Source organism: Myotis daubentonii, chromosome 19 (assembly GCF_963259705.1).
Source record: "Myotis daubentonii chromosome 19, mMyoDau2.1, whole genome shotgun sequence".
Classification (NCBI taxonomy): Eukaryota; Metazoa; Chordata; class Mammalia; order Chiroptera; family Vespertilionidae; genus Myotis; species Myotis daubentonii.
In genome coordinates this window covers 9,031,184-9,172,708 of record NC_081858.1, presented here as the reverse complement: position 1 = coordinate 9,172,708, position 141,525 = coordinate 9,031,184, and the positions used below count along the sequence as shown (strand labels likewise).

At 54.3% G+C, this 141,525-nt stretch overlaps 1 protein-coding gene and 1 long non-coding RNA gene across 3 annotated transcripts; one reads left to right on the top strand and one right to left on the bottom strand.

Moving 5' to 3' along the window:
- Positions 1-74,418: 74,418 nt before the first annotated feature.
- On the bottom strand, positions 74,419-88,403 carry TBX3 (T-box transcription factor 3). Of its 2 annotated transcripts, XM_059676713.1 has the most exons (8): positions 86,711-88,403; positions 84,884-85,151; positions 83,909-83,968; positions 83,498-83,644; positions 81,504-81,580; positions 80,410-80,567; positions 78,319-78,995; positions 74,419-76,567 (listed from the first exon to the last, which is right to left on the bottom strand). In XM_059676713.1, the coding sequence occupies exons 1-8, from the start codon at positions 87,085-87,087 to the stop codon at positions 76,106-76,108; spliced, it is 2,226 nt and encodes a 741-aa protein (XP_059532696.1). In that variant the 5' UTR covers positions 87,088-88,403; the 3' UTR covers positions 74,419-76,105. The 2 variants fall into 2 exon arrangements, with proteins under 2 accessions (XP_059532696.1, XP_059532697.1); XM_059676714.1 differs by lacking the exon at positions 83,909-83,968 and having other exon boundaries at positions 86,711-88,395.
- LOC132221995 (uncharacterized) lies at positions 86,223-113,198 on the top strand. The gene is made up of 4 exons (XR_009450126.1): positions 86,223-86,397; positions 100,044-100,264; positions 110,783-110,913; positions 112,604-113,198. It is a non-coding gene; the product is annotated as an uncharacterized LOC132221995 (long non-coding RNA).
- The last annotated feature ends 28,327 nt before the right edge of the window (positions 113,199-141,525 follow it).

The following is a 141,525-nucleotide window of genomic DNA, read 5'->3' as shown; positions in this document are numbered from 1 at the left end:
GTCACTGTTCGATTCCTGGTCAGGGCACGGGCCCAGGTTGTGGGCTCGATCCCCAGGGCAGGGTGAGCAGGAGGCAGCCCATCCATAACTCTCTCATCGTTGATTTTTCTATTCCTCTCTCCCTCTCCCTTCCTCTCTGAAATCAATAAATTTTTTTAAAGTTAATCCATAAAAAGAGATTAAATCGCCTTGCCCGCAGTGAGGTAAAACCACAGGAAACAGTGGGTATAGTCTTAAGCCTCCAGGCACAGTGCTGTGGGCTTTGCATCCATCCCCACAACCGCTCTGACTATCATGCCCATTTTGCAGAAGAGAAAACTAAGGCTCGGGAAGACCAAGGAACTAGCCCCAGGTTACACCGGGAGGAAGTCAGTGGTGGAGTCCAGGGTCAAAGGCAGGCAGTCGGTCTCAGGGGTGGAGCCCCCAGGCCCTGCACAGTAACTCACCTTGGGCTCAGCCTCCTGCTTGCCTATCATTAGCGCCGACAGAGCTGCTCCCACCTGGACCCCAGCCCTGGGATTTCCATCACCTGTGTCCTCACGCCCCCACCACACCCCCGACCATCCCCGCCGCCTTTTCCCTCACCCGGGCCTGCAGGCCAGAGGCCTCTGAGGACTGCAGCGCCTCCCCGGCATATCATAAAACAAAACCAAATGCGCCCCCTCCTTTCCCTGAGTGTCTGTCAAAACCAGCAGAGAAATAAAAACCAGAATCTCCAAACAATACACCGGCCGACAGATAATAAATAAAGTCTCCAAAGAGGGGGAGGGGGAGTGAAAGAGCACGGAGCCCCGCACAGGCAGAGCTGGGGGCACTGGCCCACGGCAGCTACCAGCAGACCCGGGTAAGGAAGCAATTGAGATAAAAAAAATAAAATAAAAAATAAATAAATGGACGTGCGCATTACACAGGCCGCGCGCATGGAGCGCGCCGCTGGCCCGAGCCAGGCCTCGGCGGCCCTGGCTCCCCTCATGCAGATCTTGCACATGTCGCCTTGCATGGCACAGACACTCAATAAATTCTTAAGCAATGCATCAAAGTACCAATCTTCGTTTGCGACTTTTCCAAGTACACATGTTTATGGGCAATTGCGTCTCCCCCTCACCACTGTGGAACCAGCGGGGATTTTTTTAAAAAGCTTTTGTATTTATTGCTCGCGTTCGGCGAAGCTTCCCTTCCTCTGGGGCGCACATGGAGGAAGGGAGAGGGGGTGCTGACCCCGGGCGGGGCCGCGGACACCTCCGGGGAATGGGAGGAGGGGGAGAGGGCGGGCTTTTCGTTTCTACTTCTCAGGCTTTTATACTGACGGCATTTCGGCATTTCGCTGAAGGGCTTGTCTTGACTTTGTTCTGTGAAGGGAGTTCTCTTTTCTAATGATCCCTGAAGATTTTTATGAAATTAATAAAGTCACTGTAGAACGTGAAAAAGGATTAAGGAAATATTGCCAAGGGTGCCGTCGAGAAAGGGCCAGTGGGCTGGCCGTTCTCCATGGCGACGGGTCAAATATTGACGTTTCCCTGCCTCCTGGTCCCGGGCGGGTCGTTATTTCTCACATGTGAACGGAGTGTAGATTGTTATTAAGATGCGTTTCTCTAAACTCTGTGTGTGAACTTCAGGATGGCTTTTAGCTGATGGAGACCACACACACACACACACACACGCACACACACACAACACACACTCAGATGTGTGGCTGACCCATATCTTGGGTCAGAGGAGCCTGCCCTGAGTGCCAGTCTTTGGAGGGCCCACTCTGTCCCTCTCCAGCCACCCTTCAGGGGTTGAGGAGACTATTGGGCCAAGGGGCAGCCCACCCAGAAAACAGCCCTCTCTCCTGGACCACGTGGCTGGCACCTCCTGAACACTCCGTGGCTGCCTGTCGTGGCCTGGCCGTGTGTCACGTGTGGGAGATGGAGCTCCAGGGTGCTGAGTGACCTTCTACATGAAATCGCCCTGAAACACCACCTCGGTGCCTTCCTAGTTTGGGGATGAGGCCAGCTTTTGTCTTCTGGTGACGAGGAAGTGAGAGTGGGTTGTTTTCTGAACTGGGTTCTTCCTTTGGAGTGACTTAGCCCTGGGACTCAGCTCAGAGATGTGTGTGTGTGTGTGTGTGTGTGTGTGTGTGTGTGTGTGCAGCGGTGGGGGGCCGGGCGAGAAGCTTCCTTTGCCCTCCATGAGCCGTGAGAGAGCGGCTCCTGGGAGGAGGTGTGAGTGGGGCCTGTGAAAGTTGAGAGTCCAGCCCCCGGGAATGATGACGGTTCCACGCTGTGAGCCCCGAGGCCCGGACCTGGCTGGCCAGACGCCTCCCCGGTGCCTCCGTGCGGTGCGCACTCAGCCACCTCCAGCTCAGGGCGTCCCAGCGGAATCGCTCTGCTTCTCTCCAAACCTGGATTTCTCCGGCCCTCGTCTCCGGTGACGGCTGCTCCCTGCGCCAAGTCTTCCAGAACAGGAGCCCAACCTCATTCAAGCCTCTTCCTTCTCATCACCCCGACGACAGCAGAAGCCTGACTCCTCCATGAGGCTTCCTGGATGGTGTCCCGGGCCCCTCCCACTTACCTGGGAGCTCAGCGTCATCATGGTCCCCATTGTACAGATAGGGAAACTGAGGCTCAGAGAGGTGAGGGTGCTTCCTAAGGACGCACTCGGACCACACCTGGCTCCCCCCTCCCCTCCGCGGATCTCCAAAGGCACCCAGGGGGCCCTCAGAGAAGACGTTGGGTTGACCCGAGCTGACCTTCTGGGGCGCCTTTTGCACTGTGTCCCCGCCCCCGTCCGGTTGGAAACTGTTGCCGACAGGAGGTCCTCCTCGGAGACGGAGGGGAGCGGGCTAAGCGTGGGGAGAGAACGGATGGGGAGACTTCAAAGGGAGGAAAACCGATTACTGAGAAATCTGTTTATAGAGCCAGTGAGTGGCGGTGAGGGAGAGACGCGGAAACGAGCAAGGGCGGGAGTGCCCGGCCCACGGACCCATCGCCAAGCCATCTTCATCTGCCGGCCAAGGGATGTGTCCCTTTAAAAGTCTCCTGGGCCCCCGACATGGGCCAGCCAGCACCCGGCTGCCAGCGCTGAGCACAGCAGGCCTGAAGGCCGCCAGGCCTGCCTCCCCGAGGTCTGAGGAGTCAGTGTCAACGTGCACACTGGGTTCACTGCGCGTCAGGCACCATTCTGAGCCCTTGGCAGGTTTTTTAATCCGTATGACAACTTTCTGAGGTTGCTAACATTAGCCCCACTTCACCGGTGGAGAAGCTGAGGCCTGGAGAGGCGAGTTTGCCCAAAGGAAGCCACCGAGCTGGGAAGGGGTAGGGCTTGGAGCTCAGTGCAGGAGCCTGGCTCCAGAGGCGACCCTTTTGGCCCCTAACCCTGGCGGGGAAGCTCTGGGTCCTGCGTGCAAAGCCCGCTGCACCGCGCTCTGAGCCTCAGCTGCTGCTCCTGTGAAATGGGACTGACAACCTGAAGCGCCTCATCGTGCTGCCATGATCCTTCTGCGGTGACCCACACGAGCAGAAAGGGAACTTACTATTAGCCGTGTTGTTTTTTCTCCCGAACCCGGGGAGCCTCCTTGCCCATGCCCAAAATGACAGGGACGTCGGAGGTGCCTGGAGGGGAAATAATGCTTCCTGGCCCCGGGGTTGCATGCGCAGCAAAGGACACCACATATGTGTATGTGGCGGCATTTCTTATTTGCCTCTTGCGCTATGTCAGGCTCACAAAAGAGGAGAGAATAATATAACAAGCACTCGTGTGTCCCGCTCCCAGCTTCAGAAATAAAATCTTTCAGATACCATTTCTCCTAAGGCATTCCTTTTGTTGTTGTTAATCCTCACAGGAGGATGTTTTTCCCTTTGCTTTTCAGTGAATGGAAGAGAGGGAGGGAGGGAGGGAGGGAGGGAGGGAGGGAGGGAGGGAGGGAGGGAGGGAGGGAGGGAGGGAGAGAGAACTGTGAGATCACTCCATGTCGCTACATGCATGTCTAGGTGGTTATTTGAGCTGCTGGAGCCCGTTCAACAGAATGAGTGCACCTCAATGGGTTCATTCATTCTCCTGTTGGCGCCACGCTGGGAGTTTTCAGCTCCTTAACATCAGGGCCAGTGCTGCAAGGCGTACTCTTGTGCGTGGCTCCGTGCATGGGGGTAGGAGTTCCTCTGGAGACTGTGGCAGGGGTTGGGTTGTGGCTTGAAGTTCGTGCATCCTGGAATTACTTGGCTGTTGCCTGTTTGCACTCCGATGTATTGTACCATTCACCCTTCCACCACAGGGGCTGGTGCTCCTATTGCTCCACGTCCTTGTCAACTCTTGGTTTTGTCAAACGGCAGCAGTTACTACTGGGAATGCCATGTGGTCTGTTTGGAGGCCAAGGCATGCCTGGTATTGACCATGGAGCTAGACAAGTGATTTGAAGTCTTTCCCGAAAACAAGTCAGCAAGAGCCCCAATCTTCCCTCCTCTTCCAGGCAGTCTTCCATGATGCCTCAAAATCTAACCCAGGATCCCTTTCTGTGCTCCGACAGAATGTGGTTCTCTCATCACATGGTATACCCATGGCAACTTTGAAATGACCTGTTCATGTTCCCTCCGGACTCAACAGAGCATCATGAAATTAGGACCCGTCATTCACATGTCAGATCTAGAGCCAAACCCAGAGTTTGGCCACACCCAGTAGGCACACCATGAATTTTTTTGAATGAATGACTGACTCAATATTCAACATTGTAACCTAGTGCCTGATGCTTGGTGGGGGCCTTGCATTTCATTGAGTGAGTGAATGAAGAATGAATGAATGGACAAAACAGCCACGATTGCTAGGCCACGATCCCCACCTTTAAGCATCTCATGGCATGTGGCTTCATAGTGTGACAGACGCTCAGACAGATGAGACAGATCAGCACCGAGAAGAGAGACCTAACCCAACGGGGGAGGGGAGGCGCGCAGTGTCCCCAGAGGACCCCCTCGGCCCCCCTCCCCGCCGACTCCTGAGAAGCCCTCCCCACTGGCGCCCAAACTGCCGAAGAGGTCAGATCCAGTTGCTAGATTCATGTCTCCTGTACCTTCAGTTTCCCCCAAATCAAAAGTCAAAAGGCCAGCGAAGTGGAGGTGTGAGCTGAAGAGCTTTGGAGTTTGGTCCAGGGAGGCGAGGAGGAGGCCTGCTCTAGCCTCAGCTGCTACTCAAGGAAGAAAAGATGCGGGTGGGGGGCGCTTGGTTGACCTGGAGGACAGCGGCTGGAAGCGGAGGACGAGACAAAAGCGGGCTCCGTGGCCTCCGGGTGTTCGGGTGCAGGCCCAGCATCTCAGAAACTCTCGCCTCGGGACCTGCCAGGCAGCCTGCAAACACCCCCGCCCCCTGCCCCCCAGCTCAGGCTCGGCCATAAACCACTCAGCCGGCACTCGCCCGCTGGACTGTGATGGCCTCTTGATGCATTTACCCCAAGAGAGGGCGTGAAGGGCAGCCACGGCCACGGAACCGTAAATACGTCCCCGGGTTCAGGTGACATCATCCTCCGCGGTTAGGCAGTCCCCGCACCGGGAGACGCCGCCCGGGCGCTGGGCGGGGGCAGGCAGCCTGAGGACCTGGCCTCCTTCACTGAGGGGTTTCCCTTCCCCTTTGGGGGCGGACGTCGAGTGACTTCTCATTTGCACTTGAGGAGCCTGTGCCTCCCTCCTGGACTCGCTTTCTTCTGGGGTTTCTAGAGTGAGAACGATGAGGCTTTGCAAAGAGGCCTCTCCGTGGTTTCGGGGAGCGGGTCCACGCTCGGCTCCGTGTGGAGCTCAGTAAGGGGTGGCTCTCACCATGGAACCCGAAATATCCAGAGCAGAGAGTCCTACCTGCTCCGGTCACGGCTGGGTCCCCGTGCCTGGCGCACAGTGCACACTCAATGAGCACCGATCGAATGAATGAGCCACTGATTTAAGGTTTTGGTGAACTACACCGCTAAGCGAAAAGGTGGCTAACCCTGCGATTCTTTCATTTTGTGAAAATCTCAGTCGTCCTTCTTAAACGAAGGATAGGAGCACCCATTGGTCAACCTTGCTGGAGGGGAAATTTAAAACATGTTTCCAAAAGCCTTGAACACCAGTCGTCCCGCCGCTAGGAATTCGTCCTAAAGAAATAATCAGAACTCCGTGCCGATATATTAGCTGCGAGATATTCGTTGCAATGTTATTTATGATGGAAAGAGATTGGGAATAACTCGTGTCCAGCAGTAGAAAACGGGTTGATTAGATCATTACTTCATGTTTTAGAAAGCTATCTCTAAGAGTGAGTGGGCACAGTCTGTTTGTAAGTGGGGGGTGGGTTGTAGTCAAACAGTGTCAGGGGTCCTCAAACTACGGCCCGCGGGCCACATGCAAATACAAATATTGTATTCGTTCCCATTTTGTTTTTTTACTTCAAAATAAGATTTGTGCAGTGTGCATAGGAATTTGTTCATAGTTTTTTTTTAAACTATAGTCCGGCCCTCCAACGGTCTGAGGGACAGTGAACTGGCCCCCTGTTTGAAAAGTTTGAGGACTCCTGGTATATGCGATATGATCCCAGTTTTGTTAGGAAACACATCGACACAGATGGCTGTATACTAAGAAGCTCACAGGGGATGGACTCTCTCAGGATGATAGGATGAGGTTATTTAATTTTTTTCCATTGTTTTATTTGAATCCCCAGTTTTCTACACTAAACATAACTCCACTGAATAATAAATGCCATGCAGAAATCGTAGGGTAAGGGATTGTCAGATATTCAGGAAAGGGTACATCTATATAGGAAGGGCTTCTATACAGGGGAATGGCTTGTCTTAAAGGTACAGTCCCTTCCTCACAACTCATTCAATCATCTCATAAGTAGAAGTCGGTTACCTACCCTCATGCCTTTCTGTCTGCTACCCTGAACTGTCTCTCTCTCTCTCTCTCTGAATCCCCTTACATGGGGATCATGGTGTTTTAGGAGATCTCAGGTTTTCCAAGTCCATCTCTATGTGAGTCCCATGGTGTGTCAGTCAGCTACTCCTCCAAGAATGCTGCCTAACAAACCTATCAACAGCTCAGTCGGTTAGAGCATCGTCCCAATGCACCAAGGTTGTGGGTTTGAGCCCAGGTCAGAGCGCATACAAGAAGCAAACAATGATTGCATCAATAAGTGGGACCACAAATCTCAGTCTCTCTCTCTCTCTCTCTCTCTCTCTCTCTCTCTCTCTCTTTGATTGAAATTCTGCTGATCCAGGCTGGGCTCAGCTGGGAGGGCTCCATTTAAAGCTGTGAGTTGGAAGCAGGTTTGATTTCTCATCTCGCTCAACCCTCATGGACGAGATTCCTCAGGATGCGTTCTGAACATGAAGCCTGTAGGTGTCTATCCACATGATGTGCACTGACGGTTCATTAGCCAAAGCAAGTCAAGGGCAAGACTCATGTCAGTGGGTCAGAGACACGTGCTCCGCCCACTCCAGTTGGCAGTCCTGGAAAGTCACATTGCCAAGGGCCTGGATGTAGCAGGGGCGGGGCCGGGAGGGGGGGGGTGTTACGAAATACTGCAGACAACAACTCGATCTATCACATGTGAGAAGACGGCACCCGCCCACCGCCAGCTTTCGCTTTCCCCCGTCTTTGCCAAATTTCACAGAACTTTGGAGAAATCAGAAGTCTCTCCATTTCGGGCTGCGGAGGTGTGGCTGCCTGCACCGATGGGGCTGGGCGCTGTGTCCGCAGGAGGTGTCTGAGGGCCCGTGCGCCTCTGTCTGGCTCTCCTGCCAGGTTGCAGGGAAAAGACACAAGGACACTTGCTCGTTTATGGAGTCCATGTTATGCAACCGGCCCCAGAGCAGCTTCTCCCCACAGCCCTGACAGGCCCCGTGTGGCCATGTGGCGGCTGGTAGAGTGTCACCCTGGCGAAGCTGGAACTGTGTCCCCAAGAGGCCCCTTGTGTTTGGGTCCAGATCATAGTTGGCCCAAAGCAACGTATGTGGAGAGAAGGGCGGAAGGAAGCCCAGCCCTTACCCTGGGGGGGCATCTGGGTTAGACGTGGAGCAAAAGCCGACGTGTGAGCATTTCTCTCTGTTCTGTTTCCAGTTCTGCCTCCAGCACTGACCCCCAGCAGCCCCGGCTCCAGGCCCGGGCTCCAGCCGCTGTTTGGAGCCGGGCTCCCGGAGCCCATGGCCGCACGGACTGGAGCCCCCGTGGACCCTGTCCCCACCGCCCCTCCCCAGCTTCTTCCTAAGGATCCCCCGCGGCCCCTGGATGTGCTGGTTTCTCAGCCATCTGCTTGGTGATGGGTTTGGGGCCTCTGGCTGCTTCCTGGGCTGTCTCCTCCCCAGCTCCTCCCTCCCGGACCTCACCTCGGTTCTGCTCAGGTTGGGCCCGACGGGCACAGACCATCTCAAGTGAGAGCGTCGGGTAGCATTTCAGGGAGCAACCAGCCGACACATCCATGCTCTCGAACTGCGCGTGCCTCAGTTTCCCCGACCGCACAATGGGGCTCTCTATCGCATGACACGGTGGCAACAGTGAAATACGTGAATCGGTGTTAACGGGTCCATGCCAATGGCTGGCGCCGGGCACTGCTAGGGCCAAGGGACTTCCTCCCTGTGGCGCTGCCTGCGCTTCCTCCTCAGGCTCCCAGACCCCGGAGAGGGCCTGGCCAGTGTGTAACCGGTCAGACACCATGAGCGCCAGGAAGCTCAGCGGGGAAAGGAGGCCCCCGCTACCTCGGCGTGCGTGGTGGGAAGTTATCAGACGGACTTGCCTTCATCGTCACCTTCGGTTCCTGATTCATCCCAGGAGCGGTGGTTATTTCCATCTTACCGACGAGGACACCGCCGTGAGGGGTGGCAGGCTCCCGGGGACGATGCTGGTGGACAGCAGGGAGCCACTGCAGGTCCGGTGGCCTTTCCATGACCCAGGACCACTCCGACACCTGCATTTTGGGAGCCTGTGTGGTGTGTGGGTGACTACAGTGCGTTACCCCTTTATTCCCCCAACTCCCTGCCAGTTACATATTGTATCACTACTCTTTTTTTAAAAAGACTTTTTATTGATTTTTAGTGAGAGAGGGAGGGTGGGGGGGGGAGAGAGAGAGAGAGAGAAACATTGATTGGCTGCCTCCTGCACTCCCTCTACCAATAACCCAATGGGCAACCTTTCAGTGCACAGGGCAACACCCAGCTAACTGACACACACCAGCCAGGGCTCTAGTTGTTGTTTTAAAAAATATTTTTATTGATTTCAGAGAGGAAGGGAGAGGGAGAGAGAGATAGAAACATCAATGATGAGAGAGAATCATTGATGGCTGCCTCCTGCACGCCCCCGACTGGGGACTGAGCCGGCAATCTGGGCATGTGCTCTTGACCAGAATCGAACCTGGGACCCTTCAGTCCGTAGGCCGACACTCTATCCACTGAGCCACACCAGCCAAGGTTCTACTCATTTTTAAATGAGGAAACCGAGACACGAGTATAAGTAATTTGCACAATGTATGTATTAGAAGAGAGACAGAAGGATCTCTGAAGACAGAGTCTGTGGGTAGGAATGCTGACAGTGAAGCCACATAGAAAGAGAATATTGGGAGAGGGGGTTGATTCGAGCCCCAAACCAGGAAGGGTCTGAACCCATGTCCTGATCATGAGACATGGAGACACACCCATGTCTGCACATCTCTGGGGAGTCCGGGCAGTTAGTGGTCTGCACCCTCGCTGAGGCCTCAAGCTGGGCGGGTGTGCTTGCCGCTGGGCTTGACCACGTGACTTGGTTCGCCCAATGGAAGGCTTGAAAAGTGCTGTGCAGGTGGCCTTGCCCTGTTGCCCTGGTCGGTCCGGCGTGACCCGGACATTCCCAAGGGAGCTGTCTGGGCTCCGGGATGAGACCCGGGGGCAGGCTGCATGCCCCGAGGGTCCTGGAGCCTGAAGCCCAGCTGAGGGGCAGCTGACCCCCGGATCTGAGCGCTTGAGGACGAATGAACGTTGTTTTAAGCCGCTGAGTTTGGGGTGGTTTTGCTAAGCAGCATTGTTGTGGCCAAAACGGGCTCAGACACTAAGATGCTGTGATTGTGTGTGAGTGTGGGGGGGGCGGGGGGGGAGGACGCCCATAGTAAGCCCTTGTTCAAAGACAGCGGCGTGTGGTTGCACGCGTGCGTTCATGTGTGCGTGTGTGTGCAAGTCCATAGATCAGATGTTAGCGGTGGTTTTCCAAAGGGATGGGACTTTCACTGTATAAATCAACCATAGCTGTACTGTTCTGTGCTTTAAACCGAAACACACACACACAAACCAGCCAATGCTTTTGTAATCACGTCGTACGACTGGTCTTCTTTGCAGGACGCAATCCGTCCGGCCACTGGGGGACCTGTCCCCAGGGGTGGCTTTGTTCCGGGGGCAAATACAGATGCTTCCTTAGGAGTACCTTCCCCTCGGGACCCAGACCACAGACCGCGGCCTCGCGGCCTGAGCAAGTCCTTGGAAGCAGCCGGAGGAGGGCTGGGGAGCAAAAAGGGTGGTGTCCCCAAGCCGTGGGTCTCCATGGGGTGACCTCTCCTCCCAGGAAATATTCGGCAACGCTGAGACATTTTTATTGTCACCCCGGGGGGTAGAGGGAGTGCGTGGATGCTACTGCATCGAGGGGTTGAGACCGGGATGCTGCTCAGGGCATGTGCAGGGCACCCCCGACCCCAACAAAGAACCGTCCAGCCAGGTGCCCGTAGGGCTGAGGTGGAGAGGCAGTGGCTGACGGGCTGCCCGGGAGCCCCTGGGCCGGGTCTGTGGCAGGTGGACAGGCCCCGGGGCACCCAGGGCGGGCCCAGAGCTTGTCCTGTGTGAATACCATGCAGAGCCTGGCCACCCTGGACTCGGGGACAGAGAAGTGAGCAGGTATGCGTTTGGGGAGCTGGACGACACCCCAGATAGAGCCTGTGGTGGGTTCAGCGTGCCCGAGGGTCAGTGCCAAACTTGCTTCCAGGCCAGCAGCCACGGAGCAGTGTGTGTGCCAAACGTACAAATTCCTCACGGTGATCTGTGGACGCCGCGCTCTGAAGCAGCCAGGCCGGTGTGAGCCGAGCATCCCTCCGCCCTCCTAGAGCGCTTTAGGGCCGGGCACCCGGCGTGGAGCCCGCGTTCCTGGGCTGTGGAGCCCTGCCACCCAGAGCGCTGTGCAACCTTGAGCAGGTACCCAACGTCTCTGAGCCCAGGCCCCTCATCCGTCCAGTGGGCACCGCCCACCTCGCTGGGCTGCTCTCGCACTGAATGAGGGGTCGTCAGGTGTCTCCCCCAGAAGACGCAATGACGAGTGTCACCAGGCAGAACTTCTGTTACATTTGGGCCGGGCCCTACTCGCCCCGATGTTCACATCAGCTGTGACTATGAGACACGTCGCGATGGGGGACAATCCGTGCTGAGGACATGCCCACGAGCCCCCCCACGCTCGGCTGCCTTCGCTTACCCACCCCTCCCCCCCGCCCCCACCCCCCCACCCCCAGCTCCCCCGCCCCCCACTCGCCCAGCATCCCAAGCGGCCGAGGCTGACCCTGTCTCTCTTGATGATTTAGGTTTCGGAGAAGGACCGGAGAGGATTTGTTTTGACATTTAAAGGCAATCCAGGTAATGAATGGCCGGGGCGGCGTCCGCCTCCCCCCGTATATCTGCACAACAGTATCTATTTTTGACGCAGCTGACATGCCATTTCCTTGGGCGGCGCAAGGGGGGCTCGGCTTTAAATTAAACTCGTCTCCGACCCCTCGGATCTGCAGCCCGCCCCGGGCAGACCTGGCAAGGAAGCAAGGAGGGCCGGCTGGCGGTCAGTGATGTATGGAGCGAAGGACGGAGCTGGGACGGAGACCCCCTCTAAGCATTAACGAATGACAGAGGGTGTCCCCAAGTCTCCTAATCACCTCTAATGGGCAGTCTAGAAGCCAACTTTCAAGCAGGCGAGATAAGCGGGTCACGCAAAGAAAACAAAATAAAATCCTATCATTGTTTCTCGGGGCTGGTGTGGGATGGGAGGGGCGATGCCTTTGATTAAGAGCTAACCCTATATGTTTAAATATATATATTTGTCTACCTGGCTGCCTGTGAGAGCAAGAGATCCATGTCAAGGCAATAGTCAAGAACTAAGTGGGGCCCGGCCGTGTGGCTCAGTGGCTGAGTGTCGTACCATGAACCAGGAGGTCAGTTTGATTCCCGGTCAGGGCACATGCCTGGGTTTCAGGCTTGATTCCCTATGTGGGGTGTACAGGAGGCAGCCGATCAATGATGTTTCTCTCTCATCAATGTTTCTATCTCTCTCTCTCCCCTTCCCTTCCTCTCTAAAACCAATAAAAACATATATATTTTTTTAAAGAGAACCATGTGGCGACCCTCTGTCTAGGATGTTCAGAAGGGCTTCTTGCACTGAGGAGCGAATTTGGAATAGACACCTGCCAAGACCATGTCCATTCTCCAGCGCCGAGGATTCTGGGAAGACTAGTCCCAGGTTCTCAGGCATCTGCTAGAGCAGCGCCAACTTCGGGAGCAAACCCAGGGGAGGTGGACTAAGAAGCTGGACTTACAGGAGCCACCAGAGGACCCCTTTAGAGCAGCGGCCGCCAGCCTTTCGGGCCTCACGGACCACCAGTGGCCCGCGGACCACCGGTTGGCCAGAAGGCTTCTTGAGGAGTATTTCTGTGATAACCCGAAGGGCCGTCCTCAGGTTACTGTGGGCCACACACATCACTGTGGGGTCAGAGAGCCTGGGGGGGATCCTGACTCTGCCACTTATCGGCCGTAGGGTGTTGGGGCGGGTTACTCAGCCCATCAATTTTCTCATCTGCAGTATCAGGTGATTATCTACCCATCGCAGGGTTATGAAATCATCCCAGTGAAAGCTTTTGTTGACATCCTCAATTCGTACTCGCTCATCTGCAAAGACAAAATCAACACGTGGTAAAACCTTCACACAAAACACAAACATTAGAAACCAGAAGCAAATACCTCCTGAAGTGTCACCTCCTGATATACTTGCCACCTCCCCTTTACACTTTGATAGGTTTTTCTGTGTGTGCTTCAATAAGAGTTTCTTTTTTTCATCAGAAAAAAGACAATAAACTGGAAACATGATGTATTAAAGCTTGATGCTACTCTTACAGCATTCTGTGTGATCGCCTACAAGTCAACTATTACCTCCAGCATCCTTTGCTAACCCATAGCAGGCTGTGGTCCTGAGAATTAGGTGCAAGGAAAACTCAGATTTGGGATCTAGTCTCCATCATCCTCTCCATCCCCGCCCCCGGCGTTATTACCACCACCATTAATCACCACCACCATCATCATATCCACAGTCATCTGTGATATTATCATACCCACTATGGCCATCACCGCGTTATCATCACCACTGCTAACGGCATTCTTTCCATCAGCACCATCTCCACCACCACCATCACCACAACTGCCACTTCCACCATCACCATCATCACCACCATCACCATCACCATCATCACCATCACCACCATCACCATCATCACCACCATCACCATCACCATCATCACCATCACCACCATCACCATCATCACCACCATCACCATCACCATCACCATCATCACCATCACCACCATCACCATCATCATCACCATCACCATCACCATCACCACCATCACCATCAATCACCACCATCACCACCATCACCATCACCGCCATTACCCTCACCATCACCATCACCATCACCACCATCACCATCACCACCATCACCATCACCATCACCATCACCATCACCACCATCACCACCATCACCATCACCATCACCATCAATCACCACCATCACCATCAATCACCACCATCACCATCATCACCATCACCACCATTACCCTCACCATCGTCACCACCACCATCAGGAGAAATGATGATGTGTCCCTGGGCAAGTCACTTCAGCGCTCTGGGCTCTGTGCTTGCATCACGTATCTTGAGTCAAGCATCTACATGACCCTACGGAGAACTGTAATGGTCCTTCCTTAAGTCACCCTCACCAGGGTCCCAGTGGGCCGACTGGCCATGCAGTGCCAGGTGCCAGCAGCTGGGCACGCACTGACAGAGATGCGCAGTGACATTCTCTGCAGCCCACACTGTGGCAGCTCCATCGGAGCGTTTCCTATCAGACACGGAGCCTCTCAGGCCCGTTTCCCTGGAAGCCTGAACCACACAAATGCCGCCAGCAGCACGGAGATGACTTCCTCAGCCCAGGGCTCGCGAAGCCGGTCTTATGAGCAAAGTTCCCTCAAAGCATCCGGACGGTCTTTGATTTCCTGGACTCCGTCCTTGACCTGTTGCCTCATAGTAGAGCGTGTGTCGGGGAGACGCGATCAAGACATTCCACTGAGTTATCCCACTTCCAACTATCAGACGGTGCCTTTGAACCCTCCAACAAACCACAAACTTAGGAACTGCCACTGACACAACACTCAGCGGATTCAAAACACAGGGCGGGGGAGGCGGGGGGCGAGGCTCTTTGATTAAATGTGTTTCTTTCTCTTTGTGCTCTAATGGGGTCTAAAGGTACCGCCTGGAACTTCAAAGTTCTCGCGCTTGTTTTCCGAAGAAAGTCCCCCTCGAGCTCTCAGAAGTTCCCAGCCAAGAGCAATGGGAGAGCTTTGTTACTGGCTTAAATACCCCGGCATTTCGAGGGATAAACATTCAAACAAGGAAAGGAAGTCATGGAGGAGACGCGTCTCCGAAGGAAGAAAAGGATGTGAAGGAAATCAAAGTCCCAGCCGTCAAAACATCCCGCGCTCCAGAGAACCCGGCTTATCTGCGCGGCCTCCCCTTGGCAGGCACGCCTGCCTAACCTCCGTGCCACGTTCTAATCCCTCCAAACTGGCTTTAGTTTTTGCCAAGATGGATGTCGGGCCCGAATTAAAACCAGAGTCATCCATCTCTGCCAGAGCGTTTTCTCCTTCCTCCACGACGGAGAGCCATGCGGCCGAGGTGCCTCCGGTGAGGAATGCGCCCCTTCCGAAGGGATCGGCCGCTGCGGTTTGCTGATAACCAGAGAGAGGCACCCTCGCAACCTCGCAACCTCGGAGGGGCCGCGCCCCCGACGATGAATGAGGAGGCCATTAAAAACAAGACAGATGGCTTTCCAGCCCAGGCGGAGAGGAGGAAGCCCTTTCTGGATGTGGCGCTGTTTTGTTTGCTCATAAAAGAGGCTTTTAAGAGGCTATGCAGCATGGTCTCCCCAATCTTGGCTCAAACTCCGGTCGTTGGACCGCCTCTCTAATCTGGGGGAGAGCACTAGAATTCCAGGCCCCTTTTCAAGGAAGAAAAAAGCTGGAGGAAACGCTGCCATTTGCCCCAACGTGGATGGGCCTGGAGGGCATTGTGCTAAGTGAAATAAGTCAGGCAGAGGAAGGGAAGTGTTGCATGATCTCAGTTGTATGCGGACTCTAAAAAAAAACAAAAAACGTGCCCAACAAGAAATGAACGCACAGACTGGTGGTGGCCAGAGGTGGGGGGTGGGGAGCAACAGGTAAGGGGGGTCCAAAGGTACCAACTTGCAGGTATTAGGGAAAGAAGTGCGGGCGTCCTGTGTGGCGTGGTGAGGATAGCTCCCAAGACTGTCTTGTGTATTTGAAAGCTGCTGAGACAATAGATTTTCAAAGGTCTCATCACAAGAAGAAATTGTAGAGCTCTACATAGTAGAGTCGTAACTTTTTGGTGTATGGCCTGATGCTCCTACCAACAGGCCAGGGCACGATGTTATATGACAATTATATGTCTCAATTAAAATATATAGCCCTGGCCGGTTTGGCTCAGTGGATAGAGTGTCCGCCTACGGACTCAAGGGTCCCAGGTTCGATTCCGGTCAAGGCCATGTACCTTGGTTGCGGGCACATCCCCAGTAGTAGGTGGATGTTTCTCTCTCATCGATGTTTCTAACTTTCTATCCCTCTCCCTTCCTCTCTGTAAAAAATCAATAAAATATATTTAAATATATATATATATATATATATATATATATATATATATATATATATACACATATATAGAAAAGAATATGTTTTAAAAAGCCAGGAAGCAATTTAAAGCTAATGGCTGGTGTCTTCCTTTCTTTGCTCACTGAGGAGATGGACCTCCTGGGAGCCAGGGTCTGAATCTGCAACCTTGTCGAGAGGAAAACCCAGCCTGGCCAGCATGGCTCAGTGGTTGAACGTCAACCTATGAACCAGGAGGTCACGGTTTGATTCCCGGTCAGGGCACATGCCAGGGTTGCAGACTCGATCCCCAGTAGGGGACGTACAGGAGACAGCCAGTTGATGTTTCTCTCTCATCGAAGTTTCTGACTATCTCTCCCTTCCTCTCTCTCTAAAAATCAATAAAAACATTATTTTTTTTTTTAAAAAAAGGGGGCGGGGGAGAGAGAAACCTAGAGATGGCCAGAAAGAGCCCACTCTCATTCTGTCCTGGAGGAAGCAGGGTGCGCTTTTGAGCAAGAAACATGGGACCAGGGTCTGGTCAGTGGCGACTAGCACACCCGCATTTTGGGGGCTGAGAAAGCACCCTGTTTCTCTCATCTGTTACCAGGCCGGACCCCTCTCTCAGCTCCTATTAGTCTGGGAATTTGTAGTTGCTTTCTGGGGTCCAAGACTCAGAGCATCCCCGCTGGGGCTGCCTCACACACGCTGGTGGCTGTTTCATCTGCATCCCCGCCATCGCGGGCTGCTCCAGTTACAAGCGCTAGGCTGTCTGGCTACACAAGAAGCTGTCCACGTTACTAAATTCCTCCAACATGAAGGCAGCAGCATACATGAGTACCTCACCGAGGCCAAATGAAGCAGAGAGAGGAAATTAATGAGGGGCATGTCACTCGGGGGTGAAGCTGACTCATCGGAAGTGGAAAAATCATTAGGAACTTAAAAAGAAAATTATTCTGAGCGGCCTCCTTTCCCCTCGGATGCCCAGAGCTTTCCCCCTCGTGGTTAAAGCTACCAGCTGTTTCGCAGAAATGAAGGTTCTCAGGGTTCGGAGGATGGAGGGCCCCTCCCAGTGAGGGTCCTGGAAGCCCGGGGCCATCGCCCCCCTTTAATCTCTGGGAGATAAGCGAGGGAAGAACAGACTGCCCAACCCCACTTCCCACAGCCCGGGTCGCGGCTGGAAATACGTGTTGTGAGTGCCCTCTAGTGGCCACAGCTTGGCTGAACTTGAAAAGAGATCGTTCACCCCCAGCTGGGTGCTGAGTGCGTTTGAAAAGCTGTTTTGCAGCTTGTCTGCCGCCGCGGTGCTCTGCTAATGATGGTTTCAACTCCAGGGCGCAGGGTCTTTCATGGTGCGCCGTCTCCCCTCCTCCTGGGGAGGCGGGTGAATTTGAACTCAACTCCGGTTTTTGAAACTGGCAAATGGCCGTTTTTCGGAGAAAACGGGCCAGCCTCCAAAGCAGGCTGATTTCCTCCGGGGGCCGAGCCCCCGAAGCGGCACCTTCCTACTTGCTCACGTCTTCGTTTCTCTGGCAAAACCATGTGTCCCCCTCGTGCTCGGGGTGCGCCTCGCAAAGGCTCTCGGGACGAAGCAATTCCCTCGAGGAATTTTTCCGAAGCGACCACCATGCGGATGCGGACGCCTGAGGACAAGCTGCTTGTTGGAGGATTTTTCATGACGAAGAGGAAACATCCCCACAAGCCCCCTGAGGGTCCAGCAGGGCAGAGCTGATCCATCCGTTCGACCAGCAAAGGGAGTGAGAGGCTGTAACCGACAGGACTCGGTGCCGCGGGCAGGATCCTTTTTGCCAACGGTCAGGAGAGGGTGAGCGGCTTCCCGGGGTCTCACATAACCCGGGTAATGGTCATGGGGGTGTTCACTTTGGGATGAGTCTCTGAACCATCCCTTTTCCGAAAAAGTTTTTGGTGAGCCCCAGCCGGTTTGGCTCAGTGGATAGAGCATTAGCCTGCGGACTGAAGGGTCCCAGGTTCGATTCCGGTCAAGGGCACATGCCCGGGTTGCCAGCTCCATCCCCAGTGTGGGGCATGCAGGAGGCAGCCAAGCAATGATTCTCTCTCATCATTGATGTTTCTATCTCTCTCTCCCTCTCCCTTTAATAAAACCAATAAAAATATTTTTTATAAAGGTTTTGGTGGGGTTTTTTGTTGTTAATCCTCACCTGAGGATATTTTTTCCATTGCTTTTTCAGAGAAAGTGGAAGGGAGGGAGAAAGAGAGAAACATCAATGTGAGAGAAACACATTGATGGGTTGCCTCCTGCACACAGCCCCACCCAGGGTGGGGAGCAAACCCAAAACCCAGGTACCTGTCCTTAACCAGGAATCAAACCCCAAACCACAGGCCGATGTTGTAACCACTAAGAAAAATCATTCAGGGCCAAAAAAAAAAAACTTGTTAAGCCGGGTAACTTAACTCATAATCGAACAGTCTTCTGACACTGTGCTGTCCTAGCAAGGAAGGGAGAGGTACAAGAGGGGACAATGGGGATGAGGCCTCCGGTAACTAGATTTTAAAATTGCACTGAGAACATTCAAATGATGAGCCCAGATTTGCTGGCAAAGCGCTTTGTCTTGGGTGAAATGGAAGATGTTGTGGAACCAAGTTCACAAGTTGTTAGCAGGCCCAGAAAACAAGCCACTTAAAATTCTTGGCCCCCTGGGGATGGGAGATTATCAGGGAATTTCACCAACTCATACGTCCTCATTGTCATAGCAACCCTGAATGGCCATGTTGCTGTCCTTTTAAGTACCCATGGAAGGTTTAGAGAGAAGCAGTTGACCCACCTGTCCAAGGTAACTTACAACTCCTCTCCTCCGCATCTCCACGTCAGAAGCAGAGAAATGCCAGGTGCTTTTCTGAGCCCCATTTGATACTCACTTCTTTTGGGTCTGTCACCAGGAGACAATCGTGGAAAACAGCTCAGTCCCCGACCTCCCCGGGCCCTCCGTCTGGCCAGGAGGAAGTTCACATCGGTGAAAATAACATTTGAGACCAATAGTAGGCAAGTGAAGCACAGTGCATAGTCTGAGTGTTACACATAGTGGAAGGGACTAAATCAAGAGACAGGGACTTTGAGTCGGGCTGGTCCGGATACATGTTGGCAAGGACAGGTGAGTGTCGATCTCTGCAGCTCAGTTTTCCTACCTGCAAAATGGGCGTAATGTGAGGACCTCCTTCTGTGAAGATTCAATAAGACAGTGCACGTGGCTAGAACGGTCAGTGTTCAATCACGCTCATTGAACACGATTTTATTAACAACTGCCATCAGTCTGGCCAACCCGCGGGCACAGGTGGGACTTCTGGCTCCTGCGTGAGGCTCGGTGTGCAGGTTTAACTGGGAGAAATGCTTTCTCACTTCTTCTCCTGGGAAACACCGAATGGCGGTGAGTGGTGCTTGGGAGGCCCCGGGAACCTGGATGCGAGGCGTGGCTTCTGTGGAGAATTTGGGGGTGGCATCGGGGCCCAGGTTGCTGCCAGGGTAGAGGCTGAGGCCACAGAGCTGGCAGAGGCGGGCCGAGGACCAGGAGTGGATCCCCGTCACCAAGCTGGGCCAGGCAACATGAAGATCGAGTTCCTGGGGAGCTCGGGCCCTCCTCCCTGCCCATCAGGGAATCTGAGTCACTGAGGTTTCAGAAAGCAGTGCAAAAGCAGACACCGCTGGCCAGAGGGCCCCGTTCAAGGCAGTTGTCACCACTGGGGACGACAACGGACATGTCAGTTTAGGTGTTAAATGCTGGAGAAGCAGCCACGGCCATCTGCCATCTGCCATCCGTGGCCCGTCTTCCTGCCCAGCTCTCGGCATCCTCGTGTGCGGAACAGGATGGTGCCCTGCAAAGTGACAGCCGCTGTGGCTCTGCTGGTGGCTCATCCCCGCTCCCAGGGCCACTGGCATCGGCTCAGCCCTTGTGCCCAAGACGCTGCTGCCAATGGCCGGCATCGACAACGGCCACCCTGGGCAACTCCCCAAGGCCACCTTCATGCCACCCTGAGACTCAGCTGCCTCACAGCCCCCCACCCCCCACCCCCAGAAAGAGGCCGTGTTCACCGAGTCTCCCTCCCAGGAACTTACTGGCCACCTTGTAAAGAGCAGCATTTCTGCACAGAGGACCCAGGCTCCCGCTGTGGCCACCACAGCATTTTATGCAAGAAAAAATAAAGTGAATTATCCTGTTCAGAAAAAAAGGAAGGAAGGGAGGGATGAAGGAAAGGAGGGAGGAGGGAAGGTGGGAAGGAGGGAGGGAAGGAAGGAGGGAGGAAGGCAGAGTTTCTACCTGAAATAACAGAGATGCCTGAGAAATCTCTACCTCCACATTCTTTACCAGTTTCTCTCAGTAGGTGGCGCCCTTGAGACCTCCGCCCACAGGGATTTTTTTTTTTTTTTTTCCATCCCAGGGAAAGGGAACCAGTTTTTGTGCCAAGTACAAAGTCAGAGGACAAGACATCCAACTTAGCTAATTCGTAAAGATCTTAATTTCCCGACACGGTCACCACAGGCTGCTTTGCTTAGGAAATACAGCCATGAGTAAATGAACGGGCGGCCAGAAGCCGGCTCGACCTTGTCGAGTGAGAGTCAAGCTACTTGGGGGTGTTGTGGGGCAACGGAGTCAAGAAATGCCTTCTCTGCTCGCAGGCAGACGCGGGCCCCTGCGCCTGGAGATCTGGCTGGGGATCCTGGCTCTGATGGCCGCTGGCTGTGTGACCACCGTGTCTATTTCCTCCTCCATGAAAGGGAGAGAGTCCGGCCGGCGTGGCTCAGTGGCTGAGCATCGACCAATGAACCAGGAGGTCACGGTTCTATTCCCAGTCAGGGCACATGCCCAGGTTGCAGGCTCGATCCCCAGTAGGAGGCGTGCAGGAGGCAGCCAGCCAATGATGCTCTCTCTTATGTTTCTACCTCTCTCTCTTTCTCTCCCTTCCTCCCTGAAGTCAATAAAAATATATTTTTTTAAAAAAAGAAAGGAAGCCAGAGTGACCCAAGGCATCAGCGGGCAGTGGCAAGGCCAGGGCTCAGATCCAGCTGGCTGACCCTCGGCCAGAGCCCCGCCTGCTCCCACGCCAAGCCCGCCCGTTTCTCAAGCTCTCTGGCCCCGCTTCCCGGGGAAGGAGTCTCACCAGGCCGGGCGGTGATGAGCCTCTCCGGACTCCTGAACACCAGGCCTGGGAGCACAGAGGACCCCAAGTCCTTTCTGTGGCCGCCCTCCCCTCGGGGAGGGAGGTGACTCCCATCCGGAGCGTGTCCGAGCATCGCGACTTTATTCTATTCTGGAGTCGGCTTGAGGGGACACCTGCCCGTGGGACCTCAACCAGGTGACCCGGGTCATCGCCAACGACGGTCAGTCACACATGCGCCCTTGATGGCAGGTGCTGAGGGTGGCACTTCTGTGCGCCTCCTCCCTGAGCCCCGGAGCCTCATCCGATCCAGAGAAAGGCATCAGAGAGATTCTAACTGGGCACCTTTGACCCCCACCCGCCAGAGCTCCTCCGAGCTGGCAAGGTCGGTGAGAACAGGGGCGCCTGACAGCCTGGCACAGCCCAGGGAGCCAGGGAGGATGACAACTGAAGGTAGCGTGGCGACCTGGGTAAGACCTGGGACAGAAAAAGGACATGAGATCAAAGCGAAGGAAACCTGCATAAAATATAAACTTTAGTTAATAATATATTGACAGCCCAGTGCTTGAGCATCAACCTATGAACCAGGTTCGATTCCCCGTCAGGGCACATGCCTGACTTGTGGGCTCCATCCTCACTGTGGGGTGTGCAGGAGGCAGCTGATCAATATTCACTCTCATCACTGATGTGTGTGTGTCTCTCTCCCTCTCCCTTCCTCTCTGAAATCGGTAAACAACAACAAAACAAAAACAAAAAACACAATTCCAGCCCTAGCCGGTTTGGCTCAGTGGATAGAGTGTCGGCCTGTGGACACTTCTGGTCAAGGGCACGTACCTCGCTTGCAGGCTCCTCCTTGGCCAAGTGCCCTGGCCGGGGCTCGTGCAGGAGGCAACCAATCAATGTGTTTCTCTCACATCGATGTTTCTCTCTGTCTTTCCCTCTCTCTTCCACTCTCCCTAAAAATCAATGGAAAAATATCCTCAGGTAAGGATTTAAAAAATAATAATGGTAAAATAAAAATTAAAAAAATAATTCCACAAAAGTCGCAGTAAATTTTATTTGGATATTAATAATAATTAATAATAATAATGTATCAATGCTGGTCCATCGCTGGGACAGCTGTGTCCACCAGAGTAATGTAAGATGTTGACAGCAAAGGAAATAAGACCTGGGAGATACGGAAACTCTGTTTTCATTGCAACTTTTCTGTAAATCTAAAACGATCGTGAAATAAAAAGTGTATTTAAAAAACAAAGCCGCATAGCAAGCCTGCTCCCAGCTGTGTGGGAAGCCTGTTCGCATCTTCACAGGGCGACCCCCTTGTTTGTATCTGCATCGCTTCCCTGGTCCTTCCACGCTCTCTCTGCCACAGGCCAGGACGAAGAAAGAGCACAGGACTCAGGGGGCAGGTGGAGACCCTCAGCCGGCCATTCACTGGCAACAGGAGCCTGGGTCAGGCACCCAGTCCCGCCGGGCGCAGAATGTAGAGACGTCTATCCCACCCTTGTCGTAAATGTCTCCTTCCACATCCCTCGTGGTTCAGGGTTCAGTATCTGGAAGAGGAGCCGCACACAAATGAAAGAGAAAAGACAAGAGATAATTTGGGAATATAGGGGACCAGGCGGGTAAGTCCAACTCAGGAGGAAGGACTTCCACCCGTGCTCAGTCCCCACCGACCTTTTATAGTCTGAGGTAAACAATGCAGTGGTTACCATAGTTACAGTGTTCTTGTGAGTTTCACCTGTTTTGATCATGTTTACACGCCCTGCACTTCCCTCAGCCCATTAGCTTCCCAGGTAAGATCTGGGGAGTGTTATAAGGTCAACACTAATTATGCTACGAGGACTGAGCCCTCTAAGCTGGGACTTGTTTGTGACTTTGCCAGCAGGTCAGTCCGAGGCTCAACCCTATGTCAGTTTCCCACACACCCTGAATTACAGCACTAAACGAGTCAACGTGTTAAAGCACTTTGAAAAGTATGAAAGCACATGGCTCTTACCTATAATAATAAAAGTACATATGCTAATTAGACTGGACATCCTTCCAGACGTCCTTCCAGATGACCTTCTGGACGAAACTGGGGCTGTGAGGGAAGCCTGGGTCCCAGGTGCCAGAGGAAAGACGGTGCCAGCAGCCAGGGAGGCACCTGCTCTTGCACAAATTTCGTGCATCGGGCTTCTGGTGATCTAATATAAAACCTGTTTTAAACATGCACTTTCCTAATGGGTACACTTCCTATATAGTAAAAGGCTAATATGCAAATGGTTATCATGCCCTCACGTGTAACGACCGATCAGCAGGAGGCAGTGTGTGCAGCAGGCACACACACGTGGGCGGGGCTGCGTGTGCAACCAGTCACCAGGGGATGCATGGAGCACCTCTCAGTCCCTCCCTTCCCCAACTCCTCCTCCCCGACTCCCACAGGCGCGCTGTGGCTCCCGCCGGCTCCCACAGAAGCGACGGGCAGCCTACTGCATGCGATTTCGTGCACTGAGCCACTAGTATATACATAATTTTCTATACATTCCTGGTGTGGTCATATACATGCTTTGCATATGGTGTGCATGGTTGTCTTTTTTCCTGTTTTTCATGGAAATCTGGCCTGAGTTCCACCCCATTACTGCGTGATCTTCTGCCAGCTGTTCAACCTCTCTGAGCCTTCCTTCCCTCCCTGTACAGTGGGGATCAGATGTCCACTTGAAATGATTAATTCCAATCTACCTTGAAAACTTCCTCGCTGGTGGCTAAAATGACTAAATAAGGTGACACATGCGATTTGCTGAGCACAGTGTCTGATATATAGTAGGTGCTCAAGGAATGGTTCTTGTGATAAAAACAACACTAGAACTAATAATTATTTCTGTCTCTGGGGCAGCGATTATATATCAAGCATGTTGAAAATGCTTTACCTTTATTCACTCACTTAATCTTTCCAATAACTCTGCAAGATGAGTAGCATTTTTACCTCCATCTAACAGGTAAGGAAATAGACTCTGTGAGGTTAAGACACCTGCTTAAGGTCACACAGCCAAGAAGAAACAACAGTGATGTAAGCCGCCCAGCCCAGTCCTGGTCCCTGGGTGCTCAGCCACAGCCAGCCAGCCCAGTTCCCCTTGAAGAATTTTGTTCAAACTTCTGGGGCCCCAGCGTGCCTGGAGGTGGCCTTTGGGTTTAATGTCAACTTCTAGCTGTGTGGCCTTAGGCTAGTGACTCAACCTCTCTGCGTCTGGAAAATGGGTAGGATCCTCGTGCCGGCCTTTAGGAGAGTGACTGGGTTTTGAAGAGTCACGAGTGGGAAGAGATGCCTGTCATCTAAGAAGTCCTCAAACATGTCAATGATCACCATGACGACGATGACGCTGCCTTGATGCCTCTCAGCTCCCAGGCACCTGGACACGCCTGGCGTCCAGCCATCGGACTGCTGCGGGAGCTTCAGACACAGAAGCTTGTTAAAGTGAAACAATCTTTTCATTCCGACCTCTGCCCACACCGTCTGAAAACGTGGCCGCTCCTTCTTTCAGGAGCTGCTTATCTGCCCTGGGAGGCGGGGTGGCCACTTGGCTGGGATGGCTGAGATGGGAAGCAAGATGTGGAGGTCAGAACTGTGTGCCTATAAACACAAACACTCGTGCACACTCGTGCACACGTGCGTGCACACGCACAGAGGTGGTGCTGTCAGCGTTTATCTAAAGTGTAGCCTGCTTCAAAGCTGTTTTACTGCCCGGCTGGTGTGGCTCAGTGGTTGAGCGCTGACCTATGAACCAGAAAGTCACGGTTCGATTGATTCTCAGTCAATCGATGATTCTCTCTCATCATTGATGTTTCCATCTCTCTCTCTCTCTGTCTCCCTTCCTCTTTCTCTGAAATCAATAAAAACACATCTAAAAATAATAACTTAAAAAGTAGGGCAGGAAACTCACCCCAAATGTCACTGTGTTAAACTTGCCTTGGTGGGATTCCCAGGGCTTTTATTTTTCACTCTTTCCTTGACTCCCCCCACCCCCACCACGTGTCATGACATAAATACGCTGTCGACCGTTTCCAAAGTTTAGAGACAGAACTGACATGACTCAGCCAGTTCGAGACGTGCCGCGATGGTAAGAGGGGCTCCGGTCTCTCCCTTTGCAAGGTCAGCTCACCGCTTGCTCACCAGTTACGTTTCAAGCAAGAAGAGGCTCCATTACAACAGTTGAGAATGGAAGCAGCCATGTCTAAGCTCCTGACTAGCTGACAATTGCTTTCAAATTTGCCTTCGGGGACAAGAGAAGAGTGGTTAGGGACAAAGAGGGCCTCCCAGACACACAGCTGGAACCGTCCAGGCCACGGGTGAAATCTGAGACACACTCGAGGGCAGGATGGGGAGCAGAATGCTTGCCCCGGGGAAACATACCTGTCTTCCTCCCAACTTTCCATCTACACCAGTGATGGCGAACCTTTTGAGCTCGGCGTGTCAGCATTTTGAAAAACCCTAACTTTACTCTGGTGCCGTGTCACATATAGACATTTTTTGATATTTGCAACCATAGTAAAACAAAGATTTATATTTTTGATATTTATTTTATATATTTAAATGCCATTTAACAAAGAAAAATCAACCAAAAAAATGAGTCTGCGTGTCACCTCTGACACGCGTGTCATAGGTTCGCCATCACTGTTCTACATCATCCTTCATGTCCCAGCAGGCAGCTCGCGGGGCCTAAGAAACGAACAGGAGCGAGGTGTTACCGAGTGCGTGTTAATTGCCTACTTAACAGGACGCCACTCCCGTCTCTTATCTGAGGATCTTCGGTCCGGTTTGCTCAATCGAAGCTGAACCTTTATTTACAGAAACTTTGGAGAGCTTCCCACATGCTCTGGACCAGCGGTTCTCAACCTGTGGGTCGCAATCCCTTTGGGGGTCGAACGACCCTTTCACAGGGGTCGCCTAAGACCATCGGAAAACACATATCTAATTACATATTGTTTTTGTGATTAATCACTATGCTTTAATTATGTTCAATTTGTAACAATGAAATTGGGGGTCACCACAACATGAGGAACTGTATGAAAGGGTTGCGGCATTAGGAAAGTTGAGAGCACTGCTCTGGACAGTTGCTGCTGAGGAGCCAACGCAATAAACGCTTAATAGGGTTTCTTATTTGTAATTCTCGTCAGTTCTCTCCAGTGATGGCCATGAATTCCCTGGGTTTTGTCTATGAAAAGAAAATAATCTTGGCCCGGCCAGCATGGCTCAGGGGTTGAGGGTTGACCCATGAGCCAGGAGATCATGGTTAGATTCCCCATCAGGGCACATGCCTGGGTTGCAGGCTCGATCCCCAGTGGGGGGCGTGCAGGAGGCAGCCAGTAAATGACTCTCTCTCATCGTTGATGTTTCTCTCTCTCTCTCCCTCTCCCTCTCCCTTCCTCTCTGAAATCAATAAAAATATATTTAAAAAGAACATAATCTTTCTTTTTTTTCTCTATCCAAAATAAACAGCAGCCTTCTCCCTCGCTGGGAAGGCACGAAACAAAAGGCACCTGTGTCTTTAGAAAGTCGCCTTTTCCATGAGGTTCCAGATATGGGGTCTGAGTCACCATTCAGGGTGAACAGCCGCATGAATTTCAATATGGAGGCTGCATGCTTCTATGTTACGCCAGGCTCTTAGCACCTTCCTGCCCTCTTCTCATATGTCTGAAGGGCCGACAAATGATTCTTCTGAAGCTGGAGGGAAGCTTTGTGTAAATGAAATGCATCAAACGAGACTGCTGGTGTAGCCGGTAACCAGGGCTTCAGGAATCCTAGTCAGCAGTGGGCAGGGACCCGTCGCTACACCCAGCGGCTTTGATGGCGCTCAGGGGAAGCGTGCTGAGTGAGAACAAGCCACTCTCAAGAGGTTACGTGCTATATGGTTCCAATTATGTAACCTCCCCGTTGTGACCAAGCCGCTCAGAGAACAGATGAGTGGGTGCCAGGGGTTAGGGAGGCGGGCGGGAGGGGCCTTTGAGATGAATGTTTTGTATCTTGACTGTGGCGATGCCAGCGTCCACATGAGATAAAACTGCATAGAGCTGAATACACAGTCGTGCAAATGCGTGTGTGTGAAACTGAAATCCGAGTAGGGCCAGTGGCTTCCCAATGCCGATGTCCTGGGTGTGATAGTGTGCAGGCGTGTGAGAAGTCACCGAGGGGGGGTGGGGAACCCTGAGGGAAGGGGCGTGGCACCTCTCTGCGTTATTTATCGCAATTGTGCATGACTCTACAATGGTCTTTGAAAGTGTGAATGGTGGGGCTGCTTTGGAATTTGGAGGGAGGTGGATTCCTCCCCACCCCCTCTCCCCGGGGAGTGGACCCCCGAGCATGGAGGAAACCCAGGGCGAGTCCCAGGCCGGCGTGTGGCAGCGATGAGCTTGCGCCCAGTGGTGGGGCAGCCTCATCGCTCACCTCCAGATGTTCAGCCCAAGGCTCCTCTCATCTCCCCCAGTGATGTGGGTGCGTGCTAAGTATTTGCCATGGAGATCCACTTAGCTAGAGGCAGCGAGGCGATTTAAAATAACGAATACTGTTGGCTAGTGACGTCTTGGTAAACCGATGTGGCTTTCACTGCCTTCCCGGTCCTTAGTTTTTTCTTAGCCATCTAGACACATGCCTTTGCATCAGAATCAATTATTCATGCCCGGCCAACGTGGCTCAGTGGTTGAGCGTTGGCCTATGAACCAGGAGGTCACCGTTCGATGCCCGGGTTGTGGGCTCGATCCCCAGTGTGGGGCGTGCAGGAGGCAGCCAATCAATGATTCTCTCTCATCACTGATGTTTCTATCTCTCTCTCCCTCTCCCTTCCTCGCTCTGAAGTCAATAAAAACATTTTTTTGAAAAAAGGAAGTGTTGTGAGTAGAGAAACAGTTTTTCCCTTAAGTCAGCAATTTCATATGGTTCAACCTAATCAGATGATTTAAAAATTGGGAGAAACTGACGGAAGGATCGATATGCAGGGAGGGAAGGCTCTCGACACCCAAGAAATGCCAGGTGCTCCTGCTTGCTGAGATTCTTTGCTAATGTCGTGTCCTGTCCCCCCAGCCTTCCTTGGGGCTGGCTGCTCCCCTGTCCCTCACACGCCCCTCTCTGCACGTTGGACCCCCACCCCCGACAGGGAGGCAGTGCCAGTAGCTGACGACCTGCTTTTACGCAGCAGTAAGGACGCCCTGGCCAATCGCGGCGTTCCGCGGTCAGTAAACTTCACACCTTGTTACCAAAAAAATTTTTTAATAGAAACTTCTGTGTGAGTTCATTGTACAGCGCTTGTAACTTGTAAGGGGCCCTGGGAGACAGAGTGTGGAGGGCGGGTGAGTCTCAGCAAGAGATCAGATTTTAATCGGCCAACAGACTATCCCTGCTCAGGTCAAAGGGCAGCCTGGGCACCGGGGGCAGAGAATGGGAAAGGAAATCAGATGGTAGGTACCAGCCCTGGCCCTGGTGGCTCAGGCGGTTGGCGCATCGTCCCGTACACTGGGAGGGTCCCGGGTTCCATTCTGGTCAAGGGTCCATGCCTAGGCTGTGGATGCGATCCCCAGTCGGGCCGTGTGCTGGGGACAACCGATTGCTGTATCTCTGCCACACTGATGTTTCTCCTCTTTCGTCTCTCTGTCTGTCTCTCTCTCCCTTCCTCCCTCTTGAAAATCAGTTTAAAGAAAGAAAGACACTGGATACTAAGATTTTGGGTGCACATCTGTGTCTCACCCGCCTCTAACCCAGCTAACTGTGTGACCCCGGACAAGTTACTTGTGCTCCTCGAGCCTTTGTTTTCTCTTCTGTACAATGGAGCGGAGACCAAAACCACAAGGGGCAGTGGAAAGCGGGAATTGAGATCCTTATGTAAATGACGTGACCAATAGGAAACGTCCACTAATGGGGAGCTGGTAGCATCACGGATCCGGTGTCTGATGGGTGCCATGCTCTGTGCCAGGAACTCTATGTGCATTTGCCAATAATTCTGTGCAGCCAGTCTATGAAGCGAACCTAGTTATCGCCATCCTATGTAAAGAAACTGCCTTCAGGAAGGTTACGTCACCTACCTGTCTGAAATCACAGCGTGAGAAAGAGTGGCAGCTAGAATTTGAATCATTAAGAGGTTTGGACAATTTGGAGGGTGACCATCCATTGCTACTCATTGTCTCTTTAAATGCTAGCGCCAAAATTACAAATAAAAATCCTAGTGCCAATTCAGCAACACGCTGGACAAATATTTTGCATGTGTCAGCTCCCTGCCAGATGCTCAGCTAGGTCCGTGGTCGACAAACTGCGGCTCGCGAGCCACATGCGGCTTTTTGGCCCCTTGAGTGTGGCTCTTCCACAAAATACCACGTGCGGGCGCACGTACAGTGTGATTGCAACTTCGTGGCCCATGCGCACAAGTCGGTTTTCAGCCTGGGTGAGTCTATTTTGAAGAAGTACTGTTGATATTTGGCTCTGTCGACTAATGAGTTTGCCGACCACTGAGCTAGGTGGATGCAATCCGATCCCACTTTCAGCTGCTAGGACTTGCGGTGGTTTTCGATTAACCTGTAAAAAATAGACAAAGAGCCCGGCCGGTGTGGCTCAGTGGTTAAGTGCTGACCTATGAACCAGGAGGTCATGGTTAGATTCCTGATCGGGGCACAAGCCCGGGTTGCAGGCTCGATCCCCAGTAGAAGGCCTGCAGGAGGCAGCCGATCAGTGATTCTCTCTCATCATGGATGTTTCTCTCCGTCTCCTTTCCTCTCTGAAATCAATAAAAATATATTTTTTAAACTAGACAAAGAAAGACGGCGTCTAAGTAGGAATAAGTGTGAGGAATGTCCCAATTTATTTCCGAAGCCAAAGGACAGGGTCTCTCCCTCGTGCTGCAGGGCAAGTCTCCCGAATCACAGGTCAAACCTGAGCTCACAGCCGGTTCATCCACTTCCCTGCGGGGAGCCCAGGCGGGCCGGAGGTGGCGGGCCAGCCCCAGGCTGGGACAAGCTTTTTCAGTCTGTGGGTGGCTCCCCCTCCCGCACATCTGAAGAGTCAGCCGTTTCTGGGTCATAATTTGCAGGTGTGAGAAGTGGGGGGCGAGGCAGGAGTATTAGCTGCGTGTCTCCGCCTGGTTTAGTCCTGCGCTGGGCTGGGCTGCCTCCCTTAACAGCCGCCCGGTGCCTGGGTCTGCACAGCCACACGGACAGCAGCCCACGTCGACTGGGCAAACTCTGAAACACGCCCCATAAACCGGAGCTAATAAGACTTGTGAGTCCCTCCCCCAGCCTGGGACTCGGTCCTGTCTGTCTGCGGAGGGCAGGTGAGTGGCCGGGAGCACCAGACTCTGCCTTCCCAGAACATTCTGGAAGCCTTCTCCTGCAGCTCAGGCTTAGGAAATAATTTGGGGCGTTCCTCACACTTATTCCTGCTTAGATGCTGTGCACACTTCCATGACCTCCTTCCCCACCTGCTCTGCCCCCTACAGGGGTCTCCTGGGGTCTCCTCCCAGATTCACGCTGACATGCGAATCCTTGTCTCAGGGTCTGGTCCTGAGAGAATGCAAGCTCTGAGGGTTCATAAACTGGGGGAGGGGGTGCTGAGAGAGATTTGGGGTGCACATCGGAGCATTTCTAAGGAAGTTTTTGAAAGTCAAGCAATGGGGTTAAGGACACTGGGACTATGAAGGCCGGGGGGAAGGTAAGGAGAGCGGCTACAGCGTTTGGACGGGTTCAAGCCTCGGACTAATGAGGGCACAGTCCTCTCACGGCCACGTGCAGGTCCCAGCTTGGAGGGCAGAGCCCTTCCAGCACAATGATAGCCAACAGCTGTAGTTGTAAGCGTGCACCTATGGTCCGAACACGTGGCCCCACGTGGCTGAGTGATGTGGGCTTGATAGAGATCAGGTGCATGTAATTGAGTAGATTCGAAACCCACGAGAAGGTTGCCACCACGCCCTCACTTTGCCTCGTGGAATCTGGGTATAAAATAAAGACACTGCTTACAGGCCGTGGCACTGTCGCTCTCCATCAGAGAGGGCAGCGTCCCACCGAGACCCAGCTTTCTTCTCTCGTCTGTCTCTTCTAAATCCTTCACCGCCCCTCTCAGGGTCACCCTTGGCCGTGCTGGCGGCACAGGAAGGAAGAGAGGGAGAGATTAAGAAAGAGCTGGAGGGAGAGGAGGAAGGAAGGAAGACAGGAAGGAAAGAAAAGGAAATGAGACAAATGAATAATGAGCCCACGGATTGCCTGGTAATGAAATCACACCATAATGTACATTGAACAAGTGGATGAATTCATAAAGAAATGAATGGCGATGTTAATTAAAGGTTCTTTCATTTTAACTTCGTAAGGGTTAGGCCCCTTATGTTCTCTCCCAAACATATTAATGCAAACAATTCAGAAGAAACGCTAAATAAGGTTATACCAATTCTTTCACATAGAAACGCTTCTTAAAATTTCGTTTTTCTCCTCTGCAAAATGGCGGTCAGTGGTGGTCAGTAGCAACGATACCGTCACCGACCCCGAGGGCCCTGAGAGGATTCGCTGAAGGAGGCTCCGCCCGGGAGCAAGGGCGCTCCTAATGGGCATGGTTTGGGGTGTTTCTTTTTTCGTGGGACCGTTTGCTGTGATGGCTGAGAGCTGAGCTGTCGCCGTGATGACAGGGGCACGTCACTGCAACCTCCCAGCTGGGCTGGGGCCATGAGGCTCTGCCTGCCCCGTGCCCGCCGCAGAGCACAGGCCAGTGAACAGCAGACGAGTAAGCGGATGACCTCACAGGTGGCAGCTGTCTCCTCTGTGTCTTTTGCTGCCCAGTAACTCTGACCCCACTCAAGGGACCACCGACCAGACAGCCTGTCCTATTAGAAATGGCTGCACACAGCCCGGCTGGTGTGGCTCAGTGGTCAAGCATTGACCTATGAACCAGGAGGTCACAGTTCGATTCCCGGTCGGGGCACATGCCCAGGTTGGGGGCTCATCCCCAGAGGGGGTCGTGCAGGAGGCAGCCGGTCAGTGATGCTCATCATTGATGTTTCTATCTCTCTCTCTCCCTCTCCCTTCCTTTCCAAAATTAATTAATATATATATATATTAAAAATGGTGACCCCTCCCCACCTACCCCTGGGATTCCTCCTGTGGGGTCGGGAGGTGCTTGGCCGCAGGACTCACAGGCTGAGGCCCCGCCTTCACGCCGATCTGTGATCGTGGGCACCACGTGCACAGGCGTTGCCCCTTGATGCTGCCTGGGACGGGAGACGGGCGCCGGGGCTCCTGGAGGAAACAAGGCCCCTGCCGGCGCTGGCCGCTCTGGGCACGGCCCCGGGTGCGCCTCATTCCTCGGCGGTGAGCGCAGGCGCGTGGGTGGGCAAGTGTTTACTTTAAGGGGGAGTCATTTATTTTTCAGGCAGAACGTTTATACAGCTTGAGGGAGTTACTGGAAAGGAAATGAAAGCCTGGGCATGTGACGCTTACGGGCGGCGCCGCCTCCTCCGCTCCGCCCAGCGAGGAAAATGGGAAGGTTGACGCTCTTCCTCTCCGGCCCCTGCACCCCCAGGCTCCCATCACTGGCTTCACAACAGCCCCGTGCCCAGGGCGGCAGTTGTTGGAAAGGGCTCCGCTGAAGGGTGCGGGTAAGCAGGTGCAGGGCATGGAATGAAGCTGGCCCATGAAGAGAGGGATCAGAGATGGGAAGAGAAGCCAGAGGGGCCTGAGACGCAAAATCCGGGCCATACTCTTCCATGACAGCCCAGGCCACAGTTTCCCCGCTCTTACAGAAGTTGGGGGACTCAATGCCCACCCCCAGGGCCAGTCCCTGCCAACCCTAAGGTGTTTTCGGAGAGACCCCACTGCTTCTGTGGGTGTCCAGCTCCTTCTGGAAAAAGTCCTCCAAGCGTCTCGTCTTCTTCCCTGGCTCCCGTTTCTGCTCGAATTGCTTTCCCAGCTCTCGCTGCCTTATCCGCTCATCGGGAACAATTCATAGCCAATGCCGGCGGACAGGCCAGGCAATGCGAGGGCCTGGAGACAGCCCTCGGCAAGACGGGCACTTTCTCGCGAGGAGATGCCATTCTAATGAGAAGGCACGCGATGTCTGAAGGAGCAAGTAGATAATAAAGCAATACGGGCCCTGGCCGGAGCTCAGTTGGTCAAAGTGTTGTCCGGATACGCCAAGGTTGTGGGTTTAATCCCCGGTCAGGGCACATACAGGAAGCAACCAATGACTGCGTGAATAAGTGGCACAACAAATCTCTCTCTCTCTCTCTCTCTCTCTCTCGCTCTCTCTCTCTCTCTCGCTCTCAATCAATAAAAATAAATTAATAAGTAAAGTAAAGCAATACCAGATTATTTGTTCATGCTAATCTAAAGGCCATAGAGCAGCGGTTCTCAACCTGTGGGTCGCGACCCCTTTGGTGGTCGAACAACCCTTTCACAGGGGTCGCCTAAGACCATCCTGCATATCAGATATTTACATTAAGTTTCATAACAGAAGCAACATGACAGTTATGAAGTAGCCATGAAAATAATTTTATGGTTGGGTCACAACATGAGGAACTGTATTTAAGGGCCAGAAGGTTGAGAGCCACTGCCATAGAGTGTAGTCGTGCCTGGGTCTGAATCCTCACTGATGCAAGATATTTCACCCCCTCTGGGTCTCAGTTTCCCCATCCGTCAAATGGGGATGACAACAGTGTCTGAGACACACAGAGCTTTTAGGACGGGGCCTGCAGAAGCCTTAGCTGCCATGTCCTCCCTCCTCCCCCTCAGCGCCATCACCATCATGGACCTGCCATCGCCGTTACCAATTCTTCTCCACTCTCTCTTCCTCCAGCCCTTGGAGGCAGGCAGGCAGGTCCAGGTTCAAATCCTTTAGTTGTGTGACCTGATGTAGGTCCCGTCACCACTCTGGTCTGTAGCTGGTCTTTCGCATAACAAGGGTATGACAATAGAATCAGGGGAATCGTGATCATAATAATTCCTTCACAGAAGGATGTTGTGAAGATTAAATAATGTGGAAAGTTCTGGCACATAGTAGATCATAATAAATATCTGCCTTCTTCTCTCCCTTACTTATTCCTATTTACAAAGTTTTTAAAGTGTTGATGACTACAGTTTTTCAAGCTTTTGATGACTTTTTAAGTATAATTTATTTTCTTCCTCAGAGTCTTATGCATTGAAACCCATCATTCTAATGGGCTCGGAGCCTCCCCAGACTGCCAACGGGGACGCAGTCCCTGGCAGTGCCTCAGGCGTGGCCAGGCCAGAACTTCTGGGGCGGCTTATGTCTTGTTACATCTTCTGGAAACTTCTCCAGCCTTAAACACTCTTCATTCAAATTGGCAAGAAAAAGGTCTCCTTGCCATGACCATTTCCCTGGCAGCCTCTGTCTCCGGCTGCTTCTCCCAGGTCTCGGAGTCTGTCTTGTTGTTCTTTGGGCTCAGAAACATACTCATTGTCCCAGGGCGTCCTTTCTAGAAACACTGTGATAGATTGCGTATCACATAAGATGTACCGTCTTCACCACTTGAAATGAATAGTTCAATGGCATTAGGTGTCTTCACATTGTTGTGTTACTATCACCACCATCCATAAAACTCAAACTCTGTCCCCGTTACACACCAGCTCCCAGCCCCCAGCCCCGGCAACCACCAAGCTACTTTCTGTCTCTATGAACAGGCTCCTCTAGGGACCTCACAGAAGTGGAACCAGGCAGCAGTTGTCCTTCTGTAACCGGCTTGTTGCACTCAGCACACTGTTCTCGAGGTCCGCGCCTGTGGTGGTATGCGTCCCAATTTCCTTTTGAAGGCGGAATACTATTCCATGTGGCTAGGCCACCGTTTGTTTATCCTTTCCTCTGTTGATGGGCACTCGGCTTGCTTCCATCTCTGGCTACTTCGAATACTCCTTGCTTGGAGTATAGATCCAGACGTGGAATCGCTGGGCCAGAGCTAATTCTGTTGGGCTATCGGAGGAACGGCCATACTGTTTCCATAGTGGCCGCACCATTTTATATTCCTACCGGCAATGCACAAGGGTTCCCATTTCCCCACGCCTTTGCCCACACGTGTTATTTCCTGTGTGTGTGTTTAATGGCAGCCATCCTAACAGGTATGAGGCGGCCTCTCACTGTGGTTTCCATGAGCCTTTCCTGGATCTTGTCATGCGCTGTGGCTTCCTCTTTTGCAATCAATAGCAATTCCCTTTACGAGGTCACAGAGGGGCTCGAGTGGGGACAGGGAGAGCTGGGTTCAACGCCATCCCATAGATGTCATTGGGCTGATAACTGCCCCTCTTAGAGCCTCCATGTTTCCAGCCATAAACGAAGCTGCAAATCCACAAATAGACGGAGTGAGGGAGGCCCAGGCTCTGAACCAGGCTGTCCTTTGGCTCCCGGGGGCACCGCAATCGGCCGTGTGACCTTGGGCAAGTCTGTTTGCCTCTCCGGGCTTCAGGGTCCTCCCCTATAAACAAGGGTGAGAATAGCAGCCGTCGCCCCGCCGAGTTTGGGGGAGGATTAAGTTCATTCTCGCAGGAAAGCGTTCAGAAGAACATTGGACAGAGTTCACTGCTCAGCCCATGTTGTTATGATCTCTCGCAGTTTTACAGTGAGAATTATTTTTAGTCCCCATAAATTGCCAGACATATTAAAGAGTTGAAAAGTTGCTGGCTGTAGTTATGGATAACTGATTCCTTTCCCTTTCCCAACGGAGGTGGTGCAAGTCCTCGTTAAACCCCCGTAGCTGGAGAGCAGCTCCGCCTCCCTGCCTCGGCCTCTGTAAGAAGTTTATCTGAAGAAGTTTCCTTTCCCTGCCCACTTCATATGGGCTTTTATTATTTTAATAAATGATCCAGATAACATGTCACCATGAGTTTGCCTTTTCTGTCCATTTTAATTTGTTTTTATTCTTTGAATTGCGCAAGAAATGCAAGTTTGTTGGAGGTGAAACAGAAAGTTCAGATATGCAGTTAGAAAAAAAGGGCCCTTGAAATCCCATACCCAGAGATAAACACGATCCGTATTTAGACCGATGGTCTTGTAGACGTGCCTGCGTGCGTGCATTTCTTATAATAATATTAAATATCCCACCTTCTAGCTTGGCCGGGGTGGTTCAGTGGTTGGACACTGAGCCATGAACCAGGAGGTGGAGGTTTGATTCCCGGTCAGGGCACATGCCCAGATTGCAGGCTCAATCCCCATGCAGGAGGCAGCCGATCCATGAGTCTCTCTCATCCCCGATATTTCTATCTCTCTCTCCCTCTCTGAAATCAATAAAAACATATTTCAAAATATATATAAATACATACGCCACCTTCTAATCAACACTTTTATTATTATAATACTAGAGGCCCGGTGCACGAAAACTTGTGCAAGAATAGGCCTTCCTTCCCCCCACTGCTGCACCCGGCTTCCCTCTGGCACCTGGGACCTGAGCTGGCTTCCCCTGGGCCACCCCCAAGCAGCCAGGACCCGGGCTGGCTTCCCTCTGGCTCCAGCTTCGTCCGGAAGGATGTCTGGAATGACGTCCAGTCTTATTTGCACATTACTCTTTTATTATTATAGATAAAATATTACAGCTGTCTTTTCAGGTCCATAATATAGGTCCAAACCATTGTTTTGGTGCCTGTGTTCTATTCCTGATGATGTGCTGCTATATTTCAGCTCATCCGCTCCCACTGGGCAAGCAGGTGCCCGCCGTTCTGCACACCTGAAGTCAGCCGTGAAGGGAATGGTCCCTCCACACTGGCTTCTTCCTCTGCCTCTGAGCCGCTCCTAAAGGTCAGGCAGGGTCGCGGGGGCCCCCGCGTGGATGTCGACATTGAATGAATTAAGACTGGGCTCTGGTCCCACCGGGGCCCCCAGGGCCGATCTGGAGAGGTTCCCCCTCTGTGAGCTCATGGCCAGAGTGAAATGGGAGGTCAGAAAGAGGTCACGAGGAGGCCTGGGATGATCTTACCTGGGGGCCTGTTGACTTCTAAAGAACAGAGAGGGATCATTGTTTACGGGTAACCTGCCATTCCTGGCGGTTCCCAGCAGGCCCTGCTCCGAGGTCAGCGCCCCTCATATTTACTATAATGATATTTACGCCCCGAGGCTGCACCGCGCAGGAGGAAAGCGACCATGTGCCGCGCAGGACGATCTTCTCCGCAGTCACCCCCGCGTCCCCCTGGTTGCCAGGAAGCCTCCCGCCCCGCCCCAGTGAGAGCGGAAAGGATGCCCAGGTGGCCTTTTGCCAGCAGGTCCCACAGGTCCTGCTCACCGTCCACCTGCCCTGCCCCCCTGGAGCTCGCCGTGCCCACCCCAGGACCACCCGGCCCCTTTCCCACGCAGCAGCCTGCGGGGAAGGAGGGCCATGGGCCCACGGCGACAGCGGGCGAGCGCAGCCGAGGCCCTCGTAGGCGCCGGGTGCCACACGCCTTCCACACAGCATCGCGCTGGACACGCTCAGGGTCCCAAGGGAAAGTAGTATTGCTCCCATTTTACAAAAACAAACAAACAAAAGACCAGAGGTCAGAGTGTGCCAGCACCCCGTGGCGAGCAAGTGGGGAGCAGGGTTCAGCCCAGGGGGTGAGGCCCTGGGCTCCGGGCTGCGCGGTCGCTCCCCTCTGACCCGGCAGCGCTCTCCTGCCAGAGGCCGCGGGCACCTTCCGGGCGTCCCAGAGGGTTAGCCTCTCCCGTCAATCAACTCAGGATCGCCAGGCGTCACATTTAAAGGCAGTGACTTGCCCAGCCCGGGCTCAGTGGTCGAGCATTGACCTATGAACCTGGAGGTCAGGGTTCGATTCCCAGTCAGGGCACAGGCCCGGGTTGCAGGCTCAGTCCCCAGTGTGGGGCGTGCAGGAGGCAGCCAATCAATGACTCTGTCATCACTGATGTTTCTCTCTCTCCCTCCCTCTCCCTTCCTCTCGGAAACCAATAAAAATATATTTTAAAAAAGAAGGGCAATGACATCACAGATATACATATGCAATCTATGTACATATGTGCATACATATATACACACATACATTTATAAACATATATAAACTATGCTTCATTTCTGACCTGATTCTTCATACATATGTATTCATATAGTCCTCATACACACACACACACACATAGGGTAAAGGCATTAAATACATTGTGTGTGTGTGTATTGTGTGTTTACACATAAATATCTGTATAAATATATATGGTCAGAAGCTAAATACAATTATTCTTCCCCCCGTATAGGACCTCAGTGACTTGTCCCTGACATTCTAATGAGAATTGTTGGAAATGCAACCATTTCACACCTCAAATTCTCCAGTTCGTTGCAAATTAGTTTCTCAAAATAATTCAACTCCAGTTTTTTAAAAACCCAATATGTAAAAAGAAGTGGCCGAGTCTGGTACTGAGTATTCGAGTTCCGAGTCCGGTTCCTCCCGACGAACCGAAGGGGGGAGGGACGGGTCATCCGCAGCCGGGGTGGGCCTGGGGGCGGCCGGGCGGGGCGTGGCCGGGTCAAGGCCATGGGCAGAGGGTCGGTGTGGCCTCTCCTGCGCGCGCAGGTTCGCTTGCGGCCACCGCGGCCACCCGGGGCGACAGCGGCTCGGCCTCCCTCCCACGTGGCCTCGGGGGAGAGGACCGCCGCTCCGAGGTCTCTTCTCCACGGGATGAGGGACCTGCGTGTCCGAGGGTAAGGACTAAAGGGGACGCTTCCCAGCGGGACCGGCAGCAGCAGAACACGGAGACGCTCCTGGCCCGCGTGGGCGCACGACAGCCCCGCACATCCCGCTGCGCCCGCGGGAGGACTGAGCCCCGCGCCCGCTGGGCTGGAGCCCCCTGTCCCTCTGAGGACGGTGATTGCTGGTCCCCCCGCCATAATCACACCCCTGGTCTCATGGCCAGTGTGAAATGGGAGGTCAGAAAGAGGCCACGGGAAGCCAGAGCCTTCCAAACCGGAGGCCCGTCCTGCCCTTAGGGCTCCGCGAGCCCCCACCTGTAGGGCGCCCTGGAGCCCAGGTGAGACGAGGTGGCAGGTCCCCAAAGTCCTGGTGGCCGGGTCTGCTCAGCTCCAGGCCTCGGGCCGTGAGACCCGCGTGTCTGCTGTTTGCCTCTGGAGACTTCTCAGTCTGGGTCATGAGTTCCTGTCCCTGGAGGTGACTCCAGCCTTCTGGTACATTGATCGACTGATTGATTGATTGATTGATTGGATGGTTGATTTTAGAGAGAGGAAGGGAGAGAAACATCGATTTGTTGTTCCACTTATTGATGCGTTCATTGGTTGCTTCTTGCATGTGCCCTGACTGGGGATTGAACCTGCCACCTTGGCGAGCTGGGATGACGCTCTAACCCACTGAGCTACCTGGCCGGGGCTGCAGGGTTTGGGCTGTTTCAGGGATTGTGGCTGGGACGAGGCCCAGCTGCTGAAGGAAAGGTCTTCCTGTGATTAGCCATCAGCATCTGCTCAGCGCTGATCCACAGCCACCGGACGGGCCTCCTCCTGGTGGGGAAATGGGGAGCCACAAGCCCGGCCACAGGTACTAGGTGATGGGTCATGGGCGCATGGAGTTTGATGACGCTGCACTTCTGTATGTTTCAAATCCTTCATGTTAACTCGTTTCTCTAAATCAGTGGTTCTCAACCTTCTGGCCCTTTAAATCCAGTTCCTCAGGTTGTGGTGACCCCCAACCATAAAATTATTTTCGTTGCTACTTCATCACTGTCATGTTGCTACTGTTATGAATCGTATTGTAAATAGCTGATAGGCAGGATGGTCTTAGGCGACCCCTGTGAAAGGGTCGTTCGACCGCCAAAGGGGTCGCGACCCACAGGCTGAGAACCGCTGCTCTAAATGTTTCTGGCTCCCTAGACTATGAAAACGGAATTTGCAATAGTATAACTTATGAAAATATAATTTTCTAAGCTGGAGAAATAAAAGCAAAAATTAAATGAAGGCATTTAAAAGGCATTCCAGGCATCGAAGGAAACAAAAGGAAAATGGCAAATTTGTGAATGACGAGGCACAGGCTTGCCCCCAGAAACTCCCCACATGGCGGTGGGCGGGGGCCAACTGAGCCGCCATATTTACTTTCTTCCATCCCAGGTCCTGGTGGGACCCGCAAGGGATGGGCCTCGCTTCCAGGAAGGAGCGAGGGGAGGGAAAGCAGACGACGCCTCGGTGCAGGTGCTGGAGGCCTGCAGCCCGGTCCGGAGACTGCCCTGCTCAGACCCCCGGTTACGCACGCGAGGCCCTGACAGGGGTGTGGGGTCTGCTCACCCACAGCTAGAGGCACTAGCCCTCCTCTTACAGATTAGAAAAAACATATCGGCGAGGCACGGAGAGAGCGCACTGAACACTTTCTTTAGCATTGACTAGACAACACAGTTTATATTTTCCCACAAAAGCAATAGCAATATCTCTGGATATTCTCTGGGTATATCTCTCATATTCTCTTCTGGAGCCTGGGCACTTCTTCATCAAGAGGTGGACCTATTTCCCTGCCCCTTGGACCTGAGCAGGCTTGTGTGACCAACTCAATGAATTCAGTGTTGCAGGGGAGATGCTGGGTGACTTCCGAGATAAGGACATAAAAGGCGAGACTTCTTCCACTTGAGCTGTCTCTCTTGTACGACCCTCACCCTTAAAACCCAGCTGCCAGGTTGGAAGGAAGCTCAAGCCACACAGAGGCTACATGTCGGTGTTTTGGCCGATGGCCTCAGTTAAGGAACCAGCCTCCAGCTGTGTGAGTGAGTGAGTGAGTGAGTGAGTGAGTGAGTGAGTGAGTGAGTCATCCGATAACCCCACCCCCAGCCTTGGAGCCACCCTACCTGCTGCTGAGTGGGGAAGGGACCAGCTGTCTTCATTCAGCAAGCCCTGCCATATTGCACATCTGTGAGCAAAATTAGTGTTGATTGCCTCAAGCACTAAGTTTTAGGTGGTTTGCCCCAACACTATGAATATCTGGAACACCCGATATCAAAGCACTTGGCAAAGATATTCTTTAATCCAGTCTTTAAACAACAGCTACACAAGAGAGGTGCCGCTAGGGGACGGATGTGGAAGTGCAGTAGGTAAGACGACTTGACCAAGCGGCAGGCGAGTGGAGAAGCCAGAATGCCCGCCCAGGTCTCTCTGGCTGCAGAACCCACATGTGTTTGGTGAGGAACATCTACCCAAGAGGAGGCTGGGAAGAATCAAACTCACCCAGCAGCCACTAGGGCTGCCGCACCTCGAGGACAGTCCCCAAAACTGAGGAGGCCGACCCAGACATTCCTCCGTGTGAGGACTTATTTCCCAAATGAGCGCCCAGCGTGGAGCATCTTGTCCCCACACCGGGACTCCTCCGTGTCCTGTCCCACCGCTGTATTCCTTGGAGAGGCCCGAGATTGTGGGAATGGGATGTGCTGAGTGTGGGAAGATGTTTGTTTGGAAGCCTAAGGCTTTATGGGAATTCCTTTATCTCTGGGGATAAATGGCGGCTTACGAGGAGCCACAGATACGCACGCTGACGAACCTAGATGGGGGGTTATGATGGGAAAATTCAAATAGAATTATATCTTCCAACCCACCCCCGCCTCCATGTCCACCGGACCTTGACCACAACGCGAACCACAGCCTCCCAGGATAAAGCATCACTGAAGAATCCATGCACAATTTTTGAGAATGAAACCCTTGCCATGACTTCACCTGATCACACCGAGATGGTGTGGCCTGTACCATCACGATGCCCAATGTAAGGATGAGAAAACTGAGGCTCTGAAAAGTGATCTGACAAAGAGCTAGGAATGAGAAGAGGGGGGATTTTAATCAAGTTCTGTCTGATTCAGCTGCTGCTGCTGCTGCTGCTGCTGCTGCTGCTGCAAGACTCACTTCCCTTGGGTGGGAAGAGAGGTCAACCCAGGTGAAAGGAATTGTGGGAGCAAAGGCAAGAAGGCACAGCTGGCTTCACAATTCTATAGAACCGGTAGGTAGCAACGGTGATGACGATGGTGGAAAAGCAGTACATAGCTTGGGGATGAATGTCTGTGATGGAGGAGAAAACAGAGCCCCAGAGATCAAAGGGACCCCGATTCCTGGCCCAGGGTTCTCTGCTCTACCTTGGCATGAACTCTAACTTACCGACTGCTTTTTAAAATGCCAGCCCCTGGGCGGAACTCTGTTTGCATTACTCATCTCAGCCCTGTTTTCACACAGAGATTTTTCAGGTCAAGAACTAGGAAGTGGCAGAGACGGGATTAGGATCTGGGACTGTCACGCCCTGCAGCCCCTAGGCTAAAATCTGTCCATACTGCCTTAGGCTCAGACTAAATTTACCGAAGGTTTCGAAAATGGTGCCTTGTGCTGTGTGGGGAGGCTATATCGGCTCACCTAAGCACCAGTGAGAACTAGAATTGAATTTGTGTTTTGCCAGGGGTGAGTCACATGACTTTGGGGAGTTAACCTCTCTGAGCCCTCGGTTCTTCTCAGTGCCATGGGGATCATCGCAGCGTGGCGAGGCATGGATTGATCATGTATGTAACTCTACTTAAATATCTTAAAGATATTTCGTTAGTGAGTGTTATATTGCTAGTGTTCTTGTTGCCTACAGGGTGTGAATTGAACTACAACTGGCTCCCGCTAAGGGACTGACCGTGCAATGAAAGAGGTTTGCCACTAGGGGGCAGCAGAGCTCCAGCAGAAGCTGTCAGTCTCCCCACCCCGCGCCCATTCTGGCCCCGCCCCTTTGGGGAAGGGACCTAGTAATTCAATCAGCCTTGACTTTGCTTGATTTGATCGCGGAAGGAAATTTCCAGGTATGTTTTGCTTTAAGCAAAGCCAGTTGCTTAAGAGCCCCAGACGTCTGGCATTAGATCATGTTGGCCCTGTGACTTTGGGTAAGTCATTCACCTTGCTCAGCCTGCTTCCTCACCTTTAAAATACGGAGAATGACAATACATGCCCCATGACACTTGTAAAACTTAAGTAAAACAATCTCAAGGAAGGCCCTGCAGGGAAAGAAAGTTTAAATCCAAAACTTAAGTTAAGAAAATGGAATCCAAAAACACTAAGTAGTCATTGAAAACAATTAAGCACAGACTATAGTGAACAACACAGTGTTGTATATTTGAAAGTTGCTAAGAGAGAGCTTCAAAGCTCTCATCACAAGAAAGAAAACACTGTAACTATGTGAGGGAATAGACGTTGCCTAGAATCACTGTGGTGACCATTTCACAAGTCATACAAATATCAAATCATGATGCTGTACACCTGAAACTAATACAATGTTATATGTCAATTACATCTGAATAAAACTCAATAAAATGTATCTCAATCAGAATTAATGTGCTCTAACCGGTTTGGCTCAGTGGATAGAGCGTCGGCCTGCAGACCGAAGGGTCCCAGGTTCGACTCCAGTCAAGGGCATGTACTTGGTTGTGGGCACATCCCCAGTAGGGGGCATGCAGGAGGCAGCTGATCGATGTTTCTCTCTCATCGATGTTTCTGATGCTCTATCCCTCTCCCTTCTTCTCTGTAAAAAATCAATAAAATATATATATTTTTAAAAAAATAATTAATGGGGGGAAAGGGGAACATGTAATACTTTCAACAATAAAGATTTTTTAAGAATTAAGCACACAATGAAAAAATGTATTAAGAAGATTTCAATTTTAAGTAAAACAGTAATGGTTGCTACTCAATAACTTCCTGAGAGATAGAAACAAAGATCTATGCACAAGGATGTCCACTGCAGTGTTTTTTATAATAATCACAAAATTGGAAAAAATTAAAAGTCCAACAATAGGGAAAACCAACCGATTGGTTTAGTTAAGGAAACTAAAGCATATTCACACCTTTAAGAATGGTGTGGCTTGGCCAGCGTGGCTTAGTGGTTGAGCGTCGACCTATGAACCAGGAGGTCAGGGTTCGCTTCCCCATCAGGACACATGTCTGGGTTGTGGTCTCAATCCCCAGTGTGTGGGGTGCAGGAGGCAGCCAATCAATGATTCTCTCTCATCGTTGATGTTTCTGGTGCGCGCTCTCTCCCTCCCCTTCCTCTCTGAAATCAACTTTTTAAAAATTACTATTTTAAAATAAGTTATAGGTATAGTACAATGAACTTCCGTAATCCCTTTAGCCGGATTCAACATTGCTGACATTGGCCATGTGTGCTTAATGTCTATAACTATGCCTATACTTACATTTATACCCGCGCCCACATCCCTCTAGACCAGGGGTGGGCAAACTTTTTGACTCGAGGGCCACAATGGGTTCTTAAACTGGACCGGAGGGCCGGAACAAGAGCATGGATGGAGTGTTTGTGTGAACTAATATAAATTCAAAGTAAACATCATTACATAAAAGGGTACGGTCTTTTTTTTTTTTTTTTTAGTTTTATTCATTTCAAACGGGCTGGATCCGGCCCGCGGGCCGTAGTTTGCCCACGGCTGATCTAGACACAGGTTGTGAGTGTCCTTTTTGTGGAAACACTTGAAAGTAAGTTGCAGACATCAGGATGTGTTTCCTAAGAGCAAGGGCATGCTCTGCCATAATCATGGGAAAGTTATCTCTTATCTAATATTCCATCCACATGCAAACTTCACCAACAGCGCATCTACAATGTATAGACAGACAGACAGATAACAGATAGATACATAGAGATACACAAATACATTCACACACACACGTACTTATTTCTACATGGTGATCATTTTGATTTTCCCTTTTATACCTTTTCCAATCCTGAGCCTTTTTTCTTCCTAAGGTTGTAAAGATCGCCTTCACAATAAGAAGGAACCCTGGGGTACTTCATCTGGGACGACGGCAAACACCGCTCCGAGGCTGGGCGAGTCCTCTGTGGGGAGAGTGGGAGCCCACAGGCAGTCACGGGTTCCCACTGCTCCCGCTCCCACCCCGCCCAGGACAGCCTCGCCCCTACCACGCGGGAGCTGCCTGGGGGGCAGGGCGGTGCCAGGATCTCCTCGGGGAAGATTTTTCCCGGCTGAGTCACCCCAGAAGCTCAAATGCCATCCGAGGCTCAGTCAGATAGGATCGCAGACAGGACCCCTGGGTTCCGGCTCGCCCGCCGCCTGGGCAAGCCCGCTCACGGGCCAAGGGAGCTAGAAGGCGGCCTGCTCCCCGTCCCTTCCTTCCTCATAATCATGCACATTTTTGGGGACCCCAAGGGCAAAGGTCCAGGGCCATGTGAGGGGACAGTGCTGAATAAATGTGCCTCCAACACCCCAGCAACCCCACTTTGGGGTTATTCCCAAGGGACACTCAGGTGCCTGTGGGTCAGGAGTCAGAGCTAGGAGTGGGTTCCCCCATCATGTTTGCGGCAGTCCAACAAGAAACAGGCGCGGCTCAGTGTTGAGCATCGACCTGTGAACCAGGAGGTCACTGTTTGATTCCCGGCCAGGCACTTGTCCGGGTTGTGGGCTTGATCCCAGTGTGGGGCGTGCAGGAGGCAGCCGAGCAATAATTTTCTCTCACCATCAATGTGTGTGTGTGTGTGTGTGTGTGTGTGTCTCCCTCCCTTCCTCTCAGAAATCAATTTTTTAAAATATACTTTTTTTAAAAAAGGGGCTGAACCGGCTGGCGTGACTCAGTGGTTGAGCGTCAACCTATGAACCAGGAGGTCATGGTTCGATTCCCGGCCAGGGCACATGCCCAGGTTGCGGGCTCCATCCCCAGTGTGGGGCGTGCGGCAGGCAACCGATCAGTGGTTCTCATCATTGATGTTTCTCTCTCTCCCTCTCTCTTCCTTCCTCTCTGAAATCAATAAAAAAAAAACCTATTAAAAATAAAAATAAATAAAAGGGGCTGAGATGGCACACGTTAAGCAAGGAGGGTTGACGAATGGGACAGTGTATTTGCCATCATCCTGAGCCAGGTAACCGGGACACGAAATGTCACTGAACTGGCCTCCAAGACAGAAAACGAGTTCCCGGGGGATCTGTGCCAGTTGAGGGGCTCCCCGCAAGGCTGCCTCCTCTGGGGGTGCAGGGGGGGGGTGTTCACATGAAGCCGCTGTGTTTATTTCAGCGGCTCTGAGCCGGAGCCACTGGGTCCTCTCCTCTGTGCTGGTCACTGGGCTTCTGAGGGCTCCCCAGGCGCACGCTGACCCCGCTGTCCTGGCCAGAGCAGGGCCAAGGGGATGGTCCAATAACCTTCCTGCAGGATTTTTTTAAAGTGACCTGTGCTGGCTTTGGTCATCGTTTCCTGTTAAAAAGAGACAGAAGCCCCGTGTGATGGAAAGGTAACGCCCGTCCTTCATCAAGCTTTTCCATCCTTATCTCCTTTCATCCCAAAGCCTTCCCGGGAGGTTTCTGCCTTTCTCTCATTTTGCAGAGGAGCCAACCCACGCTGAGAAGATGACCTTGGTCTCCCAAGGTCAAACCTACCGAGCAGCAGAGCCAGGTCTGAGGCCGAGTGGCCCCCGTTCCGGGCAGCGCGGGCACCTCGGAACCCTGCGAGAAAAACAACCCCAGCGACAGCCCCTGGGGGCACTGGGCTGTTTCTCCGCGTGTCTTTGCATAGAAAGTTTAAGAAGTTAATTTGGGAGCATACTGTGGACTCTGCCTCATTTCAGTGTGCTTTTTGTGTGATCAAAGTAGCTCATCCTCGCTTTTTCTTTCTTTCTTTTCATTTCAGTTCCAAGAACACACAAATAATGGCAGGTGGAAGGAAAAAGTTTCTTTTCTCTTTTTTTAAAATATATTTTGTATTGAGCTCAGAGAGGAAGGGAGTTGGAGAGAGAGAGAGAAACATCAGGGATGAGAGAGAATCATTGATGGGATGCCTCCTGCACGCCTCACACTGGGGATCGAGCCCGCAAACCCGGCATGTGCTTGACGAGGAATCGAACTGAGACCTCCTGGTTCACAGGTCGATGCTCACCCCCTGAGCACGCCGGCCGGCCGGCAGAAGAGGAAACGTTCAACCCCAACGCCCAGATGTCTCACCGGCGACTCCGGGGGACCTGTCCTCCCCTTCGCCAAACAGGCATTTACACCCTTTCCGTGCCAGGCCCTGCACTTGGTTTTGGGATCAAAGCCGCGTAAGAAGATAAATCACAGAGCCCCTGGGTCCAGCCAGGGTGGGAGGGTCAGGCAAGGACACAGCACAGCCTGGGACCCAGAGGGTAGCGTGGACGGGACACACATAGAACTACCCGGCGTTGCTGATCAGCGGGCAGAGGGGCTCCGCTCGGGGGATCTAGAATTTCTGGAAAAGGCAAAAGGAGAGCAGGGAACTCAAGCAGGGAGTCAGCTCAAGCTCGAGGAGCAGTTCTCTTGCCCGGCCTGTGTGGCTCAATGAGCATCGGCCCATGAACCAAGAGGTCACCAGTTCGACTCCTGGTCAGGTTACAGGCCTAGGTTGCGGGCTCAGTCCCCAATAGGGGCGTGCAGGAGGCAGTCAATCGGTGATTCTCTCCCACCATTGATGTTTTTATTTCTCTCTCCCTCCCTCTCTCTTCCTCTCTGAAATTCAATAAAAACATTAAAGAAAAAAAAAGAACAAATTGAGAGGTTCTTCTTGTCAGGGTGGACATTTGGTGTGGAGGAGAGATCTGCATCCAAGTAAACAACTTCTCGGTGGTTCTGAACTTGCATTTGTCGAATGTGAGCATGTGGGCCACCGGGACCTCGTCCTGAAAACCCCCACAGCTCCCCAGACTCTGCATGTGTCAGTGTGTAAGGAGCCGGTGAGGACCACAGTCCCCGGATCCGTGTCATCACAAACAGCCTGGGGCCTGTGCCCTTCAGAACCATCTAAAGGTCTGGCCTGAAAACTCTGGTTTAAAATATCGGACAGTTGGCGGGGAGGGGGTCACACAGAGAACTAAAGACCAGAAGCTGAAACCCATCGGACCTGTGACAAGTTCTGGGTGTGTGTGTCCATCACTCAGGTGCTCTGGGATATGATCCTTAACCACTCTGAACCTCAGTATCTTCCTCTACTAGTCAAAGGGTTGCCTACCAGCCCTGGCAGGCTGTTGTGAAAGTTTAAAGAAGCTGGAAAGTTCTGGAAAATGCCCAGCACCTGATTTGTGGCACCTTCCACCACTTCGCCTTCTGCGCAGGCTGCTGAGAGGCTCAGCTGCCCCTTATCAGCTGGAATCCGGGAACACCCAACTGGAGCCGTCGGGGCCTGCCTTCCGCGGCACCGCTTAGCCGGCTGTGGGGGTTTGGGTTCTTGGATTCTGCCTCAACTTTGTCTTCTTCGCAAGGTCCGTGAGGGGCAGGATTAGTTACCTGAGGCCCCTCTGCAGACACACCCACTGGAAACGCAGAGAGCAACCAGATCAGATAGACGGTCAGAGCCCAGAAAACGCGTGTCCGGGGAGAAATCAGAAAGTGGGCCGGGATCATCTTCCAAGGAACTCCAGGTTCTGAGGTTCGGAGACACCGAGAGGCTCGGGGGGGGGGGGGGCCCAGCACCCCGACAGGGTGTTATTTCTCCAGGAGGGCCAAGTGTCCCTGGGACTTGATTCAAGCCGGGCCTCTCCGGAGCGCCATCTGGTGGCCTCCGTTAGCATTTCCCTTTGGGCGGCCTGTTCAGCTCCACCACCACCATCCCAGGAGTTCCTTTCCTGCATGAGAAAGTTCTCCCCAGGCCGGAATGGAGTTGGGCTTAACTGCTGTTGTGTGGTCGGTGTTTTGGAAATTGTCAGAGAAGACAGTTGCTGGACCACAAATCAGTTAGGTTAGCTCTCTAACGAGTTGGACGCGTCGCCGGCTGGCTGACAACCACAGACATAATGAGGAGCCGTTATGCATTTATTTTGAGCCGTCGCTATAGGCAACGCATGGTGATTTAAATATAGTTCATCACTTGATCCTCATGAAAAGCTGACGACCTGGGAGTGTTACCTTCAGTTCCCAGGACGAGCGGATTTGCTCCTGGAGATGAGGGAGGCCAGAAGGTTACCTTGTAAGGAATGGTGGGGGAAGGGAAGCAGGAGAGGAGTTTCGGGGCTATGGGCTTGAACTTGGGGTGCAAAATGGGTGGGTGGACGGGGCGGGATGGGGGTCCACACGCAGGTAGATCGCATCCCGTTGGTACCAGGGCCGCCCCCTCGGGGAGAAGGTGCCCACTTTAGAGATAAAGAGACAGATTGCCGCGGAGCGCTGCCGGAGGTCATTGTCTGCAGGCTGGGCGGCAGGACAACACTGACGTTGGAGGACAATACTCCTACCCAACAATGGGATTACAGAGCTAATCTCTCTCATCTCCAGAGGCCCTCGGAGCCAGGAACTGCGCACATGAATCACAGCATCCTTTTCTCATCTCCACGCCAACAAATGGGGGTAACACATCAAAGGCTAAACGCTTGGTCCTGCAAGTAGGCTTGTCCCAAAGTGGGAGGTGGCCCCCATGGAAGATGCCGGAGGTCAGAGATGACTCACTCACCAAGCAGTTCTCGGACTTCACTCCTTACCAGCTGTGTGATCCAGGACAAGTGGCCTGACCCCTCTGTGCCTTCGTTTTCTCACCTGTAAAACGAGGGTGATAACAATACCTACCTCATACGCTTGGTTGGGAGGATAAAGTCAAAATCACGTCCTTTATTGAGCAATTGGCACGTGCCAAAAACCCTGTTCCAAGCGCGCTTCTTACATTAATTCAATTCTCACCACAACCCATGTATTAATTAGTTATTACGTAAGGGAGCAGACTGTTACATAATGAATGAAACGATGACTGTGAAATCTCTCTGGCAACATGGGAAACATTCTATTGAGTAATAATAATAAGAAATAACAAGTAAATTTCAAAATATGAAGTCAATGACGGGTCAAATTTCTGAACACAGGGCAGGCAAAGTGGAGACGTGAACCCCAAATTTTTGGTGAAATGGCGCGTGATTCAATGTCTTCGGTGGCTGTTATGTAATTGTTTTTGCAAGGGATAAAACTGATGTATGTATAATCGCTATATACTAGGAGCCCGGCGAGAGAAATCGCACAGCCCGCCCACCCGCCGCCCTGCCTTGACCCCCTAAACTCTCCACGCAGAGCTCCAGCACGCCTGGCCCAGCACCCCCCCCACTCCCCTCCCGAACCCTCTGACCTTCTCTGGCCACTTCAAGCCCCACCCTCAGTCCCTCGAGTCGCCTTGAGCTGGTTCTGCCTTTTCCAGGCATCTCCTGAGCAACACAGCAGCTCTGCCCGTCATGGCGCCGGAGGAGAGCGTGGAAACCTCCCGCCCGCTGCACTGTGCTCCTTCCCCAGGCAGGTGAGCGGCAGGGCGCTCTGAGTGTGAGCGGTGGGTGGTGAAGGACTGGTGAGGGGGGTGCTACGGGCTCTCACCCCCCTCCCGGCACGGGCCTCCTCCAGGCGCCTTCCTGCTTCCACCCCGTCTCCGGGAGCAATGCCTGCCACACACGCTCAGGCAGCCTCCTCCTTAGTGGTCGTGACTGTGACACCGTTAGGACCAATTAGCATATTGCCTCTTTATATAGAGAGATAAGTATATAAAACAGTGGAATAGGGTTTGAGAAACCAAGATTGGTATGGATACACACACACGTACACACAGCTACCTAATTATACATCTACGTGTGTATACACTTGTTTCTGAAACCCTGTTCAGCTGCTCTCACCACTTTGCACTATTAACGTAAAAACATTCAAACCTGTAAAGAATTTTTGTGAGTTTATTTGAGCCAAACTGTCAAATTGCCGGGAAGCAGAACCTCAACAGATTGAGATAATGCTCCGGAGAATGGCGGGCTACATCTATATTTATACACTAGAGGTCTGGACGGTCGTTCTACTGTTCGGTCTAATTAGCATGTTAGCTCTTTATTATATAGGATTGCAATCAAAGGAAGGGACCTGGTGGGTTACATGAAATCCCCTGGTGACAGACTAGAGAGGCGGGAGAAAGCAAAGTGGGGAAACCCCTGGGATTGGACAAAAAGTAAAATAATGGACACATACTTCGGTGGGTGCGGGATCAATGAACATGATAACAATGAAGGAATCTGTGGTCTCTGTCCTGGCATACAGGCACATTAGGTTGTGCCCCAAGGGGTCCAGAAAAAGGGAAGTTACAAGTTACCCAGACATTTCAAAGGGTATATTATCATAGATGCAAAAAGATAGATCGACTCAGTTAAGGTAAAGGTTGACCTTGTCAGGGAAGATACCGGCCTAGGAGGTGACTACCCACCATCACTGCTTTTAAAGTTCAATTTCAGACCATCCTTTGTGGTTATTTAGGTCTTTGAGTTTGCAAGGCCGCCATGCAGGCCTCCCCTGAGCTGGTCAGGTCAGCATGTGGCCCCTTTCGTCCACAGCACTTTGAGGAAGAGTTTGTCAGAAGACAAATCCTGTGGGCAAATGCTTCCTTTCAAGGCTTCCTTCCATATTTTCGTGAATCACAGACCTTTAGAGACCCCTGTTCTTTTCCTCTCGTTCATGGGAGTTCATAGACCTCCTCCAAACCACCCACTGCACCCTCAGGGGTCACAGGTCAGGAACCCATGCTTCCTTTAGGATTGCACCTACTACGTACCAGACAGAGACTGGGCCCAGTGCCAGGGACCTAATGGAGAGCTGCTAGAATGTCACCTGCTGCCCAGCCAGTGGTTGAGGTCGGCCTATGAACCAGGAGGTCAGGGTTCAAGTCCTGGTCAGGGCACATGCCTGGGTTGCGGCCCGATCCCCAGTAGGGGGTGTGCAAGAGGCAGCCGATGATGTTTCTCTCTCTCTCCCTCTCCCTTCGCCTCTGAAATCAATAAAAATATATATTTAAAAATATATATATATTTAAAAAATAAAATAAAATGTCACCTGCTAGCATTCACGCACTATCATTTTCCTGGTTTATCCCCCTTCTATTTCTGACCGTCCCCTGTGAAATAGCAATAGAGAGAGAACTAACAGCTAAGGAAGACGTTGCTGCTGGTAAGGATTTCCGCACATATTGCCTGAGGTAAGCCTTCATAGGGTCCTCGTTTAGCAAAGAGGAGCCGCAAAGCTCTAAGACAGGGCGCGCGACAGCTCATCTGCACATGGGGACACGGCTCTGAGCCAGGGGCTGGGCGGTCAGGGCAGAGGCCACCGCGAGCTCATCACCTCATAGCTGAGACCAGGGGTTGAACTGAGGCTCCAGCAGGCACCTCACCCCAAGAGGAGCGATTTCAACGCTCCAGCCTGTGTTTCCTTTGAAAACAAGTAATCAAAATAACGTCGTTAATAAACGCAGCACACACTGTAGGGAGAACAATAGCATCCGCCAGCACTGCCACCTGGTCCGGCCGCCGTCCTTATAAAACGCTGATGGCAACGACTTTAGCATCACCCACGACACAGAGCGTGTTTGTGGATTTCACCCCCACACCCCCGGCCCCAACCATAGGGAAAGTTTGGACTCAAATCTTTGACAAGTCCTCCTCCAGGCCCCTTGTCCTGCCAGGTTTGTAATTAGTGGGATGGCTCTTTTATTGACCCAGGTGTCATTTTGCAGACCTAGAACCAGGCCAGGCTAGCCATTGGGGCCACGGACACCTTCCCTCAGACACCCCAAGGGGTGTGTGCATGGGAGTCGGGGGGAGCTGCCACATTAAAATAAATGCCTGCTTAAATGTCAACAAACTGTCCCTTCATGTCCACTTGCCCAGACCCAGCTCATTCAGCTGCATTGATTACGTAAATGTGGGTGAATTTTAAGATGCGGGGTGAGGGACCCCCAAAATACTAAAAAGGTCCTTGTCCAAAGTCAGGGTCATTGTTTGCACGGGTGGCTGGGCATAGGGAGGGGGCTCCTTATATTTCTCTACATTCCAGATTTTTCAAAACATATACTTTAAAAGGGCCGTGTCCCCTAAATTCCATACCCCCCCCCCCATGCATCCCTCTAAAAGCCCTTTGGCTTAGTGTTCTAGTGAGTTCATTCCTGGGATCACGCGACCTTGAGGTGGTGTGAGATCTCCGGAGGCAAGAAGAATGAAGAAACACATGTTTGTTCTCTCCTCTTCGGAAACTTCCTGAAGGCACACAGCGCGTGAATAAATTAGCGGATCCACGCAGGGCTGGCCGGGAGCCGGCTCCCAAGGTCCCCCATCTTTGTTTTTCTAAGAAATCGAGGAAGCGTCCCTCTGGGCTGGGCGTCAGACCCTGTGGCGTCTCGCTGTCCTCTCCTCGCGGAGACGAGAGGTCTTTAGCCCTAATTAAGCCCTTTCCCAGGGCGGCTGGGGGGCCCCAGGGAAGGCTCGCCCGCCTGCTGAGCAGGAAAAGGGAAGGGAAGGAGAGGGGAGGTCTGGAAGGTCAGTTTGGTGAAAGGTATCAGAAACCTTTAGAACAGGCTCATCTCACGCGCCTCCTGCCCACCCGCCTCTTGGAATGGATGGAGAAGGAATGAGTCTACGAGCTAAGGGGGACATCGCGAGAGTTTTATGGAGGAAAAAAGGGGGTTCCGGGAGCAGGGGGGGCGTGGGGTCGCCGCAATGACGCGTCCTCCTAGGGTCCCTGGACGCCTTCCCTCAAAGCAGCCCCTCGCCTTTGTCCTTCCGTCGCTATTGGCTGCCCGGGGCCGGACCACGGGGACCCTGATGGCGGGAGAAGAAACTTCAACGGCAAGAAAGGGCCCGGGACTAGAGTTCCAACCCGACAGACACCAGCGCCCGCGACCCCCGGGAGGGTGGGCAGTGGCCACTGACTGCGTTTTGGGGAGCCTGCAGGGCCCCTGAGGGAAGAGCTTGGGCCTCCCTGGACGGGGAGGCCAGACCTGGGCTGTGCTGGGTGGGGCTCCTCCCGCAGGACTGAGGGGGGACAGCCACCCCACAGCCTGGAAAAACCGGTCACTATGGCATTTCCCAGAGAACACGAGGTACGGAGCCAAGGGCTAAGGCTTACATTTAAAAGAGTTGAAGCCCTTTCTGGGAGCTAAACCTACTGACAGACTTCCGTTCTCATCGGCAAGGAAACGCGTTTCTCCTGCAAATCCACCCGGGGAAAGGCAGTTGTCGGGGATGCTGTCCGTGCAGCACGCGGGGCAGGCGATGCCTCAGCGCGGAAGCTTTACTAGGCACACGCGTCTTGTCATGTTACAGTGTGTGTGTGTGTGGGGGGGGCACACAGGATGGCGCCCACCTCTTCCTAATCTCTCTCCAGAGCTGCCAGGGCCTCCCGGGCCCCGAACTCCCCTTCCTCCACGCCCTCCCCACGAACCAGTGCACAAAGGCTCCCTGTGGGCGCAGGAGCTCGAACCTATGGCCCAGGCGGCCCAGGCGGCCCAGGCGGGGCGCAGGCCTGGGCGATGGGCATGGGAGGGGGGGCAGGCCCCGCCCGGGCCCTCTGCGCTCCCCGCTGACCCTGCTTAGGTCCCAGCCGTGTCTACAGCCCTGGATCTCCGTTCCCAGGGAAGGGCCGGCCCTGCTAACTCTCATGAGCGTTTCCACAAAAGTTCCTTTTGCCTTCACAACGGCCCCTGGGGACCGCTATTCTGATCCCGTTCTAACTGACGAGGAAGCTGAGACCCTGAGAGGGGCAGGTTTTGTCCAGTTCACAGAACCGACAAACACCCCTCAGGTCCGGCCTGCCTCGCGGAGTCAGAGGAGAAAAGGGACAGTATTTTAGCTCGCCTGGTTCTCACAACAGGCGTTTCACTTTCTGACCATATAAGACGGGGATGGGGGGGGGGGGCGGGGGGGGTGACAGAGAGGGACAACGAGGAGGCAAGACGGAAAATCCTCAGGGAAGGAGAGATAGATGAGACTTCAGCCATCACGGTCCATTAAGTCAGTACAGATTTGCTTGATTGGGAAAGAATGAGTGAATGGATAGATGGATGGGTGGATGGATGGATGGATGAATGATTGACTTGGACATAGTGAAGTGGCTAGAAGCATGCAGGTAGCTGTTAGGCCAGTGGTTCTCAACCTTCCTGATGCCGCGACCCTTTAATACAGTTCCTCATGTTGGGGTGACCCCCAACCATAAAATTATTTTCGTTGCTATTTCCTAACTGTAATGTTGCTACTGTTATGAATCGTCATGTAAATATCTGATATGCAGGATGTATTTTCATTGTTACAAATTGAACATAATTAAAGTATCGTGATTAATCACAAAAGCAATATGTAATTATAGATGTGTTCTCTGATGGTCTTAGGCGACCCCTGTGAAAGGGTCGTTCAACCCCCCAAAGGGGTCGCGACCCACAGGTTGAGAACCGCTGTGTTAGGCTTTAATTCAAACTTCATCTTTCCCACGTCCCTACTGTGTGAGTTTCATTTGTCTGAGTCTCGGTTTCCCCATCCGAAGAATGGGAATCAAGGAGTTGCTGTGCTGGTGAAATGCCACAGTGCCCTGGGTGCTCACCACGGTGCCTGGCTCACAGGGGCCTCTGCAGCCCCGGGCTGTCTGACGAGGCCGGCAGCTTCCTCTGGGGCCTATCTGAGCTCCCTGCCATCGGCACCAGGGAGTCCTTGTCATTTTTGTGGTTCTACTGCATTCGGAGGCCGTCTGTGGAAATCGGGGTTCGAATCTCATTTGCTCTGTGGTCAAAGGCTGTCCCCCAACTCCCCCAGCCGTTCCCTGTCTGCACAGCGGGGATTCCGTCCGAAAGAGGTACGGTGTTCCCATGGGAGACTTTCAGAAGGACTCAGCATGCGGCCCGCCCCTAGGACGGTGGAAGGTTCTGGAAGATTCTCAGCACAACTGAGAGGGGCTTGAGAGCTTCGCCAGAATATGGGCTGGAAACAGGGCAGGAATTTCCGAAGGGTGGGGATGGTGATAGTAAAGGTGTCGATGGGCGTGAGAAACAAGACTGCAGGTCAAAACGTAGGGAGGCGCTGCGTTCCTGCCTGAGGCCCCTGGGAATGCGCACGCCTGGTACCAGCGCCTGAGTGAGCAGCGGTCCAACTCCTGCAGCTCGCGGCTGAGGTCTGAGCACTGAGCTGCTGGGATGCAAGGCTAGTGGGCCCAGCCAGCATAACCTTACATGCACCTCCCTGGGCACAGACAGCGACAAAGCTGGTGTTCCACATCCCTAATGACAAAAGCAACAAACAGCCAGCAAACGTTCGCTAGGGCCAGATGCTGTTCTAGCCGCTTTGAATGTGATAAGACTTGCAATCCGTAGACATGGTTGCAGCACTGCCTCCACTCTATGTGTAAAACACTGAGCTCAGAGAGGTTAAGGAACTGGCCCAAGGACACACAGCTAGAAAGCTAAGAGGCTCAGTTTCTAATGCAAACCCTCCCACCGAATCTATATACTCTAAACCAGTGTTTCTTGAACTGAAGGAGCCCTTTTAGACACCTTTTCCCTAATGGGACTGTTAGCACCAAAAATATTGTGACTTTAAACGCCGTGTGTCTTTATGTGCGGACCGTATAAATACATATCTGTGCTGTATACAGAGAGTAAGATTTTTGCTCCCACGTTGCCCCGTCCCCCACAGGAATGTATACTCTACACCGCCTCCCTCAGCCAGGGGTCCTGCCTTCACTGATGTTGTCAGGCTGGCTTGAGGGGAGCGGGGTGAGGGTACTGGGGTTCCAGCCCCCCCCCCAAAATGCAGATCGCATCTTGAATACTGAGCCATTTCTGTTCAGAACCTGGGTGTTGTCCCTGACACCAGCCATTTGCCATTTCTGAGTGGGTTCCTTCGTTGAGACTTTCCATGTCTTGAGATTTTAAGGGAGTATTGGGGGGGGGGGGGTGGACCTTCCCAAAACAGAGTGGCCATTTTTTAAAAAGACTGAACAGTGTGGAAGCTTCTGGACGCTCAGTCTAAACCCTTCGCCCACCCCTTCCCCTCCGGAGGCTGGGGTGGCGTGTGTGTGCTTTCACCCACTTGCCTTTCATGAACCCCTGATGGTGGGGTCTGGGTGTTCAATACCCCCTGGGGGCAGGGTGCTCACAGGGGCCCGGGGCCTCCCCAGCGAGGACAATGGCAGCGCCTGCTCACCCCCTCCCCGCCAGCCAGCCTCTCTGACTCTCAGACACGGCACCGAAACAAGGCCCTTCTTGGAGGCTGTGACATCATCCTGCCAGCCCCGGCCTTCCCGGTGTCGGCAGGACCCGCCCGCCCCTGCTCCCGGCGCTTCCCCTCTCCTCTAACTGACGTCCGGTCCAGAAAGGATGGATTGTTCTCGGCCGCCTGGCGGCACAGGCAGGGCCCACGCGTGGGAGACAGAGGGTGTGGATGGAGGAAGCACCCACCACCGAGACGGAAAACTCGTTAAACCTCCTGCCAATGACGCCCATGTGCGGGCGCCAACCCCCGAGCTCAACAACAAAGCGGCCCTGGCATTCCCGCTGAGGGAGGGACAATGTCGTCCCTTCTGGGCTCGTAAAACCAGCGCTGCCCCGGGAAGGAAGCGGCAGGGGCTGCGGATTTGAAGTCCAGAGGAAAGAGCAGATGAGGTTATGGGGTTCCTATAAATCGGTGCCTTCCTTTTCTTCTCAGAAGTCTCGTGGCCTTCAGCCAATTAGACACAGTAGCTCCACTGCTGAGACCGGAGTTGGCCACTGGACATAAGGAATCTTCTAGATCAGCGGTTCTCAACCTGTTGGTCGCGACCCCTTTGGGAGTCGAACGACCCTTTCACAGGGGTCGCCTAAGACCATCGGAAAACACATCTATAATTACATATTGTTTTTGTGAGTCATCACTATGCTTTAATTATGTTCAATGTGTAACAATGAAAATACATCCTGCATATCAGATATTTACATGACGATTCCTAACAGTAGCAACATTACAGTTAGGAAGTAGCAATGAAAATAATTTTATGGTTGGGGGTCACCCCAACATGAGGAACTGTATTAAAGGGTCGCGGCATCAGGAAGGTTGAGAACCACTGATCTAGAAGAAGAAGCCAAGTGAAGTGGGCAAGGCACTTGCCCTTGACTCTTACTGGGTACTGTTGCCAGGGGCCTTGGGAATGCCCCTGGTCCAATGTACCCATTTCATAGTGATGGAAGTTGAGGATCCAAGGAGGGGAAGGGGCTTACCTGCTGCTTTTCCCAGTGCTCAGCACGCGGTAGTCCCAGGACTCCAACATCCAACATCTGTTCCCACCAGCGGGTTTCTCCTGCCTGAGCCTTGCCATTGCGTGTCACGTTTTCCATGAAGAACATGGGTCCTGTGGGGTCACACGTAGCTGACACACAGGGATGCAGAGCAGCCTAGGGCTCTGGAATTTTCATCTACTTCTCACCCGTGTGAGTTTCCAGTGATGGCGAACCTTTTGAGCTCGGCGTGTCAGCATTTTGAAAAACCCTAAGTTAACTCTGGTGCCGTCTCACATATAGAAATTTTTTGATATTTGCAACCATAGTAAAACAAAGACTTATATTTTTGATATTTATTTTATATATTTAAATGCCATTTAACAAAGAAAAATCAACCAAAAAAAAATGAGTTCGCGTGTCACCTCTGACACGCGTGTCATAGGTTCGCCGTCACTGGTTTAGACAATCAATCGCGCCCTCCACTTTTCCGTCTTCCCACCCAGAAAAGAGAAGCGCTCTACCTTGCCCCCGGGTCACTGGGAAGATGAAGACTGACACTGTGTGACAAGTACAACCAACTCCTATTGTATTCGTTTGGAGGGCTGTGCAAACAAAGGACCACAGGCTCAGTGGCTTGAACAACAGAAATGTGCCGTCTCATACTTTGGGGGACAGAAGTCCAAGGTCAAGGAGCTGGCAGGGTTGGTTTCTCCTGAGGCCTCTCTTCTTGGCTCACAGATGTCCATCTTCTCCCTGTGTCCTCCCATGGTCCTCCCTCTGAGTGTGTCTGTGTCCCAATCTCCTCTTTAAAAAAAAAAAAAAGTATATATGTGATTGATTCCAGAGAGGAAGGGAGAGGGAGAGAGAGATAGAAACATCAATAATGAGAAAGAATCATTAATCGGCTGCCTCCAGCACACCCCCCACTAGGGATCGAGCCCATAGCCCGGGTATGTGCCCCCGACCAGAATGGAACACGGGACCCTTCAGTCCACAGGCCGTCACTCTATCTACTGAGCCAAACCAGCTAGGGCCAATCTCCTCTTCTTAGAAAAAGCCAGTCGTGTTGGAATAAGACCCACCCTGATGACCTCATCGTCACGGAATCACCTCTTCAGAGGCCCGATCTCCAAGTACAGTCACATGCTAAGGTCCTGGGGTTGAGAGCTTCAACACATGAATTTTAGGAAGACGCAATTCAGCCCCAAACATCTCAAAGTGCCCACAAGTCCATTACTGGTGAGATACCTTCACATAAGGCCGCCTTCCGGGGATGCGATCATGCCTCTGGAATGTTATCAGAAAAGAGCTCATTCCGTCCTCCACGTGTGGATTCTTCTAAGCAGGGATGACAAATTACAGCCCGTGGGCCCCAAGCCGCCCGCTGCCTGTCTTCCTGAGGCCCGGGAGCTGAGAATGGTCCTTACCTTTTTCTCTTAATGGTTGGGAAAAGTCAAAACAGGAGTACGATCTCGTGACATGTAAAAATTATATGAGATTTAAACTTCAGAGCCTATAAATTAAATCTTGTTGGAACACAGTCATGCCTATTCGTACTCATGTGCTGCCTATGGCTGCTTGTGCAATTGCATCGCTGAGCAGTTGTATTGCAGACTGCATGATCCACCCAGCCTCCAATTTAAGCACTAGTCCTTGAAAAATCACAGTTTAGAGAGTCACTGACTTTCAAATGTGGGTCCTTGGGATCCCTACGAAGGGATTGTGACTCGGGAGGTTTGGGTGGGGCCTTAGGGTCAGCATTTTTTTTTAAATATATTTTTATTGATTTCAGAGAGGAAGAGGGAGAGAGAATCATTGATCGGATGCCTCCTGCACGTCCCCGACTGGGGATCGAGCCTGCAACCCAGGCATGTGCCCTTGACCAGAATCGAACCTGGGACCCTTCAGTCCCCAGGCTGACGCTCTATCCACCGAGCCAAACCGGCTAGGGTCAGCATTTTAATGAGTATGCAGAAAGGGCACGTCACAATATGAAACCGAAGCCAGGTGTGTCCGTCAGAAATTCAGTGTATCTCACACCTGTCCGAATGGCTATCATCAACAATCAGCAAAGGACAAGTGCTGGCGAGGATGTGGAGAAAAAGGAACCCTCGTGCACTGCTGGTGGGAATGCAGACTGGTGCAGCCACTGTGGACAACAGTATGGAGTTTCCTCAAAAAACTAGAAATGGAACTTCCCTTTGACTCAGTAATCCCACTTGTAGGAATATATCCCAAGAAACTAGGAACACCAATCAGAAAGGATATATGCACCCCTATGTTCATAGCAGCACAATTCACCATAGCTAAGATTTGGAAACAGCCTAAGTGCCCATCAGCAGATGAGTGGATTAAAAAACTGTGGTACATCTACACAATGGGATACTATGCTGCTGTAAAAAAAAAAAAAAAAAGACCTCTTACCATTTGCAACAGCATGGATCGACCTGGAGAGCATTATGCTAAGCGAAATAAGTCAGTTGGAGAACGATAAATATCACGTGATCTCACTCATTTGTGCAATATAATGAACAACATAAACTGATGAATAAAAACAGTTCCAGAGACACAGAAGCATTGAACAGACCGTCCAACCTATAAGGGAAGGCAGGGGAGGGTGTGGGGTGGGGGGCGATGGGGAGGAGGGTAAGAGATCAACCAAAGGACTTGTATGCATGCATATAAACATAACTAATGGACACAGATAGTAGGGGGGTGAGGGCATGTGCTGGGGGGTGGGAACCGGCAGGGAGAGGTCAATGGGGGGAAAAAGGAGACATATGTAATGCTTTCAATAATAAAGAATTTAAAATAAAAAAAAAGATCTTATTAGATTAAAACACTGGGTGGGGCGGGGGGGGGGGAATTCAATGTATAAATCCATGGGGAACAGTAGCCAAAGAATTCATTTCTCAAGGAGAATATGAAATCCATTCAGTAAGTTGAGTGAATGAATGACGTTCTGCAGTAACCATACACTCAGAGCATGGAATCCGGTGGGTGAGGCTTTTTGGATACATTTATCACCAGTAGGATTGGGAGTCAGTGTCCAAATTAGTCTTTTACCTGAAATTTCACTCTCTCCTTTCAGAGAAATTCTCACAATATGTAGGTTTATATTCATTTGTGTCATTTCTTGCTGAGGAACTGTGTTCTCCTATAGACTGTAAACTCCATGAGAGCAGAGATGTATCTGTTTTGGGGTATCTCTGTATTCCTAACATTTAGCATAATGCCTCACACAGAGGAGAGGTCCAGGAAATAGTTGTTGGATAGATGAATGGATGGATGGATGGGGGATGGGAGGGTGGATGGGTGGATAGGTGGATGGATAGATGGATGGGGGGATGGGTGGGGGATGGGAGGATGGATGGGTGGATAGGTGGATGGATAGATGGATATCAGCCAATGATACAGAAAATGCAGCTGGGGAGGTGCTCGGTTTTGGCGCGGGGAGCAGGATAATGGCTCGGGTAGCACACCCTGCCTGTAAGGTGTGGCTAAAATGTCTAGGTGGAGACATCAGGTAGGCCCGTGGGCCTGGAGCTCACGAGAAAGATTTGTGCCGAGAGGGACCAATCCCGAAATTGCCAACATGTGGATGAGTAGGGAGCCCTGGGAACAAGAGAACATGTTTATTGAGAAAAGAAGAGGTCTGAGGATAGAGACCAAGAGGCTGCATCCTAGAGGGGATGGGCAAAGAGGGAGACCTACAAGTGCACGGAGTCGGAAGGTGGGCAGAGATCCAGGGTGAGGACCAGAGGCCCCTAGGGACCTGGGAACTGAGGAAAGAAAGAGGCTGCAAGGAGGCCTGGTCACCAGACCCGTGGAAGCCGGCAGAATCAAAGATAAGGCCATGACCTTGAGCAGTGTTGGCCATGACAGCAGTGGCTGTCCATCCATTTACTTTGAGAATTTGATGAAAACCATGGGCCACCTTGTGGGAAAATGCATATCTACACACCTCAGCAAATCCCGCACACCATCCCAGGGCATGGGGCCCCCTGGAGCCCGCACACCATCCCAGGGCATGGGGACCCACTGGAGCCCGCACACCATCCCAGGGCATGGGGCCCCCTGGAGCCCGCACACCATCCCAGGGCATGGGGACCCACTGGAGCCCGCACACAATCCCAGGGCATGGGGACCCACTGGAGCCCGCACACCATCCCAGGGCATGGGGACCCACTGGAGCCCGCACACCATCCCAGGGCATGGGGACCCACTGGAGCCCGCACACCATCCCAGGGCATGGGGACCCACTGGAGCCCGCACACCATCCCAGGGCATGGGGACCCACTGGAGCCCGCACACAATCCCAGGGCATGGGGACCCACTGGAGCCCGCACACCATCCCAGGGCATGGGGACCCACTGGAGCCCGCACACCATCCCAGGGCATGGGGACCCACTGGAGCCCGCACACCATCCCAGGGCATGGGGACCCACTGGAGCCCGCACACCATCCCAGGGCATGGGGACCCACTGGAGCCCGCACACCATCCCAGGGCATGGGGACCCACTGGAGCTGGGCCCCAAGGAAGAACCTAGTCACCCACATTGTAGGGCGAGAGGCCCCATGTCATCCTTCTCGTTCTTTTCTCTCTATATTATTATTTTTTATTGATTTGAGAGAGGAAGAGAGAGACAGAAACATCAATGATGAGAGAGAATTATTGACCGGCTGCCTCCTGCACACCCCCTACTGGGCATCGAGCCTGCAACCCGGGCATGTGCCCTTGACCAGAATCAAACCCAGGACCCTTCAGTCCGCAGGCCAATGCTCTACCCACTGAGCCAAACTGACTAGGGTTTCCTTCTTGTTTTTTTCAAAGCCTCTTTTGACTCAAAAAGGAGAAAATATTCCTGGTTTTTTGTGGGTTTTTTCCCCCCACTCCTAATCATGACTCACCAATGAGATAGTGAGCCCATGGAGGGCTGATCGATAGCTCCGCATGATTTCCCTGTTCTCTGGAATCACTCGGGGAGTGGTTGAAACAGTACCGAGGCCAGGGCCCGTCTCCCAAACGCTGACTCCAGCAGCTCAGGTGTTTGGAGCCTTTAAAAGCTCCCCAGGTGCAGCCAGTGTGCTGTCGGGGGGAGAGCACACCTGTCTGGCTTTTATGGCCGCTGCAAACATTCGGATTTACACTCCGCCGTTTTATCCTTTTCGCTCGCTCTGCGGAGCTGGTTTTGTTGTTACCGAACGTTGAATTCTCTGGCTCTAAAATGCCTTCGGATCCTGACATGGAACCTTGACCCTGGGCCTGTTTCCTTCTCTCCGGCCATGACCAGAGCCTGCCACCCCCTGCTGCCCGGCTGGCGTGAGCTGGGGCAATAAACAAACAAGAACAGAGGCAAGCCCCTCTGTCCCCAGGGCTCCTGGTTCTACCCCGTGTCACCGGACACCAGTCTGCCTGGCTCCGGAGCCTGCTTCTGTGGAACTAGCTACCGCAGTCTATAAAACTTTAATGCATGGATTTCCCATTGTTCGGTGTCGGCGGGGCACCAGCCTTCCTGTTTGGCCCCGGTGTGTCCCGGCCAGGAAAGAAACTGGCTGGGAGGTCCGGGGCTGGTTGCCTTGTTTCTGGAAACCCAGGTGATGGCGTCCATTTGAGCAGACGGGGTCCTCAGACCCCACGGCTGACAACAAGAGCAGGCGTGCATCCGACTGGCCGCGGCCAGGCCCTGGGCTCCGTGCGCGGTCTATATTATCTCCCGGGAACTCTATAAAGCCAGCATCGTTATCAGCCTGGTTTTAAGAGGAGGGGAGTGCAAGCTCCCGGGCCGAAGCTCTTCCCAGGGTCACAGAGCTCAGAGGCAAGCTGGAAGCAGGGCTGCGTAGGGGAGGGGGAGAAGCCAAGACTCATTTTCAGTTTAAAAAAAACAAACTACACTCCTCGCCCAGCCAGCATCGACCTGTGAACCAGGAGGTCACAGTTGGATTCCTGGTCAGGGCACATGCCCGGTTGCGGGCTCGATCCCTAGGGGGAGGTGTGCAGGAGGCAGCTGACCAATGATTCTCTCTCATCATTGATGTTTCTTTCTCTCTCTCTCTCTCTCTCTCTCTCTCTCTCTCTCTCTCTCCCTCTCTCCCTTTCACTCTCCCTTACACTCTGAAATCAATTTTTTTTAAATCCTCCTCACCCTAACCCAGTGGTTCTCAACCTTCTGGCCCTTTAAATACAGTTCCTCGTGTTGTAACCCAACCATAAAATTATTTTCGTTGCTACTTCATAACTGTCATGTTGCTGCTGTTATGAATCGTCATGTAAACATCTGATATGCAGGATGGTCTTAGGCGACCCCTGTGAAAGGGTCGTTCGACCGCCAAGGGGGTCGAGGCCCACAGGTTGAGAACCGCTGCCCTAACCGGTTTGGCTCAGTGGATAGAATGTCGGCCCGTGGACTCTCACAAGTTTCCTCTTGGTCTCTATCTTCAGGCCTCTTCTCTTCTCAATAAGCATGTTCTCTCGTTCCCAGGGCTGTCGTTCGATTTCCCACAAGGTGGCCCATGGTTTTCATCAAATTCTCGGGTTCGATTCTGGTCAAGGGCACCTCGGTTGCAGGCTCCCGACCCGGGTCGGGCACATGTGGGAGACAACCAATGGATGTGTCTCTCTCACATCGATGTTTCTCTCTCTGTCTCCTCCTCTCCCTTCCTCTCTCTATAAAAATCAATGGAGAAACATCCTCGGGTGAGGATTTAAAAAACAAATACTCCTTGATCTGCTTTTCGGCTGCGTGCGCGCGCACACACACACACACACACACACACACACACACACACACACACGGGGGGGGGGGGCAGAAGTCGGTTTACAGCTGCGAGTACACGAAACACGGAGTTTACTCCTGTTTCCTGCTTATTGTACCTTTATTTGTGTTACAGCTGCAGCCCACTGTCGCCCACCCCTGCGCACGTGCTGGGCCTACTTTGATGTTTCGCAGGCTGGGAGCAGAATTGCTGGGGGCTGAGTGTGCCTCCCGGATGGGGTTTTGATGGAAACACAAAGGTTATTGACCTGGAACACAGCGGCCGGGCCCTCCAGAGCCCGCTCTGCCGCCTCTCCCCCTGGGGTTTTGTTCTGGCCCTTTCTCCGCCGCTACCGGCCTTGTTCCACCGGACAAAACAAACAGGGCTGTCAGGGGAGAACGGCCTTTTCCCCAGCACAGCGAGGAGGAGGAGTGGAAACAATTACTCCCAATAATTCAGACGGGGATGTTAGAACACTCACAGCCCAACCGGACGTTTACCTAAATTATCTGCGTAATTGCCTCCACTCTTGGGCTCGGATCGGGGTTCTGTGGACGCTGGGGTTCAAAAAATGATAAATAAGGCGGCTCTCCCGGAGGCCCAGGCTGAGAGGGAGGCCAGGCTTTGTGAACCGAAGGACACGGAGGGGGCGCCCAGGGCGTGGTGATGGAGTCTGGCCCCGGATCCTGACTCCTGGGCAGCCCACCTTCTCCAAGCCTCCATCTCCTCCCCCGACCCTCAGAGGGAGCGAAGGCGGCGCTGGGGATAGGAAGAGAGAGAGAGAAAAGAAAGTTGTTACAGCCTTTGTGTTTGGAATGGCTACAAGCATTAGAGAGGAATCAACATGACCTGACGTCTCCTCCATTCAGGCCCCAAGAAAAGCAAATCACAAAAAAAGTCATTCAGGGCGGCCTCGGCTTTGTCTGCAGCTTGGGGCGCGCTGAGAGAGAGGAATGGAGAACAAAGCCCGTTTCACCTTGAGTCTGCACCAGCCGCCGCCATTCGCCTCCCCGCGACTCCCACAATCTGTTCTTTTGAGACCTGGGCGGAGTCATTTTAACCGGGAACTGCCTACGCTTCTAACCAGCGCCCTGTCTCCCGGATCCTGTGCCTGGCTGACCTCAGTGACTGAATGGCTATTTTATTGAGGACCTACTAAGTGCTGGATGTCTTCACGTGCTGTAGCTCATTTCTATTTCAAAGCAACTTTTAAATGATTATTTTTAGCCTCATTTAACCCAATTGGAGCCCAGTCTTCCAGTGACCGGGCTCCTGGTCTATATTGTTTGGGGTTTTTTTTTTGCCTCCTCCCCCAATGAACCAGGAACTAGACCCCACACTTTCTTGCGATTGGTAGGTTAATTTTTCATTTTTGAAAAATGGGCATAGTTAGCCACCCCTTCCTTTAGATGTGGGGTCAGCAAACTTTCTCTGCAAAAGGCCAGATAATAAATATTTCTAATTCTACAAGTCATTTAGTTTGTGTCAAAACAATGCATTCTAGACCTAGCCGGGTTGCTCAGTGGATAGAGCATCGGCCCGAGGACTTGAAGGGTCTCGGGCTCGATTCCAGTCAAGCACAGGTACCTTGGCTGCAGGCTTGATCCTTGGCTCTGGGGGTCAAGGTCAGGGTCAGGGTCGGAGTCGAAGTCGGTGGGGGAGGCAACCAACTGATGTGTCTTTCTCACATCCATGTTTCTCTCTCTGTCTCTCCCTCTCCTTCCCACTCTCTCTAAATATCAATGGGAAAAAATATCCTTAGGTGAGGATTAACAAAAAACAAAACAAAACAAAGCAATGCACTCTGGCATTAGCGAGAGAAAGGGGCCCTAGGTCGTGTGTAAACACAGAGGTATGGTCGGTTTCCACTGTGAACTCTGAAATGTGAATATCAAGTCATTTTCACCTGTCATTAAGTATTCCTCTTTTGGCTCCTCCCCACCCCCCAAGTATTTAAAAATATTTTTAAAAAAAAAAACTTTCCGCCCTGGCCGGTTTGACTCAGTGGATAGAGTGTTGGCCTGCGGACTCAAGGGTCCCAGGTTCGATTCCGGTCAAGGGAATGTACCTTGGTTGCGGGCACATCCCCAGTGGGGAGTGTGCAGGAGGCAGCTGATCGATGTTTCTCTCTCATCGATGTTTCTAATTCTCTATCCTTCTCCCTTCCTCTCTGTAAAAAATCAATAAAATATATTAAAAAAAAAAACTTTCCTAGCTTACAGGCCACATAAAAACAGGTGGCAGGCTGGGCGTGGCTCTTTGCTCTGACACCTTACTTTCTGGGCATGGCCCTGAAGCTTGCTCCACCGGAATGCAAATCTCGAGAACAGAGAGTCTCAGCGAGGATTATTTGCTGAATGGCTGAATGGCTGAATGAATGGATGGCTGAATGAATGGCTGGCTGGCTGGCTGGCTGGCTGGAAGGATGGGTGAATAATGGATGGATAGATGGGTGAATAATGGATGGATGGATGGGTGAATGATGGATAGATGGATGGATGGATGGATGAATGATGGATGGCTGGATGGCTGGGTGAATAATGGATGGATAGATGGGTGAATAATGGATGGGTAGATGGGTGAATAATGGATGGGTAGATGGGTGAATAATGGATGGATGAGTGAATGAGTGACCTTCAGCTTCACCAAGTCTTGGGAAAGGCCCCCATGCATTTCCCCATAGAACCAGCAGATGGCGGCAAAAGAACGGCGAAGCGAGGGCTAGGAGCCGGGTTGGAGCCCAGCTTTTAATTGTATTCACGTATCCTCCCTTCCCAGAGCTCTGAAAAACAGGTAGCTTGAATTCCCCCCAACCCCCACCCGCCCCCCCAGGAAGAACCAAGAGTTAGTGTTAATCGACTGTAGTTCCCTCTTCCTGTGTGAGTTCTTTCATCTCAGGTTTCTGCTCTATCTCAGAAACCAGAATGTACCAAGAAATAATGCCTTTCATGTCCAATAAAAGCAGCGCAAAAATGGTCTTTGGATCACAGATAGAGAAAAGGTGCCGTGTCCTTGGTTCCCTGGAGCAGACACAGGCTGTCACCACACACCACCAGCCTCAGCACCCACACTTTTTCTCTGATGTGCGTGTGAGCAAGCCCCAGGACAGTGGTTCTCAACCTGTGGGTCGCGACCCCTTTGGCAGTCGAACGACCCTTTTACAGGGGTCGCCTAAGACCATCCTGCATATCAGATATTTACATGACGATTCATCGCAGTAGCAACATTACAGTTATGAAGTAGCAACAAAAATAATTTTATGGTTAGGTCACAACATGAGGAACTGTATTAAAGGGTCGCAGCATTAGGAAGGTTGAGAACCACTGCCCCAGGGGCAAGTTCGGAATAGAGGCTGGGGGGGGAGGGCAGGTTCCTGGGCCTGGGGGCTGGCGAGGCGGGGCGAGCCTCCACTCCCAGCATCTTGTTTGGAATCAATCTTGCCTTGACACCAGAAGAATCCATCCCTGCGTAGCCAAGTGCGACCACGAGGGGTTTACGGGCCGGACTTGGGTGGTGAGGGGCTCCCTCCCCCACCCCCAACCCCCCCCCCCCCCCCCCCCCCGCACATCCTGGTTTCTCCGAGAGGAGAAAGAGCGACCAGTCCCTCTCCCGGAACATTCCACCGTGTCTAGGCTGTTTCTTTATGTGCTTGTGAACTGTCCTGAGTTTGCCTGAATAAAAAGTGAAAGCAAGGAGGGAAGCCTGACAGGTACGAAGACGACATTTATAAATGCGTCCACTGTACCCTCTGCCTTGCCAGGCAGGGGGTCCCTGGGCCTTCAGACTCGCCCCCCACGCACACTCTGTTCTAGGCTTCGCTGGGCAGGAATGATGAAGGGAACGGCGGCGTTGAAAGAGGTGCCTGCTTTCACCGTGTTGATCTTTGCCCCGAGGAAAAGGCTCAGGGGACCCTCCGACCCCCAGTGATCCCCCTCCAACACAGACACATCTGTCTTCCAAAACCCAGACCCCCCCCCCCACCAGGTGTGCCTTTAATGAAAACCCGAAGCCCGAAGATCTGAACAAAGATGGAGTCTGCCCTCCTCACCATGTCACCGGGATGTGTGTGGAGGTGGCTTTGAGGGGGTTCAGCAGCTGGGGTTACCCCGACTTGGACCCCAATAGGGGACTCCTCCGCAGCTCCCCTCACCCTAGATCTTGCGTTGGGAGGAATGCAGTGAAAAGTCATTGTTTTATGCAAAGTGCTTTCCTTTTATGACCCGGGATCCGGGATCGTCCAGTGGGGGTGGCTCCAGCAACAGGAAATTAACACAGAATTCATTGGGGGTGATAATGACTGTTCCTAAGTTAATATCATTAATTAGTCAACTAATTAGGCAATGCCTGAGGCCATTAGGGTCTGGAGGCTTAGATGAAAAATACGTGAAGAAACAGTGTCCTTAGAGAAGAAGGTGAGAGAGATACAGACCAAAGAGCCAGTGCCTAAAGCTGAATCTACCTACCAAGACAAAAGTCTCCGGGACCACCCTAACCTCCCCCACCCCCATTTCTTTTGGTCTTCAAAGCAGTGTGAGAGGCTCTTAATTTGGTTGGGCTCACACTTGGCTGAGAACCTGGGGATAATTGTGGTGGGGGGGGACGCTCCCCCCCCCTCCCCGCCTCCGTCTGCATATATGCGCAATAACAAACCTTTGTGTGTGATTTCTGAGAATCCACAAACCCTGGCTCTGGTCAAGAGCCCCCACCTTACAGAATGCCCGATTGTGGGCACCAGGGAGAAGGCCTGGCGTGGAGTGGGGTGATGGGTGCCCTGTGGGGCAGACACGTTCTCAGCCAGGGCTCACCTCTCGGCTCTGTGCCCGGGTTCGGGAGGGTTGAGGGTGGGGGCGACCAAGACAGCTGGCGCTACTGGGGCTACTGCAGAAGTGAAGGGCGCCTGGTCCCGGCATAAAAAGAAAAAGAAGTTACGTCCGAGATGCCGGTGCTGGGGACTGGGGTGGACTGGCCACATGCAAAAATGGCAGGAAGGAAACTCCCGCGCGCGAGTGTCAGGTCTGTGCTGGGATGCCCTTGACGCTTTGGGGGCCTTGAAGGGGCAGGGGACCCGCCCTCCTGGTCCCCCACCCCTCGCAGGGGCAGGAGGAGCCCCAAGGCGGGGGCTGGCGGGGGCCTGGGGAAGCCATCCTCTCCCCAACCCGAAACCAGAGCTCCAGGCATTAGTAGGAAACCCAAGTGGCAGGAGGATCGCATTTCAAAAGCTCAATAGACTGGCTGCCCGGCCTCGGACTAGGACAGGGCCAGGGGAGCTGACGGGCGGGGACGGTACCAATGCCCTCACTAATCTCCCATCGCCCCCATCCCAGTGGCTGCAGCCCAGCTGCGCGATCCGATCCGAGACGCACAGGCCGCCTGATTCATCCCAGCCTCCATGCAGAAAGCCCTAAGTAGGGTCTTGGGAGCGGAAAAGAGGGTCCCCGACTCCCTACCTGAGCCACACACGTGTTGTTTCACCGGGGCGCAGCCTGCAGCCAGACCCTGGCCTGGGCTCTCTAGGGGGTCCGGGGCCTACAACTGTGCGGGGGACGGGGAACCTGGGCCAGGCTGTCACAGAACCAGGCGCCCTGTTTCTTAGGGCGGGAGCTGCACCCCCTCTCCCGCTTCTCCGCAGAACCTGTCTCCCTGGTAGCTGAGCCCTGGGCTCCCAGCAGCAGCCAAGGAGCTGAGAGAAAGAGACCAAACTGAATTTCCTTAGGACCTGCAAGCTGGTCCTGGCGCGGGCTGAGACCCCCACTGGCAGTCCCAGGCCTTCCCACAGCAAATGCTCAGGCCTGGGGGGGAGGGGGCGGGTCCCAAGCAGATGGAGAAAAGCCCAGACCCCCACAGCTCCCGGACCAGGCAGAGGGAGCACCTGGGGTCAGGGTGGTCGCCCCACCTGCCCTGGCCCACCGGGCGCTGCGCTGCGCTGCTGAGATCCCCACTCCTTGGCGACACGCAGGAAGATCCCTGGGCTCTGCTCCGGTGCCTGGCCGCAAGCATTTTTTTAAAAAATAATTCTTTATTGTTGAGGCCACAGGCATTTTTAATGGGGTTTGTTCCCTTCCACCTGGGGCGTCATCTGCTTGGGAACAAAGAACCGTCCAGTTTTCGGGGCATGGGGGGCGGGGGGAGAGGGACATGGAGTGGGATGCTCGAGTAAAAGCTTCCCCTTCACACTTACCTTGCAGATGGCAGAAGAAATTAAAAGGAAAAGCTAAGGGGATACACACCCAAATTGGAACGCGCCCAAAGATTTCTCTGCACCCGGACACTGCAGGTACCTCCCCCTCCCGCTCCCCCTGAACCAGGAGCCCTGGTTAGGGTGGACCCTGGAGCCCACTGCGGTTTCTCCAATACTCTCGGGTAAGTGACTCGCTGTTCCGTGCCTCGGTTTCCTCCTTTGTAAAACAGGCATAAACGCCGCACACGCCTGCAAGGGTTAACTGGGAGAGTTAAAGGAGACCCCTTTTGTGGCACGCGCACGTGGCCCTTCCGTGCCAGCTATTTTTATTGTTGTTATGTGTACTTTGAACGCCAACATCTGCAACATATATACGTCTTGATTATACGCATCTTGATTATAAAACAACCAAAGGCATCGACATCCGGAACTGTCTTGGGCATGAACTTCCAAATGCAAATTGGAAGAGACGTCCCCAGATGGAGCGCGCACACGGGCACGCGCGCACACGCACCCACTCCTGACACCTGTGTAGCCGGCCCCCTGAACGCATGCCCCGCGCCTATCCTCGGGGAGAGGCCACAGCGAGGAAGCGCAGAGCCCCGTGGCGGCTCGCGACCTCGCGTCTACACCGGCCCACAGCCACCCTCTTGGCCGGTCGCCGCGAGGTCAGACTTGGAAACCAGCGACGCAGAAAGCGCAGGGACCCGAAGCGTTCCAAGCCGCTCGCCGCCCGAAGGCGGCGGCCTGTCTGCCGGCGGGGGGGAAAGGTCACCGCGAGGGTTTTCCTTCTTGGATGGAATTGTTTTAACGGCCTCCGCGCCACAAAGAACCGGTGGGTTTCAGGACAGAGGCAGAGGGAGGCTCTAGCCACACTCACACACATGCGCGCGCGGGCACACACTCGGCTCCGGCGGGCTGGCCGGGACCGGGAGGAGGGACGCGGGGTCGTGACCCCTGCCACTGCCGGGGCGCGCCCTTCGGCCCCTGCAATTAGCGCCGGGAGGTCAGCAGGAACCCGGACGCCTCCACCCGCGGCTCCAAGCGCAGCAAAGGCGACCCCTTTCCCTCCCCCGCCGCCAGTCTCAGACGCCTGGGCGCGAGCAGGCTTGGAGCCGGCCTTCCCAAGGGGCGGGGGCCGGAGGGCGCGGGCCGGCACCCGTATTTGTCACCTTCAATCTACAAATCACCAGGTCGCTAGGCCTGCGGGCGGCAGCCCCTGACCCTCGCCCGGGCCATTGCGGACTGCTGCTCCCGCCAGCAGTGGCCTTTGTCCCTTAGACTTGGTCAGTGGAAAACACCGAAAAGAAAACAACCACCCAGAGTTATAAAGTAATAAAGGCAGCATCGAGGCCAAGGGCAGCTGCATCCAGGTAGAATCCGAGTGGTGGATATCGGAGACAGGGCGTCCCGCCTCTCCATCTACCCGGCATGAGCTCAGGTTGGTCCCTGACCCCTGGGTCGGGGGAACTGCTGGCCATTTCCACCGCGAGCAGCAAAGGACTTGGCGAGAAAATTAGGGGAAAGGGCCCCTCATTGAATTTCCTTACGCTCCTTGGAAACCCAGAGGCGGGAAGGACTGGTTTTCTCATCTGAGGTCCCAGCAGGAGTGAAAGTGATATTCAGGAAAGAGATGACTGACTGCAGCTTCTCCCGAAGCTGGGGGCCGGGGCGGGGGGAGCCGTGGGAGAGGAGGCGCGGGCTGGGGGTGGCGAGGAGGAGAAGGGGCAGAGGGGACGTGCCCCGGTTCCGGGACCGGGAGGCGCCGGGGTGCGGAGCCAGCCGCGGCCACCGGGGCGCATTCGTGCGCCAGACAGATAGGTGGCACTCGAAGCCTGGAAAAAGGGCAAAGGCGCCGGCTCCGAGTGGCCTCCGCGGCCGCCGCCGCCACCATAAAGCCCGCGGCGAGATTGCGACCGGCGCCAGGTGAGTAATAGGCAACGAAATCCGGAGAGATTGCGAGCCATTCACCCCCCGTCCATCAGCGCCACAAGAGTTACTCATTAACATCACTATATACAAATAAGATACAAAGGAGATTTAAAAAAAAAACAACAAACCCTGCCCACGGTGGGAGAGGCCCGCAGCACGCCCGAGCACTGTCCGAGCATTGGGGGGGGGGGGGGGGGTGAGGAGGAGGCGAGCATTTCTGCGGATCTGGGCCGGGAAAGAAAAGCATTCCTTCCCTCTTTGAGGCCGAGGCTGTCTGCGCCCCTGCTCCCCAGTCGGGAGAGCGCCTCTGGGCGCCGCCGGCCGACTCGCACCTCCCAGGGGCGCAGCCCGCACGTCGTCTCGGGGCCAGCCGCGGGCGCGCCCTGGACGCCTCCGGGCCTGGAGGGAGCTCGCTCCCCAAGGTCCCCAGGCCCCGCACCGCCCTTCCCCCGGTTGTTTTCCCTCCCACCGCGGGACACAGAGCAGGGGAGGCTGCGGGGCTCCCCACGTGCCCGCTGGAGAGGGAGAGGGCTTTGCTCCCCTCTCCAGAGGTCCTGACCTCCACCCCCTCCCAAGTGCAGGATGGAGGAGGGGAGGGGTCCTCTCGCCGGCCATTCCAGAGGCTGGAAGGTGACAGGGACTTGGGGCCGGGCTGGCGGGCTCCAGGGAGGGGGAGGGGGAGGGGCAGTCAGGCCGGCTCCGGCTGGGCCCTCACGTCACGGCCCTCAGGGCAAGAAAGGCCTGGAGAACCTTCCCGTACATGCCCCCCCATCCCCCCCCCCCATACACACACGCACCTCCGAAATGCAGCTGAGGGTGGGAAGGCTAGGAGACCAAAAGACTGTCGCTGCCTCACCATTTTTTATTGAATGTTTCAAAGATAAATTAAACTTCAAAAGGCAACTCCTCGGAACAGCCTGGAGGCTGGTTGGAGGGGAGACGCGGAGGAGGGTGCCGGCCTCCTGGGTGACTTTCCCCTTGGAGGGGGTCAAACGTGCGCCCTGGGGTTGCCCTTCCCGGCGCGGAAGGCCGGCCTCCCCCCTCGCGTGACACAGCCGAGCTTGGCGGAGCTGGCCGCGCTCTGCACGCACGACTTCGGGCCGGGGCCTCGCCGGGCGCCCTGGGTCAGCCTGGCCCCCTCGGAGTCACCGGGGACCGCCGGGGGGACTGGCTGACAACTGGGGTGGGGGTGGGGGGGTCGCCGCCTGGCCAAGCCGCGGCTGGCAGCGGAGATTCCGCGAGGGGGAAAGGGAGAGGGAGGCTGAAACGAAAACGTACGCAGTCCTCCAGCGTCTTTGCGGTCGGACTCGTGTGGGAAACACTGACTTGGGGAGGGGAGCATTCTTTTCCCATTAAAACTGAAGTATCTGAAATTGCTATTCTATCCCGTTCCAATCAGCCCCCTTCCGTCTCTCGTCCTGCTCCCTAATTTAAAGGAAAAGTAGTTTCAGATTGGAGCGGCCGGCTCCCCTGGCGGAGTCAGGGACTTTTGTTTTTAGCTTTGTAACTTGAGTGACATCTCATTTGGGTTCGGTGGGGGCGGTCTTAATTGCTTAAAGGCGAAGGGAAGAGGGTAGAGGGCGGCAGGAGAGAAAGATGCCCAGGTTCCCTAAAGAAAGCACGTAAGGAACAAGGCCCAAAGACATTTCAATAAAAATTTATTGAAATTTCAATGACGTTTTCGAGGGGGAGGGATGATACAGAAAACCAAAGAACTCATCGATTATAACACAAAATATACCTTCTTCATGAGCTTTTGTCTTTAAACCATCTCAGCACCTGACTTTTGAACTGTGAATATATCTCTCTAAAGGCACCAATGCAAAACAATAGTGAAGACAGTAGTCAATTCCACTGCGTTTGGACGATATCAGAGACTAGCAAATACAAATACAAGAGAAAAATTAGGAAGTCAAGCCGCAGCCTCGGCAACCCCCACCCCGAGGCCCCCCTCCCCCCCAAGCAACCTCAGAACCACAAGGTGGGGTGTTACATTTTAAGGAATTTAAGGTGGAACTGGGAAGTGGCACCACCACCTCCCCAATTCTGGGTAAAACAGGCAATAATAACACTTTCTCTCACTCTTGGACATTAAGATTTTTTTTTTTTTTTTTGCGCACAACCGTTTAGAAAGTGGTTGGTGTTGGTGCAGAAAGTGTCTCCTAGTTCCAAAAGCGATCCTGTGACCTTGAAATAAAACTGCCTGCAGGGAATCCACACAAAACTGGACAGCTGCGGATCCTATTTACAGAGCTATGTACAATGTCAATAAATTAAAGTTTAATTTTCCGAGCATTCATATTCCATCTATTTACAAGAGTTATCAAATAATTACATAAATACTTTGCTAATAGTCTCGCTTCTTCTTTATTATTTTTTTTTAAACCTTGTTATTGCATATACAGGAAAGAGAAAGAACCGCCAGAGAGAGAGAGACAGGCAGGCAGGAATCCTGCTATGGAGCTTAGAGAAAATAAACTCATGTTTTCGTGTGTCTTCCCACCCCCTTCCCTTTCAATCCGCCGCCAAGGAGAGCTGGGGAGGGGCTGTGGGACCATGTTCTTTCCCCTCTAAAAGCAAGCATTCAAAAGGAAAAACCACAAGTACATGACTGTGGGACATGCAAGAAGAGGCCTACAGTGGCTCTTAAAACATCACAATATGAAAAAAGACACAGATCATCTTAAGAGACTAAACACGGTGGGCTGGGGCTCCCCACCCCCACCCCCAAACAATGCTGCTTAGCCATTTATTGAGAACGGATAGGCAAGTCACTAAAAAGTTTTCATCTTTCACAAACAGAAATCATGTTAATGTACTCATTTGCCCCCGGTATATATATATATATATATATTTTTTAAATTTTACTTGTTTTTGTTTCCACTGGACACGGTGAAGGAAAAAAATATATAAAATCTGCACTGGGAGAGAAACTTTTCAACACCCTCCCCCCCCCCCACCCCGCCCCCCACCCCTAGGGCCTGGCTACCTTTCGGGGCCCAGGCCCCCAGACCAGCCTCCGGGAGGTGCTCTGGACAAACCAGTTTTCACTCCCACCCCCACCGGCTCCGTGCAACAGACGGTTCTCAGCCCCCAGGACCTGCACCAGGTCCCGGATATATAGACCACGCCAAGGAGACAGGGCTTGTTTCTAGCACATTCTCTCCGGGAGCCAGGCACCCCTTCCCAGGCAGGACCGCACAAAGCCGGGGCCAACCCCACCGCCCGCGCGCGCGCGCGCGCGCTCGCGCCGGGGTTCAGTTTACATCCCACAAAGTGCACTGCAGACGGGACGGGACTGGAATGAAGAGTCTTTGCTGGGGAGGGCCTACGGGGACGCGCTGCGGGACCTGTCGGGCTTGGCCTCCAGGCCGCTGACCAGCCGCTGGATGCTCTGCAGTTCGCTGGTGGCCGCCTCTTTCTCGGGGCAGAGTTTGGGCGACAAGGACACGGAGCTGGAGGAGAGGGTGGAGGAGCGGCTGTTGAGTTCCGAGCCCGAGTCCACGGCCACCGAGGCCGGGCTGGCGGCCAGCGCGGCGGCTTTGGCGTCCAGGGGCCCCGCGGCCGCGGCCATGGACGGCAGGGCAGTGGTGAGCAGGCTGCTGCCGTCGGGCACCGGCACGGGGATGGAGTAGGGGCTGTAGCGCAGGCGCGGGCGCATGGTGTTCAGGTTGAGGAAGGGGTGGCGGTGCACGGAGCTGGAGGCCGCGGCGGAGGAGGCGGCGGCCGCAGCGGCCATGTACGTGTAGGGGTAGGGGAACAGGCTTCCGAAAGGCGACATGGCCAGGCCCTGGGGAGGGAAGAGAAACGCGGGCAGCGAGTCAGCGAGGAGGGAGGAGCCAACCTGGGCTGCTCCCCTCCACCCCGCCCCCACCTGGGGACCTCCAGCAAGTGAGCAAAGTCTCGGTTGTCTGGGGGGGAGGGGGACCGGGCTGGAGGTGGAGGGGGGGGGGGAGGCCACTCAGACTTATTTTTCTATATCTACATCTTAGCTGTGTCACCTAGCGAGGTCCTCCCCTCCATGTGCCTCAGCTTTCTCATATAAAAAAAGAACAACAGGGAAACAGTAAATAATTCATATACTATCGGGAACTTTGTGGACATTAGTTGAGCTAATGCCTTCAATATGCTACTCAGGTGCCTGGCCAACAGGACTGACAGACATGCTCCCTCAGGGTCAGTTGTTGCACCTGTTAAATGGAGCTATGGTCAGTCTCTCCCCCCACCCCCATGGTGGCTGAGTATGAACCAGAGGGCATACATTATTAGGCACAATTATTTCTCATTCTTGGTCCCCTCCAGAACCCTTCCACTCCAACCCTAGAAGTTTCACAAAGCAAAAAACAAAACAAAACAAAAAAACACACACCAAAACACAAACAAGGAAGATCTCAAGCAGAAGAAAACTGGGGAGGGAGAGGGACACAGTGTTTGCTGCAAACAGAGGCAAAAAGTCGCCCAGCCTGCTATGCTGGTGTCACAGGTAGAGAAACTGAGGCAGGCCCCGGGGGCACAGGAACTCGCAAGCTAGCAAGTGGCAGAAGCAGAGTGTAAAACCCAGGGACCTGTCTGGGCCACGTCTCTGTCCCCTGCCTGGAGGTGCCACTAGTGCTCGAGTGCCCACAGATCACCTGCCCACCTGTGGCCTGGTCTGCACGAGGGGCCAGCGGAGGAGAAGGCAGGAATTGAGAAAGGCCAGAAACCAACCCTTTTTCCCTCAGTCCCCTCCTCCCCGCAGGGAGGGAGGGAGGCCAATCCGGCCTCTTGGCTCAGGGAAGGGAGACGAATGTGCTCAGACAAAACACAAGGCCGGGCGTGCAGAAAGCCTCCCGGAACCTTTTCACCAGTTCAGAGTGTTTCCCAGCGGCCAAGCCTTCCCTGGCCACCCCGTGCCCCAGCACAGCTGTCTGCTCCACACGGAGGCTGCCAGGCTGCCCCTCAACCCCGACATTTCCCACGTGTGCACACACCATTAACCCTTTGGGGAACAGGCTGGCCCGTTTGGGACGGGAGCAGGGGAAAAGCTTCAAAGGGGAGGAAAGGCTGGGGGGACCAGAGATTCAGTTCCCATCCCCAGGGAGTCACTTCTGCTCCCCAGGCCTCGGTCTCTCCCTTGTCTGATTGCAGCGCTGAAGCTAAAATCACAGACGCTGGAAAAGGCCCTGGAGTCAGGCTGCCTGGGGTAGAGCCTTACTCCACCACGTACCCGATGTGTGACCTTGGGTAAGTTGCTCAGCCTCTCTGGGCCTCATCTATAAAGTGGAGGGGATAACGGGACCACAGAAAGAATAGATCAAGTACTCAGAAGAGTACCTGGCACAACGTTAAGTGCTGTGTATAGTGATTATTACCACCCACCTACCTACTCTGCTATAAACATCCCTTAACTTAGAAAAAATTTAAGTATTGGGGAGGGGGCAGTGTCAGGGTGTGATGAATCTAGGAGATACACCTTGCACCTAGCAATATCATGTAAAGTTACTAGACCAGAGGGACTGGGGGAGGGGCTGGGGAGGAGGCAGGAGGACGGAGCATAAATACCTGAGAGGCCAGGACGTGCTGCTGAAGGTGGAAGGGCAGGGTGGCCGCAGACGCCCCCGACAGTCCCTGCGCCGCGGCGGCGGAGGCCATGGCCGTGGAATCCAGGCCCGACACGCCGGTGGAGGCCCCGGACACGGTGGCCAGCAGGGGTCCCATGCCCGCGGCCATGCTGGAGAAGGCGCCCCCCATGGCGAACTGGCTGGGGTGCAGGAAGAGCGGGTGCCCGTTGAAGAACTGCTGGCCCGCCAGGCCGGGGGCGAAGCCGAGGCCGGGCAGGGGGCCCTGGCCCAGGTGCGCGGTGGCCGCGTCCGTCTGCACCGTGAGCGGCGCGAAGGCCTCCTTGGCCGGCAGCGTGCGCGCCTCCTCGGCCTTGGACGTGGCGGCGCCCTCCCGGCCCGGGCTCCGGCGCTCCTCCGCGCCCAGGCCGCGGGTGCTGGACGAGATGGTGGCCGGGCTGTGGCGCGAGTCGGGCGACGCCTTGTCCAGCCGCCCGCTGTCCCGGGGCCGGCCGCCGGGCTCAGCCGCGAAGAGGTGCGCCTTGGCCGCGGGGCTGCCCTTGTCGCGGCTCGGCTCCTCCGACGTGGTGGTGGAGATCTTGGCCGCGTCGCAGGCCTCCGGGCCGTGCTCCTCTTTGCTCTCGGCCTCGGCGTCGCTCTCACCCTCGCTGGGACACAGATCTGCCGAAGGAGGGGGACAAGAACATGGCGGAAGGGCGTGAGCTCCAATCTGGGCCCTGGAAGCCAGCTCCCCAGGATGAAACCTGGCTCAGCCACTCACTAGCAGGGGAACACCCTGCAAGCCCCTTAACCTCTCTAGTGCCTTAGTTTTCTCATCTGCAAAATGGGAGCGGTGATCCTCCCTAACTTCAGTGGAAAGATTCAGTAAGCTAATAATGAAGATAGACCGGGCCCTCCCCTCCCCCCCCCACCCCCCCACGGACACCTCTCTCAACTGGTAATGGATTTTACTTTTTTTTTTTTTACTGGCAGGGATTTGGCTCCTACTGCTGCCAGACTGCCTTTACTTGCCTTTCAATTGCAAATTTCTTTTAAATAACAAGGACTCGCACTAAAACTCACTGTGGGAACACCCCCTAGCCACCATCCGGGTCTTTGTTTAGTGGCTGGTCAGTGCCTTCCACAAATTTGTGAATTCTTGGGGAAGGATTTGTTTGGAGAGAACCCTGACACCTGAACTGGTGGTGGCAGAAACGCACTCCCTGCCCCCAACACACACACTCAGGGGAGCCTCTGACTGCCCCGTCCCTGCAGACAGAGATGGGTGCGGGGCAGCCCCCTCCCTGCCCCCTGACAAGCATAGGTTCCTTTTGCTTTCACCACACCCTCGGTGGGTGTCCCACCAGAAAAAGAAAAAAAAAAAGGCAAAGGCATCTTATGTTATGTTTAAAGCTTAAATGGATTGAAGACATAAAGGACTTCCATTTGATGAAACGGAAAAACAGGTCTCTTCCCGTTGCGAGAGCGTGTGTGTGTCTTTCCAGATAAATAGTTCTTTGCTCTTTAAACACAGGAAACGGACTGGGGATTTGAACCATCCCGTCCCCTCCCAACCCCTCTCCTCCCTCCGGGACTCGCACCCCGAGGCCCATCCCCTCTCACAGGTTGTGGCTCTACCACTGGATGTGTTCTAGGTCACCTTCCCTTTCCAGGTGGCGGGGAATCCCTGGCCTCCCTCCTCCGCCCACCCCCAGCCCAACACGTCTGACTTTTGAGGTCAAAGATGGTAGAAAGTCAGTAGTTTGGAGACAGTGTGTGTGTGGGGGGGGGCAGGTAGGTAGAGGGGTCCCAGCCATATTTTCTAAGCTGCCCCCACCAAGAGGGAATATACAGACACCACCCTACTCACAGCCAAACTGAGGTTTGAGGGAAGGGGTTCTGCCCACACCTTATACCAGCTCAGGGAGGAGGACACACCTGGGCCCCCTTCTGGAGCGCTGGCTCCTGTTTAGGGACTTCTAGGAAGGTCTGCAGATTGTGAGGGGCAAGCTCCCTGGTGGGTGCCCCGGCCCCCCACTCTCCCAGGCCTCCATGACTGGAGTCCGGACATCATCCAGGTGCCAGGCTGGTTTACCTTTGAGGTTGGAGGTGCCAACAGTGGAGACAGCCGGGGAGGAGGACTGGGCGAAGCAGCTGAAGGCTGCCTGCTCGCTGGAGGACTCGTCCGAGGTGCCCGTGTCCTTTTTGTGTCGGTCCTCGTACACCCTCATGGACTGGAGGGTGAGCTGTTTCCTGCAGAAACCCACACCCAGCGTCAGCACAGATCGCCCATCCCCATGGCTCACCCTCTCCCCGGAGGCACACACCTCACCACCGGGCCACACTGACTCTGCCACCTGCCTGCCCCGGGGACAGCCACACAGACCCGGGGCTGAAGACGGTGGCCCAGGGGTGTCGGGTGGAATATGGCTTAAGGTGCATGCATTCAAGATCAGGGTTGCATTAGGGAAAGGGCACGGGTGTGAGCTGTGATTTGGTTTAAAAACAAAAAGCTAACGAACTCCCCACTGGTGGCTAAGATGGGAGGAAGTGGTTGTTTCACGCTGCACTTATCTGTGATCCGTCCCTATAAATTGGAGTGGGGGAAAAAAACCTATTTAGACGTTAGAAATTATTTTTTAGCGCCTGCCTTCCCTCAGGGGGTAGGTTAAAAATTTGGGTTAATTTTCTGGATTTTAGAAATTCTTTGAAAGCGGGTGGGGGAGGGGAGCTCCTTTCATAGACTCTCCAGCTGTCTGCTTGATGCAAAATGATCCCTGTACCCACAAAGGAGGGAGCCCCAGGTTGCTCCAGGGGCCTCCGTTCTGTCTGATGGTATTTGCAAAAATTCCAAAGCATTTCGTGAATGGCTTAATTCTTTCCCGGGACCTGTCCAGGAGTAACTTCAATTAATTAGGAATTAATAGCATCTGTATATAACTGATTATCCCTGTCCCTTTTCTTCCCAAGAGAACCATGGTGTGGCCTAGCTAACGTCCTTTAAGGTGACATGTAGGTGTTAGAAGAACCTGTGTATAGAAACCAGCAAGCACCTGGCAGAGGGGAGTTCATGGCCACCTTCCCCTCCCTCCCCTAATATAAGGGCCTGCACCCCACAGTTGAGACTTGGGACTTAGCGAAGTGATTTTTTCTAAATTATCTGAGAAAGAAATAATTGTCTCAGCTCACCTTTTCTCTCTCCTGCCATTTCCAGTGTCCCGGAATCCTTTCGCAAAGGGGTTGTTGTCTATTTTTAACTGGGTTATCTAGAGGAGGACACACAAGCAAGAAAGACACGTTGGCCTCGTGTTCTAGAATGTTCTGTTTCCCTCAACTTAGCAGTTCACTAGAGATCTGACTGCCAACAGGAGAGGTCGCTGGGGTGTGCTAGGTTGAAGAGAAAGGGAGAGGGGTTACAGGCAGATGTGTGGAGGGGCTAAAAATCAAAGGGGACTCTTCCCCGTGTGCCTCTCCCATAGGGGGCCAAACCAGGACTCCACGCTGAAATGGCCCTCATTCTTTTCTCAGGGCAGCCAACAGCTTGGGCTTAGAAATGGCAAAGCTGTCAGAATTGTCAAAAGGGACAACCTGTAGACTTTAAAGGTATGCTTTCATTTTGCGTTTTTTTTTTTTTAATACCGTGCAATTAATCATCAGATGCGTTGTGGCACATTTCTTAGCCCCACACACACAACACACACAAACGCGCACACACCGTACACTCCAACCTTTTTCTGTGAATCCAATGAGATGACTTATGGGGTTTTGCTACCCTTATGCCAGAGTGGGCTTGATTTTTTTTCCCGGGTGGGGTGGGTGCTTAAGGAGTTATAATATTGACAATTACAGATTTAAAAGGACTGGATGGCCACTGGGAACATGTTTTCATTTACATGCTTCTGCCACGGCCACTAGGTAGAGAAGGCCCGTGGTCTCTTTGTCTGATCAAAATTGCTACGATTGATTATTACAGTAACAAGGTAAGAGTGTGGGGCTCTGGGGCTAGAGGGAGCGTGCGTTCTGTGGGACGAGGGGAAATGCCCTCTATGTCCTCTTCCAAATCCCTTCCCTTTGGGGGGATAATAATGTGCCTGGAGGTCCCTGGAGGAGGCAAAGGGCCCCCTGGCTGGATCCTTGTTCTTGGAATAAATGCTGGTGCGCTTAAGACTTGCAGGGACAGGAGGCCATGATACCTTAGTCCTAAGGCTCCACACCTGAAACAGCTGGCCCCAGAGGAACCCCCTACAGTGACAGTGAATTCAAAATGCGGGGTGTTCTCCCTGGAGCGGCACTCACACTGCGGACCAGGGTTCAGAAGTTGAATTGCAGGGGTCCTCAGCCGCCCCCCCCCACCCCCCAACTGCCTGCTAAAAGTGTCTCTGTGCTCCGCTCCGTGCCCATGACCTTCAGGCCACCATAACTGTACATACCAGGTGCTGCCTGCTGTTCCATTTGGGACACTCCTAATCCCCGGCCTCAGGCCCGGGGAGGGAAGAAGCAACTTCCAATGAAGTGGTGACTTTGGTCACCTCCTCTCAAAAGCTTCAGACAACTCAATTAGTATGACCCTGTGATCAGACTAAGTTTTTCCAAACACACACACACACACACACACACACGCACGCACACAGACACGACACACCGTAAAAAACACAGCAGCATAGAAGGTAATAAAAACCAGACCAGCTCCTCGCGGATTTCTGGCTAAGAGAGAGAAGCGGCTCCACTGGGATTCTTCTCCCAGGATCCCCCCTGGCTTCTGCCCTAAATCTTTAGCTGGTTCCTTGGGAACCTGATTTCTTGATCCTTCTTCCTGAAGGGGAAGAGGATAAACCTCGGAGCAAACAGCAGAAAGCCCTGGGGTCAAGGGTGGGGGTGGGGCGGGTGGCATCAGAGGCTGGTCACTGGGAGCTTCTCGCCTGCAGTCAGTTTGGCATTTTTTTTTTTTTCACTCCGCCCTGAATCCTAGCTGGTCAAGTGGGTTTTTTGTTGTTGTCTTCTTTTCTTTTCCTTCTGCCTCTGCAAGGTACCAGTTCCCCTTCCCCACTCCCCAAAGCTCCACGGACGGTCCAATGGCAAAAGAGAATGCAAGACTCCCATCCCAATTCTCACCCTCACCCAGAGCAGCTTAAAGGGCTGGCGCAGTCGCACCTTTAAGGCCCCAAAAAAGCGTCTCGGATTACCTTGTCATTCTGGTATGCTGTCACAGCGATGAACTCGGTTTCGGGGAACAAGTACGTCCGAAATGTACTATATGGAAGTTTCAGGATGTCATTGGCTCTCACGATATGAAATCGGGGCTGGTATTTGTGCATGGAGTTGAGTATAGTCTGCAGGGGCAGGCGGGGGAGAGAGACACAGCAAAAAGGGTGCTTAGCGGGACAAGCAGGGTCCTCGGACCCCTGCCAGGCTGACAGCTACCCCACCGGAGGGCACCGCGCTGGCACCGAGCCCCCCTCCAGGGAGCACCTCCTTGGGCACTTGTCACTCGACAAATGTTATCTTCTGGAGAATCCAAATGGCTCGTCAGCTTCCAAAGGGTCCCCCCCACCCTCACCATCTCAGGTTCATCCGAACCTTGAACCCTAGCCTACCTGAGTACCAAAACTATAATTCCCCTGCCACGCTGCGTGATCGCTTGGGAAGGCCAAAGTCTTAAAAGATAGAAAAAAACATGCATTTTAATTTACAAAATGATTCAGTCCTTTAAGCGTCCACTAATTGACGAGCCCAATCCACTTAAAGCCCAGAGAGGCTGAACTCCAGAGAGGAATATTTATGCCTTAATCAAATCAAGGGCTTCAAATGCAATTCCTGCCGCTGAAGAAATTTCCGCGCCCTCCTCGCCTTCCTGGGCCTAATCTTGCTGCTTATTGCTCGCTTATCACTGTTTATTTTTGTTGAAATGTTGGGGAGGGGTAGGGGCCGGGGGCAAAAGGTCCTTCGCTAGACTTTTACAAGCCATCCACGTCTCCGGGACGTTTCTAAGTATGCTCCCACCACATATATAAATATATATACTCCCAACACACACACACAATTTTGATTCCAGAGGCCAGTCTCATTTCTAATAAAACCTGACTTTCACCCAAGCCCAATTCTTTTCGAGTAAAAGAGAAAAAAAAAAAACCCAAAAAGGTCTTTCCAAAAATGCAATCACACCCTTTCACAACCTCCTAGAAGCCTCGAACTTTCACACTCTCCCAAGAAATACTATGGCTGATTTCAAAAGAGAAGAAGGATTATCTGAAAACCTTGATGAACACATCACTTTTTTAAAAAAAAACTGAGTTTCTAGCGATTGGTTTTGGACTTCCACTGTCAGGGCAGGCATTTTCCAAGCCCTACAATGGCCCCAGAACAGGAGCCCGTAGGTGCCCTTCTCTTAGAAAGGCTGGGCCTTCCCTTCTCCGGAGAGAAATACGCTCTGCTGCGGATCCAACAAGTTCCCTACCTTTGGCCACAGAGAGGAAGAGAGAAGCCTGAGATTTCACAGGGCCAGGGGGAAGCTGCCTTTGCTAGAGCAGAGAGAGAGAGAACTTTTTACTGAAAGGAGCGATGAAACTTACAAATCCATGCTTGTCCGAAATGTTGTTGGTGAGTTTCAGTTTGTGGAAAGTGACAACTTTGGACATCCACTGCTCCCCGGTAGCCGGGCTGTCCGGGTGAATATACATTCTCTTTGGCATTTCAGGGTCAGCCTTACCCGCCACCATCCACCGAGAATTGTGAAATTTATACCGACAGTCATCGGCAGCTATAATGTCCATCAACAAAATATACTTGGCTTTTTTATCCAGCCCAGAACATCTTACTTTAAATGGCGGAAACATTCGCCTGCGATAAGAGAGATGGGAAAAGAAAGAAAAACAAGTCACTTAGAATCTTGGGTTTGATTCTCTATTTACCCTAAAATACTTAAATCAAATTTAAAATGCTTGGGTGAGCTTATCTGTTTCAGAGTGGAGCGGGCTGGGCGCAACATAGTTTTCTTGCAACAGCAGAAGTATCAAACAGATTTTAATTTATCTTTAAATGTCTCAAGATTCAAAGCAAGTGAGGGGTGGCATTCCATTTCTCTACAGGGTCTCCTCACTTTATATATTTTCCTGTCTGTGTGACTTCACAGGTTCTTGCCCCTGCCTTTTCCCCGGTCCAGCTCTACCCCGCTCAGGGTAGGGATTTCAAAGGGCGGTCAGTTAAAGCCGGAATTTTTCACCGCTCGCCCAGGAGAAAATGTTTCACTTATCAAGGAAATGAACGTCCAGTTTATTCCCAAGCAGCCCGGCTTCAGAGCAGCAATCCCGCTGCTGGCGAAAAATGAAACTGGACTTCGGCGCCTTCTAAAGCCGAATTTTGTAGCTTGGGGTGAACTCCCAGGCCCGATAACCAGCCCGCCCGCCCGGGCGCAGCTCTCCGCATTCCCCCACTGCACAGGCCAGTCCCAAACCGCCGCCTGTCCCCCAGAAGTGCTGGGGTTCTATCCTCACGACTTAAAAGGAAGCAGGTCTTGGGGAAACTGGCTAAGTATGTCTCCTGGGTTTGAGGATTTTTGTCCCGAACTTTGGCCTCAGGTGACTGGGGTAGACAGAGAAAGCTGAAGACATCTTGAGCGGCATTTTATTTCTATTCTTCCAACTTTATGCCTTGATCGACTTCAAGGCCATTAAAAAAAAAATCCGTGATTTTCAGGCAAGGACCTCATGTAAAATATGGTCGAGAATATTTACACACAAAACAGAAGCATGTGTCTAGGTCTCCCCAACTGGCTCCTTGAGTCTGCAAACATAGTCTTAATGATCCCCCAATCGCCGGCTGAACTCTCCCTTGGATTAGGGACACGTGAAGCGCGTGGACAAACAAACCCAGCTGCCCTGCGACTCCTCTCTGACCCGGCAGCCTCGGGCTCAGGGCCCCTCCAGCCCCAGAGGCCGGTCTGGTGGACAGAAAGGGCCGGAGGAGCTGGTGTCAGGCCTCCGGCTCCCACACAAAAGAAAGGGGCTTGAAGTTTTTGTCTGTGAGCACAAAATGAAGCAGACAAAAAAACACAACATCAACAAAGCCAGAAGGATGTTCCAGAAAGGTTTGAACAGGGAGACTGCATGCTGTGGGGTGGGTTTCTTTCTTCCTGCAGAGGAGTCTGGGCTCTCCTTTAAAACTCTATCCCATCGGAAACCCAGGCTGCAGAGTTAGGCAGGGAACGCCAGCGCCGGCTGACACCCAGGTAAGCTGAAATCGCCTGCCACCGGGCAGGCCCGGAGTCTTTGCACAGTTCCAGGGGAACCCAAGTTTTCCCGTCAGCCACACGGACCGACGAACCCACTGTTCTGGGAGGAGAGAGGGAAAGGGAGGAAAAACCCTCCAGGAGTCTGGGGAGGGGCCCTCTGCTATCTTACCTTCCCGACTTGGTGATGACCATCTCCGTGCCCCGCTTGTGGAACTGATCCCAAAGTTCCTTCGCCTCGAGGTGCACCTTGGGGTCATCCTCCACCTCTTCCTCGGGCTCCATGGTCTTCAGAGGCCTCAGATGCGCCTGGGGCCCCAGGGACGAGAAAGGGATGCCGGTCTCGGCGGCCCCCACCAACTGATCCATGATCGGCTTGGCCAGAGCGCCGGGCAGCGAGAGCGCCGCGGCGCCGTTGGGAGGCAGAGTCAGCGCGGGGAAAAAGGGAGGCTGGTGCCCCAGCACCGCGCTCATGGCGAAGTCCGGCGCCCGGTGAGGTAGGAACGGATGGTAGGCCATGCTTGTCCCAGGAATGACCGGCTCTCTCATGGAGAGATTCCTCCACTCCGGGCGGGGCGCTGGGCTTCCGCGGGCACGAGTCCGCAGCTGCTGTTTTGTTTTGCTCAACAGCAGCACATAGTTTTTAAAAAATAGACGAAAAGAAAAAAAAATCGCCACCAAAGCACCTCGAAGGGAGGGTGTTCAGTGTCTCAAGTGTCTTTTGGGGAGGAGAACGCCGCTTTTAAAGGGGGCAAGGCGAGCGATCGGGAGACATGGTCGCGGGGTGACTGTCCTGGCGTCTGGCGTGTTTAGAAAGCCGCCCCTGCAAGTCGGTTTCGGAGGCGAGAGGAGCGAGCAGGCTGACGCCTCGCGCCCGAGCCCCGCTGCTCAGCTCCAAACGGACACGCAGCCCTGGGTCCCAGGGACCGCGCGCCCCAGCCCCCAGTTCTTTGTTGCCAACGCGAACGGTCCTCCTAGGAGACTTTTTACCTTTTCTTCTCCTCCTTCGTCCCCCGCCCTCCTATCTCTGTTCCTCTCCCTTCCTCGCAGGAGGCGCCTGCAGTTGCGCTCGACCCGGCTTGCACCGCCGGCGAGACAGCGGAAAAAGTCTCTCTCCTTAAAAAAAAAAAAAAAAAAAAAGAAAGAAAGAAAGAAAAAAAATCTCTGATTTAAGCCCTCTCCTAGCAGCGCTATCAAAACTTGAACTGCACACTGGCTTCCGTCCGCCTCCTCCTCCTCCTCCTTCCTCCGCTCCGAGACGAGCCTCCGGAGGGTGTCCGGGTTTCAATCCGAATCTGGCCGTGCTCTGCTCCCGCGCCTGCCGTCTTCCGTGTCCTAAAACGTGAGCGAATTCGCTTCCTAAATCTGCGTCCAGACGCACAGGGTAGGGAGTCTGGAGGGAGGGGGGGGGCGAGGAAAAAGGAGGGAGAGAGAAAGAGAGAAAGAGAGGGACGGAGTGGGAGAGGGAGCGCGAGGAGAGGGAGGGAGCGAGCCAGCCGGCGAGAGCTCCTCGCCACCCTCCACCGCCTCTAGAATTCCCCGGGCGTCTGCTCGGCGGCTCTAGAAGGTCGGGCTCTGCTCTGGGCCGCGGGGAGCCGGGGGCCTCTTGATTGGCTCTTTGACGCTTTCGGACCAATTGTGTTGCTGCATAGGCGTGGTTTTCACAGGTCGAGTGCTGGGAGGGATAGAGCCGAGTTATAAAAAGAAGGTGTCGGAAACTGTAACGTCGCTGCGCCGCACCGGTACTACTGCCTGTCCTGTGAATATGTCAACATGATCAGAGGGAGGGCGGGCGCCACTGGGGAGCGCGCGCACCGAGTCGCCTCTAGGTGGCTTATCGAGAGATCGCCGCAGCCCAGAGCTCGCTCGCCTGTTCTCGCTCAGCCCAAGTCTGAAATGCCTCAGTCATCCAGCCGGGGATCGAGGGAGGAGGCAGGGCCAGGGAGGAAGGGGAGGGAGGAGGGAGCGAGCGAGCCTGGCCAGGAAGGCGGAGAGGACGCCGGGCGCCGGGCAGGGGCGCTCGCCTCTCGCGCGCTCGGCTCGCCTCTCCGCCGCCGCGGCTGTTTCTCTCTCCCGCTTACTCTCTTACTCACCGGCCCCAGGCGGACCAGGCGGACGGCAGAGCCTCCTGCGAGCTGCCGTTCGGCCGCTGGGCGCAACAAAAGCCGGCTACAGCCGCAGGGAGGCGAGCGCCCAGACTCCAGGCTTGCGCGCTCTCCGGCCCCACGTGGAGCCAAGCTCCGCCCGGCCGCCGCGCCAGGGCTCCCGAGCTCGGGTGTCTCTTTGCCGGTCTCCCCGGCATCTGGGATCGAGACTCACGGGCACTTGGATGCAGCCAGATCTCGGCACACACGTGCCGGGGCGCCCTTCTCACCGTACGGTACCCTACCCGAACCCGGGTGCGGCGACCCAAACACCCCCGGCACATCAGTATGCGAACACGCGCCAGCACCCCGGGACGAGACCCCCGCAGAAAAACACGTACCCGCAAACACGTACACAGCCTGCGCCGCGGGCCCTGCCTGTGCTCACTCGGGGAGGCGACTGAGGGTTTTATGAATTGCATTCAGCAGCCCTTTCAGATTCGGTCTTCGGTCTGGATTCGGGCTCTTCATGTTCCACCTGAAACCGTGTGTGAGTGCAGAGGGGAGACCGGAGATCTGGGCACCGGGAGCGGGGCGCCGGCCCAGGTTCAGGGCCTGTCGGAGGCCAGCTCGCAGCGGAGCTGGGGGCCAGGGGTGGGCGGGGCGGGAGGGGGAGGTGCGCCAGCCCGTATCTTCTCCAGGCATCGCACTTATCTCTGGGTGCCTCCGTTCTTTCTCCACCCGGGACTTATCTCGCCAGTAGTCAGGGGTGAATTTGTAAAACAAACCGTGAAACGCCCCCACCCCAGAGGCCAGAGCCTGGTTCCAGTTCAGGGACGGTGGGGGCGTGCAGGGGAGGAAGGCAACCGACCTGACATCTCAAACTTGTCACGGAATAGCCAACTGTGACCAACTGTGACCGCAGGCCCCTGCCCGGGCAGAGGATTCCCTAAACCACATTCCTCGCTTCTGGGGGTGCCCTGAGTTGCCCCCTCTCCCCCCTGCTTGGAGGGAAGTCTGGGGACACTGTTGTTTTACTCTCCCCGAGTTGAGAGCTTCCCCGAGTGAGCAGAGAAAGGGCTGATTTCAGGGCCTAGGGGTGTCAGAAATGTGCGTGTTTCTGAGTGGACCCCACCGTCTTCTTTTTCATTTTGCCTTGCGTACCCCCTAGTCCCCCACCTCCAGACTCCCAAGTGGGAGCAAGTGGAGAGGGAAACGCCGTTCCTTTGTGGGCCACCCGCGCCAGGTCGCCGGGTCGGCGGCCCTTGGGGGCAGGAGCTGTTCCAGCGCCGCGTGTTTGATGCACATGGTTGAGAGCGCTTGGCGCCAGCCGGGGAGTTCCCTCAGTCACAGAGAGAACGGAGTGGGTCTGCGGGCTCAGACTGGCGCGCCATCTCGCCCCCTTCTTTTCCTTTGCGTCTTTCTCTGGCGGCCTTTCCGCCTCTCTCTGCCCGGCGGTTCGGAAGGCAGATCCAGAGACAAGAAAAGAGGCGGCGGGCCCAGGGTGTTCACTTGCAACGACCCCTCCGGCGTCCCCAGCGGCTAGGCCTCCCCCCTGCCTGCGCTAACCATTGAGCCCTGCAGGCTTTGGGATCCACCCCCTCCGAATTGCTCGCCACCAGAGTGGGGGGGGGGGCAGCCTCCCTGCGCACTCAGGAGCCGCCCCAAACCCCCCAGAACGGGTTTGGCCTGCACCCGTGCTCCCAGTAGGAAAAAAGTAATCTTGCCACCAGGCTGTGACTCTGAGTCCAGAGGCAGAGGAGGGAGACAGTCACTCGGACCTGGAGACAGCCTGGCTCCCTTCTGCTTCAGCCGTGGGAGGGGAGCTCGCTGATTTCACTTGTAAATATCTCCACTTGCCTTCGGCCCCAACGCGCACCCAACGTCACTTCTGCCCCTCGCGCGGCCCCTCCCCCGATGGCCTGTCTTTGCCCAGAGCTCTAACTTAACCCTGGGGTCACCCCGTTGCCACGCCTGACCCCCGAGTCCTACGCTAGCGTGCGAGGAAGGGGGTGAGGAAGAACGTTGGAGGGGTTCTGAATCGAAAACGTCGACATCTTGCTAATGGTCTGCAAACTTCCGCCAATTATGACTGACCTCCCAGACTCGCCCCGGGAGGCTCGTATTCTACGGGGAGGCCACGGCGACTGGGGATCAAAAGCGGGAAGGTGCGAACTCCTCTTTGTCTCCCGGGGCCGCCGCGCCCCCCTCCCGGTGGGTGATAAACCCGCTCTGGCGCCGGCCGTGCGCTGGTGATTAATTTGCAAACAAACAAAAGCGGCCTGGTGGCCGCCGCACTCCAGCTAAACACAGGCCAGCGCGGCCGAGGACCTGTGCCAGGCCCGGCCGCCAGGGGAACCCACAGGGCTGGCGCCCCCCAGCCCGGGTTGTAGGCTCCAGGCGCGGGCCCTGCACGGTCCTTTTCCCCCCCCTCCCCCCTCTCTTTCTCTCTATCTTCTCTCTCTCCTCGCCTCTTGCTCCACAAAAGACACACGGGAAACGTGGACGGAGCCAGCCCTCCGCAGTCTGCGAAGTGGTGCCTTTAGGGCAGGAGAAGGGGGGGCAAAGTGTGGGTCCAAGAGGCCCCCAGGAGCGGCTGGTGTCCTCCAATAGTCCTCCGCCTTTGGCAAGAAGAAATTTTCACTTGCTCGTAGGCCTGGTTTTTAGTAATAACAATAACCTTTGCATATCTGGTCATGCCCATGGCGTTTACTGTGTAGGAATAGTGTTGAGTGCAGATGCTCAAATGGGGGAGAGGCAGAGAAGTCTCGGAATAAATGTCGTCTGAACACACGCGCAATCAAATCCACGCGCAATCACATCCGCGGCTCTCGGCCCAGGCCTGGGAGGCGGCGGCGATGCTAGTCTTGCCCACACGAGGCCAGGCCCGGGACGCGTCTGCCGGCTCTCACCTTCCCCTACTGCCTCCCACTGTGGAGGGGACAGGCCGACCCTTTTGTGACCGAGGGGTGTTTATCTTAAAGTTTACCAAAAGGGGGGAGGCGAGGCAAGGGACGGTGCGGAGGCGGGGTCGTTTACTTTGGCAAGTTTGCTGTAAATATTCCCTTCAGCGCGTGTGAGGTCTGGCGCGGACGATGACACGCTCATTCCCTCTTCAACTTTCACCCCTGCTGGCCGCGCAGCTTCTCCCGGTCCGAGGGCAGCGGCGGCGGCGGGGACTGTGCGGACAGAGGACACCCGCGTTTCTCCAGGGCTCGGAGGCCTCATGACGAAGGTGCCTGGGGGCGGTCACTGCATAAACTTTTACTGAGAAGGGGCTTCCTGGTCGCCTCCGATCCTGGCTCGTGGGATAGTGATACACGTGGAAACTGACCAGGGCTCCCTCCCGTTCTCCTAGGCGCTCGGTTACCCACAGGGGATGCGATTTCCTCTCACCAAGGATGCCAGGGCAGCAGCCCCCTGGGGGGCACCTAGCTCGCAGCCAGCACCCCCTCCCCACATAAGCAGTCCTGTGCTCCCCCCAAACCCGGCTCTCCCACACTCGCTTCTCAGTCCAGTGGAGGCCTTCTGTGCTGACCCGGAGGCTTGGTCTTCCTCCTGGAGCTTGTCATTCACCCCCCACCCCCACCGCAGCTTGCTCAAGAGCTCAGTTCCTTCCAACTAGGGAGGCTCAGGGGTCAGGGTCTTTGAACAAGGGTCAGCCTCCCTGTCTTTCCTGCACCCAGAGCCTCCTGGTTGGACCAGACAGGGTGCCCACCTTTTGTTCTCTCTCTCTCTCTCTCTCTCTCTCTCTCTCCCTCTCTCTCTCCCTCCCATCTATCTTGTTCTTGGTTTCTATTTCTCCTTCTTGTCTGCCTCTGTCCTCCAGCCTTTAACCCCCCCCCCCCATTTTCCCTTCAATCTCCTTTCTAGTCTTTCTCGCTCTTCTCCCTTTCTCTTTCCTCTGGCGTCCTTGTCTCCTCTGACGCTCTCCTCCTGCCTTTCTGTGTTCCTAAATGGCCCCTGTGCCCCCCCCCCATCTTTTTCAGTTACCATGACAGGCTCGAGATGCCTCTTCACTGGGGTTTGAGCAAACACCTTCCGCTGACACCCTTGGTCAGCACGATAAGGTGTCCTAACAGATAGACAAGGGTCAGGCCCCTTTGTCTAGGTTGTAAGTGTCACCTTCTCCATTTGGTATCCCCAAAGTCACCCTTTTCCCCAGAGCTGGCTCTCACCTCAGTTCCAATGTTCTGATCTCCCTCTTCTCCCCTCTTCTCTCCTCTCCTCTCCTCTCCTCTCCTCTCCTCTCCTCTCCTCTCCTCTCCTCTCCCTCTCCCTCTCCCTCTCCCTCTCCCTCTCCTCTCCTCTCCCCTCCCTCTCCTTCCCAAGGCAAGAGTTCAGAGTGAGGGAGGGCATGTTGGGGCCTTGCTCTTACCCTCCTTCTTGCCCCAGCAGCACAGGGCTCTCCTGTAAGACATTTCCCTGCCCCCTGACAGCCCTCTAAATTATTGATCAGGGCAATTCAGTGCAAGAGCCTGAAACGCGTGGGAGAGAGAAAATTGTCCAAGTTGTCTAGCTCGGGGAGGCAGTATTTTTAGTCCAGAGGCTCACTGAGGCGCCAGTGGGTTTCTGCTGTTTCTAGAGCATCCTTCCTTATACACGTAATCCACGCTTATCAAACCTCCCTTAAATATAAACAGGCTTTTGGCAGAGGCCAAATGAAAAGATTTCACCCTTTGCATTATTCTTATTAGCACCTACCTTTCATCAAAGCTGATCGCCCTGCAAAAGGGCAAATGTGTACACGGCTAGTGATTTAGATAACTTGGGAGGGAAGCGGGCGGGCAGGGTGGAGGAAGTGTGTGTGTGTCTGGCGGGAGTGCCTTCTACATCTGCGAGGGGTTTTTTCCTCTTTCTCTCTCGCTCAGGAAAAGGATCTAATTGTGGTTTCCTAATTTCCAACCAGTCTGCATGTTCAATGCTCTCTTTGTGTGCTTTACCCAGTTACTTAAAAAAAAAAAAAAGATAATGCCATGGACGTTTCTTAGTCCGGCCAAACTGAATTCCCGAGGAAGAGGCTGGGAATTTTTCCTCTCATCTTATCTGACCCAGAATCAGCGAGACACAGGCCAGAGCTGACTTGGGCCCCAGGCACTTTTGACCGCCCAGTACCTTCCTCTATTCAACATCCTCTTTCCAGAGTTTCAGTGGCGACAGGTAAGGGTATACGTGGCCCCTTTCCCATTGGTGCCAGGAACTTGGCGCGTGGGATGGGGGTTTGGGGACAGAATACTTTTAAAGGATGTTCTGTCCCATCCCCAACTGCAGGCTGAGGGGGTCTGCCTTGTGTGGTTTTCAGCTTTTGCTTTTCCCATTATCCCTGGTGTTGGGAGGTGCCAGGGGCGTGGGGGCACCGGGGTCCTGCCCTGTGAGAGCAGCCGGGACGGAGGGCAGGGGGGGTCTGTCACGGAGAGGGCATGACCAATTCAATGGCCGCTACTGTCAGGGAGGTTGACAGGGCAAAGACACATCGGCTCGTCCAAGTCTGCTGAACTAACTGTCCCCCCGCAGCCACAGACACGTTCTCCCAATCCGAGCACAGTATCCATTACTATTTCCCGTACTGGGTTTCAGTTAAAGATGGCGAGGGCAGAGGGGGAAGGCGGGCGGTAAATGAGGAGCAGCGGGCACACCAGTGGTGTGTGTTTTTCCTCTTGCTTCTTCCCATTTCCCTTCCGGAGCCGGCTGCTCCTCCTTGCCAGCCAGCCAGTCTGCCCGCATTCCCACAGGCAGTCTTTTCATGTCTCCCAGACCCAGCAGGGCGAGGAGATAACACGCGTAGGGAGTCTTTCATATCCCGAGAAGGCCCGAGATGTAGCTGGTGATGGTGGTGTGTGTGGGGGGGGGGGTAGCTTTGGGGAGGGCCTTGCCCGCTCTCCGTGTGTGTAGGGTTTCCGGGATTGGAGGGGTGCTAGCATTTCAAGTTCCAGGTTATACAGTTATTTTGAAAACTGATAAAAATCCCTTCTCCCTTGCATGGAAGATATAACCTTTTGTGGTCTGGGACCCAGGGTGGTGGTTGGGGGAGGGTGTGTGTGGTTTCACCTGTCTCTCTGGCTGCCTTGGCCAGGATTTGGGGGTCCTGAATTCTGGATCCTGACTCCAGACCTGGCCTGCCCTGAGCAGCTGTCCCAGGCCCAACGCAGGGCTCCCAGTTTGGAGCCAACAACCAGCTCGGTCTCCCCTCTGCCTTCTGTGATCACTGACCCTGCACCAGGGCCGCTGGGAACCTGGGGAGGGGCGGCTGTACCTCTGTCAGTCTTAATTACCTGCCCAGCTCCTCGCCTCCTCGCCTCCTCCCCAGCCTTGAAAGACCAGAGGCCGCAGCAATGGGACTTGAAGTGGAAGGTGCCCTGCTCCCAACCCTGCCCTCCCTGCCTGCAAATAGCACACAGCACAGCCTTCCCAGCCGAGTCGTGGACAATTATCCGGGGAGTGATCCCCGGGCTGGGGGCGTGCTCCGTCCCCGGAGCTGAGCTGCGGGGTCGGGGTGAAAGTGGCCTGGGAGGTCCCAGAAGTCTGGAAGAGTCCCCGGCTTGGGGCTTTGAACCCAGGAGGGCTGGCAAGGTTTCTCTTTCCTCTACCATTTGTATTTATCTTGTAGAGGAAGGAGAGAGAGGGAGGCAGAGACGCGCGCACATAGAAAGCGAGAATGTTTGGAATGGAGAGCGCTTGTCCTGAGTGGCTTTTGCTGGCGCCCAGGCCTCCGTTCATTTCATCTCCAAGCCAAACACTGAGAACGCAGGGCGGCGGGCGGGCGGCCTTTCCGATCTGGGAACCTGCCCTCGCCTTCCCCCGCAGAGCCCTTTCCTCCTTCCTCTGGAGAAGGAAAACTTCGGGCCCCACGAAGGAGTGGGGGACAGCGACAGCGCAGGGCTCCCCACGAGGCCCTTTGGCGTGGGTTTCGGCCCCGGGGCTTCGCCTTCCGCCGCCCCCCTCCCGCCCCGGGTTCCAAATACGGAAGCTGGACCGCCTCGGTGCGGCTCCAGGCCTCGCCCCGCGCCCAGCCCGGGAAGACGCTCGCTACCTGGCGTTACCGCGCCGCCCGGGGTGGGCGGGCGGGGGCCTCTCTTGCTCCCCAAGGCCGCGCTGGCCCGCGGAGGGGCAAAGGGGCCTCGGACAGGCGGGCCCGCCCGGCCTGGACCCCGCGAGCCGCGGCACTGGCTCCGCGCGCGGGTTACCTGCCTTCCCTCCGCAGCTACCGGGGCGGGGCGAGGCGGGCGCCCGGATGGGAACGAAGAAAGCGCGGCGGGCCGGGCCCCTTAGGAACGAAAACTAAGACCACAGGGAGCGAGCGAGGGGCCCCTCACCTACCCTCAACCCTCCAACCTCCGCCCCACACCCGATCGTCTTTCGCAGCCTGGATGGCAGCCTCCCTCTCCACTCCCCGCCTCGCAGAGGGACGGGACGCCGTGGGGAGGGGATGGCCTCCTGGGAGGAAAGGAGGCTCCGAGGGCACGGAACGGAGCCGGGAGAGAACTCCCTCGTGCAAAGAGAGGGTGGGGTGGAGGGCGCGCTCATCCTCTGCCCCCGCTGGGGTGTGTTTTTACATGTTTTCTTAGCAGCAAGTTCTATAAACAGGTCAGCCCTACGCTGCCAGCCGGGGAAGTCCGAGGCCGGCTCTGGCTCCGGAGGGTAGCCGCCTCTCTTTCCCACTCGCCCTCCGACCAGCCCGACGCGCCAGGGGGCGCGGGTGGGGAGGGGGCGCGCCCTCCCACTGCCCGCTCAGAGGGTGCCTCTGCTTTGGAAAGAGCTCCTCTTGTCTTCTGAGGGTAAAATATGAGTTTCCCACATGTCTGAGGCTGGTGTTCTGGTACCTCAAGCGTGGTTTGGGGGGTGGGGGTGGAGGGCTGCTCTAATTACTTCTGCGCGGCGTGGGGGCGGGGCGGGGATTCTCTCTTTTCAGCCGGGCCCTGCTGGGGTGCAGGGGCGCGTTATTAAACCCAGACGCTCGGCCCAGGAGTTGGGGCCATGCGGAAAAGATTTACAATTAGGCCAATTGGGGCCGAATCCAGCCATCCAAAGTTTGCAGGTGTGAATAATGCCGGGCGTGTTTCCCTCCCCCCCCCTTACCTAGCTCCTAGCGACTTCATTCCCCACCCCCCCACCCCCAAATGTTTGAGAGAAGGGGGGAGGAGAGGAAGGACGAGACGAGCGGCAGAGTTAGAAATTTCCTATTAGACAAGTTAAAATATGTTGTTGCATTCACTCATATGTCATAGGAATGCGAGCAGAGCCAGGACACCCCGTCTCTTGCGTTTCTCTGTCTAGAACCCGAGAATGGTTGGAGTCCATGACAGGCCTTGTGAGCGCGGGTGATGCGTTATTTTTTGGGGCGCATAGTACAGATTTCTCTGTAACAGGGACATTGGAGTTGAATGATGATAAAGTTTATTAGTTGTAAAGATTGGGTGAGGGGCAAAGGGGCCTTTCTTTGGATGGGGTGTCGCAGGTTTACGGGAGCAGTAACCGGCTTTCTCAGGGCAGGGGCCCCCACTCTTTCTAGAACGTCCATTTAGGTTTTCCTAACGTTCAGAGAGCTGTTCAGAGGGCTTGCTGAGCTGCGGGTGGGTCCAACTGTAAGGCTCTATTCCATTGCTCCACTGAAACGCACGGGGCTGGGCATGTGCGTTTGTAAGATGCCCTGGGTGTGTACCTGTGCCCACCCCAAGTAGCCCGAAATGGGAAGAGAAACCTCATTGAAACCTGCGCTGCAGCCACGCCTCAAGGCGGGCTCCAATTGACCAGCCGAGACAGAGTGAAATTTGCTTCGCAGCTACGCGGTTCCTCCCTGGCGCTGGAGCAATCAAGTCTGTCTGTTACACATTTCCAGGGAGGCGGAGAATATGGCTCCCCCAAACTGTTTTTCGGTGTTTTTAGTCTTGCACGAACTCGCTCAATAATGTATGTGATATGTGTGTACACAGTCACTTTTCAAAAAAAAAAAGAAGCGATAACATTCCGGGTGTAGGAAGAGCAGCGGTCCTCTCCCCCTGCGGTTAGGATTCCACGCGCCCCTGGGGTCGGGGGTCGCCATCCCCATTCCCCAGAGGGTGGAGGGAGTGTTCCAGTCTGGGTTGCCTGCAGGGGCAGGGAGTCAGGCGCCCGGCTGCAGCCAGGATAAGGTCACAGGTATAGAATTAGGCTCAGGCAGGACCGAACACGCCCGCATGGAAGGGAGAGCCAGCGTCACACAGCCCGGGGTGAACCCGGCGCCGCCGCGGGACAGTTTCCAGGCAGGGGTGGCGCAAACACTATTTTTTGCCCCTATTTCTTTTTCTTTTCTTTTTTCCTTTAAAAAAGTTCCTGTTCGGCTCCTGTGTTTGGGCATTCGTGAAAGGGGGTGGTGGATGGAACGCTGGTGAACCTGAATCAGCCCTGAGCAGTGGGGGGGGGGGGGGGGGGCTGTGGGAAGGCCTAGGAGGCAGAAGCGCCCCCGTTTGGGGAGTGGGGAGGGGGAGGTGGGCAGAGGAAGGGAACGGTTCTCCCTTGGCAACGCCCCCCCTCCCCCCTCACTTCGCTCTGGAGAACCCACCAGGAACCTCTGCGGCCCGTACCCTTGGCGTCTTGCCGCTGGATGGCGCTGGGGGGGACCAGGCTGGGGGACAGTCGTCCTCCGGGTGCGCCCCGCAAGGCCTGAGAGAGGATCTTCGCGGACGCAAAGGGTGGGAACCTCAGTTTTGAGCTTCCTCAGTGGCATCAGGAGCCCCAAGCTGTTCGGGGAAGCTGGAGGCGGTAGTGGGGCACCCACAGCCCGCCGAATCTGGAAGTTGGACCAGAGAGGCTGGGCAACTACAGGGATGTGAGGAAAGAGGTTTTTAGGGTGAACTAGCGCCTCATTTCTTAGGCGTCACAGGCACTAGCTCCTCTTTAGGGGGAAAGGGGTGTGTGTGTGTGTGTGTGTGTGTGTGTGTGTGTGTGTGTGTGTGTGTGTTTGGGGTTGGGGGTGGAAAGAGGACAGCCAGATAGGTGTGGAGATGCGCAAAGGGCACATGGTTTGCAGAAGCTTGGGGCCGGCTCTTTTTGCAAAGACCAATTGGGTACCAGCCAGGCCCAGGTATGCTGGGTCACATCGGAGTGGCTGGCCTCACCAGGCTGAACTCTACCTGGAATTGGGAATCTCAGGGTTGGGGTGTGGGCGGATCTTGTGGGCACAGGGAGCCTCTGGGACTGGACCCTGTACATTGAGTCCTCATCTGGGAGTGTCTCTGTGAATGTGTTTAAGACCTATGGGCAACAGTACTGAGAAGAATAAATTCATCCAACATTTATTGAACACTTACTATGTTGCCAGGCACTGTTAGACTTTGCAGTCTTGTCAAAAGTTACTTAAAAGGCTAGAAGAAATGGGGGGGGGGAATGAACCATTACTAAAGAAGTTAATAGACTACATGGTCTGCGTAGGAGTGTTTAATGTGATGTATCTAATTTGTAAGCTCCTGGAGGGATGGCACTCACATCTCCAACTCTGACGCAGTGTTGGTAATTGCTGGGTGTGCAATAAATAATCTTTCCACACCGAATGAATGCATGAAGAAAGGGAGAGGCGGGGACTGGGGGGGGGTTGGGTACTCCATGCATTTGTGAACAAATGGCCACTTCCAACGTGTATTTGAAAAACAAAAACAACATCAAACTTACTAGCTGCAACACCCAACCCCGTCTATGTAGAAGGAGACAGTGAAAAGACCATAATGGGAAGAGACGTTTGGTATGGGGGATAGAAACGTCCCGTGGGTCCTTCCACAAATACCGACTGAGGGGCTCCTCTGTGCAGGTCGTCCGCTAAGAGCTGGAGACCCCTGGGCGAGCAAGAGATGTGGGGCTTCGGGCTTACGGTCCTTCCCTGTGGTTTTTAAAAAGATGGTATAATTCCCATTTTAAAGATGAAGAAAATAGAGGCCCGGGAAGGATGGGGTGGGAAAGGGCTGAAGTTCAAGGTTGCGGGGGCAGGAAGGCCAGGTCAGTCCAGCCCCAGCTCCTCTCTGTGCTGGGGAGAGGCGGGGGCTGGGTGGATTTCACTCCCGGGAAGAGGCAGCATCTGAGAGCCCAGGAAATCCCCAAGGCCCTACTGACAGGGCCAAACGCAAAGGACTTCTCACACCTGAACTTGTGACGGTGATGAAGGGTGTAGCTATAGACTCTCCCATCCGTTTCTTCCATTCAGGGCAGGCACCTCGCCCAGGGCGGAACGTCTCCGCCACTCCTCACAGGAAGCCAGGGCAGGTGGCGAGGCGGCCTCGCCCAGAGTCCGTCTCTCAAAGTGACTGCAGAGAAGCTTGCTGCCAGGGCTTTGTTTCCCTGCAGACCCTTCTCCACATCAGGACCCCAGCGCCCCGCGCAATGTGTTCTTTGAAGGTTTGTTGGTTGAATAAACTAATTCTTGTTTGTTTGGTTTTTGTTTTAAAAATACAACAGAACCAAAAAAGGAACTACTGACGGAGTAACGGTGCGGGGGATGAGAAGCTCGTTTCCCCGAAAACGCTGCGTGGGAGTGGAACCCGCTTGGGACACCTGCGCACCCTCTCTCGCCAGCAGGGCCACGGCCGCCAGCTCTACACAGCCGCTTCCCCTCCACCTAGATGTGTGTCCCGGGTTTCGTTCGGTTGATCGATGGAGACAAGTGACCCCACGGTGAGGTCAGTCCAATCGATGCGCCCCCAGGAACGCTGGGAAATCGCCCGCTTGGCTCCGCGCTGGGTTCCACCCAAAAGGTTTCGAGGCTGAGGGTTCCTGGCTGCTCGCTGTCCTTACTGAAGGGGAGGGGAGGTGGGGATAGACGGGGGAAGAGCCTCCAGTCTCGCCCGGGGGTCTCTGGGAGCCGCAGCCCGCAGAGCGCGCTCCACGCCCGGCCGGCCCCCTGAGCGCTCACAAGCGCACCGGCAGATTCCCTTCTGCGACGTGTGCGCCTTGGAAGCAAACACCGGGATCATGGCCGGGCGGGTCCTCATTTAGAAATGGGTTTGCCATGAAATGCTGTTTACTGGGAGAACCTCTGTTAAATACTCGCTAGGGTGGTAGCCTGCTGAGAGCTTTCCCACGGAGTCAGCTCATCCAACAGAACAAACGGAGGAGCCAGACGTCTTCTGAGCGATCTCCAGGTGCCAGAGGAGGAAACGGAGGTGCAAAGACGTATCCGACGTCCCACGGCCAGGCCAGTCTCTGGCGAAGCTGGGAGTCAACCTAGGGATGGGCCGATAGGTCCACAGTAGCGATCTGTTGCCTTTGTGGGCGAGAAATCCCGTGGAACCCTTTCCCGACAACCTGGAGACCCAGCGGTCCATGGGCCCCTCCCCTCTGAAAGCCAATGCAATTGGTGGGGGTTGGGGTGCGAGTTTGATCAAACCTTAAACTCTGGAAGTCCAGGGCTTTCAAGACTTGTTTTTCTTTTTGGTACGAAGGAAGGAGGGAGAGGGGTGTGTGTGTGTGTGTGTGTGTGTGTGTGTGTGTGTGTGTGTGTGTGTAGAATCAATATGGTCCAGACAGCCCTTCACAAAGGGGCTCCAGGCGGGCGCCTCGCCGCACGGCCCTCGCCCCACCGCCCGCGGCGAATTAATTGGGCCCTGAAAGTAGGGGCGACGTAGCTTCCAGTTAATTAGTCAAGAATTGAATCGAGCCCCAGTGGCCTGGCAAAGGCCAAATTGGTCGGCCGGCGGCTCCCCTGGGGCCGGGTGGGGCGCGGGGAGCACCGCGGGAGACTCTGCCATCTTGCGCCCCGGCGGGCTCGCGCTCCCGCGGGCTCTAGCTTCCGTAGTCTCTCTTCCTTCCCCGTTTTCCCTCCTCCCGCTTCTCTTCGCCACTGGCGGTCCTGGCTCTCTCTGGCCCTCTCCAGCTCTGTCCGGCTCCCTGACACTCGCTGGGGCTTCCTAACCACCGTCCTTCCCGCCTCTCCGGCTGCGTCTCTCCCAGTTCTCCACCGGGAAGCATCGCTCTAGACCCGGCCTCAGCCCGCCGGGATCTGAGCTGGGTGGTGTGCGCTGGGCGCTGGGGAAGCCTGGACTTGGGGATGGGGGTGGGGGTGGCTGGAGCCCCGAGGCCTGCTGTGTGTCCCTGGGTGGGGGTGGGGGGGCTCTTCATCCTGGGGCCACCTTGGACCCGGGCTCCTGAGGGCGGTTAGAACCCTGTGAGATAATGCAAGGCTTCGAAAGGTTTGGCAACCCGAGACCTGTGTCCCCACGCGATGGGGACTGAGAGTTAAGCAGCACATGAGCAGCTGTTGGCGCCTGCCTTGCAGTCCTCCTCCAGGCCTCCAGTGTCCACGGCCAAGATCCTGGTGTTTGCTCCCGAAGCAGCTCTGCTGGAGAGAAGGGACTGGGAGCACAAACTTAACCCCAGTTCTTTCAAGGCCTTTTGGGGCCACCTGCCAGCGCTCTTCCCTGAGATCAAGGGATGGAACTCAGGGCTCAGAGGACAGAGTGGACTCACACAGCCACGGGGCGAGGAGGCGATGCCACCCTCTAAGCAGGCATCAGGCGCCCATCCCTTGGCCCCCTCAGGGCAGCATTTGTCCTCATGGCCTGGCCTGTTTGTGGGCAGGACGAGGGTCGAATGAATCGCCTTGCCTCCACCAGTTCCCGCTGAGGCCCAGTGTCTCTGGGGCTCTCCTCTTTCACTTGGTCTTGCTCTCTGTCTTCCTAGCTCTGTCTCTGCTTTGGCCTCCCTCCCGCCCGTCTTTCCCCCCTCTCTCCCGGAAAGCACGTGGAATACAGACTCAGAAGTGGAGGTCAGAATCCCCCCCTCTTCCTGCCAATTACCCCGCGTCTTGAGACTTGGAGCTGGGTAGAGTCCATCTGCCACCAACCGCGGGCACCGCGGCAGAAGCAAGCCCACTGGGTTCCAGGCCCCCCCCCCCCCCCCTGGCTCCACCGACCCCAGCCTCTCCCCGGCCGCTTCGCTCCCGCGGAGGACCGGGTGACCGAGGCTTTCCAAGCGGCAGCCGGAACCGCGCTTCTTTCTTCCTTTGCCCGCTTGACCGACTTTGGCTTCGCTCAGAGGCCCGAGGTGCCTGCGCCGCGCTTGGCTTCGCTTCCCGCCTCTCGCAGGAGGCCCGGGACTGTGGTTTCCGCCGCCGCTGCCCGGCCTGGCGCGCGCGCAAGAGCTTGGCGAGCTTCCCGCAGGCGCTGCGAGCCAACTGCTCGGAGCCTCAGTTTCCTCCCTCCTTTCGGATCCGGAAAGTGATGGATGAAACCAAACGGTTCAGGGAAGAGGATGGATTGGCTTGTGGCGCGACCACAGTCCCTGGGTGTGAAGGAGGCCAGGACGCGACCCACGGCCTCCTCCCCCTCCCCCTCTCCGCGGACTCCTGCCACCTCCAAGTGCAGGCGGAGAGATGGCACTGACGCTGTGTCGCGTCCCCCACTAGGAATGGAGCCGCACCCCTACCACCCCAGCCTCCCTCATTGCGCCCCACAGCCTGTGGAGCTGAGTCGCAGCGTCGGCCAGGTCCCAGCCGGCTGGTGCTCCCTCGCTGGGGTGTGCGCACCGCTGGGTCCTCAGGCGCCGCCTGCGCTGCTGCGATCATAGCCGCTCGCCTCCGTGCGTTCGCAGACTCCCGCGTGGTGCCGCGTTCCAGCCAAGTGTGGGCACATGCATTGAGCTCTAAGAGATGAAGGGTTAGGACATCTTGGAACGTCAGCTGAGTCCGTGGACCCCTCCAACCCAACTGAACCCAACTCCTGGCGCATAGTAAGTGCTCATTTTTCATGAGCCGTTTGGGCAGCCTAAACTCTCCGCGCCCAGGCTGGCTATGTACCTGTCCACTCTGCCTAAGTGTATACTGAGTATATTCTGTACCTTTAGGGTACACTCAGGAGAATATATTTAGCCTCTTCTTGCTAGCATCGCCCTCTCGACCTTGCCCAGGTCTGACTCAGCCCCACTGAAGCTCCATTACTTGCCCTTTCCCAGGTTGAAATGACAGTGAGATCCTTTCTTAAGCTCCTCACTCGAGGCGTCATGCCTCGTGGCCCTTCCCTGAATCCCAGGATCTGGGAATGGCAAGCGATCCCAGCAAGAAAGCTCTCTTTTCTCCCCCTTCGCCCAGCTCAGAGGCCAGGTCTTGACTTTCTGCCCCAGGTGGGCTCCCTGTCCTGCTGTGAGGGGCAGGCGTTTCTTAGATCTACTGAGGAAATGAAGCTGCTGTGTGTCCCTGGGTGGGGGTAGGGGGGCTCTTCATCCTGGGGCCACCTTGGACCCGGGCTCCTGAGGGCGGTTAGGAGCCCTCTGGGGGCACTGAGGTCCAAAGGAGAGCTAGACACTCCTTCCCGCCTGAGAGCCTGAGAGCAGGGGGTGTGTGTTGAGGGGGGGGGGGGTGAGAAAGGACAGAGATGAGAAAGGAAAGATGGGGAGATGGAAAAGGACAATGACAGGAAGTGGGGGGATAAGAGAGATGGGGCACATACAGAGAAGGGAGGAAGGAGAAAAAGGCACAGACAATGAGAGAGGGACAGGGGTACTCGGAGACTGGGAGAGGCATGGAGGAGAGAACAGATGAAGGGGAGTGACTGAGAGACAGTGAGCAGGAGAGAAAGACATAGAGACAAAGAGGCAGTCCTAGTTGGGGGTGGAGGTGAGAGGGGAAAGAAGAAAAGAAGCAGAGAGTGAGGATCAAGTGCAAAAACTAAATGAGGCAGAAAGAGAAACGAGAGAGAGAGAGAGAGAGAGAGAGAGAGAGAGAGAGAGAGAGAAGAAGAAGAAGAAGAAGAAGAAGAAGAAGAAGAAGAAGAAGAAGAGACAAAGAGATGACAAACAAAAAGGTGAGAAATAGGAAAGGGCCTGGAAGGTGAATGCCGGAAAGGAAGCAGAGGAAGGCAGGGGATGGAGAGCCCAGCACCCCGCAGCCCTGATGTATTACTTAAAGCAGCGAAGATTACCTAGCACAGTGTGAATGCCTCCATTAGATCATGCCTGAGCCGCTTCCATGGACCAATCCCCCAGTAGCCCCAGCCCTCAGGGAATCTGGTTTTCAAAACCATATAAAGCATCAGATACCAGTTAAGTAGGAGATAAGTTCACTCATTAAGGATTTCCAGCCCCCCCCCCCAAGGCCTTTGGGGGTGAGCCTGGGGGAGTGTGTGGCTGAGAGCTTGGAAGACAGTGCAGAAAAAGACACCGTGTTCTCTCCTTGCCACTGGCTTGGCATCTAGAAGCTTCCCTCTTTCCCCAGCGACAGCCACTGTGACCCACAAGGAAGGGCTGGCTGGTGGAGCCAAGAAGAGAGCCCATTCCCCAGAGTCCTCCAGATTCCCAGAGTGCACTTGGCTGGACGGCAAGGGGCTGAGCAATTGCCCAGCTGCTCCCTGTGGAGAGTGATGGGGTGGGGGTGGGGGAGCACTCCCGGGACAGCAGGTCTTTGTTCCATCAGGGAGGCTGGGAAGAGATGGGGAGGAGGGTTAGCTGGGAGCCTGGTTCAGATGAAGTTTCCCCTCCCAGCTCATCACTCCAACTAGTTCAAATAAACCGCAGCTCATCTTCCCTCTTCCTCTGCCTCCCTCACACCCCTCCCAGTCTTAAAGGATTTCCTTCCTTCCTTTCTTTTCTCTTTTCTTTTCTTTTCTTTTCTTTTCTTTTCTTTTCTTTTCTTTTCTTTTCTTTTCTTTTCTTTTCTTTTCTTTTCTTCTCTCTCTCTCTCTCTCTCTCTCTCTCTCTCTCTCTCTCTCTCTTCCTCTCTCTCTTTCTTTCTTCCTTGTTATTGCAAAGGCTGGTGTTTGCTTTGCTTTAACAAACAGCCGACAGAACTTGCTTTAAAGAAGCACTAAAAAAAATGTGCTCCCAGGGCAGGCCCCGCATTAGCGGTGAGCGGCGCTGGCGTGCGGACGGGTGTGTGCTGAGGCCCGAGAGGGCTCGCGGTAATAAATGGGACCTGCTTCAGGTGCAGAGAGCCGGGAGGGGTGGGGAGGAATGCAGGGACAGATTTACACCTGTCCCTACAGCTGCCCTGGACAGCACTTACAGCCTCCAGAAATGGCCCTTGGTGCCGACCTGTCTGGAAGCCATCAGGGTTAGTTTTGCAGCAGGAATCTTCAAGTGGAGCAGAGGGCAGGCGCTGCCTGCCCCCGCCTTCCCCGTGGCTGTGCTCAAGTGCCGCCCAGGGAGCAGTCTGGCTGCCGGGCCCCCTGCCCACCCACCCCTCCCTCTCCATTTCCTCTGTCAGGCAAATATCATCATTGATTTTTTAGCTGCCTTTGGTGCCGCCGCCTAATGAGGGCTGGGCAGGGTGCGGGGGCTGCAGCCAGCTCATCCAGGCTCCCCTCCCCCTCCCCGCTCCCCAGGAGCTGGGTCTGGCCCCAGGAATCCTGCGGGAGTCCTGACTCTCCCCTCCAGCCAGTTCCCGCTCTCTGCCACCGCCCGCCCCGCCCCGCGGGGCAGACAGTTGAGCGACTGACACTGTCCAGACGCCTGTGGAATCTCGCTCCCAGTCCTCCCAGCGCTGGGCCGGCCGCAGACGCGGGGGCAGCGGGCACCAGAAGCCGGCCTGAAACTCGTTGCCACCTCTCAGAGGCCGATGAAAGCGCCACTCAGCTGGCCCTTCAGGACGGGGACCCTGGAGCCAGGACACTCGGAGGGCATGTTTGACACCCGTGCTGGGGACTTCGAGTCCCTGCTCTCTACCCCTGGCCCCACAGAGGTCTAGGAGGCTGAGAGGGGGCAGATGACAGGCCATCAGCTGCCAGAAAGGCCACAGGGAAGGGCCCGGCACTTTGCCTGAGAATTAGCAGGCGCTGGCCTCCCTTCTCCTGCTGGGGAGACTGGGAGTAGCTGGGGGGACTGGGAGTAGCTGGGCGGACTGGGGTTGGGCACATTCATGTTTTCTACATCTCAGTCTCCCCTTCCCAGTGGTTTCCCTGACACATATCTTAATAATCCACTCACTTCCTCAGAACACCCAGGAAACCTTTAGTGATGTAGTGTGAGCTGAACTTTAGTCTCCCTTCCCAGAAATAGAAAAAAAACACACCAGGAAAATGATAAGCCAGGACAACAGATGCACATTACCAGGCTCTGGGCCTGAGGTCCCCTCTCGCTCTCCGGTGCGAATGGTGAGCTCCCGGTGGTGAGAAGGGGTTCAGGACGCACAGCACCCACCGAGACTGGACTTCATCAGAAAGACTGCAAAAGAGTTGAAACGGAAATTGTTTTCTTCCTCTGGTTTCTGCACCAAAGAAAGCCACACACGCACCCCTTTGGATGTTTTGGGGAACATGCTTTCCTAGAGCTTTTTCTTTTAAATTTTTTTAAATCCTCACCTAAGGCTATTTTTCCCATTGATTTCTAGAGGGAGTGGAAGGGAGGGAGGAGGGGGGAGAGAGAGAGAAAAACATCGATGTGAGAGACACATCGATTGGTTGTCTCCTGCACTCGTCCCTCCTGCCAGACCTGGGGAACCTGAACCCACAACCCTTTGGTCCACAGATGGACGCGCTAACCACTGTACACACCGGCCAGGGCTCCTGGAGCTTTTTAACAGCCCAGCCACATGCAGGCTCCTGTATTTAGATGTCAAGTTCCTGGGCTCTGCGACTGTCTTAGTCTCAGAACCATGGCTCAGCCTTTGCTTCATTCTCTTGACCACCGGGAAGGGCTCCGCCAGCTTTCTGGGCCCCGGACCCCGTGGGCAACCTGGTGAAACGGATGGATCCCCCCTCAGAATCCGCCGGGGGGCTTGCAAACTCAAAGCAGCGTTAAAAATGTAACATTACAGTAACGTGTGTGTTCCCTGTGAATGCAGTAAGTCACACAAGCCAGCAGCGGCTCGACTGCTGTCCTTCTGCAGTCGGATGGGCGAAGCGGCACTGGGCCCTCTCCGTCACAGCAGCCCCTCAGGATGAAAATGCCACCGTATTTGTGATTCTCTTGGTGACCAAGTGACAGCCACCTCGCAGCCTGCTGTGGGTGGTCCGCTACATTCAAAATGGAAGGGGCTGCTCATTTCACCCTGAGTTTAGTGAAAATGAAAGTGTGATCCCTCCCCCCACCCCAGTTCACAGGTCCCTGAACTCACCCAGGGCTCGCCCACCCTGTCCTTGGAGGACTCCGGGTGAGAACCCCGAGAGTGTGGAGAGGGACAGGGAAGGCTTTCAGGAGACACAGGCACACTGTGAGCTGGCGCACCCTGCCGATGGGGCAAGCCGGGGCAGAGGCAGGCCTTATCAACACCGTTTTAAGGAATATTTATTTCTCAGGGGCCCAGGAGCCAGCCAGGTCTGGCTTAATTCGGTTTCCGCTCAGAGAGGGTAAGTTTCTCCCGAAAGCGCCCATCAGCACCTCCGACCCAACACACCCACACTCGGCCTCTGGGGTGACACTGTGGGCAGCTCTGGCCCCTCTAAATCCTTTGTTTTGGGGCCTAGAGAAAGGATCCCTGCCTCCTCCCCTCCCGCAACACCATGCTACCCCTGCTACTCTTTTGCCCCAAAGGATCTGTGGACGAGTCCTCGGTCAGCGTTGGGTAATCCCCTCCCAAAGATTCAGTCGGGGGCGGCTGCATTTTCTGCCTTGAAACATAGCACTGCAGTCCCGCAGTCTGGGCCCAGGGACGGGGAGTGGCAGATGGCCCAGGACAGCAGACTGAGCTCCTGGGACAGGCGCGGAGAGGCCCCTTTAAGGCATAGCCAGACCTAAGAAAGCTGGAAACGGTCAGAACACCTTTGGGCAAAGCAAGGGTCGCTTCAAGTTGAACGAGGAAACCTCAGTGGTTTCTGGGGTTTTAGCAAAACGAGAGCAAAAGCATTTGTGGGCCAGGTTTCTCTGTGTACGACCTGTGCCTTGGTCTTTGCCTAAAGGCACCAATACCAGGTCTAATATTCATTCATTCATTCATTCCCTCATTCAACAAATGTTTACCAAGCCCTACTATGTGTCTTGGGCTAAGGATATTGCAGTCAAACACATACAAATGATTGTCCCCATGGGCCTTCTACTGGAGGAAAGAATGACGAGAAACAAGATAAACAGGTGAAATACATGGTAGATGTGATGAGTCTTACAGAAAAAAGGGCCTTGTGGCCGGGGGCTGGGGGGTGGTGGTCAAGAACACTACTGAGGAGGCGACATTTCAGCCCAGACCTGGGGGCGGTGGGAACCAGCCCGGGAGGACGGGCGGTGGGAGGGAAGGCTGGTGCAGGGGACCTGGCCTCCTTGAACACCTGGCTGGCCTGCTCTCCGCGCTGGGCACTCCATGCATTGCCGTCATCATTCCAGCAGTGCTCGGAGCTAGTTATTATTTCCCCCTTATTTTATTGCTGGGGAAGGGGACGCTCCGAGAGGTGGGGTGACTTGCCCAAGGTCACTCAAATAGCATGAAGGAAAGTTAGAATTTGAGCCCAGGACTCAGTTTCTCTTTCCTCCACACCAGGCGGCCTCTGACACATCCCTGGGAAGACAGAAGAAAGGAAGAAATGGGGAGGTCGTGGAGTCATTAGCTCGGTCTTACAGCGAGGGAAACTGAGGCCCAGAGAGGAGAATTCAAGGTCACAAAGGAAAAATCATAATGGTTAGATGTCTTAGCTCATCGGTGGCTGTCCTTCTTGTCCCGGCACCATCCAGTAAGTCACTTGGCTCCCGGGGCCTCAGTTTGCGGATCTTCAAAATGGGACTAATCACATCAGCCTCTTGCAGTTGCCAAACAGGAAAGACAAGATCCTTTATGAGAAAGCATTTATTCTAATGCTTGGCACAGAGTTGGTGCCAAATAAATAGATTTCCTCATTCTTCCTTGGCAGCATTTCATCCAGAGGAGGGGTGAGGTGTCTGCTGATTTTGTGGTTTACACCAGTAGCCCCCTAACTTTAAAAAAAACACTTTATTAATTAATTAATTTGTTTGTTTGTTTGTTTATTTTAGAGAGAGAAGAAGGGAGAGGGGAAGAGAGAGGGGGACACATTAACATGAAAGATAAACATCGATCGGTTGATGCCCGTATGCACGCCAACCGGGGACTGAACCTGTAACCCGGGCATGTGGCCTGACCAGGAATCCAACCAGCGACCCTCCGTGCACGGGCCGATGCTCAACCAACTGAGCCACACTGGCCAGGGCCTAACTTTTCTTTATTTTAATACAACATTTCCAACCTAAAAAAAGTAGAGGGGGGACAAAATAGAGAGACCGGTAGAATGCATTCCCATATACCCACCACCTGGCTTCAATAATTCACCTCCTGGCCAAGCTTGTTTCATTTATACCCACAGTAGATTGTTTAAATGCAAATGCAGACACCGTATCATTTCACTTGTAAACACTTCAGCGTGTATCTCCAAAAGATAAGAGGGGATTTTAAAAAAAACAACACAACCACAATGCTGTTATTGCCCCCGCCCCGCCAAAGCAGCGATTGCATCATCTTACGAAATACCAGTTGGTACTCAGTGTTCTCTGACTGTCCCCGTGATTTTTATCATTTCATTGCAGTTGGTTGGTTCCAGTCAGGATGCAGGAAGAGGTCTGCGTTGTGTCTAATGCACCTCCCACTTTTTTTCTTTTGAAAAACATTCAAAATGGAAATAACGGAATCCTGGTGACCCTGGCCACGGGCATCCCCGGGGTGTCATTTGCGATGCCTCTCTGTCCCCTGTGTTTCCTGTAAAGGGGCCTGAGACAGACGTGCTTGCTGGGAGTCGTTGGGGGAGCTCACCTGACAGACGGCGGTCCCTCTCGCTGGCGATGCGCAGTATTGATTTTCTTTCTTCTTGGTTTGTCAGCAGCGGCTCATGACCACTTTCGGGGCGGATCCATTGTTTCATAAAGGGCTGCAAAATGGTGCTCTCTCAGGTCTTTCATCTCTTCTTCATTTATTAGCTGAAATGCTCCCTAATTTCTTTGGAGGACCCCCCACCCCATCATTAAAAACTAAGATCTGAGCCCTGGACGGTGTGGCTCAGTTGCTCGGGCATCGTCCCCTGCACCGAAAGGTTGCCGGTTTGATCCCTGGTCAGGGCACAAGCCCGGGTCTCGGACTTCATCCCTGGAGGGGGGCATGCAGGAGGCAGCCATTCAATCTTTCTCTCTCACATAGATGTTTCTCTCTCCCTCTCCCTCTCCCTCTCTTCTCAAAATCAATAAAAATATATATTAAAAAAACACCCTCAGATTTGAGTAGGCACTGTCCTATACCTCTGTGTTTTCACATGTCTGAACTGTGTACCTCTTCTGCATTATAGATTGTTGAATGGCACTAGAATGGACATTTCAAAGGATAACCTTGAAAAATAAAGGAGCAATGAAGTTCTTCTCCCCTCACTCAGTGGCCAGTCCGCACACCGTTCAGGGGTGTGATCAACTTCATCGAAAGGTAAGAATGAACTTCCTCAATCTAGAGGCCAGTGGGGACGCCCCTCTGCAAACCGAATGCAAAGGGAGCCTGTGAAACCTGAACATGTTCGTCCATATTTATAAGGAGGGGAGAAAAGTGTCCGTGCAGGGGTGCGGCTGGGAGAATGAAAGGAGGAGGCTGCCAAAGCCACCTCCATCTGGGGGGTCCTGGGCAAGGAGGTTTACAACCCAGAGACCAAACCGCTTTAGGGAAAAGCAAGCTCTTTTCTTGCCCCATTTTTAATTTTAAAGGACTCAGCCCCTCCGAAGGAGGTCAATCTCCCGGCAGAGACTTTAAAGAAAGCGCATCGCCCGCAGGTCTGCTTCTCCCAGGAGGGGATTTACTCTTCACCCCTCCGCCTCAGGAGTGTTAACAGCAGAATTAAGGTGGGCAATCTGGCTGGGGCTTGCTGCGGGGGAGGCGTGTGGGGCCTTTTTGCAAGGCATTAATCACTTGTTTATAGTGGGGCAGAAGGGAAAAAGCCAGCAGGAAGATGGAATGGGTTGCCTAACCCTAACCCCAACCCTCCACAGGCCCCTTCATTCCTGTGCCAGGTTCCAGAGCAAGGTGGGATGGGGGCACCCCTCCAGAGGCCGGGAGCAATGGGGGTCGACGCCTGCAGAGCTGGGGCGGGGAGGGCTGTCCCCGTCGGTGCTGGTCTTCAGGCCCCAGCTGCCATCAAGAATGTGAAGTATCATGGGCACCGCTTTTCATATCCATGCCTAATCATCCTCTTTCCCAAGCTCAGACTCCGGACTCATGTTCTGTAAAACAAACAAACAAACAAACTGTTGTTTTCACATAAATATCTACTGGAGACCGTGGTTTCCTAGGGGGAACTGAACTTGGAAACCAGACCTGTAGCTGAACCTACTTCGAACTGTAAACCATTTGGAATCGTGTGACATTTGGATGCATCGCCCATTAACAGAGAAGCAAAACAGCACATTTTTCTTTTTGTGACAAATAATTAAATCTGAAATCCATGGAAGAGCTTAGTCACAGTTCTAATACTAATCCCCCCCCACCCCCCACCCCATGCATATAGTTTAAAAAATGCTGTTTCCTCTCAGGAGGTTATACGCGTGCAGGTGTCAACCCAGGAGTTCCAACATGATAGGGAGAGTTATTCTCTCTCATAGCTCTCTCCCCGCCAGTGACGCTAGATAGCAACGTGAATCTTTATAGTCACATGACATGTCTACACGCACACACAAACGCACACACATATTTTACAAATGCATCACTGTCTTCTTATTATATTTTTGATAATATATTTTTTTATTGATTTCAGAGAGGAAGGGAGAGGCAGAAAGAGATAGAAACATCAGTGATGAGAGAGAATCATGGATGGGCTGCCTGCTGCATGCTCCCTACTGGGGATTGAGCCCGAAACCCGGGTATGTGTCCTGACCAGGACTTGGACCGTGACCTCCTGGTTCATAGGTCAATGCTCAACCACTGAGCCACACCAGCTGGGCTCCCTTTCTTTTTATTTATTTATTTATATTAAAAATGATTTTTTTATTGTTGCCTCACTCTTATTTTTTGAAATCTATTATTCATGCCACCATGTATTATTATTATATTTTTTTACATTAAAGATTACTTTTTGTTGTGAGTATATAACATGGAATATCTTTTAATCACTCCTATTTTGACATTTAAGGAATCGTCCTCATGAAAAAAGAGAGACTCAGTGAGACACAATGGACACGCCACAGGGACGTGGAACACGTGGCCGCTGGGGTAGATTACAAACAACGGAGGCGCAGACAGTGAGTCGGTTGGGCCGGGTGTTACCCAGACACGAGCCAGTATCCCGTCACCGTTATCAATAGTGGGTGCAGCAGCCCAGCAGCCGGACCTCAAGACGTTTGCCTACACGGCAGGCAGGTCCTGCTCACAGGCAGAAACTTGACAGAGCAAGTGGCCTAGAAATGTTTGCGTCTTGAAGGCCTCAGCCGTTGGGCCACGTGTTTAACAGCGTTGGCCCCGGAAGGTTCCACTTTCTTGCATCGTGACGTTGGATGGGCCTTAACGTGAGCCTTGGACAGTGCCTCTGTGGGCAGTGCCCTCCACGCCTCTGCTGTCTCACATCCATTTGCAGTGGCTGTCACCGGCTGTCAGCCCAGGCAGGCAGCACATGGCAGGCCCGTTCAGATAGGCTGCCGAGGGAGAAGCGGGTTGAGTTTGCACCCAGGCCTCATGAACTCTCAGTCCTGCTGGGCTGGCCTTGTGCGACCCCGTGTGCACCTTTCTGTCCCAGGCCCCCCCCCCCCGCCCCCCCCCGCGCCCTCCCCCTCCCCCGTGCAGCCCGGAGCCCTGGAGACTGCCGCGAGCTTCTGAGCTTCCGTGGTGACCGGACAGAGGGGATCAGACTGTATTCCCTGCTCCCCAGGCTGGTGGCTGCTCAAACCACACAGCCCCTGGCTTTCTGCGTCTTTGTGAAAAATGGTGAAATTTTGCCGGCAAACAGGTTTTTCTGGCTGATTCCCTGTTAAGATGGATGTTTTCCTTGACTGAGGGAAGCCAGGGTCCTTCAGGAATGTTTACAGGCTGAGGAGGTTCAGGGGTGTTTGGAGGAGCCCTGGGATTTGGGTGTAGACCTGTTTCTGAGGGCCACTGCCCTTAACTGGTCAAACAGGCCTGGAAAACCAGCGCATCCTCCAGACGTACCACTTGGAAATTCATGGCCAGGCCAGACAGGCACGCTTCGGACTCACCTATTCCAGACGCTGTGAATAAAATCAGCCAGACAACCTCTCCGGCCTCAGCATCCACCGAGCGGGGCTGGAGCTTTCTGCGCGCTCTCCTAGGGCCCCTGGATCAAGTCCTCTGCAAACGTTAAAGTGCAGAATGCTCGCAAGCTGTCATCCGGATGACGGCGATGACGGCAATGAGGGAAGTACGTCTTGGGAGTGAAATTAATTGAGGTTTGTAAAACATGCAGCCGTCTTCCTGCTCTCCCGGCTGGGAACGCGTGAGCCCTTGGGAGCCTGGGAGACGGGGCCACAGAACCGCGGTGCACATACGCTGCCCTTCAGATGTGTGGCGAGATACATCCTGTTGTGAGGAGGGCAGCTGTAGCTGTGGACACTTGGAGGAAATGAACTCTCAGGCCTGGAGGAATGCTTCCCAGGGGAGGGGCCCCATAGATGAGTTGAATTCACCAGGTCGGAGGGGAGGGGGTATTCAAGACAGAGGAAACGGCACACAGAAAGATGGATGAGGGCATCAAAGTGTGACTGGTTGGCAAGTAACCAGGGTCTGTATCAATGGAGCACTTGCCCTGTGCTGGGTTAAACGCTTGATGTGTATCTAAGTCTAGCCCTAGCCCTCCCCCCTTCACCCCCCAAAGAACTTGGTCCTGTGGACTCCCCATTTGGCAGAGAGGTTGAATACCTCCTCCAGGGTCATAAGGTGGGGAAGTGACAGGGTCAGGATTCCGAGCCAGCAGCCTGGCACAGACCACGTGCCTTCGCCATTGGACAGGCCTGCCAGCACCTCTGGGAGGCTGGGCTGAGCCGTCAGCACGTGGTTCTCGAGCGAAGGCAAATCAAGTCCTGGGAGGTTTTGCACAGGGAGCACCGCGGGCCGCTGTGGAACTCCGGAGAGCTGGGTTCAGGCTGCGGCTAAATGGAAACAAAAGGAAGAGGTCTGGGGAGGGGCAGGTGATGAGCCAACAGAGTTAGAGGTCAACTTAACAAGCAGCCACAGCTCCATGGAGATGTTCTCAAAAGCAGGAGGGAAGAACCCAGGGGATGTTGTGAGATGCTGGGGCGGGGGCGGGGCGGGGGGCGGGTGCGCGGGAGGGGAGGAGAGATAAGGAGGATCTGAGTGAATACTTCTGAGCAGGGGTGGGGTGGGGGTGGGGGTCACAGGGGAGCCCAATGGCTTTTTACGCCCAGACCTCAGTGCAGGAGCTAATGGGACGACACATACCCCGGGGTTATGGAGTTTGGGTCGGGAGGAGTCAGATAAAAAGGATGGAGGCAGCAGAAGGAAAGGCTAATGGAACCAAACGGGAGGCATTAAAAGGCAATAAATCTGGATGGTATTTACCCAGGAATTCTGCAGAGGATGTTAACCCTGAGAACCCTGCTCACCTGGGGCTGGGCGGAGCCTGGAGGGGTCCCCCGTGGGTGACTCAGACCCTGGAGACGTGTGTCTAGGCTGGGAGACGGTCAGGGAGCCTGTGGAGACAGAAGGGAGGCCCCAGTGGTGGGAGGCCGGCTGGCAGAGGGACTCTGTCACCTCCATCACCGGGGACCATTCTCTGGAAGAGCGAGGCAGCTGCGGGGAAGGGAGACAGAACCACAGGATGTAATTTACTCACCTACTCCCCGATGAGATCCTCCCAGCCGGCCGGGGAAGGTAACTCTCTGTAATTATATCTCAGGAGAGGTCCTGCGGGCTCTCAGACAAGTTAACACAGCACACCTGGGAGAAAGGTGGGGGTGGGGCTGGGGCGTGTTGGCCAACGTCATCAGCCGGGTGGGGAAACTGAGGCACCTCTGATGGGAGGAGCAGAGTCAGGACTGTGCTTTCCCAAATATCAAGTGCCGCCAGGGAGGAGGGGAAGAGACTATGCATCGGGGACTGGCTCAGCTCTCTTCTTCCTGTGCTCCCTGTGTGACCTGAGGAAGTCACTCAACCTCTCTGGGCCTTGGTTTCCTGATCTACAAAGGAAGAGAGCTGGGTGCAAGGGTCTACCTGGCTTCTGACTCAAGAGTCTGTTTGGAGACTTCACCTCCCACTGAGTTACGGAGAAACACCTGGTTTGGTGATGGTGGACTTGGGTTAGTCTGCAGGTTGAACTTGGCCGAGTTGTCCATATGAGACACTGTAATGCATACCTCATGCCCTTCACAGGTGCATGTGTCTAGGATGAGACACTCCAGCCAACCAAAGCTAGCAGTGAGGGACAGCGACGCCTCATGCCCTACAGCAAATGACTTGGAGGACAGGGAGAGGGATTGATTTCAAGAATGGCTGCAAAATGCCCAGCTGGTGTGGCTCAGTGGTTGAGCATCGACCTATGAATCAGGAGGTTCACGGCTCAATTCCCAGTCAGGGCACATGCCCAGGTTGCGGGCTTGATCCCCAGTGTGGGGCGTGCAGGAGGCAGTCAATCAATGATTCTCTCTCATCATTGATGTCCCCCCCCCTCTCTTTTCCTCTCTGAAATTAAAAAAATATTAACAAGAAGAAGGAATGGCTGCAAAAATTCCTCCCATGTTCCTTTGCACCGTGTGTTTTCGCCCCGCCTTCCACCAAGAGGTGGGTGGGGTCTGCATCCCCTTCTGGGACTTGCTCTGCCCCACAGGATCTGGGAGAGATGCCACTGCGTGCCCTCCGCTGGGCAGTGAGAGATCTTACAGGTCTCACCCTGCCGTGGTCCAGGTCCCAGGGACAGAACTCCCACCCACTGTTGACTGATGAGAGTGTGCGTGACCTCAGGGCCCAGCCATCAGCGAGGCTGCCAGGCTCCAGACCTACGCTGGAGGCTGTCTTGGGAAACCCTCACCCCAAAGACTCCCCAGCAGCAGCCCAGTCCCCAGGAAGAATCTCCCATGGTTCTTTGGGCTACTGTATTTGAGGTGGTTGCTTTCAGAGCAATCGGTAACTGATACAGAGAATAATAGGTTTTCTGGTTTCTAGGAATCCCAACTTTCCTTGCTTTTTGATCCAAATGCTGATGCTTTCTGTTCTTGAGCCAGATGACAGGAGACACGTGTAGGCTATGTCTTTTCACCCCTAAGAGTTTCAACTTGCCTCTCGTAATGAAATAACAGCCACAAAACTTCTTTGCGGACCGTGAAGCAATCTTGGTTGATACGTGTTGATATGATGATTATTGAATTGTTTCTTAACGCGTTACTTACTGGGTTCAAGACAGGAATTTGGAAGAAGGAAGTTAGAGAAGGGAACAGGAAGAGAGATGAGCACAAGAATTTACTGAGCACCTACTATGGCCTAGGTACTATGTGACTTGCATCCACTGCCTTGTCCATCCAACACTCCTAGAAGGTCGACCTCATTCCCATTGTACGGATGAGCAAACTGAGGCTCGGGAAAGTTAAATGGCCTCATAGCCAGGCTGTAACAGGATTTGAACACTGACCGGACTTCGTCCCTTCTTCACACAGGTCTGAGCTTGTGTGGAGAGCTGCAGCGAGGTGGTGTCTCAGCCCATTCGAGATCTTTTGACTTTTTCTCCTTGACCTTTGCCCCAAACTTTGTTTTGGGAGAGACATTAGAAACTAGGATCTTTTCTTTCTAGTTCCATCTCTGACCTTAGATCAGGCAAGATCAATTCACACCAGACTTTCACTCTGGAGGAGTTTAACACGGACCTCTTTATGGGGTAAGCAGGTTAAGGGGCTCAGCAAAGGATGCTAAAGCTCTCCCGCCAGCAACAGTGGCAGCCATCACCACCCTGAGGGCTGCCGAGGCCAGAGGTGCGGCAGGTGGAGGCAGTGAGGCTGCAGTCACAGCAAGTCACTCCCAGGAAGGGGCAGGGAGCAGATACCCTGACTGACCTCTCAACCCACCCTCCCTCCTGTCTGCTGCCTGTGCCTCCTATAAGCGAGTCCCATTGGAAGCCAGAGGGCAAGGGGCTGGTGATGTATCAGCAGGGGTCTCCTCCTCCTTCCTGGCACCAGGCAGAGCACGGACTGTGTGTGTCTGTGTGTGTGTGGGGGGGGGGGGGGGAGGGGGCGGGATCAAGCAGCACAGACTTGACCTTGGCCCCTGTCCTCTTTGAGGCCCTCCTATTGGGAACACATCCAGTGACCTTGAGACTGTTTTCCCCCAAGAAAGGGGACGCTTGGGTGCATTTCGATAGGTGCCCCGGGCATTTCCTGGAACCGCGGTGTGCTCACCAGCCCTGCGCGAAACACCCTCTCCACCTGTCAGCGCCCCGATAGGCTCAAGTGCGCGGCGGTCGCACTTGGAGAGGAATTTGGAGCGTGTGCGTCTCAGCCCTTCGGGCCTCCTTGTTATCAGGAGCCTTCGTGTAAAGGTTGTGTGTATTCGCTTCATGGGTTGATTTCATTACCGACCAGCTGGGTGACTTTGGGGATGCTATTCACCTCTCTGGGCCTCGGTCTTCTCACCTGTAAAATGGAAAATTATAATGAGAACTGAATAAGAATGACCATAGGGAGCACATAGAATATGTCAGATGCCTATTGAGCACACACAGTGATTGAGCAGTCTTTTTCTTCTCCTCCTCCTCCTCCTCCTCCTCCTCCTCCTCCTCCTCTTTCCGCCATGGGGATGGACTCTGTATCAGAGAAAACAGCAGAAAGGCCCTAACAAGGGGATCTTTTTACCCAGAGAACCACAGAACAGGAAACCGTGAAATTCTCATTCATTGACGACTTTCCACGCGCCCTGCCCGGGGTGCATTTGGGTGCTGACTCTCACAGAGCCCTGGGAGGGAGGTGTTCCCATGCCTTCTGTGCTGATCAAGAAACTGAGGCTCAGAGATGCAAGGCGTCCAAGGGCACTCGCCCAGGAGATGGCAGGGCCGAGATGGGAGCCCGGGTCTTGGCGGGTTGGGGCAAACCCCTTTCTGACTGCCCACCGAGCATGAGGTGAAGGACGCAACGCCCTGGAGGCTGGGACGCTGCCGCCCTCTGCACTGAACACGCCTGTGACAGACAGTCGCCCGCACCGCACCCAGCCACGGTCCCTGTACCTCATGTGGCCACAGAGGAGGTGAGCCTGGCTGGTTGCTCAGTGGTTAGAGCACCAGCCCGTGGACTGAAGGGTTGCAGGCTCAATTCCAGTCAAGGACACGGACCTCGGCTGCAGGCCCTATCCCCGGCCCTGGTCAGGGTGCATGCGAGAGGCAGCCAATTGATGTGTCTGTCTCATATCGATGTTTCTCTGTTTCTCCTCTTCCCTTCCACTCTCTCTAAAAATCAGTGGAAAAATATTGTTGGGTGAGGGTTAAAAATCAGAAAAACAAAAAGAGAGGAGGTGAGAGGGACCACCAAGATGCTGTTCTCTGCCACCCCTGCAGGACGGGGGAGGGTCCAGCTGGGGACATCAGAGTGAGGGACAACGAGTGGCAGCGTAGACACATCGCTGGCGACGGTGTCAGGATTTTCTTTGGCCCGTGTCCATTCAAAGCCCGCACCCGAGACCAGGACTCTCTCCAGTTCTTACAGTCTCTTGGGTGAGCTTCATATCTGTGGTTTCTCTTCGAGGGGACTGGACATGAGTTGAAGCCTGCTTAGTGACGTGACACCACGGGAGTCTGAGAGGCAGGCTCGGAGGTTGGTGATAGGAAGCACTAGCCTCACGGCAGGACTGGGGGGATGAATGAGATAATTCTTGGAAAGGGGCTGGAGCAGTGCCGGGCACCACCTTAGAAGATGCCCAGGGCAGCGGTCATGGTTGGTCTTGTCTGTTGTTTTGTCATCTGTAAGTTCCTAGGGCTGGAATACAAATTCTAGGGTTTGGGGTACCTGGTGGAACTTAAAGAAAGTAGGGGAGGAGGATGAATGGAGATTTGAACACTTCCTGTAAGCCAGGCACCTGGGAGGCACTTGACATAGATCATCTCACGATCTTTGCAAACAGCTCTAAGGATCATGATGCCCATTTCACAGATGGGGAGATTGAGGCTCATCAATGAACTCGCTCAAGGTCACTCAGCTGGTAAGGGGTAGGTTTGGGTTTCCAATCATCTCGTTTGCATCTGGTACTTAACCCTTTCTCTAAAGCAGTGGTTCTCAACCTTGGCTGCACATTAGAATCACCTGGGAATCTTTTTAAAATCCTGATTTCTGGGCCTCATCCTCTGGAAATTCTGTTTCTTTGTGATGGGGTGGGGCCACAACATTAGTAAGAAAGAAGCAGAAGTTCCCGAGGATGAGGCCCAGAAATCAGGATTTTAAAAAGATTCCCAGGTGATTCTAATGTGCAGCCGAGGTTGAGAACCACTGGTCTAAAGCATCACTTGTTTCTTCCTCTCCACTTCGGCGTTTTTCTTGAATTGTTTTAAATGGGAACATAACTTAGGTACAGTAAAACCCAGTTGTTCCCGAGTAGAGTTCTATGAGCTGATCAATGCCTACAGTTACGTCACCACTGCCAGGATCGAGATCTATCGAGATCTAGGACATTCCCATCATCCCCCCAACCCCCAAATTCCCTGTGCTCCTTTTGAGTCCCCCGGAGTCCCCCTGCCAGCCCAGCCCCAGAAAATGACTGAAGCGTTTTCAGAATGCCCCCTAATTAATGGAGTCGTCTGCCATGGAACCACTGCAGCTGGCTTCGTTCACAGTGCATTCGAATGGCGGGACGGTCCAAACGCAAACAAAGCCCTCCAGCAGCCGTTGCCTGTCCCCCACCCGCTTCTCGCTCCTGCCCAATGGTTTTTGCTCCTTTAGAGGGATGCTCTTTGTAAAGAGCCCTGGACCTGCTGGTTTCGCTTCCCGCATCCCTTCCACGCCTCCAAACTCCTGCATCTAGTATCTGCTCCTATCAACGCCTCTGAAACAGAGAACCAGTTACCAGTGATAAGCCGGGAGCCTACAGCAATGAGCTGGCTGTTTCCTTAGCAGATGTGCTGCTTCCCTAAACTGGTGCGGGCGGCACTCATGCCTTCATATCCTGCAAGCTTTTGCACAGACGCTCCCTTCTCACCGAGGCCTTCGCTGTCCACCCCCTCCCAAAATCACACCCCCCCCCCCTCCTCGCCCCTCTTACCTCGCTCTCGTTTCTATCATGGCCCTTCTTGCCTTTTAACAAGCCACTCCATGCCCTTACTTCTTGTGTTCATTTTATTTTTTTACTATATACATATTATTGATTTCAGAGAGAAGGGGAGAGAGAGATAGAAACATCAATGATGAGAGAGAATCCTTGATCGGCTGCCTCCTGCACGCCCCACACTGGGGGATCGAGTCCGAAACCCAGGCATGTGCCCTGACCGGGAATCGAACCTCCTGGTTCACATAGGTCGGCACTCAACTACCGAGCCACGCCGGCCGGGTATGTGTTTATTTTTAAAATTATATTTCTTTTCATATTGACATATACGCTCCCTGGATATTTTTGTTAGTTTTGTTCACGGATGTATCCCCAGAACCTGGTCACGTGCCTTTTACAGAACCAGTTTTCAAAATGGTCGTGGAATAAATGAGCCGCTCAGCTCTCCCTCCAGACGGGGAGCTCACTCCCTCACGCCTGGAGGGTTTGCCAGGCGCCTTTTCCTGTGTCTGCCCAGTGAGGCTGGGTTACAGCATCTCAGCCAACATCTTCACCTTGAGGGTCAGACGCGGCAATGGATGTGAAAGCCTCGAGTAACAGCGTTACACCAATGCCCATGATCGCTGTGATGTCTTCCCCCACGTCCCAGGGAGGGGCACCCCTGTTGCTTCCTGTCGGTGTTGCTCAGTATGTCCTGCGTGGCTTTCATCTCCTTTCCCTTGCCCTTCCCACCCAGCTGGCCACGTGGCCCCTTCATCATGTATAGTGGCAGCCGAATAATTGAATTGTTATTGGGTTGGAGGGCAGCGTGCGGGAGGGGGAGAGACTTTTGCTAAATTATTTCTCTTTGGATAATGTTTGTCTCCTGCCCGGCTGTGATTTATTTCTGCTGTTGGCAGTCTTGCTCTCTGGAAATTAATTCTTTGATTGGAATGGAAAGGACAGTTGGTCGTGGAGGGTTACGTGTATTGTGCAGGTTTCTTTTGGGAATGAGATCTAGATGGAGCGTTGGTTTGAGTTGCTTGGGGTATGGCGAGAGGGAGCAGGCAGTCAGGTATCGAGAGTCTCAGGGTGCCTGTCTTACTCCCAGGCTCTCTTGGCCGCGTGTTCCAGCCTCTCGCATCTGGTGGGCCAAGGCCTGACCATCTGCGACACATGCGGCCCATTCATTTCCGGGATGACCTTTGGCAGTGTTCCCATCCACACTTAGGCTCAGATTGGTGAAGGTCGTTGTATTGTTATCTGTGGATCCACAACAAACCTCCAAAACCGATCTGAGGTGGTTCGCTCACATGTCGGGCACTGGGCCCGGCCCATCAAAGGCTGGGCTCGGCTGGGACCACTGATTGGAACAACTCAACTCTGCAAGGCCTCTTCTTGCCGCTGGGGATTGCTCACATCCGGGTGACTGGGCTCTGAGGAGGACTGGGAACAAGGGTTCCAGGAGAATCGGGTGGAAGCTGACCGGTCTTCTCTGACCTGGGCGTGGAGTCCGGTTGCTGGAGTAGAAGCCAGGCCTGATATCCCACCTGGACACCTGGGAGGATAGCACTGGGGCGCTGCTGGAGGAGAGCCATCCCTCCGCCCAACCCGCCCAAGGATGCTGAGCGGAGGCCACCAGGGAGCACCTGTCAGGATCACCCTCTGGGATAGAAAAGGTGCATCTGTTATCATATATGAACCCCAACTCAATGGCTTGAAGTTATAAAGATCGTGTGTGTGTGTGTGTGTGTGTGTGTGTGTGTGTGTGTTTCACATCGCAAGAGCTCAAAAGTAAGGTGAGTTCATTTGATGGTTCGAAAAGTCATAAAAAATGTAAGTTCTTCCTGTTTTTCCCTCTGCTGTTCCCAGCAGATGGGCTCTGTCCTCCGGTCACCTCTCCTCATTGTCACAACATGGCTGTGCAGTGCCTGGCCTCACATCCACATACAGCAGCATTATCAGATAAAGAGGGATGATTTCTTCCTCTTTGACTTTTTAATAACAAGGAAAGCTTCCCTAGAACTCTGGCCCAACCCTCCTCTGCCCCCTCTATCTGTCCCCCTGTCATTCATTGGCTGATTCCTAAAAATATCACTGTCAAGGAGAATGGTGCCAGGGATCGAGCCTGCAATGGAGGTGTGTGCCCTTGACCAGAATCTAACCTGAGATCCTTTAGTCGGAGAGCCGATGCTCTAACCACTGAACGCACTGGCTAGAGCTCAGTCTGCTGATTCAATGCTACTCTCTTCTGGAAACACCTTCACGCACAGTGTGTGCCTGGTGATGTCCCCCCAGGGGGCTGACCAGAGAGAGGCAGGGCCTGAGGCCCCATGGATGGGGGTAAAGAGGTTCCAGCAAGGAGGGGAGCAGGTCTCAGGCAGGGACAGCCTCTGCCGCAGCTCACAGAGCTGGCCCCTGGGGCAGGAGCATGGAGAGATGAGGACATCTGCCTCCTCCTACTTCCCTACCAATTGCCCAGAGCCGAGGAGCAGGCCAGCGGGTGGTGTCCCGCATCCCCGCCCCGGGCTGAGAGGCCACACACAGACTCGGACAGAGGCCTCTGCAGCGGACAGTTAATTGTCTCCAGGCCAGGGCGACCTGCAGGATTAGGGCTTTCCGGACTGGACCGGGGCCCATGGCCAGCAGAGACCTTGCCCCCCACTCCCCGCCACTCTCATTTCCTTTCAGGAGCTCCAGAGAGCCCGGCCGGTTTCAAAGCCCGAGGCTGCAGCCAGCCCGAGCACGGGGTCACTTCCGAGGTCACTGGCCGGACAAGCAGGTCAATGTTAGCAGGAAACCTACATGTAAGTGGTGCTGGCTCAGCCACGATTCTGAACAAGGAGGCAACAGCCTGGTCTTTTCACTTCATTTTACACCGGGGGAGCCCGCGTCTTCTAGAAACTAACGTTCATCAAACATTCACGCTCACACACAGGTAACAGATGCATGTATATGCCGGGCAGGGTGGGAGCACTTCCAAAAACCTGTCATTTTTATTCTCACAAGGCTGAGGAGGCATTTCGTTTTTCACACATTCCCATTTTAATAAAAAAAAATTTTTTGGTTAATCCTCACCTGAGGATATTTTTTCCATTGATTTTCAGATAGAGTGAAAGGGAGGGGGAGAAACAGAGAGAGAGAACATCAATCTGAGAGAGACACATGGATTGGTTGCCTCCCTCATATGCCTGGACTGGGGCCGGGGATGGAGCCTGCAACTGAGGTGGGTGCCCTTGACAGGAATTGAACTCGAGACCCTTCAGGTCCACGGGCCGGTGCTCTAACCACTGAGCGAACCTTCACAGATTTTTAAAACACGTTCCCATTCCATAGATCCCCATTTCATAGAGACCACGGAGTCTTGGGGTGGCTACCAGGCCTGCTCAGGACCCAGCTGCGAGGAGTCACTAGGACAGGTGTGGGCAACCCCCTGGCACGCGTGTCAAACATGGCACGCCAGTAACTTTTGCTGGCGTGCAAAACCCTCTCTTATAATCTTCCACTTACAATTTTTTTCTTAATATCGACGTCTTTATTTTTCAGATAAATTCAGTGTAGGTGCATCTTAGATAAATCAATAATTTTACATAACAAGTTATTTTAAAGATCATAGACATGGACTGACGAGAGAGGGGAAGAGCAATTCCAGAAAATTTTTTCTGTTTAAAAAACTTTGCAACAGCGTTACTCTCCATGTTTTCATCCACATACGCTTGCGAATCTTTGTTCTCAGTGATGAATTTTGTTAAGTCTTGTAATAGGAGTAGCCTGACGGATGAAAGTAGTAGCTTGTGCATATCTCTGAAGGTCACGAAATATAAACCTGATGTAAAATCTCTGTCATCAGTGATGCAGCAGCAAAAGTCCCACTGATAATATCAAACGGAGTCATAAAGTTTTCTGTCGGACTACCAGTACATGTATACATTAAAAAATAGCCGAGGCCGGTTTGGCTCAGTGGATAGAGCGTCAGCCTGCGGACTGAAAGGTCCCAGGTTCGATTCCGGCCAAGGGCGTGTACCTGGGTTGCTGGCACATCCCCAGTGGGGAGTGTGCAGGAGGCAGCTGATCGATGTTTCTCTCTCATCGATGTTTCTAACTCTCTATCTCTCTCCCTTCCTCTCTGTAAAGAAATCAATAAAATATATTTTTTAAAAAAATAAATAAATGTATTTTTCATCATCATATACTGTGTTTTTGTCGCTCGAATGAATTTTATTATTTCTTCAAGGTTCTTTACATACGTACACCTTAAGAGATATCAAGTAGGCGTAAAAATGTTCTCAAAAAATTAGGGTTGGCATGCAGAAGAATTTTGAGTCAGAGATTTTGCTGGTTTTGGCATGCACTCACAAAAAGTTTGCCCACCCCTGCACTAGGACTTGGGCTCTTCTCTGGCCTCATGCCCAGCCCTCGCCTCCATTGACCTTGAACCTCTGAGCCCAAAGGGCCACCTGATAGCAGGTCCCTCTCTCACCTGGCTTCTTGGTCAGGAGAGGAGGAGGCAGCAGCCCTCCCTCCAACCCACCCAGCCACCCACCCGAGGTGCCATTAAAGGTAATTGTTTTTACTGCCAGTTTAACATAGTCTTGTAAATCTTTTTACGATGTGGCCCAGGAACACCTAGCAGTGTGCAGAACTTGAGGACAAAACAGTCAGAACACAGAGGCTGGGGCCCCACAATCACCTAGAAGGGGGTGCCCTTGGCTCTCTAGGGTGCTCTTCCCTCACTGGGTCTTGCCTGGGAGACAGTTTTCTTCCAGGTGAGGCTGACTGCGCCTGGAAGGCCCAGGTCCTTCACCCCACCCCCACTGACTGGACAGGTATCCCTCTTGACCCTAAAGAGTAGACTTCTCCGGAATCTGAGCCCCCTAGACCCTGGTGTGGGGTTCTGGAGCCTTCAGGAAGGTTTGGGGGGACATTAGTGAAAACAGCATGACACTGGGGAAGCTGAGTCTCTCCCAGCCTCAGGCACCCCAATGCCGATGGGCAGGCCAAGGTGGACATGAGGGGTGTGCAGGATGCACCTTCCAGGGTGTGGGCCTTCCCTCCCTTTCCCACCATTACCTGCCTGGAGAGCCTAGCCATTCCCTACTGTTGTTTTTTTTTTTTAAAAAAATTGATTTCAGAGAGGAAGGGAGGGGGAGAGAGAGATAGGAACATCAGTGATGAGAGAGAATCATCGATTAGCTGCCTCCTGCATACCCCACACTGGGGATCAAGCCCACAACCTGGGCATGTGCTCTGATGGGGAGGAACCGTGACCTCCTGGTTCATAGGTTAATGCGCAACCACTGAGCTACACTGGCCGGGCCCTTACTGTTTCTTTAAGACAGTTTGCGCCAGGTTAACCTTGGCAGACCTGGGCTCCCACGTGCAAGACTTTCTCTGCGTCTCCTCTCTCTCCACCCCAGTGCCTGGCACCCCCCACCCGAGGCTCCAGTAAAATGGGGATTTGGTTTAACGTCCCAGGTCGTGGCTGGTATTCAACGGACTGTTACTCCGAATGTAGCCAGACACCCCCCAAACATCTGTAAACGCTGACACCGTGAACAGTCGTGATTAACCCAAATATTTATGAGGAGCTTGTTGCATGCGAGCCTTGCGGTAGGTGCTGGGGCTGCAGAGACAGGGAAGGCGTCCTCGCCGGACAGGCTTGGGTCTGGGAGCGCTTTACGGTCAGGTGGGCCCCCCTCCCAGGTATTCAGGGGCGTCACCCGAGACCCCTTAGAAATGCAAATTCCACGGCCCCACCCAGTGCCTCCGGCCCGGGAGCTGGGGGAGGGGCGGGGGGAGGGAAAGCGGGTTTTCGCAGCCCCCCAGGTGCTGCGGGGCTCGCTCAGGTGCGGGACCCGCTCCCACAGGTGCAGCCCTGGATGAGGCTCAGGTGCGCATCCCCTTGTCAGCAGCCAGGCTTTGCAGACCTTGCGGGAGTCCCGCTCAGTAGGGGCTGGGGGTGGGGGCGGGGGGAGTGAGGATCCGGGAAATTGGCGTCCGCGCTACAGAGCGTCGGGTCAGAGGTCAAACTCTCAGCGGGCGGGACCCCGGGCTGGGCCCAGTCCAGGGGCTCAGATGGCGCCGCCCGGTTTGAACCCTGGAAACCCTGGGTTCGGGCCGGCTCTGTCTCTGCAGGCTGCCGGCCTGCCTCGGGAGGGCCCCCCCCCCCCACCTTGCCCAGCATGGGGCAGGAGCATGGAGGCCGGGAGCGGGGAGCGCCCAGGAGCCGGCGGCCCGGTCAGGACCTGCTCCCCGCGCGGCTCAGGTCAGTGCCGCACGGTGCCCGCCGGTGGGGGCCGGTGCCCAGCGCGGGGGGCGCTGCGGGGCCGGGGCGGGCGGGCAGGGTGGCCCGGGTGGTGGGGGGCTCGCGGCCCGGCCCCTCTCTACAGCGCCGGGAATTAGCCCACGAGCAGCACGCGTGTCTGTGCGCCGGTGGACTGTGCGGGGCGCCGAGCTCGGGCACGTGGGCGGAGGAGCCTTCCACGCGCCCAGAGGCGCGCCAGGCACGCGGCCTGGGGGTGCGGTGGGCGGCGCGAGGGCACCAGGCGTCTGACGGGTGGGGTCACAGCACACCCGGGTCCAGCAACCTCGGTCCTGGGGTGCTGGCTGGGAAAGGATTCAGAGCCGGGACCCGGACTGTAAGAGAATGTTTCTTTGGTAAATCATCGAGGTAGGAGAGGTCATTCCTAGAATAAACGGGCTTAGGAAACAAGTTATAAAGGAAGGACCCTTGGAGCTTATGGGAGCTGCCTGGGGAGGGGGAGGGGGAGGGAGGGGAAGGGTGTGGCACCGGCGTGCGCCGGGGAGGGAGAGGGCCATGGGTCCTGCATCCTAAGGGTTTTATTTTTTTCTTCTTCTCCATCCTAAGGGATTTAAGGGTGGAGATTTGGGGGGCGGTCCCAGGGGATGATCTTCATAGAATATTCAGCAGCTTTCCAGGTGTGCCCTTTCAGGGTCGCGGTCTCGCTGATTGCTTGGCGTGCACCAGGCAGGGGGCATTATTCCAGGCACCTGGCCCTGACGCCAGCCCCAGCCGTGGCTGGTTTTGGTGCTTATCTGGGCCTGGAGCTGGCGTACAACTGAGGCCCAGATGTTCTCTAGGGAGGAAAGGTCCGTGGCCCTGGTCTGAACCCCGTGACCAGCATTGGTAGGGGAGGAGTCCCCCTGGGGCAGGTCCCACCCTACAATTGATTGTCGGTTGCCAGGCACCTGGGGCTGTCCACCCCGTGACCTTCTGTACCCGCCCCATCGTCCTTGCTCTGCTCACGTCTGTCTTGCCACCTACAACTGGGAGGTGACACCAGCCTTCCCCCAGTGGAAGAAGATGGCGATGACTGGACAGTAGGAAGGGGAGGAGGGTTTGGGGGGGTGCTGTCTTGATCCTCCTCTGGAGGGTCCTACAGGCTTTGCACGTGTTCTTTGAGCCCAAGCATTGCCCAGACCTCCAATAGAGGACCCAGCGAGAGCATGACCTAGCCCTTGCCTACCTCTCGGGGGTTCTCACCAGCGACATCCAGTTGGGAGCGCCTTCCCCTAAGACCCTAGGCCAATGTTCGGCAAACTGCGGCTCGCACGTACAGTGCGATTGAAACTTCGTGGCCCATGCGCAGAAGTCGGTGTTTTGTGGAAGAGCCACACTAAGGGGACAAAGAGCCACGTGTGGCTCGCAAGCCGCGGTTTGCCGACCACTGCCCTAGGCCCTGCTTATGGACCCCTCTCCCGCCTCTCCAGCTTCCAATTGTGAAGCTTCTTAAAGGGGGGAGGGGGGTTGCTGTTCTCCCCCATAGTGGGGATGGCGGCTGGGCTAATTCTCCCTTTCAGACCCAGAATCGGAACAGCCCTGGGACCAGCGGCCTGTCCCTGGGGCCACTGCTCCTCCCCTCCCCCGTGCCCCCAGGCCAGGCTTTGAAGAGCGCATTTTACGAACTTTTCCATTTTCCTAATGGAGGCGTGTTTGTTCTTCTCAGTCACCTCACTTTTTTTTTTATGAGCTTCAGAGCTGATCTGCACGTTCTTCCTCCGTGTAATTTCAATTTGGACTCTCCCCGGAGCGGCCTTTTCCCTCTTGTTGCCTGCCAAATCGTTTGAAGGCTGCGCAAACATTCTTCCTCCCTCCCGTGCCCGCGAATCTCCGTCTACACCCGCGAGGGAGGCGGAGGCGGTTGCCCCGAGAGTTCTGGGGGGTTGGAGCCTTTCAGCAGCTGCCTTCAGACAGATTGGGAGGAGGAGTTGGGGGAGGGGAGGCAAAACATTCAAATAACTGTGCCCCCCTCCCCAGCTCTTCTGAAAGTTTAAGAGTTGTGTGTGTGTGTGTGTGTGTGTGTGTGTGTGTGTGTGTCTGTGTAACATTCCCTAATTCATATTCAGTCTTGGAAACAGGTAGTTGCACATGGATTAGGGCCCCAATGAAGTAAGCTCGCTAAGCATCCTGCACATAACATTGATCGACTTGGTCATTTTTCAGCTGGTTTCCTGGCAATGAGGTGTTATCCCCATTTCACAGATGAGGGAAACTGAGGTTGAACCACAAGATCAGTTTCTCAGCCACTTTGTTGGAACTCAAATCCATTTTTGCATGAACACTGCCCATAACAAAAATTACCATTACTTATGGCTTAATATAGCATTAAGTATTCATAACAGCTGCCCTTGATTAAGCACCTACTATGTGCCAGTTACCGTTGCAAGCCTTCTACTCACTTTATTTCTCCCGTCTTTATGAATTACCTACTTTCCACATGACAGATGGGAAAATCAAGGCACAGAGAAGTTGTCACTCAGCGAGGATGAGCGGGAGTCAGGATTCGAACCCAGGCTCGGGCACTCCTAACCAGCAGCATTTATGCCTCTGGGAGAGTCTTTCTGAGCTCTCTCCTGAGTCTCAGGAAAGAAATCCCAGGCTTACTGGACCCTGGGCTGCTAATTCCTCCCAAGGTCGCACTGGGGACAAACAGGAAGATGGGAGGGGGGTAAGAGGGGTTGCATAAGGCGGCGACTTCAAAGGTGGCCACCACCGGGGTGCGTAGCCTTGGCTCCGGGCGGCTAGCCAGGGGCGCCAATCTGCAAGCCCAGGGCTATTCACCCTCCGACTCTGACCGGACCTCCTCCTAGTTCAAGGGCGGAGGAGGCAGTGGAGGAGACGAGGGAGTAGGACTGAGGTGAGAGGTCTTGAAATTGAAGGCGGGGGACAGATTAGGTGTTGTTAATGAGTTAAAATAATAATAGCAGCCAGCATTTACTATACGCAATGCAGGATACATAGTTCTTTTCTTATGTTAATACCCTCCTGGTAGGGACTTAATTTAAAAGGCACAGAGAGGTTAAGCCATTGGATCCGGAGTCACAGAGCCGGTAAAGTAGAGAGTCCAGAACTCCAGCAGGAAGGAGGCTCTCGGTGGGGGCTCGGTTCCTGTAAATGTGGCGCATTTGGGGCAAGCGGGGTGTGACTTTCTCTGATACGAGCTGTAAAGTAGAATGAGAGCATCTCAGGGCAGGCGATCCAGCCACCCTCCAGGTGGGAAGAGGAGGCCTGGAGAGACCTCCAGACCCTCGCCCGGTCAGGAGGAAAACAGCAGTGGAACGGGGCGTGCTGTGCCTCGCCACCTCCCTCCCAGGCCAGGGCACTGGCCACAGCTGCGAGGAAGAAGCCAGGGAGGGCGTGGCCTGAGAGAGCCTGACACAGACCTTGGTTTTCCTGATCTCCCGAACTTACTGTGTGCCAGGGGACCAACCTCTCTGGGCCCGTTTCTCCAACTGCAAAGTCATGGTGGAGCAGGGGTTAGAGTATTTGATTGCTAAGTCATTGGTGATCATACTAGTATGTTCTCAGAAGCTCATGAGTTCCCAACCAAAAGGCAGATTCAGTCCCCAAACCCGGTCCTGTGTGGGGCGGGTGCGGGGAGGGGGGGGGCGGGGGGAGCCTCTCTGGGTCACTGAGGAAGCACCTTTTCTTTGGAGGCGCCCCCAGGCTTCTTGATCCCAGTCCAAGACGGCTTCTGTGGGCTCCGACATGAGAAGTGGGCTATGCCCCCGTCACTGGGATTCCTCTGCGGCCTCCTTTTCCTGGGCCACCTAGCGCATCCATGGCTGCGGGGCGGGGCGGGGTGGGGGCTGGAGGGTGAAGGGCTTGGCTGGAGTCAGGCTTGTTTCGGGGTCTCTGATCAGAAGCTTTGCATGCCAACGCCTGCATTGTCCAACCAGGGCAACGTCCCACATGGAGCTGGTACACCCCACTCTCCCACCCTCTTCCTCCTCCTCAGTGTTATTATTGCTCTTATTTAAGGGCTATACTTTGGCTCCTCCTGTGTGTGACTCGTGTTGCAGTTTACAGTAGAAAGTCTGAGCTCAGAGAGGTGAAGACACCTGCCCAAGTTGCTCAGCCAGGAAGGGGCCCAGACACAGAGAGGAAGATGGGTAAAGAGGCAGAGGCAGAGACCGGGAGGAAGGGGAGCGTGCAGAGGCCCCGTGGTGGAAAGGAGAAAACTCCCATCTCCCCGCCCGAACTCTGGCACCGAGGTTTCCCCCTCCCACCCCCCTTGAGAGGATCCAGGCAGGACACCCAAAGCCAGAGCCCCAGGAAATGGATGGTCCCTACATGGATGGTATCACTTTGCTGTGGTCAGTGCCCCACAGAGATGTGCTCCGGGCTGATTGATGGAGATGGTGCCCTTCCTGGTGGCTCAGGGGGGAGGTGACCTTTTCACTACAGAACTCCCAAGGCTCCCTTATCTGCTCCAGGAAATGGGAGGGTGCGCATCAGCTGTAGCATCAGCTGTATGAGGGCCAGGCGCCCGGCTGGGGCTGCAGGTGTGGGGCAGGCCACGCGTGTAGGATAAACCATTGTCCCTCCGGGTAGAGGCAGATGAAGCCTTGGCCATTACTGACCAGACCCAGAGAGGGGCTCTGACTTGGTCAAGGCCATTTGGATCAGTTCTGGGACTTGCCCCCCCCCCCCCCCCGGGCTGTCCTGCCCTGGGGGTGTGTGTCTGGCCCCAGGGGTCACGTGGGGAGTGGTCCAGCTCTGATGCCCATCCTCCGCCTCCCTGTGTCCGGGTACCCCTGTCTGCGCACATTTTTCCTGCCCAGCTTGGCCAGCCAGGGAAAGAAGAAGAGAAGCAGGGCCTGGAGGGGTGGGGGGAGTGGAGGGGCGGGAGCAGCGAACAAAGGGGCGGGAGCTGGAGCCGGCAGGGCCGCTGAGTGACGATCCACAGGCCTGGGCCGTGGCGCTGCTGGGGGAGGTGCGGGAGTGGGGGGTGCAGGGAGATGGGAGACCCACCGGGGTTCGGGGTTCGGAGAGAGACTCAGAGATAGACGGAGAGAAAACCTCACAGGGAAGAGAGATGGACACACAGACTCGGGAGCTAAAAGAGAGAAGGAGAAAATAAAGATCAGAATCAATACAGAGACAGAAAGACGGGGTGTGTGTGTGTGTGTGTGTGTGTGTGTGTGTGTGTGAGAGAGAGAGAGAGAGAGAGAGAGAGAGAGAGAGAGAGAGAAACCAATAGTGCACAGAAAACTGAATCAATGTAAATTCATTTCGTGGCAGGGCCCTGAGTCCTGTGTGTGCTGTGGGTCCTGGACTGGCCCATCCCGATGGGTCCTGGGTCGGTGACATGCCCCTCAGGCCTCGGCATAAGGGACTCTGGCCACAGTTGGTAATGGGGTTAGTCTCCTTTCCAGAGAAAGTGGCTTTTAGAAGTGCTGTTTCATGACCTCCAACCCCAGCACACCCCGTCTTCAATTTTAAAATTTCATCCATGTGCCTGCAGCGGGCAGGGACTCAGGGACACTCATGCATGCACACATGTGTGCACAAGGTCACACACCCTCCTCAGGAAGCAAGCATGCTCGCCACATGTGCACACACCCCTCCCTGCAAGAGCAGCAGACAGACACACATACACATGCTTCACGCACGATAGCACACACGTGTCAAAACACATGCATTCAACATTCCTTTAGCATCTATCATGTGCAGAGTGCTGGGCTGGGCATTGGAGGTAGAAAGATAAACAAGACAGTGAGGGGGCCTCTCTCAGTTTCCCCCAGAGGTGGGGCCGCCGGGCACACTGCGGGCAGGTGAGCAGGAGGAGGGTTGTCAGGCACTGGGCATGCGCTGCCCCTCAGGATCCAGGGCACAGGGCTGCCCCTCTGTGTTAGGGGATGTCCGAAGTCAGGGCCCGTGGTGTGGTAGAGGGGTCCAGCCCCACCCCCTCCACGGGGTCAGGTGAGTTTGGAGCAAGCTTAGGGCCTCTGAGAATATGGATTCTGCCCTTTCCCCTCCCTCACAGTCCCCCTGTTGATACGAGAAAGCAGATGGCGGGTCTTGTCCCCTCCACGTGTCTCAGAACTGCCCCTACAGCTATTTCCCTGGGGAGTCAGGTAAGGAGCCTGTCTGGGTCCTACTCCAAATTGGGGATTCCATCCTCTACCCCAAAGGGGGTCCTGTGGGGAGTGGGGCTTGATTTTCTTTTGTATTTGCCCCGGAATCCTGGGGTGGAAGGTAGTGACAGTCCCCAGTTGCTGCTGCCCACTGATCTTTTCTCTGTGCATCTCAAGCACCGCAGTGACTACTGGCAGCTAGCGCTTACTGAGGCACGCCACACACACAGTGCTGTGCTAAGTACTTTGCAGATCCTACCCCATGGGAGGCTCAAGCAGCCCTGGGACACAGGAGGAATGATTGCAACGCCCATTGTACAGAGGAATAAACTGAGGCACGGGGAGGTGAAGGCATTTGCCCCAAATCAAATGGCTAGAACTCACACCCAGGCAGGCTGACACCAGAAGTCAAGGTCTTCACCCACATCCATCCTGGGAGCAAGTAGTTTTGCACCCTCATCTCTGCAGCCTCCAGAAATGGACAAGATGTACATGTGCGTGTGCATATGGTGTGCGTGTGTGTGTGGTGTGCGCGTGTGTGTATTCGTGCATGGCTGTTGTGCGTGGTATAGATTCCAGGGGTCAGCCAGGAGCTTCCCTGGGGTTCCAGCGGCGGAGGCCGAGGCCAGGGAGAATTTTCAGGGAGAGCAGTTCCTTCTGACTGCCTCAGGGCCTGTCCAGTCCCACCAGCTCACAGGCGGGGCCTGGCCCTGCTGCGGGATTGCAGAACGGAGGAGCTGCGCCCAGCCTGCCTGCCGGCCTGTAACAAGATAGTTTATATTATACTGCTGAGCAGAAATAAAACTACTGAGTCAAACATTGCAAACAGATGCCTCCGGCCAGGGCCCGGGGTCCCTGCCAGATGCTCTTTCGAGCACCCTGGGAGGGGAGAAGCCTGGAGGCTGGTCCCTCCAGACCCTGCAGGTTGGGGTGGGGGTTGCCGCTGGAACTGGAGGTTTGGGGGGCTTTTGGGAACAAAGGGGGGAGGAAATAACAGAAGGCAAGGGGGCCTTCTTTTTTCTTTTATTGACTTTCCCCATGTACATTCCACCTTGTGACCTGCAAATTTCTTGATTTAAAAAAATAAGTATTGATATTTAGAGAGAGAGGGAGGGAGGGAGAGAAAGAGAGAGAGAAACATCTATGTGAGAGAGACACAAGGATCATCTGCCTCCCGTATGCACCTGGGGATTGAACTCACAACCCAGGCATGCGCCCTGTCGGGGAATTGAATCAGCAACCCTTTGGTGCCTAGGAGGACGGTCAACCACTGAGCGCACCGGCCAGGGCCGCCACTACAGAACAGCCAGCATGACCTTCTGTAAGCCCCATAAAGTCATGCTCCTATGCCCACACCTTCAGGGGCTCCCCATGTCCCCGGTAGAGCTTCTCAAAGAGTGGTCTCCTGGGATGGTTGTTGAACATGCAGATTCGAGGGCCGCACCCCTGAGCCACTGAATCCACCTCTTTGGGGCCTAAGAATCTGCGTTGTGGACCTGACATCCTCTCTGGGAGGTGGCAAGGTGGAGTTATTCTTTCTAAAAATGAGCATATTGTGGTAGAGTCGTGAGGGGATGTCAAACTGAAAGGGTGGGCAGCACCCTCCTGTTCTTCGACAGATGTCTAGAGCACCTACTGTGTGCTTGGCACCGTGCTGGGGGCTGGCTGCTGGGCTGCAGCCTGGACAGGGCAAATAGGGTCCGGGCAGTCTTGTATGTCCAGTGACTTCGGAGGAGGGAGCGCTGGGTGGCAGGATGGCTCCGGAAGACCTCATGGGGCGGCGCCTGAGGACTGGCCTTGATGGAGCAGATCAGCCACAGGATTGAGGGTCGGTGCTGGTGCTCTGGGTGGAAGGTGGGTTTAGCGACTCCGCACAGACTTTGGGGTGGGCGAGAAAGATGCGGAACTGGGGAGTCCCCTCTCTCCTCTGGCTTGTCTTTCCTGGACACTCGGCTGTGGGAACCTCGTGTCCTTCCTGGAATCTGAATGAATGAATGAAAGAAAGGTGGTGGGAGAGGAAGGGGGAGATAAGAGACACAAAAGAGAGGAAAGTACGAATTAGGAGATGGGAGCAGGAGGAGGAGACAGTGGGAACATTGTGTAGTTGGTAAACTCCAGAGCTATTTGGAGTAGGGTAAAAACTGTGTGTGTGTGTGTGTGTGTGTGTGTGTGTGTGTGTGTGTGTGTGTGTGTGAGAGAGAGAGAGAGAGAGAGAGAGAGAGAGAGAGAGAGAGATGTCCATAGCAATCCAAATAACTCTGATTAACACTCCCTGCCACCCTCTCTCTCCCTCTCAGACCCACTTCCTCCCAGCCAGGCCCAGTGCAGACACGCCTGGCTGTAACCCTAAGAGGCAGGGGAAGCTCCAGCAATTATTTTTACACGAAAGGAAAAAAGAGAGACCGTGTCTCCAAGATGCGGGCGTGCTCAGGGCCCGGCCCAGCGCTTCAAGACTTGGCAGCCCTCCCCACCCCATCTCCACGGCCCCCACTCCCAGCCCCCACAGGGTCTGGCCTCTATCTTGCCCGCGCCTGGCACCCCCCAGAGACCACCCCCTCCCCAGCCTTGGGCCTGTCCCCTCTGAAACTGATCCCCAGCCTTTGGATCTAATTTGTTTCTCTGTCTGCCGGGTTTGGGGGGGTCTTGCCTGGAGACGCGGTGGTCACAGGTGACATCAATCACGTCTGCATCTTCGGAGGGCTGGGGATAGGATATCAGAGAGGTGACCAAGCATTTGCCACATGATTCAAATCATCTCAGCATTGATTAATTGGGTTCATCCTGAGTTTCTGAATCATAACAACTGTTTTTCTCCTTCACCGACCGTCAACAGGCCCTTAAAGGGGAAGGATCCTTTTACCCAGCGCATGGGGCGCATTAAGCTGGTCAGCTCCTATTAAACGTTAGATGCTGGATGTGTGTTAGACAAACTCGATTTGCTGAGGATACTTTTCAAAGCTTTGGGGGATGATTAGACATCTCTCTCCCCGCCTCGCCTCTTCCTTCCCCGGCTTTTCCTGGGACGTGTTTTGGCTTCGGCCTCTGACAGATGGGATGAGGGAACGTGGGGGCCCCTTGAGAGGGTCCTTTGGAGGGGGCTGGGGCGGAGGGAGAGCCCCCCAGGATGTTTAAAAGAGATACAGTTTCTGAAATGTTTAATAAGGCAGAAAACCATGCCGGATGCCAAGTTTGCCTTCCAAAACCTAAATATCCGGAATGCCTCTTGCCGGTAGATAGAGGAGAAAACAGTATTTTTCCCAAGCCCCCCCAAAAATAAAATAAAAAAATAAAAAATAAAGAAAGAAAGAAAAAGAAAAAAGAAGCCATTTTTCTAGAGAAGAGGACTTACGTTTCTGCTCTGCTGTGGGTTCTGGAAGTGAAATGACTGGGTATGGTTGATGTGGAAACAGAACTCAGTTTTGATGCAAATCAGTGTGAGGAAGATCAGGAAAAAACAAACAAACTTCGGGCTGGTTTCCTGCTCCCTGCCTACCGCAAAAAGAGATGCTCGTGTATGTCAACTGCAATTGAAAAATAAATTCGAAAAAAGAGAGCTCAACCTGGCCGGCAGCTCAATGGTTAGAGCGTCATCTGTGCACGGAAGAGTTGTGGGTTCGATTCCTGGTCAAGGGCATGTATCTGGGTTGCAGGTTTAATCCCCGGCCCGCCGGCAGGGCTCGTGCAGGTGGCAGCCAATCGGGGTGCCTCTGTCACATCTGTGTTTCTCTCTCTCCCCCTCCCTTCCACTCTCTCTGAAAATCAACGGAAAAAATATCCTCGGTCGAGGATTAACAAACAAACAAACAGAGAGATGTCAGCCAGGCGCCCGTTACACTGGCTGCATGACCCTGGGCAAGTCACTGTGTTTTCTGAATCTTATGTTCTGGTTTCCAATAAGAGGATGAATAAGGTCCTGGGCCCATTGAGAAGTATAAACTCAAAGAAGATGAGTAAAGTGACTCCTCAAAGGCGGGCTCTTGGTAACACTGGGTCTGTAGGGGTGTGTGTGTGTGGGGGTGCCGGGGGCGGGGGGCAGCGCTGTGGCAGGAGACCTGGTCCTCTATGTGTGCGGATTAGTTTGGTTCATAAAGTTTCAAATGTACAGGAGCCCCAAGGGTTAGCCAAAGGGACATTTTTGGCCGTGGTAACGGGGGAGGCATGACCGTTCAGAGCCAATCTGCCCCTGTGGGCTTGGCAGCCCCAGCCGCGCTGGAATAGTGAGTTGGAAATTGATTAGCAGGCCTGGAAGGTTCTCAGGGCGAGCCAGGCTGTTCACCCCCCACGGAGCAAACCTCCCAGGAATCCCACTGGGCAGCGGTTTCTCTCCCAACACCTTCAGATACTTGAAATGACCTTGGTCCTCTGTGACCCCAGGCTCGTTCTTGGTGATGGAGAGAAGGTGATGGAGATGTCGGATGGGTTCACCCAGACAGAGCCTGCGTGCCTGGGTGGGCTCTGGGCTGAGGCGAAACCTCACCGACCTGAGCCACGTTTCCATGGCTGCTGTGGCCACCACCTCTGCTCGGTGTTCTGTGCAATGACGGGGGTGTCCTGCGAGACAGAGGAGGGGACAGACAGATCACATGGAGAGAAAGAGGGGCAGAGGGGTTGGGGTGGGAGGAGAAACAGACACAGAGAGAGAGAAAAGCAGGAGAGAACGAAGGAGGCAGGGAGAGAGAGACTGAGACAAAAAAAGAAAGGGAGGGTGAACAGGGCTAGGATGGAGAGGTGAGGAAGAAGACAGGTTGAGGGTCTGAGATAGGATGCGAGGGAGGACAGGACGGGGGGGGGGGGGGAGGGGAGGAGGAGAGAGAGAAAAGCCGGAGAGAATAGGACTGAGAGAGGAGGAAAAGCAGAGAAAGAGAAAATGCCCCACACTCAGAAATATGAAGGAAAGGAGCCAGAGAGGGTCAGCCGCCCCAGCCAGCACCTGCAAAGGGAAACAGAAACACCAGGCCCAGCCCCACCGGGGGGGGGGAAGACGGCAGAGCCAGAAGCGGAGAGCAAATGAGCGGCAGATAGGATCCTGGAAATGCCGCGGGTCGGCCCCCCAGAACGAGGAATTCCCTATCGGCGGCATCAGGCCTTGTCCCCCGCAGGACTGGCGCCCTTGGGATGCTTCCGAGATATCGAGATACCGCAAGTTAGCCATCGGGCTGCAGGCAGGGCTCCGCCAGGGCGGGCGGCTGGAGACAGGATCAAAGGGAGCCAGGGCTCTGGGTCACTGGCAGGACTCCAGTGGGGCCCACAGGCCTGGATTCCTGGCCGGACCCCCAGGAGACAGTCTGATGGGCAGATAGAGACACTCCAACTGACCAACCCGCTGTAGGCTGCCTCTTTCCTCCCTCCCTCCCCTCCTCCTCCTCCTCCTCCTCCTCCTCCTCCTCCTCCTCCTCCTCCTCCTCTTCCTCTTCCTGTCCCATGATGGCTGAAATTAGAACGAGGGTTGGTGGATGCTTCATTGACCTGAGACTACTGGGCCATCTCCTTCAAGGGCCCCAACTCTCGAGCCTCAGTTGTGTGTGAGATGAATGATGCTATGTGGTCAGGAGACAGGGGACCCCAATGGTTTGGAGGGAGACACCCTTGGGAGAAATCGAGCTGCATTCCCTGAAAGTCAGTCTTCTCAAATGTAAAATGGGAGGATGGGAACAGCCCCGGCTGCGGCCGCTGAGAGCCCTCCAGGCCGGCACCCCTGCTAAACCCAGCTCAGTGTCTGGTCCAGAGCGAGCGAGCGAGCGAGGGCATATGGCGGATCTAGGGTGCCGGGGAGACAGAAGCCAGATCGCTGCCCGGACAGGGGGTAATATATGGCGTCTAGCTGCGGCCGAGAACTGACTTCAAGCTCAGCTGCAGAATCGGCTCCGCGATGAGAAACAAGGAGAGAGAAGGGACAAAGCAGCCTGTCTTCGAGTGCACGGTGACAGAGCACAGACTCGCCTGGCAGCCCGGGGTCTGGGCAAGGACAGGGCAGAGCCTATTAATAACAATAAATTATATCTGCGCCGTGATGTATGGCCCTGATGAGCTTCCCGTTTTGTTATCTCAGCCGTCGGAAGGGCACGTTCTCCCGACCGTTGTCACGGCGGAGTTCATCCCCGCTGGTGGGGCCATGGGTGCTGAGATCATGTGATTGTGGGTGCTCTTTCTCCGAGTTTCCAAATCGGGGAAACTGAGGCTCAGGGAGCGAGTCGGATCAGGGTGGACATCTGGGTTTTGGCGTCCTGGATCTTGGCTAGGTCCAGCCCTGAGAGGGACGGCCTTCTTTCTGTCTGTCATTTTGGAGCCTCTGTGCGCTGGGCGTCTTGGTTGTTTCTTCCCCGTGGGAGGCTGCTCCAGCTTTCCTGCCGGCCAAGGGCGAGGAGGCTCTCGGATCCCTGCCGCCCGGCCCCAAGGCGCTCCATGGGCCTCGTGGGCGCTCCAAGAGAGGGAGGAATTCCCACAGCCGCTGCCCGGGGCAGGCGGGCCGTCCAAGACCCGATGTGGGCCTCTGTCCCTGGGGAAGCCCACCGCCCGCTCAGCACGGAGTGGACTTGGGGACCAGGTCCAGTGGATGTTGGCAGCGTGCGCTACCCCAAGAATGTGCAGATTCAGTCCCGGAAACGGCTTGGAGGGAGACCCACTTGGCTTCTGAGCAGGAGAACAAATGAGCCCCATCCTCCTCCACCCCCTACCCTGGCCGATTCTGCGATTTCCTTTGTCTCAATCCAAAATCCCTCTTTACATGATCCGAGGCTTCCTGATAAAATGGAACTGTAACTTTATCTAAGACGAGTGCAGCACATGTAGGATGGATAAGGTGTAATTAATAACAGAAAATAATGTTTCCCCCTCCTGACCTTTCACCCCCATATAAGTGTCTTAAGTTTTATGACAGCTAAGCACAAAATGAGTGTGTGCCTGTGTGTGTGCGTGTATGTGTGTGTGTGTGCGCGCGCGCACAAGGTGCATGCTTCGGTGTGTGCGTCCGAGCTGCGCTGACGGGCCAATCCGTCTGTCTGGTGAGCATTCGCCTGGCCCTGGCTGGAATTGGTTTACGTTCCTGGGTAGACTGGCCTCTCGCTGAACCCAGGCCCTGCCGGCAACTGATCTGATTTCTCCAAGTGAGGCTTCCTTCTCCATCTCAGAATACCCTCTTTTTGTTTCCATGCAAAACTTGGGGCTGAGTATTAAAGAAGCTGAGTATTAAAATAAAAGGGTGGGCCCGGCCGGTGTGGCTCAGTGGTTGAGTGTTGACTTTGGAACCAGGAGGTCGCAGTTTGATTCCTGGTCCTGGCACATGCCTGGGATGCCGGCTTGATCCCCGGTGGGTGGCGTGCAAGAGGCAGCTGATCAGTGATTCTCTCTCATCATTGATGTTTCTATCTCTCTCTCCCTTTCCCTCTCCCTTCCTCTTTGAAGTCCATAAAATATATACAAAATAATAATATAAAAAAAATAAAAGGGTGGCTTGTGGACATGCACACACACAGTCTTTCAGATGGTCTAGTATATATGGGAGCCCCAGTGGATGCTGGGGGAGGGGGGGTTGGTAGTTATTTGTGGGCTGGGAATCAAGAGGAACAAACATGTCCTTGGCTTTGACGCTGTCGGTCCGTGGGCGTACAAGGGTCTCATGCTGGAAACTGCTCTCCCCACCCCGCAGTGTGGCATCGTCCTGTTTATCTAGGAATGAATGAGAGAGGTGTGCTCGGGCCCAGAGGCAGGGGCTGAAGGGCGCAGGGAAGTCTTTGCCTGCTGAATCGAAGAGCATGAAATCCAAGGCCGTTTGTCTTGCCCAGTGATCGGCAAACTCATTAGTCAACAGAGCCAAATATCGACAGTACAACGATTGAAATTTCTTTTGCGAGCCACATTTTTTAAACTTAAACTATATAGGTAGGTACATTGTTGTTAACTTAATTAGGGTACTCCTAAGACTTGGGAAGAGCCACACTCAAGGGGCCAAAGAGCCGCATGTGGCTTGCGAGCCGCAATTTGCCGATCACGGGTGCCGGTTCCACAACTATGCTCGTTTGGAAGGTCACTGGGCTGGTTTCTCGTGATTCATGACGTTGGCTGCTCGACTTTTCGAGAAGTCCGAGGCGCCAACCTCTGGGTTAATGGAAGCCACACGGCCACGCAGCCAGCGGCTGTGAACCATCCCCGATGGGAAGCCTGGGCCGGGCGGAGCGAGCTGCTTTCTTTTGATCAGTGGCCCCGACATGAACCGTGAACCGGAGGTCGCGCCCGTTCGGGGCCTGTGTGTTGGTTCGGTCTGCGAGACAGCAGCACCTGGGCCCTCTACGGTCCCTCCTGCCCCGGCCTGGGAGCTGCCTTTGCCACGATTGTCCCTCTTCCCTCTCCGGGCTGACTCTTCCAGGACCCCTAGGGCACCAGAGAGAAGTTGGGGGAAGATCCTGGCCTTAAATCATTAGAGAAGGTCTCCATCCACTCCTCTGGCGTCCCTCCTTCCAGTCCTGGCTTCTCGGAGTAGTGGAGCCGATTCCTCCTCCCGGG

Bases quoted from the DNA above. Each gene is read 5' to 3' on its own strand.
- TBX3 (XM_059676713.1), bottom strand. From the start codon at position 87,087: ATGAGAGAGCCGGTCATTCCTGGGACAAGCATGGCCTACCATCCGTTC. The intron at 83,969-84,883 runs GTAAGTTTCATC...CTATCTTTTAAG, and splicing joins TTTCGGACAAGCATGGATTT to ACTTTGGCCTTCCCAAGCGA. The intron at 80,568-81,503 runs GTGAGCTGAGAC...GGGTTTCTGCAG, and splicing joins AATGGCAGGAGAGAGAAAAG to GAAACAGCTCACCCTCCAGT.